Genomic DNA, 144179 nt, shown 5'->3' on the forward strand with positions numbered 1-144179 from the left:
AAGGAAGAAACTTGGACCCAGAAAGAAGTTATTTGCTTATGGTCCTATAACTAATTAATGTCACTGCAGGGATCTGAAGGTTTCTGTCTCCTTACTATCACACCTCATTTTCCTCCCCCATGGGCTAACATACTATTACTTAACTTTCCAATATCTATGTCTTATATCTCTAATTAGACTATTAAGTACTTGAGAGAAGCTACTATATGACTTTGTATTCCTACTCCCCTAATAAAGAATCTGTCACCTACTAAGTGCTCAAATTAATGTTTATCAAATGAAAGAAAGTGGGTTATTAACAGTGACCTATTCTGGGAAAGGATAAAAGACACTGTAGTGAAAATTTTTATAGAACCACAAGGATAACCCCTGACAACTGCTATCTTTGTTTCTCTCTAGGAACAGAAATAGTCTACAGAGTCCCCCAGATTGTAGAATTGCTATAGTGGAAAGATACCTGGTGTAAGAGACAGGATTTTGTGTGCTAATCCTCACACTGTCATCATTTATCTATGTGACCTTGAGCAAATAATTTCTCCCTCTCTGTGTATCATTCTTCTCATATACAAAATGAGAGGATAGAAGTAGAGGTTCAATCTAGTTCAACTGGATTAGAGGTTCTCTAAAGTTTTTTTTCTACTTTGTGATTTAATGAGGTCCATTTATGTTTTAGTCTATAAGGACTTAAGAGGATCTCTTGTGACTTCTCCTTTTTGCCTGCTAGTCCTCAAATTTATAGTTATTCCCTTGCCTTTCAATTTACTCTATTAGTAAATTTTAAATCATTCTTGATATTCCAAAATATTGTCATATATTCATATATATCTATATAAACATACATATTAAAGTTAACTTTAAATTAAATTACAATATATATAATATATATATAAATTGCATCTATATGTATGTATAATACACATGTATTTTGATATATATTATATTATGCATGCATAATGTGTCTTTGTATACATGCATATATATATGTATATATACATGTTTGTATGCATACTTTGGTTCCTGCCCTTCCACCTGGCCCCCTTCTACCATGAGAACTTCTGTTTGAAGTAATCTGATAATTGATCTTTGACTTTATTTATATTTCAGTCAGTGATTTTTTTTTGTTGTTATTCAGTTGTTTTAGTAATATCCCACCCAATTTCAGGTTTTCCTAGCAGAAACACAGTAGTGGTTTGCCATTTCCTTCTCCAGATTGTTTTACAGATGAGGAAACTGAGGCAAACAGGGTGAAGTGATTTATTTGCTCAGGGTCTCAGAGTGATATAACTAAGAAATTATCCCAATTCAGTAAATGAAGACAGTCCTTTCCCCTTAATGGAATGTATTAGCTTCATTCATTCATTTATTCATTCAAGGATGAAATGAGATATAGCGGAAAGAGTGAAGTCATGAGAGACCTAGATAAAAATCTTGATTCTGACACTTAATCTTATACTTGGGTAATCACTGACACATCACTTCCTCACTCTGCTTCTCAGTTTCCTCCTCTGGAAAATTAATACAATAATTAATATCTGCCATATGAGGTTCTTGATGGATGCCTTAGAGTACCAGAGAAGTCAGAGGAGGGAGGGAGTACATCCATCTGGAAGCTGAAGGGAAAAAGAGAACAAGGAAGGTTTCATAAAGGAGATGGTATTTGATCTGGGGCTTAAAGTATAGATAGAGCATGCATAGGGGAAGATGGAGAAAGATTATGTTTCAAGGCAAAGGAACTGCCTTGTTGTGGAGAGGGGATTTCTGAGGCACATTCAAGGAAAAGCAAATAGCTGGATTTGTCTAGAGTATATAAGAGAGGAAGCATGTTATAATGATAGAAAAAACAGTCTTCAAATCAGAAGCGCATATAGTCTGAGTTCTTATTGAAGCTAGCTGTGTGACTATGGGTAAGTCATTTCCCTTATTCTGAACCGGTTTACTCATCTGTAAAATAAAAATACTTATAGTACCTACTTCATTGGGAGGAATTCTTAAAGTTTTATAGAAAGACATTATTTTGATGTTGATGATGATGATAATATAGAGAAGTTATTGATAAATTAAAACAGTTGGAAAAGGTAAGAATGCACTATTGAAGGGTACAGAAAGAGATCACATTAAGATGAGTATACTTTGAAAGATGGAATCAGAATTTTAAACTGAAAAAGGACCTTAGAGATCATCTACCCACACCCCCTAGTTTTACAGATAAAGAAACTGAGGCACAGAGAATTTAAATGATTTGCCTGAGATCACATTAGCTAATGGTGGCATAACATAAATTTGAACCCAGGCCCTCTGAGTCCAGCTATGGTTCTGAGTGGGTAGACTGGGGCAGTTTAATGTGATTCAGTCATTTCCCCAGGATGTTAATAACCCTCTGCATTGAAGGCAATTTTGAAAACCTCTCCATGGTTTCAATTACACACTGCATTCTTAAACTGCTGGTCTGGGTTTTTATCACCTAGAATGTATGCCTCTAGAGAGTCCCTCCCTGCTGTGCAGATGTAGCGTTGAAGGATTTCTTAGCTCTCCATTCCTGAAAGAAAAGGTCTTCTGTAGAAAACTTTCCAAACTTGGTACACTAGTCTCATGGCTAGTATGAGGTTATCACTGAAGAGGCTAATGGGGAAAACAGATGGTATGGGACATGTGGACACCAAGGGGCTAGCTTGGGGTCTTGAGATCAGGGAAAGAGTGATAGAAGAAACAGACTAAGAAGTAAACCAGATTTTCCAAATTCCAAATAGGATAGCATCCAACAGCCAAATGGAATGCAAAGAGGCTCTGGGCGGGAGGCAAGAGAGGCCTAGAGATATTTGGGAGTGTTAGTCATTCTTTATACAAACATATCATAGAACGTCAGAGCTGGAAAAGGGGCCTTAAAACATAGAATGTCAGAACTGGAAGGGACCTTGGAATCTCAGCTCTGTTGTTTCATGTCTGAGTGACCCTGGGAACAAACCTTAAGCTGTTTAGAAGAGGCATGTCATGGGGGGGAGGAATAGCAAGGTCAGTGTTGCTGGACCATAGTAAAATAGGTGGAGGAAAGTATGTCCTAAAAAGATGGGGAAGGTAGGCAGAGACCAGGTTTTGAAGGACAGTTATCGTCAAACAAAAGATTTTAAATTCAATCCACTTACTATGTGTTGAACTGAAAAACAAAACAACTGCTGCCTTTGAGATACTTATAGACTCTCAGGAGAAATACTAGGGACATCTATAAGTAGAAGACAGCTAGACTCAGGAGCTAAAGAACTGAACTTGTAGCCAAGAAGTCTCATCTTCATGAGTTCAAATCTGGCCTCAGACACTTAATTAGCTACATGACTGAGCAAGTCATCTGTCAAATGAATTGCAGAAGGAAATGGCAAACTATTTCAGTATCTATGCCAAAAAAAACCCAAAAGCGGTCACAAAGAGTCAGATACACTGAAAAAAAATGACTAAAATGGGTTATGCTATGGATTCCCATCATATTCCAGTCTTAAGCATATGATGCTTTGATGTTGGCAGAAGATGCTGACAGTTCCTCCCTCTCTAAGATAAAACTAGGAGTTATGAGATGGCAGGATACCTCAAAGGTTAATGAGGATGAAGCAAGAATGCTAGAACCAATTCATTTCAGTCTGAACCATGATTTTATTGTCTTACCCTTTGTACTGGTGAAAAGCAAAGATGCATTGACTTAGCAAATTCATTGGCTTTGAAAACCAACACATCAATCAGCAAGCATTTATTTGGTAACTACTGTGTATCAGGCACTGTACTAGTCCTTGGGTAGACAAATACAGGAATGAAGCTGTCCCTGCCCTTAAGGAGTTTGTGTTCTGTCAGGGATACAACATTTAGGATAACTTAAGTAAGTACATGCAAGGGAAATATAAGGTAATGGGAAGATAGGAAGCCAACAGCTGGGGTAGGGAATCAGGAAAGGTTTTGAGTTGGAGGTGTCAGCTGAGCAAAGTTTTAAAGAAAACAGAGGAATCCTAAAACATAGGAATGAAGTGGAAGAATATTCCATAAGTTGGGGGAGAGGTCACACATGGAGTGTTATATATGAGGTACGGCAGAGATGTCAGTTAACAAGTTAACTAAGGAATAACAACAAAAAATGTGAACATGCTGATCTTCCTATCTCAATGACAGTGAGACTCCAGAACAAAGAATATTAATGATAAAAGAGACTTTAGGACTTGGTTCTAGAAGAGACCTTTTAAATTTATTTTTTTTCACATTACTACAATAGTCTTATTGTAAAAGTAAACATAACCCCCCCACACACACACACACTTCCCCTCACAAAGATAAACTTCAAGAAAAACAAAGTAAGAGAAAAAAGTGTGCTTCAGTCTGTATTCAGTTTTGTCTTTGGGATGGATCATATTCTTTATCATAAGTCTATCAGAAAATTTGCTTCAATATTTTTTCCCACAATTGCTATTGTCATCCTCTTCCTCCCCACTCCCATTTAGTCAGTTCTCTCTCTCCTTTCACTGTCCTTCCTCAAAAGTGTGTTATATCTGACTTTCATTTCCTATAATCTTCCCTCTCTTCTATCACTTACACCATCTTATTCTCCCACTCCCCTCCTCCCCCTCCCACCATCCCCTGTCTCCCATTCCTTTCCTCACCTTTTTTTTTCCTAGGGTAAGATAGATTTCTATACCCTATGTTAGTTCCTCTCTGAATCACTTCTGATAAGAAGGAAGGTTTACTCATTCCCCCTTTCCACTCCAGTGCAAAACTTTTTCTTGCCTCTTCTACACAAAATATGTTAGCCCATTCTTTCACTTTCTCCCAGTACATTACTTTTTTCACCCATTACCTCCATCTTTATATTATACCTTCAAATTCATCTCTCTCCTGTATTTTATCTATATATGTTCCTTCTAACTGCTTTTATAAATGAGAAAGTTCATATGAATTATCAATATCTTCTTCCCATGCAAGAATACAAGCAATTCAACATCATTAAATCCCTCTCATTTGCCCTTCCCTTCCCATTCACCTTCTCTATGCTTCACCTGATCCCTGTACTTGAAGATAAAACTTTCTGTTCAGCTCTGATCATTTCTTTTTTTTTTGCAAGGCAAATGGGGTTCAGTGGCTTGCCCAAGGCCACACAGCTGGGTAATTATTAAGTGTCTGAGACCGGATTTGAACCCAGGTACTCCTGACTCCAAGGCCGGTGCTTTATTCACTACGCCACCTAGCCGCCCCTCAGCTCTGATCATTTCAACCAAAAAGTTTGAAAGTTCCCTATTTCATTGAACATCCATCTTTTCCCCTGAAAGAGGATGTTCAATTTTGCTGAGCAGTTGATTCTCACTTGTAATATAAGCCCTTTTGCCTTCCAGAATATCATATTCCAAACTCTACGAGCCCTTAATGTAGATGTTGCCAAATCCTGTGTTATCCTGACTGTAGCTCCATGATATTTTTAATTGTTTCTTTCTGGCTGCTTGTAATGTTTTCTCCTTGACTTTGGAATTTGACTATAATATTCCTGGGAGTTTTTATTTTGGGATCTCTTTCAGTAAGTGATCAGTGGATACCCTCAATTTCTACTTTACCCTCTGCTTCTAGGATATCAGGGCAATTTTCGTGGACAATTTCTTGAAAATTTAAGTCCAGGCTCTTTTTCTGATCATGACTTTCAAGTAGCTCAATAATTTTTAAATTATCTCTCCTGGATTTGGTTTCTAGGTCAGTTGTTTTTTCCAGTGAGATATTTCACATTTTCTTCTAGTTTTTCATTCTTTTGGTTTTGTTTTATTGTTTCTTTTTTTTCTCACTAAGTCATTAGCTTCCCTTAGCTCCATTCTATATTTTAAGGAATTATTTTCTTCAGAGAGCTTTTTCATCTCCTTTTCCATCTGGCCAATTCTGCTTTTTAAGGCATTCTTCTCCTCATGAACATTTTGGAATGCTTTTTCCATTTGATCTTAACTGGTTTTTATAATATTATTTTCTCCAGTATTTTTTTGTATCTCCCTCACCAAGCTGCTTACTTGGTTTTCATGATTTTCCTGCATCACTCTCTTTTTCCTTCCCAGTTTTTCCTCTAACTCCCTTACTTGATTTTCAAAATATTTTTTGAGTTTTTCTATAACCTGAGACCAATGCATATTTTTCTTGGAGGCTTTGAATACGGAAGTTTTAACTTTGCCATCTTCTGAATGTTTATTTTGATCTTTCATGGGACTAAAGTAATTGTCTACAGTCAGATTTTTTTTCTCTGTTGTTTGCTCATTTACCCAATCTGTGACTTAATTTAAACTCTTTTTTAAGGTGGAGGTGCTCCCAGGATAGAGGATGCATTGTTCCCAAGCTTTTTTTTTTTTTTTTTTTTTTTAGTTTTTGCTAGGCAATGGGGTTAAGTGGCTTGCCCAAGGCCCCACAGCTAGGTAATTATTAAGTGTCTGAGGCTGGATTTTGAACTCAGGTACCCCTGACTCCAGGGCCGGTGCTCTGTCCACTGTGCCACCTAGCCGCCCCTGTCCCAAGCTTTTGAAGGTTTTTGAAGTTGTTTTCAGAGACAGTACCCCAACCCTGCCTCCAGAGATCTCAAATCCTTCAAGGTCCTATGAGAGGCTGTGACTACTCTCCTGGCCTGTGCTCTGGTCTGTGAATGACCACAAGCACTCCCCTCTACCCTGGAACAGCAAGGAGGGTCCCTGCTCTGCTATGACAGAGACTGAGACCTGGATCTGAGAATGGGCAAGGCAACAGAATTCTGCCTCAGAGATAGCAGAGAGACCTTGGTAGTCTCCCCCAACTCCAATTCATGGACTGAGTGCTCTGGAAGCAGCTATCCAGAGGCCTGCTTCTGGTTCCTGGAGCCCCAGCTGCACTGAAACCTGCACTAGCCTGGGTTCTGTGCTCACTCTGGGATGAAGGGTCTGGAAACTACCCCCACTGCCACAAACCCAGGCACCCAGTGGGCTGTTCCTGAATGGTTGACTTAGGTTTGCTCTGGTTGCCAGGGCAGCCCAGGCTGTAAAACAGCCCTTTCCAACCCTGGTGGAATAGACTCTTCCCACAGATCTAAAATTTATAAAATTTATAAAATATTTTACAAACATATGCCATTTATAATATCTCATTTACTTTTCACAATCACTTTTTACAGATGAGGAAACTAAGACAAACAGAGCTTGAGTGATTTAGCATCACACCATTAATAAATGTTTGAGGCAGGTTTAAATGAGCTGGAGAAGGAAATGGCAAATCACTCCAGTATCTTTGCCAAGAAAACCCCAAATGGGGTCACAAAGAATCAGATACTACTGAAAATGATTGAACAACAACTTCCTGACTTCATACCTAACAGTCTATCCCATTATGATATCAGCTGCTGGTCGAGGCCTTCCATTTCATTATTATAGAGAATTCCTGGTGTGCAACATTTCTTCACTGATACAGATCAATATCAGAAACTTAGAATCTTTAAGTTACCTTTGGGAGGATCCTTGGAAGTGAACCCAGTAAGCCAGAAAATAGGTCATCCATTGGGAGTATGCTTCTTCTTTCTATTTCTTCACCTCAAATTCCTCATTCTCAACCATTTTGCTCCAGACTCACAGGAAGAACTAGAACTTCACTTCACCAAGGCCTTTTTCTTTACTGATCCCTGGATCATCTCCCTGCTGTCTTGTCTTTGTCCCTTTCTTCCTCCCCTCTCATTATCACCTTAACTCTATCTATCCACTGGCTCCTTCACTACTACCCACAAACATGCCCAGATCTTTTTCCTAAAAAACATCTTGTCCCTGAAATCTCCTCAAACTATTGTCCTTTATCTCTCCCCAAAACGTCTAGAAATGATTGTCTATAATCCTACTTCATCACATCCCAGTCACTTCTGAAAGTCTTAAAATCTGATTTCAGCTGCCATCACTCAACAAAAGCAATTCCCTTTAATGTTACCAGCATCCTATTTGTAATATAATGGTCATTTCCCAGGTCCCATCCTTCTGAAGACTCTGGTGCATCAGACATTATTGATAATTTTCTGATCTTGGACATTTGGTCCTCCCTAAGTTTTGGTGGCCTTGAAATTTCTTTCTAACTGATGGTTTCTTCTAAATCTGCTTGGTAGGTTCCTTATCCATTTACTTTTCTATGGAAACCTCCCCTAGGACTCTGCCCTAGGCTCCTTTTTTCTCTTTCCTTTTCTCTCTTTATGCTTTCTTGTGAGTTCATTAACTCTGATGGATTCAATTATCTTCTCTATACAGATGAGGAACAGTTATGTGCTACAGTGGATGGAGCTTGGGGACAAGAATCAGGAAGACTCATCTTCCAGAGATCAAACCTGGCCTAAGACACTGTCACTGGGCAAGTCATTTCACTCTGTTTGCCTTAGTTTTCTCATCTGTAAAATAAGTTGGAGAATGAAATGGTAAGTCATTTTGAAATAAAAAAAAAACCCAAATGGAGTCTTGAAAACACAGACCAGGACTGAACAACAAAGCAGATGATTCATAAATTTGTATATCCAGGCTTCATCTGTCTTCTGAATTCCAGAACCCTCATAACCAACAGCCTGCTAAATATCTCCACTTAGATGTCCCATTGACTTCTCAAACTCACCATGTCCAAACAAAACTCATCTTAATTCTGTATCTCACAGACATTACCATTCTTCTAGTTACTCTGTTTTGCAACCTCCAAGTCATCTTCAGCCTCATCAATGCCACTTACTACTTCCCATAATCAATCAGCAGCCTGGTCTATTATACCTCCCCAGTATCTATACCTTTCTGTCTAACTACATGGCTGCATCCAAATTCAGGGACTTATCACCTCTCTGAACTATTGTAATCTTCAAATTGGAATCACTGCCTCAAGTCTCTTTACTTTCCAATCTTTTCTCTACACCAGGGACTAGCAAATTACTGCTTTGGGCCAAGTCTGACCCACTTACTGGTTTTGTACAGCCATAGTTTGCTCATTGCCTACTCTACACAATTGTAAAACTAACATTCCCAACATACAATTGTGGCCATGTTACTCTCTTAGTCAAGAAGCTTCAATGACTGTCTAAAAACTCTAGTCTAAAATATAGACTCAACTGCTCAGCCTGCAAAGCCATTCACAATATGATTTTAATTTATCTTTTCAAGCTGATTTCACAGAACATCCCACCCTGTTCTCTGTTACAGTCAAATTAGCCTATAATTTGAAAAAAAAATTAGAGATAAGTGGAACTGTAACAGGAGCTCTGTCATTGAGGGGACTTCTACCCCATACCTCTTGGTACAATACCAGCCAGCTCAGGACACACCATACAATTTCCCCATCCCTTTGGCTTGTCCTAGACTGCTACCCCCTAGGTCTCATTTCTATGATCTTCCTCTCCCAGGGATCCATGCTCCCTACCATCTCTGCAGTCCTTGTCCTCCTTCAGGATGTTGGTACAATTACTGTGATGCAGACACTTTGGGTGTTGAGACAGCCACTCCAAAGTGCCTCTTTCTTCATCCTCATTTGAATGATTTTGTTCCAAGAGTAAGAATTCCTAATTACAGCTTAGCAGAGGAATATACCAGAAGATTGTACAAAATAATAGTAAGTGAAGAAAACAGTTCTACAGAAAGCTTTGTGTGAGACCCAGCTAAGCTTGATTAATTCAAAACTGTTTGTCATTTCACACTGGAAGAAGGACTGAGGTCTGCATAATCTGCTTCCTCATTCACCTTTTTTACTTCTTACACCTTTCCCCTTCCCTCTCCACCCCATCCAAGACTCTTCCATCCAATGAACTAATCATTCCAAGATATTCCATCTCTGGGCTCCCAGAATTTTCTCTGGTTGACCCCAGTCCCAGAACATTCTCCTCATCATCAACACTTCCTTAACTTTCCTCCAAGTACCACTAAAATCCCATCTTCTGCAGGAAGTCTTTAATTCTAATGCCCCACTCTACTGAGTATCATCATTATCCTGCAAATACCTTCTTTATACATAGTTGTCTGTTCATTGTTGCCCCCATTAGATTTAAACTCCTTGAGGGTAAGGACTGTCTTTTGTCCTTTTTTATATTCCTGGGGCAAGTAGATGGCACAATGGGATAGAGTGCCAACACTGAAGTCAGGAGGACCTGAATTCAAATGTGACCTCAGATACTTACTAGCTGTGTGACCTTGGGCAAGTCACTTAACTCTGATTGCCTTGCATTCAGGGTCATCTCCTATCTTTCTGATTCACATCTGGCCACTGAACCAGATGGCTCTGGAGGAGAAAGTGAGGCTGGTGACTTTGCACAGCAATCCCTCACACAAATTCAATTCATGTGCTTATCTTGGTATTACCTCCCTGTCATGGTCTTCTTTGAGAATGAAGGACAAACATTATTCCCAGGACTTAGCTTAATAAATATGCCTTGACTGACTGATTAACCAGAAGTAGACACAAAAAAGAACAGTTTTTCCAGTATTTCAATAAGAATTAATTCTCCTCTCTTAAAACTCACAGTTAAGCCCCTTAGTTACATGCCTTTTTATGTTATTCTCTGTTGGTTCATATGTTTTCATCTTATATTCTCAACTAAATTGTAAGCTGCCCAAGGGTCAAGACCATGATCTGCCTGGCAAACATTTAAATGAATTGGTTGATTTAGAGAGGTTTATATATTGTTAAGGGGAATTCATTTCTATTATTCCTTTGTTCAAAAAAAAAACCACCGAGAAATTTGCACAAAAATATGGGCTCATGTCGAACATATTTATTCTCATTTCTTCAAAGGTTTAAATTTGTACATGCCTAAGTGTTCCTTAGCTGCAATCCCAGGTTTTAATTCCCAGCCATAATTCTGCCTATTGAAAGGAGCCCCAACAGACCTTCCAGAGCTATGAAACTAGGACTTGAAAGGTGAGACTTTGTCCCAGGTTGGACTGAATTTAGTAGGCATGAAATTGGTCTTGGAAGTAAGGATAGGGTTGGCCTATCCCTAAACACTGGTCTCCGGTGAGGTCAATAGCTATGGGTAACCCTGTCCTACTGGTCCCATTTTTCACCTCTCAGTGAGACACTGAGAATAGACGATCCTCAGAAGTAGTTCACTGGTATCCAGTCTCGGCAGGGGAAGACAGAACAAGGACAGGACAGAACATCCTCTTGGCATTAGGAGCAACGCTACAAGAATGATTCCTCCTCTCCTGTCTCAGATGGAACCTGTAGTGAGAGGAAGAAAGAGGTTGTATCTCCCAGTAGAATGGAAGCTCTTTGAGGGAAGGACCGGATTCATTTTTAGCATTGTATCTTCATTGCTAACCATAATTCCTTACTGCCAATAGAAATTTTATAACTGCATGCTAGATTAGATTGATGATCTAGCTTCTCCCCATCCCTAGCACTATTTTCTCAAGGGTTTCTCTATCTCCCCTTCTCCCCAAATGAGGGTGTCTTTTCTTCCTTTTTCCTCAGGTACAAAAATTCATATTTATAACTCAAAAAGCTCTGCACAGCTCCTTCTACATAGAGGTTCTCTTAACTAACCAACTAGGGATATTTATAGAGTCTAATCAGAGACTTCTTAGACCATAAATTTAAGCCATAAAATACTTCATTTACATATAGCACCGTTTTAGCTAAATCTTCTCAATTTTCTAGGATTAACCCACTGGCAGAATCAAAGAAGTTGAGGGTTGGAAGGTCAACTCCTCAGTATGATTGGAGTTAATTACTCATATAGACCAGTTCTATTTGCCCCTCACCAGGCTTTAGAGAACTAATGCTTAAAATAGATGGGTAGGGCTGCCCTTTCTCTCAGGGATCTATTTCAGCCTAATAATGGTAATTCAAATACATACACATATATATAATATATACATATGTAATTCTTTATATGTATTTCTATAGATAAGAGATGGTTCAGTGGATAGAATGCTGGCTTCCGGGTCAGGAAGACTCATCTTCCTGAGTTCAAACCTAGCCTCAGACACTTATTGGCTGTGTGACCCCCAAGCAAGTAGCTTGATCCTATTTGCCTTAGTTTCTTCATCTGTAAAATGATATGGAGAAGGAAAGGAAAACCACTATAGTATCTTTGCCAAGAAAATCCCAAAGCGTGTCAAAAAAACCCAGACATGATTGAAAAATGACTGAAAAGCAATAACAAAATCAAATTAGAAATCAAGTCTATTTGTCTTTATTACCTTGATTTCTAGCCCACTGTCTTCTAGCTTACTTTCCTCACTATAAATAAGCTATTATTCTTCCAGTGCTCTGATCTGCTTTTAGTTCAATTGATATCTCAGAAAGCACTAAAGTCTTAAATGAAGACCTTGAATTGTAATGTAGAATCTGGGAGGAAAGATTTGGGAGCAGAGGCCTTTCCTGGTCCCAGAAATTTCTTATTCCTCTTCCACATCTTTCCCTCCCCTTGTCTGGAATTCTCATGAGAGATTTGGCCCAGATCATTCTATGGTCAGCCCATTTTTAGAAGAGGAAAGAAGCCCCCTTGTTCAGAGATACACAGCTCTCTTCACATATCAGGTCTCTTTCTAATTAGTTCAGCAACAGAGCTGCCTAATCCCCTTAAACAAGTTCATTTCAATCACTTTTATGTCTTAATATGTGGCTACTTTTAATGAGGGGGCTTCAAATGATCCAAGAAGGGATCGATGTTCCATTAAAGCCAGCTTGACCTGTTCTCTAAGAGCCAGATCCACCCTCTGATTGACTTTTTTTTTTTGGTAGGTTTTTTCCCATCCTTCATCCAAGGTCTTCCCTTGTTCTCTCTGCCCATCTAAATACTTGTCCTTGGAACCAGTGTATACAGGGAAGAGTACACTGCTTCTGGAGACAAAGGCTCTCTGACCCTCAATATCTGTGTGACCTTGAGTCAATCATTTAACCTCTCTATGCCTCGGCTCCTTCATCTGTAAAATGGGGAGGTGGGAGGTGAATCTAAGGTAGCCTCTGAGGGAGCTTCTTGCTCTACTCCTCACAAACTTATGAATAAGCCCAGGTTTCAACTCCTCTAAGAACGCCTTTCTTGACCACCCACCTCAGTTCCCAGAAAACTTTTCTTCTTCCAAATTTTGTTAATGTTTTTTGTCTGTTATCACTTACCTATTATCACAAATCCTAGGATTTAGAACTGGAAGCATCTTTTGAAATAATCTGCTTCAGGCACCATTCTCTCTTTTATTTTATAGACAGAGAAACTGAAGCCAAATCAGTCAAAGTCACATAGCTGGATAGTTGGTGAGTGGCAAGGGGCTGGATTTGATGTCATAATACATATATGTTCCAGCTCACAAATTACACTCCAAACACCAAGAAGACATCATCATTATAAATAGAAATAACAATAATAATAGTATATTTATTTCATTCTTCAAAGTTTGCAAAGTATTTCAATATGTTGTCTCACTTAATTCTTACCACAACTCTGTAAAGTAGAGGCTGAGAGAGGATAAAGGATAATACAGATAATAAGTGTCTATTTGAATTCAGTTCTTCCTCCCTTTAAGTCAGACATGATCCAATCCATCATGCCATACAGCTGCCTGGAACCATGGCTATCATTCCTTCAGAGAGTAGGTGTTTGAAAAGCACTTCTATAGACTACCACCCTTGGAGTCAGGACGATCTGAATTCAAATATCACCTCAGAGGCTTGATACTTTTAAGCTGTATGACCCTGGACAAGTCACTTATCCCCAATTACCTCACCACCATTCCCCCAATTCATTGATTGACTTTTGGTGAATCCCTTAATTACAAAGTAGAGCTAATTTATTTCCTATTTCTTCTGGGGATGAAGGTGATTATCACCCAGAATAGCCAAGACAAGTATTTGAGATTTAATAGGTTTATTCTCCAGTGGTTATAGCTTGTGCAGAAGTGATCCCAGCACAGGACGGTTAAGATAATAGAACATAGATGGCTGAAAAGTTAGACTGTGGAAGACTTTGAATCAAGAAGCATTTATTGAATATCTGTTTTGTGCCAGACTTTATGGGCAGGCACTGACAATACAAAGACAAACATGAAGGAGTCTCTGCCCTTTTGGACCTTACATTCTACCAATGCCAAGTACACAAAAAAGAAAAAAATAAATCAAGGTAATTTTGAATATTGAGGAGGCACCTGTATCTTGGAGCTCAGGAAAGAGCCCATGTAGGAAGTGGCCCTTGGACTGAGCTTTGAAGAAAACTAGGAAGTCTAAAAGAGAGCAGTGAAGAGGGAATGTATTCAAGGCATGGGCTACAACCTATACAAAGATACAGAGGTGGGAATGTGGTGCATAAGTAACAACTCCATTAAGAAGTTTGGATTTGGTGCGGCTAGGTGTTTCAGTGGATAGAGCACCTGCCCTGGAGTCAGGAGTACCTGAGTTCAAATCCAGTCTCAGACACTTAATAATTACCTAGCTGTGTGGCCTTGGGCAACCCCATTGCCTTGCAAAAAAACTGAAAAAAAAAGTAATTTGGATTTTATCCTATAGGTCACTGACTCCCAGTCATTAAATGGAAACCACTGCTATCTATAGCAAAGGAGGAGTCCTAGGCAGTTTTTGCCAAGGGGGAGGGGAAATCTGAATGAATATTTAAAGCTTAAAGTGAGGGAGATTTTATACTAAAGAGATTGGAGATAGTAGTTTAGCAATATAAAGACTAGTAGTCTAACTTTAATAATTGGATAGTTTGTTAAAGAGAAATCTCAAGGTTATCCTTAAATAGCTTTATCCTCATATAATGTTAGTGATGATTCATTCTTTTTTCTCCCTTCTTTACTTACCTGGCTTCCTCCAAGTCCCAGTTAAAATTCTCCCTTCTCCCTCTCTGGTTCTCCCTAATCCTAGTGCCTTTTCTCTCTTAATTATCTCCAATTTACCTTCTATAAATCTGGTTGTACAAATCTGTTCACTATCTCCCCCACTGGAACTATTAGACAGCTGGATGTGTCTTTCACCTTTCTTTCTTTTCCCAGCACTTTATTCATTGCTTAGCATACAGCAGTCACTTAATAAATATGCACTTTTCTCACAGCAGCACTTTGAGGTAGATAATATAAGTCCAGGGGACAGCTAGGGGGTACAGTGGATCGTGCATTGGGCTTAGAATCAGGAAGACTCATTCATGAATTCAAATCCAGCTTCAGACACTTATCAGCTATGTGACCTGGGCAAATCACTTAACCCTGTCTGCCTCACTTTCTTCATCTGGAAAAGAAATGGCAAACCGCTGCAGTCTCTTTGCCAAGAAAACCCCAGATGGGGTCATGAAGAGCTGTACACAACTGAAATGATACAACAACAACAAAAATATAAGTATTATCATCCCATTTTATAGAAAAGAAAAAGGTGACTCAGAAATTACTTACCTAAGGCCACATAACTTTCAAGCATCAAAGTTAAGATGTGAAACCAGGTCCCTTTATTTGAATTTCACAGTACTTTCCTCCATACTGTGCCTTATTGCTAGAGTGTGTAGAGCCCAAAGAACACAAGATGTCAGGGCTGGAAGACACATTCAATCATCTCATTTAACAATCAAAAGTGAGGAAATGAGTTGCCCAAGGTCACTGAGTCATTGAGCAGAACCTGGATGAGGGAGGTGGCAGAAGGAAAGGAAGGGAGGTCCTGCAAAGACAATCCTTATTGTTCCATCTGGGTGGGGAACCTCCCAGCTCTCCACCAGACTTCATCCAAGCCCTTGGCAAGGTGTCTAAAAATAAGTGTCTATAGGGTTTACTCTGAAAAGACAAAGCCCAGGCAGGCTGTCTGCCAGAAGAAAATTTGGGCAGGTGGCTTGGAATATGGAAGGAAGGGAATGTGGGGAGACTGGTTGTGCTCATATAGTTTAGGCGGCTGAGAGACTGGGAAGAAACATGATTTTTCCCAATTCCTGTTAGGGTTTGTGGTTGTGCAGGTCTCTGCTTCTCTCTAGTGGTCACTGAGAATAATGCAAAAACTGCTCCATAAGCAGAGGTTTATAACAATCTTATGAAGCATAGTTGGAGAGTTTCTTTTGATTTAGCATCACAGATCCAGAGCTGGGAGAGACATTGGGGGCACCTCATCCAACCTTCTAATTTTGCAGATAAGGAAACTGAGGTCCATCCAGAAAAGGTCTTACCTTCCCAAAGAGATAACAACTATAAAACAACCACTGTGAACATAGTAAAATTTTTTAAATTGAATCTTATTATCCTTTTGATTCTCATGATAAAACTGTTGATATCTTCCTGTAAAGGAAAGAAATTACTTAGTGGACTGAGTTGAAAACTCTTGAAAAAAGATTACGATTGCTTCTTGGTAGGACATTAAGATGTCTAAGCCAGAATCACTCACCATCAATCAACAAGCATACATTTAGTATCTTTTGTTATTTCCTGTTTTTCAATCCCTTCTGATTTGTTATGAAGCCATTTGGGAGTTTTTTTGGCAAAGAACTAAAGTGACATGCCATCTCCTCCAGCTGATTTTACTGATAAGGATTAGGCACTCAGGGTTAAGTGACTTGCCTGGGGTCATACAGCTAGTAAACATCTGAATCTAAACTTGAACTCAGGTCTTCCTAACTTTAGACACCTCCCCTCTATTCACTTCACCATCTAACTGACTTTAGAAGTCAGAAAATCTGTGTTCAAAATCCTTGTGCAGGAGCAGCTAGGTGGCTCAGTGGATAGAGCAAAGGCCCTGGAGTCAGGAGGACCTGAGTTCAAATTTGAGCTCAGACAATAATTACCTAGCTGTGTGGCCTTGGGCAAGTCACTATTGCCTTGCCAAAAAAAAAAAAAAATCCTGGCTCACACACTAGCTATGTGTGACTGGGAAAATCAGCTTTGGTTTCCTCATTTCTAAAATGAAGATAATAGCCCCACCGCCCTGGGTTGCTATGAGAATCAAATAAGTTAACAAATGGGATAAATAAATAAAAATAGATAGATAGCTAAACAAATAAACAAACAAATGAATGAATAGATAGATAGAGAGAGAGAGATAGATAGATAGATAGATAGAGAGATAGATAGATAGAGAGATAGATAGATAGAGAGAGAGATAGATAGATAGATAGAGAGAGAGAGATAGAGAGATAGAGAGAGAGAGAGAGAGAGATAGATAGATAGATAGAGAGATAGATAGATAGAGAGATAGATAGATAGATAGATAAAGATTTGCAATATGCAAACCTTAGAGTGCTGTTATTATTATGCTGCCTGACCATGCAGTTCTCCACATTGATTGCTTAGGATATGACCTTAACTTGAGATTCTCTTCCTTACTTTCCCTTCTCCTCCAGTGAGAGGTCTGACCTTAATCTAAGAATCCCAATTTCACATGACTTTGTTTTACCTAGATGGCACAGAATATAGATCATTGGGCTTCGAACCAGGAAGACTCGTCTTTCTGAGTTCAAATCCAGCCTCAGAAACTTACTAGCTGTGTGACCCTAAGCAAGTCACTTATCCCTGTTTGCCTTTGTTTCCTCATCTGTCAAATGAGCTGGAAAAGGAAGTGGCAAACCACTCTAGTATCTGTCAAGAAAACTCCAAAATGGCATCACAAAGATCGGACATGACTGAAACAATTCAACAACAGCAACAACAAAAGGACAGAGATTACATTGTAAGGCTAGAAAAAATTACTAATGTAATTAATGATGAATCACTGCTAACATTAGTAACAAAAATCATAAAAATCCTGAACTCTGGGGGCAATTTTTAGTTACTAGGGTGGAAATGAGGCTTCCTAACTAATAAGATTCCATTTAGTCTAATATCCATTGAGTTTCTCCCTTCTCCACATTCTCTGAAGACCCTGCCCCAGGACTCATTGAAAATTATCTTTAATCTAGAACTATCATTAAAATCCAATCAAGAAGCAAATTTAGAAGAGCAGAGAAACACTTAATAGTTAACAAAGTTGCCCAACTGACTAGAACAATAAATCAAGAGGCAAAACCACAGAATGGAAGTGGAAGGTGGACACAATAGCTCAATTCACCCTACTGAATTCTTTCAATAAGCCAGGGGGTGAAACAGAGGAAGAAGAGGGGACCAGCTGTTGCCAGGTGTGAGAGGCAGTCCTCTCTTATAGCATCTTTTTTTTTTTTGAAGACAATGGGATTAAGTGACTGCCCAAGGTCACATAGCTTTGTAATTATTAAGCGTCTGAGGTCATATTTGAACTCAGGTCTTCCTGACTCCAGGACCAGTGTTCTATCCACTGCACCACCTAGCCACCTGTCTCTCATTAAACCTCTTTTTTTCCAGTTCTTAATTTGGGAAAGCTTTCTCTCTCATGACTGGGCAAAGGCTGCAGATCTCAGGGTCTTTTAACAACTGGTTCTCTCTCTCCTAAAACTTCTCTGAATGACAATGATACCTGAACTGCGCCTTTAAGGAAAAAGGTATTTTGAAGTGGACACAGATGAGGAGGCAAATGCTTCGCAGATTGGGGAATAGATTTGGGAAAGGGAGGAAGAGGCAAGAGGCATGATGAAATTGGAGATTCCTTACAGTCCAATCTGGTTGGAATACAGAGAATGTAAATAAAAGAATAAGAAACAAGCCAGAATAAATGTAGGTTGGAACGAGACCGTGGAAAGTCTTGAAGGCCAGACTCAAGAATTTTTTTATGCTGTTCTATAAGCAATAGGGAGAAATGGATGATTTTTGAGTAGGGGATTGACAAGGTCAGACTTGTGTCTTAGGAAAAATTGTTTTGGCAGACATATGAAGAAGAGGCAGAAGAGAGATGAGACAGAAGTCAGTGGGGTTATTTAAATATTCCAGTCAAGCAATGATAAGGATCTGAACTGGTGTTCTAGACCTTGTGAGACTCACAGAAGGAACTTCATGGTGACATTCATTGCTAAAAATACTCATAAGCCTGTTGTCCCAAAAGTCTTAGTGCATGTTTAAAGTTCAATTGTTTATTTGAATCTATTTTTTATTTATTTCAGAGTTTATTTTTACTTTTTTTAGTTTATTTATATTTCTAGTTTATATATCTACAGTATACTTATAATTTAAGTATTTAAATAGATTATAATATAGTCTATATATTTATGCTTTATTTAAGTAATTTATTTGTAGTTTATATATAAGATATACTTATGGTTTATTTATTTTAAATAGTTTAACTTATTTAAATACCTTATTTATATTTGTAGTTATATAGAGAATATATTTATATTTATGGTTTATTTATTTATTTAAATAGTTTACTTATATTTAGAACTTAAGTCTATCCATATAGAATGTTTATATTTATGGTTTATTTTATTTAAATAGTTTATTTAATTTATTTGGATAGTTTACATTTATTGAATGGTTTATGGTTTAAGCTTCCATAGCTTAAAACTGCACTAAGACTTTTGGGACAAGCTGTATAATGAACTCATTGGAATCCAAGCAATTAGAAAGTTCACAGAACTGGAACTTTTCCATAGGTAGAGTCCAGGGACTTGTTTAGAAAGGGGGCTATCAATTAATCCTTCAGTATTTCTCAAATATTAGGCACTGTTTAAAGTGTTGGGGATACAGATGGGAAAGTGAGATTAGTCTCATCCTCCACAATCTCACATTATGCAAGGCTGTTTCATGTTTGCAGATAAGTAAATAAAGGGCTTGTGTCTGCTGAGAGCTGGGATTTCAAGGGTGTGGAGATTTCCCTAGTAAAGAACCTCTTTGCCAGTGAAGGTGAACAATGGTTCTGGGGCTCAGGAAGCTGTGCTAGAGTCACAGAACCAGAGTTTGTCTGATCTGAGGATAATTCTCTATCTGTTGCTTCATGATGCCTCTTGGAACATAGAATTTTTGTATAAAAATAAGTTGTGGAAGAGGGGAATGGTTAACATAGGGGGGAAAAAAAATCAAAATATCCTCTTAAAGGAGGTAGCATTTGAACTGATCCTTGAGTGTTCCAAGACACAGAGATTAGGAGGGTGAACCTGGCAGGCACAATGAACATGCAAAGAAATGGAGGTAGGAGATGAAATGTGATGGAAAAAGAACAGAACAGAAGCCCAATGTGTTCTATTCCTTTATTAAAAATTACAATTCTCATAGATGGCACAATGGATGGAACCCCAGGCCTGGAGTCAGAAGGACCTGAATTCAAATCCAGCCTTAGACATCTACTAGCTACATGACCCTGGGTAAGTCACTTTACCTGTTTACTTCAGTTTCCTCATCTGTCAAATGAGCTGGAGAAGGAAATAGCAAGCCACTGTGATATCTTTGCCAAGAAAAGCCAAAATGAGGTCACCAACTGAACAACAACTTTGTGGAAGGGAGTAAGAACGAGACTGAGTCTTTAGAGTCAAGACCTGGATTCAGTTTTAGAAATGCTGAATTATAACAGTTAACAATTACATAATCTCCTTAAGGTTTACAAAGCACTTTACAAAGACTATCTCATTTTACATATGAATAAACTGAGGCAGAAATCAAGTGACTCACCTGATGTCCCAAACTAGTAAGTGAGTGAGGCTGGATTTGAACAAGGAAAGATGAGTCTTCCTGACTCTAGGCCCAGCTCTCTCTCCACTGTGTCAACCAGCTAATTATCATCAAAGCTAGCATTTGTGTATTTTATATTTAGATATAAATATATATAAATATTTATATGTATATATGCTTATATATTACCATAAATATATATATATACATATATATCTTTATATCCTATCCATATATTGCTATTGAAATTGATATATAGATATAACAATATATTATTTTAAGGTTTGCAAATCCCATTACAAAGACTAGACTATCTCATTGGTCCCCCAACACCCCTTGGAAAGTAGGTTGGAATAATGATCTTCATTTCACATATGAATAAACTGAAGCAGAAAGAAATCAAGTGACTCATCCAGGGTTACCCAGCTTGTATCTGAAGTTGGATTTGAACTCAGGAAGATGAGTCCCCCTAAGTTCAAATCCAGTTGTCCATCCACTATGCCACCTAGCTGATCATCATCATAACTAGCATTTACATTTATATATATATATGAGAGAGCATATTTATGTTTATATATGTATATATCTATATAACTATATAAATATTTATCTATATATAGATATCACTATATAAATATATCTGTATCTATTTATATCAATATTGATACATAGATATATAGCTTTAAGATTTGCAAAGCACATTACAAAGACTAGATTATTTCATTTGGTTCCCACAATACCCCTGGAAAGTAGGTGGAATTATGATCTCCATTTTGAATATGAATAAACTGAGGTAGACAGAAATCAAGTAACTTTCCTAGGGTCACCAAGCTAGTAAGAGTCTGAGGATGCTTTCAACTCGAGCAGATGAGTCTCTCTGACTCTAGGCTCAGCTCTCTATCCATCATACCACCCAGCTGACCACCATCATCATAGCTAAGGTTTGCAAAACATTTTATAAATATTATTTAGTTAGATCCTCATAAGAACTCTAGGAGGTAATTGCTCTTATTATGCCTATTTTATAGATGAGACTTATGCAGGATTATTGATCTTCCTGACTCCAGGTGCAGTGCTCTATCCATTGCCTGTGATCAGACTTTTAAAAAAGGCAACACCTTTGAACCTGGGCTAGCACCCTCACTGACCTTCCATGAATATCAGACCCTGAGAACCAGTGGATATGTCGCAGGTCACTCATAGAGATGCCCCCACTGCCCCTTTCTATCTATCTCTTAGAAACCTCTCCCTGAGGAAGCATTATCTACCCCCTCCTCTTGCTTCTGCACCTTCCCCCTTGTTGCCTCTCCTCTCTTCCAGTTCCAAAAGAATCTGAGTCTATGAAGGACTAATTCTTTTTTTTTTTTTTTGGTAGGGGTGGGTGGACAGGTGGGGCTAAAAGACACTTTGATCCTTTGAAAGAAAAAATAGGAGGCATGACCTCAGAGTCAGCCTGGATCCAGGCCCAGCAGGGCTGGCCTCCAGTGCACTGTTACTGGGGCAACCCACCTGACTCCTCCCCAACCCTGGCCTGTTGGTAGCATTGCCCCAGCAACGGCCTCCAGCTTCACCTGAGCCAGGTGACAACAGCTGCGCCTCATCTGGCTCCCTTTCCACCCTGCTTGGAGGATTCATTGTTATTTATTTCAAAGCAAGTCCTCATTCTTGCTTCTGAAGCAGATCTGGCTCCTTCCAGTCACCATGAACATTGTCCTGTCCAGGTGAGTGGTTTCACTGTAACCTCAGTCTCTTCTGTGGACCCAGCCATTGTTGCTGGCATTCTGGATTTTCTCATCCCTGGAATTTTCCCATACAAAAGAAGAAAAAGGAGAAAACAATGGGTTGGTTAATTTTTCCTATCTTAGTGACCCCTGGACCAGCTGCATAATCTGAGTCTCAAGTTTCATATCTGTAAAATAGGGATAATAACCTCACAGGGTTATCATATTAAAAGCATTTTGTGAACATTTAAATGTTACATAAATATGAATTCTTATTACATTTGCTTCAAAGGAGACTCAGGCAGATTTTAGAATTAATGTGTTTGCATTCATCAGATCAATAAGATATAGCTAAGAGGGACCTTGGGCAACATAGAATCCAATCTCAAACTGTTTTATCTCAGAACCCCTTTTCACTCTCTAAAATCATTGAGGAGAAAAAAAAATACTATTAACTGAAAAAAAAAATCATTGAGGAAACCTACCAAGCATTAGCTTATGTGGATTATATCTTTCAATATTTACTGTATTAGAAATTAAAATGACTCAGTGTTATGAAGAAAATATTTTTGACTTCTTAGATTCTCTGAAAGGACCACAGGAGATTCTAGATCACACTTTGGAAACCATCAATCTAATCCAATCTCCTGATTTTGTAGATGAGTCAGCTGAGGCATAGAGAAATGATGTGACTTTTCCAAGGTCACATGGATGGTAAGAGGTAGATCCCACACTTGATTTGTTTCCCCATCTATAAAGTGAATAAGTTAAATGAGATGAACTCTAAGGTTCTTCCTAGTTCTTAACAACTCTATGATCCTATGATCTATAATAGGAGGAATAAATAAAATGTACCTTCTAGTGCTAATTCTTCTGTCCCATGAGATGAATATCTGGGAAGTGATCCATAAATGTCTATCAGTTGTGGGGTCCCATAGAGAAGGTCAGCAACATTTTTTCTCTCCCTTCAAACTCAAAAAAGCCCTTGAACATCATTATTATTATTAATCCCAACATTACCAACATGTTAAATTTGCATGTAACTTTCTGATTATGAAATGTTTTACATACATCCTTCCTTTCCTCTGACCCACTGGTCACTAGCAACCCCAGTAAGATAAGCAGGGCAGGGATGACTGTTGCCATTTTGCAGATGAGATAAAGGACACTCAGGCAAGAAGTGGCAGAATTGGGGTCCTTCTGAATGCTCACCACTTGAGGAAGCTCTTTTTAGGGTGACTGTGTTAAAGAACCATGGATTGAAAGTCAAAAGTTCCAGATTACAAATTAGCTGGGTGACCCCAGGAAAGTCTAGCCTTCCTATGCCTCAGTTTCCTAAAATGAAAGGATGACTTCGAAGGTCCCTTCCAGCTCTAATACCATAGGACTTCAGCTTCAGGTCTTTCATTTTCAATCCAAAACATGCATTGTTTGCTGTAGTTTTGATAGAAGAACCAGAGATTTAAGGCCCCTTATTATACCTGATAATTATTCAAAATGGACTGTCTGTAGGATTTAGCATTTTAAATGATGAATGCAAATAACTTTCCTTCTCCAAAACAACTTCATGCCATAAAGATGGAGAGTTGGGAGACTCAGCAGGGGGCACTATTACTATTCAGAATTCTACATTTCATTTTCCAAAAAGTGAATAAAATACATTTCACTGCAAGGTTCAATGGAAACCAGCAATTACTCTTGAGGAAAGTGGCCACAGACAGAATATACATAAACACTTTTGAGTATACAAAGGATGCTGTACAAAGAAATATGACTTAGACTCTAGTCCAGATCTGGACACTTTGTGTGTGACCTTGGGTAACTCACTTCCTTCTCTGAGCCTTAGTTTTACTCATCTCTACTTCAAGAGGAATAGGCTTAGTTGGGTCTTTAACATTCCTTTCAGCTCTAAAACCTATGGTCCTGATTCAAAGAAAGGCAGATGAACCTGAGAGAAGAAGAATCTTAATCCTGACTCAGATGCATCCCTGCTGTGTGACCTTGGTCAAGTCATCAAGCCTTTATTAATGCCTATTATGTCCCAAACACTGTTTGAGTGATGTAAAGGGATATAAAAAGGACAATGCCCTCAAGTTCCTGACCTTAAGAAGCTTATGTTATAGGGTTTTTTTCCATTGAGATAGAGGATAAGCATGAGATAGAAATAAAAAAGAAAATGACAAGAAGTGTTAGGAGACTTTGAATGCCAGGCTAAGGAAGAATCTGGTGAAGGGCTTTGAGTGAATGAGAGATCTAATCATATCTTTATTAATTATTGGCTGCCCAGTCCACCATGGATTGGAGGATGGGAAAATCCAGAGAAAGGAAGACTTGAGGAAATTATTAAAAAAAAAAAACAACAGGCATTTGGTGTCCAGGATGAATATTGACCTGTGAGGAGAAAAGAGGGAATGGATAAGGGATAAAATGTTAGTGCTAAGTATTGGAATTACAGAAAGAAACAAAAGACAGTCCCTGCCCTCAAGGAGCTTACAATCCATCAGGAGACAAGAAACAAACAAATATGTACAAACAAGCTATATGCAAGATAAATAGAAAATAATTAACAGAGGGAAGGCACTAGAATTAAGGGGAGTTGGGGGAGGCTTCCTGGAGGATGGGATTTTAGTTGGAATTTAAAGACAGTCAGGGAGATCAGTAGGTGGAGATGAGCAATACAGGAATGAGAGCAGTCAGAAATAATGCCCAGAATTGAAAGATGGAAGGTCTTGTTCTTGGAACAGTCAGGTCACTGGATCAAAGCAAACATGTGGAGGAGTAGGACTGGAGGATTGTAAAAGTAGAAGAGGGCTAGATTATAAGAAGGTTTGAATGCCAGGGGATTTTGCATTTGATCCTGGAGGTGATAAGGAGTTCCTAGAGTCTATTGAGTGGGGGGGTGAGGGTGGGGTAATATCACTACATGTGCACTTTAATAAAATCATTTTGACAGCTAAATGGAGGAAGGACTGAAGTGGCAAGCAGACCCACCTATAGGTATTACAATAACCCAAGTATGGGGTGCTAAGGCTCAGCACCAGAGCAGTGACTGTGTCAGAGGAGAGAAGGGGGCATGTATGTGAGATGTTGTAGAAGTGATAGCAACAGGCTTTGGCAACACCTTGGATGTGGATGGTGAGAGACAGTGAATCCAGGGTGACACCTAGGATGTGGGTCCAAGATAACTGGGACTTCTACAGTGATAAGGAAGGTAGGAGGGGAGGAAGTTTTAAAGGGAAAGATAATGGATTTTGTTTTGGATGTGTTGGATTTAAGATCTCTACTAGACCTCCAATTCAAGATGTCTGAAAGGTTATGGTGAAGAAGTGACCAGGAAGTGGCATGGAGGCCTGGGTTCTGGCAAGATAAGACAAAAATTCACTCATCAGAGCTGGTATACCAAGGTTCTGATGGGAGGAAGTTAAGGTGGTCAGATAAGAAGAGAGTCATGAAGTGAATTGAGGGAAAAACTAAGTATTGGAGTTACAGAAAGAAGCAAAAGACAGTTTTAAGTAATGCTTACTCTGTTTCTGTGTGTGTGTGTGTGTCTGTCTGTCTCTCTTTCTCACTGTCTTTTCTTTCTCCCTTCCTCCCCTTTTCCTTTCTTTCTTCCTCTCTCTATGTCTCTCTGTCTCTCTTATATGAAGTGAGAGAAAAGGGAAGAATTTAGGCAGCAAGTTTTCCATTCCCCTTCTTTCTTTCTTTGATCCAGTCAAACTGGTCTTCTATTTTTTTTCCAAAGAGTACTCCAGGTTTCAAGAATGGAAAATAGAATGGGGGGGGGGAGTTGAGGGAATGCCTTTGATGAATAGGGGAGTCATAAAAAGGAATCTGTTTGGGGGAGAAAACAGAATAGCTTCTGTTTTAGATGTGTTCATTCTTTGATGCTCCCCAATTAAGCAGTGCCAGTAGGCAACTGAAAATTTGGGTATGCCACAGGAGGGACTGGCCCTTCCAGTCACACATGTGTGAATCTGGGCACATAAACAGCATGAGCCAGTATTTTCTGTCCAAGCTGTAATCACATGTCTCCCTGTCTTTAATCACTCTCTGATAAGATGACCATGAGACTCATCAGTCAGACTCCATGGCAACTACAACCAAATGTAGCAGCCTCAAAGGGTTGGCCTAAGCAATGCAGCAACTATCTTATTCTATGTGACTTCAGGTAGATGATTCTAAAATCTTTTGTATTGAATATCAACAGAAGGTAAGGTGGGATTTAAGGTTAGAGCTGACTTTAAGAGTTCATGGTTTCATTCTTTGTATCTATAGTCTTTTTTTTTTAGTTTTTTTGGCAAGGCAATGGGGTTTAAGTGGCTTGCCCAAGGACACACAGCTAGGTAATTATTAAGTGTCTGAGGTTGGATTTGAACTCAGGGACTCCTGACTCCAGGGCTGGTGCTCTATCCACTGCCCCACCTAGCTGCCCCTATATTCTCAATACTAACAGACTATCTGTTACAGATTAGACAATTATAAGTATTTGTTGATTCACTAGTATTCCAATCCTCTCATTGTCCAGAAGAGGAAGACCTGGAAAGGGAACTTGCCCAAGGTCACCTAGTGAGGATAATAGGAGAACCAAGATTCTAGGCCCTCTAGATCCAAGGAGCATCCTATTTCATCATGTGTCTTCTCGTTGAGATTTATACTGGTCCACTCTGTTTCACTGTGGTCTGTAAATGGAAAATGGAAAAGGTGATAATGAAGCTACATTAGCAATAAACCAACAAGTGTTGATTGTGCATGGTCTATGTAATCTAGCCTTAGATACTTATTAGCTACATGACCCAAAACAAGTCACTTAATCCTGTTTGCCTCAATTTTCCTCATCTGTAAAATGAGCTGGAGAAGGAAATAGCAAACTGCCATGAAATGTCTCTGCCACAAAAACACTTAATGGGATCGTGAAGAGTCAGACATGACTAAACAGCAACACATGTGCCATACAGTCTCTGAGGAAAGAATGTATTCTAATAGGAGAGATAATAAATGCATAATAAAAATACCCAGATCTCTCCATTTCAAATGCAGTATTCTTTTCGCTTACTTCATAAGAGGAAGGTTATTAGGCCAAATTATCCTTCTTACTATAATTTCAGGCAGTGCAAGAAAAGACAGTCAAGAACTTCAGGAAGTGAGAAGTATAGGATCCTTCCCTTCTCTCCTTTCCTTATTTCGATTTTCTACGTATCTTACATTAATGTAAAGTGAATAAACACAATTACATAGAGTCATTAAATAGAAGGTAGTTTTGGAGGAAGGGCAGTACCAGGAAAATATTTACATAGAAGATGATGCCTGAACTGTATCTTAGAGGAAGAGAGGTACTCTAGGGAGTGCATTGCAGGAATGAAGGCTGTATAAGTATAGTGATGGGAAATGGAGTACTATTTGGAAAGAATTAACAGAAGACCAGTTTGACTGGATCAAAGAGAAAAAAGAAGGGGAATGAAAAACTTGGCTGCCTAAATTCTTCCTTTTCCCTCACTTTTTGTAAGAAAGAGACAGAGAGACATAGAAAAGGAGAAAGAAAGGGGAAAAAGGGAGGAAAGGAGAAAGAAAAAAGACAGTAAGAAAGAGAGAAAGACAGAGAGATAGAGAGAGACAGTAAGCATTATATCCAAGACTGATTCAAAGCACCAATTTACTACCAGCCTTGGAGTAAGGCAGTGTTTTGATTTCAGAAGCATCTTACAAGACTGCAGACATAATAACAGGAAATAAGAGCTGAAGAATTATGTTAGCATAGACTTGATCACATGCCATTCTGTTGGCCTAGTTAAGTTATGAGACTTGGAAGCAAGATGTTTTAACTTTTCCTGGCATTTTCTTTTCCCAAATAGAAGTATCAGGTCAAATTACAGGATGGGCTAAGGCTATGGAAAGACCATCATTTCCACCTAGTTGTGACGATTGCCTCTTGTCAGAATTACTACTGAATGAATTGTGGCATGGGGTATTGGAAACACATTGGATTGGGAGTTCAGGAGGTCTGATGTCAAGTCCTGACTTTGACTTTCATTCACTATGGGATCTTGGACAAGTCAGTTTCCCTCTCTGTGACTGTTTCCTCCTTTGCCAAATGAAGGTATGGACTAGATCCTAAGGGCATAGGTTTACAACTAGAAGAGATCTTAGAGGTCATCTAATCCAACCCTTTAATTCTTAGAGGAAGAAACTGAGGCAAAGAGATAGTAAATGATTTGCCCAAGGTCACAGAGGTAGGAAACAGTATACTCTGAACAAACCAGTGCCGTTTCCATTGTACTATTTACCACTGCCCCCAAAGGTCTATGTTATAAAGTCCCCTCCAGGTTGGAACATTCTATGATTCTGAATTGGTAGGTCTTGCCAGAATGAGGTCAGAGGAGGAATTTGAAGAAGGAAAGGATAGAATGAGAGAAAAAAGGAAAGGGAGAGGAATAGTTGTACTCAGAAATGGTCTTATCATAGTAATTTACATTGGCATAGAAAATCTTCTTTTCACCAGATTTTATTTTCAGCTTCTCTTTATCCCTCTAACTCCCATTAAGAAATTAAGATAACTAAAAATGGTTACAAACATGGATATCAATCAATGAATCTCTTCATTGGTCACATATAAATACATATATATGTATACATATATATTTATGTGTGTGTATACACATAGTGCATAAGCATCAGATTACTATGTTGTCTACAAACTTTTGACTTTTCCAATATATTTTTCACCATTTCCCCCAGATCTACTCTTGTATTTAAGTCTCCAAGTAGTAAAGCATGCATTGCCTTAGTTTCAAAGGTCTTAATGGAGCTTTTCATGGAATTTTTCCTTTTCATTTTATACAACAGATTAGTTGCACAATAGTTGTAATTATCTTCCTGGTGGCTCACTGTGAGCACTACCTCATCAGATGAATAAATGCCCCAAGAAATAATTTCTTATTGCCTTTGGATGTATAATACACATCAATTCTGCCAACTCCTTTATTTGCCTCTCCAAGAATCCTCAAGTTATCCTTCTGTTTATCAGTCCCTTCCTCATAACTTCTGGTTTCATTTACAGCAAAAGAGCCAATATTGACATGACTCCATTCCTCCAGTAGAAGGAAAATGTGTTAATCAATTGGACAAGGATATCACATTTAGAGTCCTAGCAGCTGTGGGTATGATCTTGGTTGTTGATTGTTAGATATAATCTTTAGAATTAGTCTAAAAACTATATAGTTTTGGCTTTATCTGCTCCCTTTCCTTCTCTACTCCTATTACTACAGAAATCAAATGGGACCATGCATGGCTAACAGCAATAGTGTCTTTTTTTCTTGCTTGTTCCATGGATTTCCATGGCCAAAGAAGGTATCCCCTAGTGATTAACCTTCTGGGGGTGAACCTCTCTATACTTATCAGGGTCAGTCCTTGGAAAGGTCACATAATTTCTTACCAAGAACACATTTAAAGGAAGCTAGGTAGTGTAGTAGAATGTTGAATTTGTAGTCAAGAAGACTTGAATTCAAATGTGGCCTCAGACACTTACTAGCTGTGAGGCCCTAGTTAAGTCACTTAATCTCTGACTCAGTTTCCTCAATTTTAAATTGGGAATAAAATTGCATGGGGAGCAAATGAGATAATAATTATAAAGCATTTAGCATAGTGCTTGATATACAGTACACACACACAAAAAATACCTGTTCAATAAGGAAGGAAGAAAGTCTTTATTGTATTATTCAATTGATATCTTTCTGGCTTGGTAGGCTCTACCAGGGTTGATACTACAATGGCATAGATTTGAGACCCTGAGAACACCCCCATTCCTTGATGAAGCTTTGAATTTAGTATTACTGTATAAAATACAAATATCCTTGAGAGAGTAGGAAAGTACTCAGATTTTATAACTAGAAGACAATACTGAGGAGATAACCATTATGATGGGGAAATGGAAGAAGGAAAGGTAATTTTGGAATCCAGAGCATTGAGTCCTGAGTGAATGGAGGAGGTGGGGTGCTTCAAAATGAGCCTGGTGCTTCTTAAGCAAGGTGAGCCTGGAAACCTGCAAGATGGTGGAAGTGATCGAGAAGTTGGTATAGAAAAGAATATGGGAGGGTATTCAAAGACCAAACTCATCTACTTTGCATTTTTTTCTCTAAGTGTGACTAAAGGAAAGATGAGTTTAGATCTTTGTGAGAAAAAGATTTTATGATAAATTTGATTGAACCAGGGACATAGGAAAAGGAGCCATATTTAGAGTCTAATGTTACTATAAACTAAAGGTTGCTCCTGTAAAAGAGACTATAAGATATGATGAAAAGTACCTTGGACCAGGCAAGACCCAAATGACTCAAATGTTAGTTCTGTTTCTGCAATCACTTCCCTACACCAGTTTAACTCTGTCCTCTACAGGGACAGTCAAGTCCGAGTGATGGAGAACATGGTGGACAATGCTGAGAAATACTTTGGCCAGTTCTGTGTGTTGTTGGCTGCCTACACTCGGAAGACAGCTAAACTGCGAGATAAGGCAGACCTGCTTGTCAAGCAGCTCTTAGATTTTGCCAATACTGAGAACCCTGAAATGCGCACAACCCTGAAGAACTTTGCAGAGGAACTGGCCAAGGTACAAGATTACCGGCAGGCCGAGGTGAGCCCTGGAACACAATGAAGGTTCAATACAATTCAGTTCAGAAAATATTTATTATGTGCCAACTGTATGCAAGGAATTGGAATACTAGTATACATTCAAAAACAAAAACCCTAAAGAAGCTTTCACTTTTTTTTTTTTTTGAGGGGGAGGTTTTTTGGGGGGGTTCAAAATACATATATATATACATATATATATGTATATGTAAATAAATTCAAAGAAATTAAAAGAGGGAGAAACTGCTAGTAACTGGAGAATGAGCAGGAATAGTCTCAAAGAGGAGGGATATTTTGAAAGAAGCCAGTGATTTAGTACAATGAAGATGAGGGAGGAGGGAATTGTAGACACTCCAGACTACTTAGGGAAAAGCTGGGGAGATGGGCTGTCATTCACCAAGAACAGCTAATGGGGCCAATTTGACTGAAATGGACAGCCTATGAAGGAGAATAATAATATGAAACAAGACCAGAAAGATAAGTGGGAACCAGTGTGGAGGGCTTTAAGTGTCGGGTTATAAAGATGAGCTAGTACCATGAAAGTAGATCAATTTTAAAAGATTTAAAAAAAAATCATAGCAGAGTTGATAGCACCAAAAGAGCTTTGCCATAAAACCTGAAAATGTTAGCCCTAGAAGAAATCTCATGAATCAACTCATTTTACAGATGAGGAAACTGAGGTACAAAGGAAGAAATAAGTGCCTAAGGTCTCCTCCAAAGTATTTAACTTCATGAAAGCATTCAATATATGCTCAATAAATATTTTATGGATATGCCCATTATTGAGATTCAATGAGTATTTATTAAATGCCTGGGACCTGGATTTAAATCCCATCTTTTCCATTTGCTACTTATATATGACTTTGGACAGGACACTTAATCTCTCTTTCCTCATCTGCAAACTGAAGGGGTTGGATTATGTGACTAATAAGGTTCCTTCCAATTCCTCACATGGGAAGAAAGATAAAGAAAATTAAGGTACAGTTCCTGCCCTTAGGAAAAGGAAATGGAACATGTTCACAAATAACTTGAATACAAAAAAAGATTTATCAGAGGATAAAATCTCTAGAGAGGGATAAGCAAAGGATCAGTTGAAGGAATTGGTGATTTTTAATCTGTAAAGGATGGGCAGGTAGGTGGCATGGGGGATAGAGCACCAGGCCTGGAGTCAGGAAGATCTGAGTTCAAATGTGTCCTCAGACACTTACTAGCTGTGAGACCCTGGGTAAGTCATATCCCCCTATTTGCCTTAGCTTCCTCATCTGTCAAATGAGCTGGAGAAGGAAATGGCAAACCACTCCTTTATCTCTACCAAAAAAACTCCAAATGGAATCATGAAGAGTAGGACACAAATGAAATGAGTGAACACCACTACCAAAGTCTGGAAAAGAGGCCTGAATATAATTACCATCTTCAAATATCTGAAGAGTTGTCTTTGAACTTGTTCTGCAGAGCAAGGATCTAGGAATGGAAGTTACAAAGAAAAAGATTTCGAATCAATATAACATGAAGAATGACCTAATAATTAAGCCATTAGCAGTGCAACAGGCTACTATGAGACAGTGATTGCCCTATTCCTTGAAGTATTCAAAGGCATCACCTATCAGCTATTTTGCAGAAGAGATTCTTTCCATGGATGGAAGGACCACACATGACTTCTGTCTCCTGCCCTTCCCCCTGCCACTCCATAATTTTATAACATTTACTTAACAATAACTCATTTTGTAGCCATCCATGCTTATTCTGGAGTCTGTGGCACAGAGCTGCTAGGTGGTGCAATGAACAGAGCACCAGCCCTGGAGATACTTGCTAGCTTTGTGACCCTGGGCAAGTCACTTAACCCCAATGATCTCAAAGAAGAAGGAGGAGAACTAGGAGGAGGAGAAAACTTATGGTATAACAGAAAACAAAACAAACACTGGGCTTAAGAGTCAGAGAACTTGGGTTTAAGCCAAATCTAAGCTTTCTTTAAAAAGATGACAGTCTTAAGGAAAGAGATTGATACCCTCAGTGCATAGGTTGGTTCAGCCAAGAATATAGGATAATGGAAAGATTATTGGATCAGTTTTTCTACAATCTGGGTTCAAATCTCAGCTTTGTTACTTATTAGCCATGTGGCTTTGGTCAAGCCATTTAATCTCTCCAGTCCTCAGTTTTATTTCTAAAAATGAAGTGGTTATAAAAAAATTTAAAATTAAAAAATAGGGGCAGCTTGGTGGCACAGTGGATAGAGCACTGGCCCTAGAGTCAGGAGTACCTGAGTTCAAATCCGGCCTCAGACACTTAATAATTACCTAGCTGTGTGGCCTTGGGCAAGCCACTTAACCCCATTTTCCTTGCAAAAACCTAAAATTAAAAAATAATAAAAATAATAATAAAAATGAAGTGGTTAGAATAGGTATCTGTTAAAATTCTTTTCAATTCTAAATCCTTTGTCTAATTCTCTTATGTTCAGATTGTTTTCTGACCATCTACAAAAATATAAAAATCAACCTGGTTCTGATAGGAAAACAGTTTATAAACTACCATCAGATTGTAATAAAGATCTATCTCATAGTTCTCTCTATGCTTCACCCATATTATAGTGATAGACTGAATGGTGCTGTGGTGCAAAGAATAGAGAGCTGGGCTTGGAGTCAGGAAAACTTGGAAACAGGAAAGTTTTAGATACTTATTAGCTAGGTGATCCTGGGCAGGTCATTTAACCTCTATCTCAGCTTCCTCAACTATAAAAATAGAGAAAATAATAGCACCTCTCTTCCAGGATTTTTTAGTTGCTCATTTTCAGTCTTGTACAAGGCTTTGTGATCCCATTTGGGGTTTTTCTTGACAAAGATACTGGAATGGTTTGCCATTTCCTTCTCCAGATCATTTTACAGATGGGGAAACTGAGGCAAAAAGGATGATGTGAATTGCCCAGAGTCACATAGCTAGTAAGTATCTGAGGCCAAATTTGAACTCAGATCTATAAGTCCATGTGTCACCTAGCCTCCCAGGGTTATTGGAAACTAAAATATGTGTAAAGGACTCAACAAATAATAGGCACTTATTAAAGATTTATTTCCATCTATCCTTCCTTGGATCATATTTCCATACCTTTTTTACACTAATTTCCTCTGAACCATATGTTTACTTTCCTTTCTGCTTTAGGTTGAAAGATTTGAAATGAAAGTTGTCAACCCATTGAGACTCTATGGGACTCAGATCAAGCAAACCCGTGTATGTATGAGAGGACACTTCTGATACCACAGTTGGTCACCTCCCCCGTCTCATGTTTTTCTCTTGCCTTCAGTGATAGTTAGATACTAAGGACAACGAATCTGTTTCATTTAGGCCGAGATCAAGAAATTCAACAAGGTCCGAAATAATGAGATCAAGCAACTAGAGAAATTGGAAAGACTGAGGCAGAAGTCACCTTCTGATCGACACACAATTGTATCCTTCCATTGAGAACCATAGAGGTTTCAAAGTAGTGTGGTGGCAAGAGGAGGAAGAGGAATAGTAATAACAATGTTAACAACAATAAGGATAATAGCATTCCTTTAGTTCTTTAAAGTCTATAAAGCACCTTACAGAGTAGCCCAACCAACCTTGAGTTGGGTGCTATAATCAACCTGATTTCACAGATCAGATAACTGAGAGAGACTAAGTGACTGGCGTGGAATCCCATAGCTAGTATTTGTCTGAGGAGGACTTTGACCCCAAGTCTTTATGTCTCCAAGTCCCAAACTCTTTCCACTACAAATGTGAAATCAACGGATCTGTATTCAAATCCTGTAAATAGTATTTAGAATTGGTGTAACCTTTGGCACTTCTGTCTCATTACACCCCAGATATGAAATCAAAGGACCAAGATGAGGATCCTGATATTGTGCTTGTGACCTAGGGAATGTCTCTTCCATGTTATTGGCTTTGGTTTCCTCATCTGGAAAATGAGGGGATTGGATTTGTTGACCTTTGAAGTTGCTCCAATCCAGCTTCCACTCAGCTGCCATGATTATTTGTCTACTTATGTCACTCCCCTTGCTCAGTGGGCTCCCTGTGGCTCCCTATTACCTCCAGAATATAATACAAGATCTTTTTTTGCCATCTAAAGCTCTCATACCCTGGTCCTTTCCCTGCTTCTCTAGTCTCCCTACACTTTATGTACCTTTATGACCTCAATGATTCAGCCACACTGGTCTTCTTGCTTTTCCTCATACATAACAACCCATCCCGTGAACCATTTCTTTGCACTGGCTTCTTCTTGTGCCTGGAACGTGAGCTCTCTATTGTGCCCTTCTTCTCTCTCTCTCTCTCTCTCTCTCTCTCTCTCTCTCTCTCTCTCTCTGTGTGTGTGTGTGTGTGTGTGTGTGTGTGTGTGTGTGTGTCTCAGTGTCTCTCTATCTCTCTCTCAACTTTGAGATTCCTCTGGAAGCCTCCCTTCTGTAGGAGGTCTTTTCCAGCCACTCTTACAATCCTCCTCAGTGGCCCATGTCTTCATTCATATTATATTCCATCCACTCTGTCTCTATTTTATATTGTCTCTTCAACATCTTCCCTCTGTCCCCCATGAGAACAGATGCTCTTTGAAAGTGAAGATTGTTTTTGCCTTTTATGTTTTCTCCTGTTATTTTGAATCCCTAGTGCTTAGCACTAGCACAGAGTTAATACATAGTAAATGTTTATTGGTTGATTGACTGAATAACCCTATGATCTTGTCATAGTGATTTTTCAATTTTGATTTTTGGAGTAGCCTTTTTTCATTGGGTGATGGATAGCTGTCAGATTTTTCCATGTTACTTCATACTGGCTCCCAAACTTGCTCCTATAGTTTAGATTTCTTTAATCACTGTTTTTCCCAGTCCCAGGTAAGTATGGTCCCTGGAGACCCACTACTGTTATGAAATGGTCATAAATTTCCCTGCCAGACCACAGGTGAGAATTATATCAGGTAATTAGACATGTGCAGAATTCAATATTCCCTTATGGAGCACAAACATGTTGAGATTAAAGATCTAGTCCTGGTTTTGTCCTATGATATGGGAGGCCTCATTTCATCTCACACCCTCAAGTCTCCCCATCTGAACCACTATGAAGAGGCTACCAGTTCTGAAATTCTGTGAGACAAAAACCTGGTTACTGATCTCAAAGAAGACCCTTCACCTGTTCTTTATCATTTTGGTTGGTAGGTTGAGATTGTAGAGCTCATTTTAAGTCAAGTCAAGTCAAGCCAAATGAACAAGAATTTATTAAGTGCTTCCTTAGAGACAGGTACTATGCTAAATGCTGGGAATACCATACTTGAACTTGTGTTGAAGCCCTATATTCAATAGAGCAATCAATCAACAAGCATTAGTTATTTTGTTTTTGGAGGCATTTGGGGTTAAGTGACTTATACAGGGTCACATGATGATTGATGTTTGTCTTTCATACTCAAAGAAGACTTAACATCAGGGAGGAGATGCCATGACATTCAAGTGAATTGGATTTTAGTGAAGGGGTATTGAACTAAGTCACCAGCACCACTTTCTTCTTCAGAGCCATCTGGGACCAAGTGGTCAGATATGAATCAGAAATACTGGAGATGGCTGGGGATGCAAGGTAATCAAGGATAAATGACTTGCCCAAGGTCACACAGCTAGTGTTTTATCTACTGCTCCACCTAATTGCCTTCAACAAGTGGGAAGCTAGTTGGTGCAGTGGAAAGAGTACTGATCTTGGAGTCAGAAGTTCAATTCCACTTACTAACTCTGTAACCCAGAGGACTCTAGAGGAGAAAGGGAAACTGATAACTTGGCATAGCACAGACCCCCACTCAAATCCAATTCATGTGGCTGTCATAGTATCACCTCCCTGATGTCATGGTCCCCTTCCAGTATGAAGGATAAACATCATCATCATCAACAAGCATTTGTATTTAATTGCTTTCTACATTGCAGGAATTGTATAATTGGAATACTAGAACTCTGTCTCTCTCTCTCTCTCTCTCTCTCTCTCTCTATTTACTAGAGAAAGATGAAAAAATAAATGATATATAATGAACTAGGCTAATGAATTTTAGTCAGCAAATATCTTATGTTTTCCAGGTAGTGTAATGAATTATTCAGCATGGAACAGTGATAAGAATACTGGATTTGGAATCAGAGGTCCTGAGTTTGAATTTTGCCTTTCATTTCCTACCTATGTGGCCTTGCACATATTAATTCTCCTCTCTGGGCCTCAGTTTCCTCAACTGTTTAAAAAAAGTTGCTCCTTTAGATCCATTTTAACTCTAGGATTCTATGGCCACATCTCTCCATCATAGATACTCTTTTTTGTTTGTTTGTTTGTTTGTTTTTGCAAGGCAATGGGGTTAAGTGGCTTGCCCAAAGCCACACAGCAAGGTAATTATTAAGTGTCTGAGGTCAGATTTGAACTCAAGTCCTCCTGACTCCAGGGCCAGTGCTCTATCCACTGCACCACCTAACTGCCCCATCAGAGATACTCTTTGGGGTTTTTTTTTTTGGTCTTTTTTTAGGTTTTTGCAAGGCAAATGGGGTTAAGTGGCTTGCCCAAGGCCACACAGCTAGGCAATTATTAAGTGTTTGAAACCGGATTTGAACCCAGGCACTCCTGACTCCAGGGCCGGTGCTTTATCCACTGTACCACCTAGCCGCCCCTCAGAGATACTCTTTAAGAGTATCTATACATGGTGAAAATTTCAGGACAGTGAAAGAGAGATTCTTTGTCCAAGAGGATCTTTTGATGTCTAAGAAATTATACCATGTATTTGACTACCTAGTCTCCTTATGCGTACAGTCATCCCTGAATCAATCATTTAAGTCAGTTCTCTTTAATCTTTGGGGCAAATGTTCCTGAATTTTGTTTCTTCTGTAGTTGGGCTGAAAGCTAACCTCTCATGTACTCCTCAGGCTGAGACAAATGTGCAGAAAGCATCCGTGGATGCGAACCGTACCACTCACCAACTTGAAGAGACCATTGATTTATTTCAGAAGCAGAAATTGAAAGACATCCAGGTATAGAAGACACTCCTTGTTCTTCCATGGAATCACTCAGCTCCCCCCCACTCCCTAACCCTCACCTTGGACTAAGGGCATTAAAGAATGCATCTGATTGGCCAACAAAAAGATCTCAGAAGTGCCCTCTTCTGGTACTGTTACTTCTGACTAAACTGGAGCAGATAGAGATCGCCTGATTCCAATTAGATGCTAAATGTGATACTCAATAAGACAAGAGGAGAAAGAGGGCCAAGAGATCCCAATGAGCAAGAAGAATTAGGAAAGAGCTTGGGCAGAAGTTGGTCCTTGAAGGATGGTAGGATTTAAAAGTACCAAAAAAAGATGGTATTAGCGATAAAAATGGGGTGTAGAGAAATTCAGATGAGGTTATACACCAGAAATATCTATCAGACCTCCTTCCAGATCTTGTAAGTATATAATCCAATTAAGGCTGCTACAGTTTGGTCAGACTGGTCTAAATATTGGGCTGTCTCAGTGCCAGATCTAAGAGAGAAAGGAAGTGCATAGCAGGTAAGTTTACAGTCACTCAACTGTGATCATGTGGGGTTTTTCTTGCCATCTTCCTTAGTGTTGGCCCTTGCTACTATACCTCATAGAGGGAATGGTCCACCAAGTGCCTACATTTATTTTGTCCTAGGATCTCATGTAACCTACAGTCAGAACTTATGTGGGTTGGCAAGTGGGACATATAATCTCATAAATCTGGTCAGAAGTTTTCATGTTCTTCAGATTAGGCCTCAGAACAATGCATCTGATTTTTTCACAAATAATGCGGATTTTTTGCTGGAGAGGATTTCCAAGAGATGATCATCTTCATGAAAAGGAACAGGGCATTTCAGGAAGGGTAAAAACCTAAAACATATTTGGGGGTGGGGGCATGGGTGGCAGAGTGTGGCTCAAAGCAGTCCTTCTGAAAAATGGGTCAATAGTTAACATGGGTCAACAATGTGATATTGAAGATAGAAATGCTCATGGGCTCTTTAGATACTTTTAGAGAGACGTCATGTCCAGGAAAAGGAAAATAAGAGATAACTCTCCCATTGTCTTCCCTTGTTAGACCATAATCTCAGGGATTCTTTAGTTTTATATTGTTTGGAGACTGCATTTTAAGACATACATGGATGAGGGGAAAGATGATCAGGATGTGTAGAGAATACATTCTTTGGGAGGTAGTAGAAGGTATTTGTGGGTCTTTAGCTCAGAGAAGAATTAGGGGTGACATGATGGCTGTTTGTAGAGAAAAGATTGATTGCTTTGCTCTGCTGGGCTACTCCAGGTAAGACTAAAAGGAAAGAAGAGGAAAATTTAGACCTCTAAAGAAAAAAGGGCATTCTAAGAATGAGAGGTATACAGAAGTGATATGGGTTGACTCAGTAGACTTTAATTTTTTGCCTCAGTTTTCTCATCTGTAAATGACAATGGTAACATCACCTGTCTCACAGGGGTGTGGAGAGGAGCAAATGAGATAATATTTTAAAAGTATTTGGCACAGTGTCTGACATAGAGCTATATAAATGATTTTTCCCTTCCCTGACCCCTTCCCTCTTGTTTGTACATAGTTAGTTGCATGATGTCTTCCCCTTTAGGTCATAAATTCATGTTTTTGCCTTTTCTTTGTATTCCCATAGCTTATCACAATGTTTGGCACACAGTAGGCACTTAATAAATGCTTCAGGATTGGTCAAACCCAAGGAAATTAAATGACTTGGTATTGTCAGAGACTAAGAATGAGGATTTGAATACATATTCTCTGTCTCCAGAACCCATGATCACTCCACCATATTGTGTTTCCAGTTACTGCCATGACTTGCTTGCCCATGATTTTAGTTCTATCTGGTTTGGTTTGGTTAGAGATGAGACTCCCCATTGCCCCTGAGCCTAGGGGTATGGCAGCCACCTCCAATCATATTCCCTACTACCGACTGGCACAGAAACTTGAGCCTGATCCATTTCTTACCAAGGCCATTTTGTCCCTCCTTAGACAGCCTGCTAGTCCCTTGCTCCCAGGGGCATATTAGCACTAGGTTTAGTTCAGACCCCTGACTGGCTTAGCCCATTGCAGCTCAGCCCTCCTAAACTCAAGGGAATCCCCCAGCTTCAGTCTTCTCATATGTAGGGATTACAAGAATGTACCAATGTCCAGCATCATGGTTGTTGTGAAAAAGGAAATGTATAAAATGGAAAGCTCTACCAAAATACATGTTATTGATATGATGATTTTTTGAAACTTTTCCCCCCCAGAAAATTTTCTCTGACTTTGTAACCATTGAGATGGTTTTTCATGCCAAAGCCGTGGAGGTATATTCCAAAGCCTTCCAGATACTGGAAAACTATGACTTGGAAAGAGATCTAGAGGTGAGTAAAAATTGACCTCTTCTTGCTTCTCTCATTCCCACTACACAAAATGAATAAATTCTGTTAATTAAAAAATATTACTCATTCTAAAGTCTGGTCAAAGAACTTGAGATGCTGATGTCGCATTTCATGGATGGACATTTCCTTTTGACACAAGTAGAATGCAATTTTTAATGGGTTTGTTTTGCTATCAAAGACTACTATGTATTTGATCATCAAAGAAAATAACATGATTGAAAAAGGATGGCATAGTGGGAATGAGGACTGATAAGCAAGGGTTGCTCTGATACCCACTGTACAAAGAAAGCATTTAATAAATTCTTCATTTAGTCATTCATTCTCATATTGCTTGATGGGGTTCAGGGCATAGGACATGTCAATAACTTACTATTATTGCTTTATGTTTAGTATTCTACAGACAATTGTACAGATGACTAAATTAATTTCTTTTTGAAGTTTAATGAGAACATTAAGATGAGGACTTATGTCTGTAGATTCTCTGAAAGCATTTTCAAGCAGCAAAAAGGACAATAAGAATGAGCTCATTCAACTGATTTTGATCTCTTCTGATAGGTCAATCAACCAATCAATCAATCAGTATTTACTAAATGCCTACTATGTGTCATGTATTTTGAGAGCTTTAATTTTACATAGCTTGGAAATTGAGTATTTGATATAGAGATAAAATTTTATTTATGACAAATCTTAAAAAGGAAATGAATTGTTTTTAAAGTTTTTATAAATCAACACCATATCTGGGTGATTTGGGGCAACAGCTGGGTCTTTGGTAAGACATTGGTGCTCGTCTGGTTTACTGGCTGAGTTCTTGGGAATACTTTGAGCTCTGCATTTGAAGTACAGGGAATTGTTGTCTGTCAGTCCAAGTAACATAGTGAGCTTCTCATTTATCATTCCAGCCATGAACTCATGTCTTGCTAGGTATTTGGTAGGGACTAAAATTTTAAAGTGTGTGGTGATATGTTTCACAAGTCCTACCCTTTCCTTGAATGAGCTGCATAATCATGGCAAAAGAAGGGAGCTGTATATGGAACTTGATGTTAGACCTTTGATTTCACTGGGATAGGAAACTCCCTTCTGCCTCTGGAAAGTTTTTCTGAAACTTATAGACAGAAGGTAGGTTACTTGTTCATTTTTTTCAATTGTGCCTGACTCTTTTACAGATGAGGAAACTGAGGTAAACAGGTTAGATGACTTACCCAGGGTCACACAACTAGTGAGTGTCTGAGCTCAGAGTTGAATTCAGCTCTTCATGAGTGCAGGCTATCCACTGTGCCACCTAGCTGCCCTATGAATCATGTCTAAATCTTTATGATCCTATTTGGGGTTTTCTTGTCAAAGATACTATAGTGGTTTGCCATTTCCTTCTTCAGTTCATTTGGCAGATGAGGAAACTGAGGCAAACAAGGTGAAATGACTTATCCAGGGTCACACAGCTAGTAAGTATCTGACTTGTTCTGGATCATATCACTACCATATAGCAAAGCATGTCTTCTGTTTAACTATACAATACCATGAAACTTCTAAATCTTTATTTTTTGAAACAAATCCCACAATTACCTTCTTTTGCCATCATTCCCTTTCTTATTTCCTGTTATATTGTCCTTTGAGACAAAAATCTAACCAAAACTCTTTTACCTCTATAGGATTTTAGAGCTAAGATACATGGTGTTAGTGGGAATTTTGATGCAAGGCCCATCAATGCTACCAACCCTTCCTCTTCTGTACCATGGTCTTTTGCCAGTCCGGTAAGTGTTGGGAAATGTTCAACTAAGCTGAATATAGCAAATAGGTTCCAAGCTGAAAACCAGTAAATTATTCTTAATTAACTTAAAATCATCGGCAGTAAAAATTATGCCAACAGTCCTAAGCTCAAATTAAGTTCCAGAGAGATAATAGGTTTGTGTCCTTAGACATCATATAGTGTCTAATCCCTTAAATTTTCGGGGGGGGGTAACTAGTCTAAAAAGGTTAAGTGACTTACCAATGGTCCCACAACTGTTGATATCTTTTCAAATATCTGGTACTTAGGATCGCAGGTCTAGAGCTAGATACCCTCATTTTACAGAAGAGGAAACTTAGGTGATGTAGGAAAGTTAAGTGATTTGCCTAACATCACAAAGAGCACCAGAGGTGAAATTTGAACCCAGGTCCTCCAGTCTAGAACCAATGATCTTTCCACTGTACCATTTTTGAAACAAATGTTTGCTTTTAAAATGAGCATATTCAGGAAAAACTACAAGTTAAGAGGGAAGAACACTATTACAAAGAATTGAGAGGAATGAGTTTATTTCCTTATTTTTCCACTCCCTAGCTAAGTGATTTAGGTAAGATATTTCCCTTCTATGGGATTCAGTTTCCATAGCTGTAAAATGAGAATAAAGGAGCTATAAGTCCTTTTAAGGTGTGAAATTCTAAGAATTGTGAGGAAGGGAAAAAATATTTTGAGGATGAACAGCAATTTCACTTATCTTTATTTTTAATATTTTATGTTTTCCCCAATTACATGTAAAATTGTTAACATACGTTGTTTTCTTTTTAAAATGTGGATCTCTTTTGAACTTTGCTATGCAGCTCAATAAATATGTCTATTCCCTTCCAAGCTGATATATGCAAGCATACCCACACACACAAGCCATAGAATTTTAGATATGAAAGAGACTTAATCCAACCCCTTCCATTTTCTAGATGACTATACTGAGTCCAAGAGAGGGACACGGATAGAATTTGAACACAAAATATAATCTCTCCTGTAGCGTGACATATTACTAACCTCCCTGAAAACAGAATTTTAAAATGATTTCACTTGGACAGCTGGGGCTTAAAACAAATTCTTGCTAATCTTCTAAAAGCTATCAGACCCAAGTTTTGCCTATATGTTTACAATCATATGAGCTATAGCTTTAATATTGCCTGGCTTTTGAGTACTCTCTCCCTCTCCTCTGTTCTCTGTTTCTACTCCCATCTCCAACTCAGCCTCTTGTTTCTGTGGGATAGCTCTGGATTCAGAGTCACAAGATTTAGGATAAAATTCTGATAGTGCTACAAGTCTCTGATGATCTCCAAAGACTCTTCCTACTCTAAACCTAATGGTTCCCATCTAAATGATTCTGTTCAGTAATTTGTAATATTGAATAATAGATGATGAAGTCTTATTTATTTATTTTTATTTATTAACTTATTTGTTATTCACTTATTTATGTTTGTTCATTTATCTAGCTATTTATTATTCATTATTAATTAACTTATTTATTTTAGAGTGCTCAGAGCACCATTCAGAACCAGAGGCAAGAGGAGGAAAGAATAAGTGATGATGTGTCTGCAGAGGAGGACCAAATAGAATATCTCAAGCAAACAAGGACATCTCAGATCAGAAGATAAGCATCACGTGGCAATCATCAAAATAAGAGTTTGAAAGAACATTCTTTCTTAACAATTGTCTTTAATTGATTCTTCATCCATAGAACTCTGACATGACCTAAGTCAAAGTGTTTAAAATGGCATTCCACAAAACTGGCAAAACTTCTAAAGTATAATTGGGTAACATTTAACAAAGTCAATGACGCTACAATAGAACAAAGATGGTGTTAATATGTGGTTTTATAAGTCACAATGTCAAAATGCAGCCTGTAGGGATCTTTATGTAAGTATAATTTAAGCCACCCCTTGTTTCCATTTGAGTTTGACCCCACTTATCTAAGCTGTTGAAATATGGGAGAGTAGAGCGACAAAGTTTAGCCATAAAAATAAAACTTGTATACTAAGAATCCTTTCCATGATGCAATGCTGAACTTGGAGGAAAAACTGACTCATGAAAAAATTGAACAGATGAGTTCCCTTGGAGGTAATTTAAAGTCATTATATGCCCATGGTACATCAATAAGACTGTTTTTGTAGTTCATCTAGAATTGTATAGATTTTCTAGTTGCATCTTTGGAAAATAAATTCATGTGGTTATTGTTTGTTAATGTTTTTTAAGTTGTTTTTTTAACACATCTCTACATCTTACTTCTCTGGTGATGATGGAGAAGTGGAGCTCTCCAGTGACTTTGAGCTTTGAAAGAATCTGCATGACCCTGGGCAAAGTACTTAATCTCTCTCTCAGCCTCAGTTTTCTCATTCATAAAGAGGGGAATAAAAATAAAAGCAGAAAATAATATAACAATGTAATTATTATGTAAAATAATATATAATTAAAATATAATAAATTAAAAGCAATAATAAATAAAAGGGAATAATAATAATAGTAGTAGTAGTATCTACCAGGATTATTGTGATGATCAAACAAGGTATATTTGCAAAGTACTTTGCAAAGTCTGATGTTTTGTCCTTTGTTTTTGAAGAAGACCATGATATCAGGGAGGTGGTGCCATGAGAAGCAAGTGAATTGGATTTAAGTGAGGGAGATGCTGTATTAAGTCACCAGTCTCACTTTCTCCTCCAGAGCCATCTGGGTCAAGTGGTCAGATATAACTTTAAAGTTTTATATAAATGCTAGTGATGATGAGGATCATGAATATGAAGATAAATGATGATGATGATGATGATAGCCCTCAAGCTCGTAATTTTCAGAATATTTTTGTTTGGTGTTGTCATTTCAATTTAACAAACATTTATTAAACACCTGCTATGTACAGATACTGTTCTAGGTACTGGGGATACAAAACAAAAACAAAACAAAATAGTGCCTGCCTGCCTTCAAGGAGCATGGATTCTGTAGGAGAAAACAGAAGATACCACAGATAAGTCACACACACACACACACACACACACACACAGAGAGAGAGAGAGAAAGAGAGAGAGAGAGAGAGAGAGAGAGAGAGAGAGAGAGAGAGAGAGAGACTAGAACTACTATCTTATTCATATGAGCAGTTTCCAGAATAGAATTTCCTCCATTAAAATAGACTGGCATTATTTCTGCAACTTTGCATATTAAAATATTCTCTAGAGCTCTGAGAGGTTAAGTTATTCCCCAGGATCAGAGAATAAATATGTATGAGAGTCAAGTCTGGAACCCAAGGTTCTTAGCTCAGAGGCCAGCTCTTTTTTCCTTACAATGACTTACTAAATAAATATAAAATATTTGCCAATTGTTATCCAGGAGAGTAGGAGGAACTAAGGGAGATTAGGAAAGGCCTCTTATAGGTTGTGGTACTTGAACTGGGGCTAAAAGGGGCAGTCCAGAAGTTAGAGATGAGAAGGGATAGCATTTCCAACAACCTCTTGTGCAAAGTCTCAGAGGTAGGAGAAGGAAATGTCTTGTATGGAAAACAAGCAGGCTAGTTTGGTTGGAAGAAAATAGAGAATGATATGAAATTAATTTCAAAAGCTATGTTATGGTCAAATTGTGAAGGACTTTCCATGTCAATGGAGTTTGTATTTAAATGTAGGGGAAGGAGGCCTCTGAAACTTCTTGAGACAAGGAATTACTTGGACAGTCTTAGTCCATTGCTTCATCTATAAAATAGTGGCCCCCCAAAGTCTCTTCTAGCACTAACCCTCTACCCTATGGTTGTTGGCAACACTGCAGATTGAACAAAGGCTGTTCATCTCTGAAGTCTTTCAGTTGTTTGCTTTTTTATGAAAGGAGAAATAGGTCTGAGGAGACTCTGGTTTATGGCAAAGACAATGGAGTTAGATTCAGAGAACCTGGTTCAAATCCTGACTGAGTTTCAAAAGTAATCCTTGTCAATTGTTACCTGCATGACCTGGGTCAGTTAAACTCTTGGGCCTCGGTCTCCTTATCTGAAAAACCTTCCAGCTATAGCTCTATGATTCCTATGTGTTAACTCTTTAGTCCCAGAAAATTGTATTAAGCAAAGTTGATCAATTGGAGAGTATCCATAGGAAAGTAATCCTGATGGGAAAGGGTTTTGAGATCCTTCTACCAGAAGGTCATTTGAATAAACTAGGAATGTTTAACCTGGAGAAGAATAGAATTTGGGGTAGCATCAGGTGAGGATATGATAGTTGTCTTGGAGTTCTGAACTCCCATAGCCTATAAATCTCAAATACGAACAGTGGTCTCCAAGTTGTTTCTTCTATTAGATTGGAAGCTTTCTGAGGACAGGGATCATGTTTCTGTCTTTTCTTTGTATCCCCCTACCACATAGCAAGTGCTTCATCAAGTTTAATAAAAGCTTATTGACTTGACTTGATTTGTTGCTTGACTCAGTAGAGTAGAACTGGAAGCAATAAGCGGATGACCTGGGACATCCGGGGGACATCCAGGGACATAGATTTGAGCTTAATGGAAGGGAAAAATACTATAATCTTCTGAGCTATCTGAAAGTAGAATAGGATGCCTTGGGTTGTTGTGGCCTCATTACCTTAAAGCCAATATGAGGGGGCAGCTAGGTGATGCAGTGGATAGAGCACCCTCCCTAGAGTCAGGAGGACCTGAGTTCCAATGTGACCTCAGACACTTAATAATTGCCTAGCTGTGTAACCTTAGGAAAGTCACTCTTAACCCCATTGTCTTAAATAAATAAAAAATTAAAATTAAAAAAAAAGCCTAGATGAGCCCCCATAAGATGTGTCATTGGGGGGGATTCTTGGCCAAGTATGGGTGGCTGACAAAGTCTATTCTAGGTAGAAGATTCAGTGAAAGTACACAAACTTTCTTTGCACCATCTGGTACAAGAATAATTATCATTATTATTATTATTATTATTATTATAGGAGAAAAATCATGACAAAGAAAAAAGTCTTTTGAATGGGAGAATGAGATAAAATAAATGTCATTGCTCTCAAACAGTATCCCTTAGTTACTGGAACTTTGCCCATTTCAGTTTTGATATATAAGCCTGCATAAGAAAGTAAATGGAGGGACAGCTAGGTGGCATAGTGGATAAAGCAAGGGCCTTGGAGTCAGGAGTACCTGGGTTCAAATCTGATCTCAGACACTTAATAATGACCTAACTGTGTGGCCTTGGGCAAGCCACTTAACCCCATTCGCCTTGCAAAAAACCTAAAAAAAAACAAAGAAAAAAAAGAAAGAAAATGGGAATTTGGAGGGGGGGAGTTTTGTGGCAGCCATAGATGACACAGAAAAAGTATAGAAGAAACTCAGAAATGTATAAAATGTATAAAATCTATAGTATTATATAATGTCAACATATTTTATTTTTAATACCATAATAATTCAGACTTCTTCACCTGTATGAAGGATCTAAAACTTTTATTCAGATTTTATATTCAGATTTTCAGGATTATACCCCCTCAATCTGGAAAATATGGTGCCCCTAATCTCTACCATGTGGGAAAGAAAACTCCATTTGTCAAGGTGACACTTAGAACCTAGCATAGGAGATGGTGTTCAGTCTGGGGTCAGGAGCACCTGAGTTCTAACCTTACCTCTGACACTTACTGACTGTGGGATCTGAGAAAGTCACTTTTAACTCTCTACATCGCAGTCAACTCCCTGGGAATTAACTTTATTTTAAAGAAGAACATGGTGATCTGCTGGGGTAGAAAAAATTCCCATACTGGAAGTTCCCTATACTGATGGAATCACAGATCTTCCTGTATTTATATGGCATTCCATCGGTAATAATAATAATAATGATGATGAGTGTGATGATAATAGCTAACATTTGCCTAGAACTTACTATGTGGTCATCACTTATCCAAGTATTCTATAATTATTATCTCATAATGATAATAATAGTAGCTAGCATTTATAAAGCATCTTAGAAATATTACCTCATTTTATCTTCACAATGACTCTGGGAGGAAATGATAATCATCATCACTAATATTTGCCAAGAACTGCACTGTGTTTTGCAATTGTTTCCTTATGTGATTTTCACAACAACCCTGTGAGGTAGGTATTATTATCATCATTTTGCAGGTGAGGAAACGAAGGTAGATAGTGGTTGAGTGACTTTCCCAGGGTCACACAACTAGTAAGTTAGATTTGAATTAAGATCTTCCTGATTGCAGACCCAGTGCTCTATCCACTGTACCTCTTGGCGGCCAGACTTTAATAAATACAGGTTCACGTCACAACATGCACTGCTAAGAGGCGCCTTTCTGCCATACTGAGCATGATCTGCTCTCCGTGGTGCTTGCTGTTGTTATCATTTGTTGCCCCACAATCCTGGAAGTGCAGCAGTCATTCACTAGTCTCAACCAACTACTGATCTAATCTGAGTTTTCCAACCCATTCTTTTTCTGACCTTATTCGATTCAACCGCCCTTCCTTGGGCAGATGGCCTCCTCTTCCTCTCAGGAGTTCAACATATTTGCTCCAGATTTAGTGAGAACACAAGATGATTTTAGACCCTGAGCCACCCACCCCAGTCTCCCTGGCTCACAACCAGGGAATGTCACCACACCCAGCTGTTCCTACTTTTCAGAAGTCCATTGTTTAATGTGGAATGAAACATTTCTCAAGGGGTTCCTATTCCTCCACCATATGTTGTGTGAATGTGCCAAGGTTAGTGGATTATTTCACTCGATATTAAAAAACCAAAATACCCCACCACCTATACACTAGAGCACGAGCTCTTTACAAGTAGGGATCACTTCCTTTTTTGTACTTGTGCCCACAGTATCTGGCACCTAGTGGGCACTCTGTAAATACTTGTTGATTGATTTTATATCCTGATGAGTAACAGAGCAGGAAAGATGAACAGGCAAGCTGCCTGGGGCATAAGATGCTAAGGGATACAATGAAAGGTACTTTGTAATATTCCTTTTAATAAATGCTCATAACTTTAATGCCAGAAAAGTCCAATTTCCAAAAGACGATAGAGGTGTTGAGTTAGAGACCTATGATTCAAACCCAGTCCTTCTAACTCCAAATCCCACTCTACCATATATATCCCTATGTGACCCTGGGCAAATAATTTCCCTTCTGCAGGCTTTAGTTTCCTCCTTTGCAAAATGATGAGTATGGACTTTATTGGCCCCTCTCCAGCTCTCAATCATTCAGTCTTTCTCCTCAATTCATTGTGGAACCTGGGAGAATTGGAGTCATTTTCTTCTTTAATAAACTCCCTCTTTCCTACCAAACTTTCAAGTCGGTAATAATCCATATTGCTTAGATAGCAGCATTGAGGATGGCTCCTAAATCAAAGGATTTATTTTCCTGCCAAGTACCAGAGAGTGCACAGAAAACACATTAATGACCTTGGCTTTTCTCGTGTCACCAAGCACCATTTTTGTATAATGACTTTGGATTCAATCAATCCCATGTCACCCTCACCCTTATCTGAGCCCTCAGGTCAGTGGGAGGTAGATTTAGAATCTCTCTTAGCTCTGCTCCCACAGGAGATGGATTTGATGGATATAAAGGCTTTTAATCCAATATCAGAAAATCTGAGCTCCTCTTATTGTTTAAGCAGAGCTCAAAGGAGAGGGGTTGGAAGTCCTCAAGACTGCTTTACTTTATGGCTAGTCAAGGTCATCCTCCACATCCTCCTCCCTCCACTGTACCCAAAGGCAGGAAATAAAATGGGGGAGGGGAAGGGAAGTCTGGTGACATGGGATGGACTCAAAAAGCCAAATGAGTCAAGAGAACTCCATTTACTCCCAGATAGAGCCTAACCAACATCAGTTTTGAAGGACAAGGTCCTTGAATTTAGCTACTAGGCAAGAAAATTGTTGATAGAGCCAGCCTTAAGATGGCAGACCTGGATACATGTCCCATCTCAGAGAGACTCTACTTGACCCTGGGCAAATCCTTCAGCATCTCAGTGCCCAAGCAACTGTCTTAGAATGTAAGTTTCAGAGAAAGTGTCTTCCCAGGCTCTCTCACATTCCCGTCTTGAGTAAGGGATTTCTCTTTGCTTGTCTGTAAAATGAAGAATGGATAGTTCCTTAATCTGTGTGAGCTTGGTTGAATGAGGGAGACCTCTGAGGTTCACTTCAGCTCTAGGTCTGTTACCCTATGATCAGATACTCTTTCAAGCTTTAACAGTCTAGATCATGGGTTTTTTTAATTGGTGGGGGGATGTCTATGGATAGATTTAGGGTGTCCATGAGCTTAAGGGGAAAATTATATTATTTTCATTCACCACTAACTGAAATAAAACTGGAATGCAAACCTAAGTTGTATGAAATCAGATCCAGGGTTGCTTCTTGGTTTAAATCATATTCTTGGACTATGGCTTTTCAGATTTCTCGTGTGTGTGTGTGTGTGTGTGTGTGTGTGTGTGTGTGTGTTTAAAGCTTCCTTTTTTGGGAAAAGTCGACTGCCTCCTTTATATAAGAGTGCCAGATGCTACATTCCTGTATATCAAAACCTGTCCCATTTCTTTATTGGAAAGGCAGTGATACTTTTTCCCCCTAGAGCAGGACTCCCTAAATGGATGATTTGTTTTTCTACCCACACAACAGCCCTGTGGATATTTTGAGGATGCAATCTCCCTCAAGTCCTTTCTTCAGGCTAAATATTTGCAGTTCCTATAACTGTACAAAAGTAAAGGTCGGGACTCCAGATTTCTCTCCTCCTTCTCACGCTTGTTTTCAGTCGTTTCCAACTCCACACATTCCCATTTTGGGTATTTTTGGAAAGGATAGCACAGTTTACCCTTTCCTTCTCCAGCTTATTTTACAAACCCTCTTCTTTAACTTTAGGAAACTAAATGGTACAATGGAAAGGGGGCTGGGACACCTTGAGTTCAAATCCAACCTCAGACACTTGCTAGCTGGGTGACCCAGTGCAATTTTCTTATCCTCTGTCTACCTTAGTTTCCTCATCTGTAAAATATTAAAAAGACCTACTTCCCAGGTTATGGTGAGAATAAAATATTTGTAAAGATCTTGGCAAACCTTGAAGCTCTAAATAATTGCTAGCTATTATTTACAATCAATATTTCTCTTGGATGCAGTGTTCAGAATTGAATATAAAATTCCAACCAGGATCTAAGGAGTATAAAAGCAAAGTCCCAAGTTTTCTGATATGTGGACATAAAATACCCTTGTTAAAGAATTGGATGAAGGGGTACTTTTGCTTTTGTTTTAATTTTTATTGATATCTTTTGTTCTTTTCTGAATGTTCATCCTAATTCCTACCCAGTGAGTCATTCATTATGACAAAGATAGAAAAAAAATAAAAATTCAGCAAAATGGCAAATCATTCAGGGTTGGTGGTTATCTGAATGTTCCATACCCCTGGACTCCAGTTTTTCAAAGAAGGGAGGAAAATGCATCTCATCTCTTCTCAACATAACATTATAATTATACACAATTTAATTTGTTTTTGATGGCTGTTGGTGGTGGTTTTCCCATTTATATCACTGGGGGTATTTTCCTTGTTCTGTTTACCTCAGCTTGGTGGTGCAGCAGCCTTAGAGAGTACTGGCCTTGGAGTCAGGAGGACAGGAATTCAAATCTGACCTCAGACATTTGACACTTCCTAGTTGTGTAACCCTAGACAAGTCACTTAATCCTGACTGCCTCACATCCAGGGTCATCTCCAATCATCCTAATTCATATCTGGCCACTGGATCCAGATAGGTGGAGAAAGTGGGGCAAGTGATTTAGTATGCAGCACCCCCTCATTCAAATCTAATTCATGTGCTTGTCATGGCATCATCTTCCTGGTCATGCTTCTTTGAGAATGAAGGACAAACACCATCTCCTCAACTCTACATTGATTCATATAAATTCTAATTCTCCTTTGAGTTTCTAATATCCATCATTTCTTACTGCATTTTCTTCTTATTTCATATACTTTGACCTTATGATGATAGCACTTTTTATGTCAGATTCTGTGCTAATTATTTTATAAATATTAGCTAATCCCCACAACCCTGGAAAGTAGGCACTATTATCTCCATTTTACAGTTGAGGAAACTGAGGCAGAGGTTTAAATGACTTGCCCAGGATCACACAATTATTATGTGTCTGAGACTGGATTTGAACCCAAAACTTCCTGTCTCCAGATTCAATGCTCTTTCCATAGTGTTATTTCCCAAGTGATTTTTCTGCCACTCCAAAAAGTGCTGCTATGAATATTTTGGGCATACATAGAACTTTCCCCTTTCTGACCTCCTTGGGGTATCTACCTAGCAGTAAGACATGTGGGTTAAAGAATCTAGATAGTTTAGTCACTTCTCTATATTTCCAAATTGCTTTCCAGAATGACCAAATTCATATTTCCACCATTGGTATTCTCTCTCTTTCCACAGGAAGGTGTACCTTTTAGAAGGTGTACTTTTTAGATGTTTCTCATCTTCTGATAATGGCTTTGGAGTCAGTTTTGAGATTAATTGCCTACTCTCAAGTCAGATTTTGGAAAAAACAAATATGTAACTTCTAGCCCTACTTTCTCCCTCCTGCCCAACTACCATTTTCTCCTGCCAGAAGCTGCAGGAATATACACTCTCCAGAAGCATCCAAGGCCACAGAAATGGAAAGTTCCTAGAACTTAGAACTCAAAGAGCCCTTAGTTATAATCTTTATTACATATGGGGGAAATTTCATGCCACTGGAGCTGGAAGAGACTTCAATTCAAATATTGTCATTTTATAAAGAGGGAAATTAAGGCCCAGAGAGGTGACTTACCCAAGTGGTAAGTGGTGAGTAGCAGGGATAAAATGTCCATGTCATAGAGGTGAATCCAGTGTCCTTTTTGCCACACCTGTCTAGGTCTCAGTTAGAAAAGAGGGAGTTGGACTACTTTATCTTTATGGGCTCTTAACTCTAAATACTGTTATTTCCAAAAAACCTGTCTGAGGGCCCAACACTGGTTTGTAGAATCAAATAGTATGGAGCAGGTTAAGTCTATACAATACTACATACACACACACACACACACACACACACACACACACACACACACACACAAGACTAAGCACAATGTTTGACCCAATTGAGAAAGTTACTTCCACCTAGGCAAACATTCTGAAACAGTCACCCCCATGAACCACTGGTGTGACTAAGTGTCATGCAAATTTTTAACAAGTCTTCAAATATCTCTATATTATGACTCAAAAAAAAAAAAACACAAAACAAAACAAAAAACTTAAACAACCTGTTTTTTTAAAAGATAATTTATTTCTGTTTCCTCCCTTTGACAGTCCAGGGTGCAATAATAACATTTTTTTTTCTTCACAACAGCTTGGATTCCAACACTTTGCAGCTGTCCTTGAAACTATCTCAGCTCCAAGATGCAACTTGCCACCCCCCCCAAAAAAAACCCACCATCCATCAGGACACACAGACCGGTACAGAAGCAATATACACAAGAATCCTTGACCAATGGTGGCTGAACTTGGAAGAGTCAATATTTGGATATGGTGATAACAAGGTTTCAGCTAAGCAAAAACAAATTCAAGAATGATTTGAGAAAAGAGTAAGGGTAAAATATCCCCAGAGAACACAAATCACCAAACATCTCAAATAGAAAGCACAATTAAAACACAATTCGTGAGTAAACTATCAACACAAGAGTGTTTGAAACATTTTTAAAGGAACCCAGGAAAAATAGTTCCCATTGCTTATATTCCCCCCCCAAAAAAAACTTTAAATTACTCTCATTGCACAAGGGATCTTGGCAAAATGAATTCCAGGCACTATCCCCTTTCATCTTCATTCCAGTCAGAGAGGGAAGGGACCTAAGAAGTCATCTAAGGGGTTCTTAGAGCTCAATAAGGGGTCTTTTGTACTTGGATAGAAAACAAGTTACCTTTATTTCAATGTAGCTCTAAATAGCATTTTATGTACTTAAAGAACATTATTCTAAAATGAGGTCTGTAGGCTTCACAGATGCTAAAGTGTCCAGAAAACAAAGGTTAAGAAATCCTGATCCAGTTCATCCCCTTCATTTTACAAAAGATTAAATGGATACCTGGAAAGAGAAAATCACTGGTTCAAGGACAGACAGGTGGTGAGGCATCAGAGATGGACTGGAGATAGCTAGGGAGCAGAAGGAGTATACATCCAAAACCCAGCTTCTTTGAAGTCAGTGATTTGTTACTGGTCTCGCCTTAATAACCAACACTAATCAATATAGTTCTCTGTCTTGCTTTAAGAGGAGACCAGTTCAGTTGTATTACCATCCCATATTCTTCTATCTGGGACAGCCAGAATATTTTCTTCTCATTATTATGTTAAAATATTCATACTGGGTTCCTGTTAAGTTTGTGAAACAGCACTTATAAGTTGTCACAGAGAGAATTCAAATTATAAGCAAAGGTCAGAGGAAGTGGGATATGCAAGGGAGTTAATGACTTCTTCCTTCATTAGGCAGAGATGTGATTAGACATCTATTAAAGCTGGATGGGAGATGGTGTCCGGCATTGTTTCATAAAGTCATAAATAAAGGGAAAAACAAGAATTGCTCAACAATTCACCTATTACATGACATTGTATACTCTTGCATTGTATGAATATCTGAGAAATTTCAAAGACTTCCTTAGCCAGTGCTATCTTGACTTAGTAGGTAATAAAACTATGTGACTTTAGGCAAACTATAAATGTCCAATAGGGTAGAATACAAGTTGAACTGGCATCCTATTAACCCATATTACATTACATTTTTGCCTGTCTACAATGAGACTCAAAATAACAGAACTGAATGACTCCAGATGTCTGGAGTCAAAGATTCAATAGCATTCAATGTGGTTTTTATGTTGAATGATTTCTTTTTCTTGTACTATGAAAATCAGTCATTCATAGATAACTTTCTGTTATCCTGAGTATGTATTTAATTAACAAGCACACTCAATTCCCAGTCACTCCAGGTAACAGAGGGTAGGCTTTGATTTATTATTTGCACTGTTGGAAGTCAGAGTCAACCTTGGGACTATGGGAAATTTGAACCTGGAAAATGAGTTAGTATAGAATCAAAGGCATCTACAGCCCCCAAAATGCCCTTTCACTCAAAACTAAGCTCCATGGAACTGAACTGGGAAGGAAGAACTTCTCCAGTAGAATCACTTAGGTTGTAAGTAAGACAAATATAGGAGGGTGGCTGTTGTAAGGGTGACAGAGTCCTCATGAGAATCATAAGAAGGAAATTAAAAGTGGGCAATGAAAAAACCTAGGCTTGGATATTATACTCTAAAGTTTTTTTCTGGTTCGCAATGCTCTTTTGTCACAATAATCCTGTGACACAAGGCAGGCATTATCCCTATTTTGACAGATTTTTTTTAATGCTTTTCCTGATTTTTATGACTAGTCTTTCTCTGGAATAGTTGAAATATTGAACAAATTCATGTAACTAGTGATTCCTCTAAATCAAGCTTAGATTGATGGATTACCAAAGTTAACCGTACTTTGGTAAAGTGATTAACCAAGTGGTTACAGCCTCGTAAAAATTCTGAAGATGAAACCCTTTCAATCCAAGGGGCTGGAGCATATAAGACGAAGTCCTATGGAATTTCAATTTGAAGAAGTGTAACATAGGTTTTCTGAGGACAGGGACTGTGTTTTTGCTTCTTTTTTTATTCCCTCTACTTAACGTACTCCTAGGCATTGTAAACCTTGATGATTGACTGAGAACCAGTGTAATCCAAGACCTGGAACATACCTACCAACATGGCTAAGCTGGTTCAAAGACCTACATACTGTTTCCTTTGACCTCAAGCTTAGTAATGTCAACAAAGAATGCAGAAACATTCCTCCCTTCCCCCAACCCCACAACTATCTTTTTCTTAATTTTAGACTCCTTCTTTTCTTTGAAAAGAGAAAAACCCTGCTGCCAGCTACTTCAGCATTACCAGCAAAGGTCTCTATGGATTAAGCTTAAGATATCATAAGATACCGCTGACTCTACTATACTTGGTAAAACAACAAAGTCATACTGATCTGATCAATAAAACAAGTCTGAACTCCACTTCAGCAATCAACCACACAACACACTTACCCTACAATATAAGAATGGCATAGGAATATCCTACAATATAGAATATTTTTTTTAAAAAACTTCTGAATAAGTGTGCCATGTATAGATTGGATAAGGTTTTGACATTGGTTGGAACAAAGATGGTACTCAAAGCCAGATAATGGAAACCTCATACTGCAGTGTCTGTACTGAGGTTTCTGAGCAAAAAAGGGACAAAGTTCTGAGCTCTAAAGTATTCATTTTTGCCTTCAAAAAGGACCTATCAGATATTATTCACACGGAGCCAAATGTGAGGGTTATCACTTCCACTCATTTCAAAACATAAAAATGCAGTCTGCTTCTCTGCAAAATAATGTATTTGAAATCCGTGTACTCATGTTTAAGAGAAAATTCCAGGAGAGGGCAATCCTTTGGATCATCTCAGAGGTGAATGAGAGAGGTCTGCAGAATCACAGATTCTTGGATGACATTACAGGGGACAGAGGGATGCTGGGTAGATGCACTGCCGTTCAGCATATTCTGCACTACTCTCAGACTATTGTATGGAACAGCAGCAGAGCAATAAATAGCCATGCTCCAAGACAGCTTGATACCAGCACAGTCTGTATCATACAAGCAGCCAGATTTTGAGCTAGAGGGGATTTTAGGAAGACCTGATTCAAATCCTGTACAAATCCCACCTCCCTGACCTTGGGTGCTATCCAGAAGTATAGGATGAATCAGGTAATATATCTTTCCTATCCAACCCTTTGTTTCATCCTAGCTTCTTGGGTGTATGATTTATAGCTAAAAAGGAGCTGACAGAAGTCGCAGCCAAGAGAAACCTTCTCTTTTTCCCTCTACCTTAAATCAGTTTTGAAAAATGTGCCTGAAAACATACCAAGGTAAAGGAACTTGGAGGAAAAAAAAAACTGATGGAAGTCATCCAGAAATGCAAAGGAAAACAGGAAGAGGTGTCCAAATTCCATTCCTTTCCAAAAGGGAACCCTCCCTAGACACCAACCTCTTGATGGAAGGCTGGGTTTCTATAACCCTTGAAGGAGGTCACAAAAGAAGTCCCATAGAAGAAGCCAAGACTTGCCTTCAAATGTGCTTATTAACACAAAACATCCTTTGGGAGCGCATTTCTGAGCAAAGACCTCAAAAAGCTATTGTATCACTAAATCTATCAATTCTCCTAAGGAAAATCGATCAAGACTCTGAAAATCTAAAAGTTAGAAGAGATCTAATTATTTTCACTACCTCCATTTTATAGGTGGGCATACTGTACTGTACTGGGGGTACATTGAGCATAGATGAGATTTAATATTATAAGAAAGAAGTTTCCAAAAAAAAAAAAAAGAAGTTTCAAAAAGGATCAGGGGAAAGCAGGGACATGTTGACTTGTTGATGGATTCCCTACCATTGATTACAAGGAGACTCTGGTTGCTGTGCACTTAATACTCTCTCTAGCCAAAACATAGGTAACTAGTGCCTATCTTGGTCCCCAAAATAAGGCCAGCTCAACAATATTACCCATGGCTTTTTAAAAGGTGGGCTCATTGAAAAGAAAAATCAAATGTCTCAAACTCCCATCATCTAGCTTCTGAAGGTGATCAGTCATATATATAATACATTCATAATCAGGCACATTTTATATAAACCCTTTCTTAGGGCTACCCAATGCCCAGTCCTATTTATTGCTCATTCTTTCTGTGCTATTTGTTTTGGGCTCACCTGACCAAGAATTATGGTCATTTTTAGATAATGAGCTGAAGAAATATCTATCAGTCATTTATCCAAGAGGAGGTATCCAGGGCTTAAAAAGGCTGGTTGGGCAGGGGCTGGGGGGAGGGAATAATATCACTGGAAGTTGTAAAGTGGTGATAATAGGGCAGGAAGGATAAGTTGGAAAGGGAGAAGAGTCCAGAAAAAAATTTTTTTTTTAATTTCTACAGAGAACCCTCCCTGAAACGGGTAGGAGACACTAGCTCTGTAACCAGGCAAAGACAAAAGTTGCTTTTGCCTAGAAATATTTATATTAAGGAAAGCAGAATGGGGTGTAGGGGAGCTTATACATCAAATATGATCAGTTAAATGACTTTAAAAATAATAATACATTGTGCATCTTAGTCTGATCTGATGCTCCTGGTAGAGACCAATGAGAAGTTGGACTCCGGAAACCAAGGAATAAAAATGGGACTAACTGGCATTTGCAGAGAATTGAAGGAAATGATAAGACTCAAGCTGCTCAAGGTGATAAGCAGGATAGATGAGCAGCCAAGAAAGCAGAAGACCCCATTAATACTCTCTTCCTCCCCTCTTCTAGCTCTGGTGAGCCTGCAGCTCTGTGATATGGGGAAACACACTTAGTTCTGGCTTCATTTATGAGTCCAAGAGAGCACTTATAAACTCAGCTCTTGACTTTCCCCTTGGGTGAATTTTGAAAGCAACAACTGGAATACTGTAAGAAAAAACATTAAACATCCACAGTAATCAGGGTCACAAGTTACAAATCTATTCCATACATACACTGGCTCAGATATAAAACTTTGCTACATGGGGTCCTCTTAAGTAGGTTTCCCTCCCCAAATTTGACCAAGCTCCACCATAAGCTGCTTTTTCCTTAATCATCTCACACTGTGATCAATGTAACACTGAATATTTTGGTATTATATATGTACATATATACATATATGTATAGAAATATATGATATATGTATATTTTTTGAGGGGGAGGGGGAGGAATGTGATTGTTCCCAAAAAGGAAAATTGCATCAATGTTTGGCTTCAGGAAGCAGCAGGCTCCAGGTAATAGAAGAAAAGACCTCCTCTTTTGCATCTCCTTCGAAGCAGGCAGCCAAAAAGCTGCCCTCAATATGTCATATACAAAAGAAAAGGGAACAGCTGACCCTGAGAGCTTCCCAAGGCAGTCTGGCACAGACACATCTGTGTTGATAGGATTCATCTCAAATAAGTCTGCACAAATCCTACTGTGTCTCAAGAGTACTGCTTCATTCACACATCTAACTATAATCCTCCTCTAATGCTAGCCCCAGGTCCAATTCTTGCTGTAGTCAGGAAGGAAAATGTTCTGCCCTTATTTCTGCAAAATAAGAGGCTGTCCTTTCTTCTTGTGACTTCCCCATCCTTATTCAGAGGGAAGGAGAAAGAACAAGTAAATGGGAGGTTGCAAGGGCTCAAATGCTTCCCTTCTCATGGATATACTTCAATGGGAATTCCTCCAGCCATTAGGGGAAGTCACAAAAGGAACATGGAATGCCTGGTCATGATAGACTCAACATCTCTAGGAAAAGCTGCTAGGTCCCCAATCCTGACTCCTAGAATATAGTTTTGCACATTAGGGAGGATCAGAGCTGCAATACCTCAAACCTGCAGACTATAGTTTTATCTTTACAGAAGAGATGTCAAGGTACAACTAACAGACCAAGAGACCAGGACTCGGCTCCTCTGAGATTTCTAGACCTGAACTAAGTTCTTCTATAACAAGTGACTTCCATTCTCTGGGACCGGTTTCCTTATCTGAAAATGTGGAATTGGATTAGAAGATCTCAATGGGTCCTTCCAATTCTAATAATCTATCTATGTTGGAAGGTCCTTTCTACAACATTCTATGATCCTATAGCTACATGGACATGCATGCATTATACTCCCATCAAACCCACTCCCCCACCCCCCAGTTCACAGAATTCAGCTTGTACTGGTCCAGTGACCCATCTTTCCCCCCCCCCAATCAAAGTCTCATAGCCAGCAATGAGCAAAAGGCCTTCAGGACCCTGTGGCTGAAAGGGATGCTGCTCCATAACTGCCCCTGCAAGCAGTCCTCCCTTCCTCTTCTTTGTTTTCACCTCTTACAGGGGATGCTTGGGTCCGTACAGATAGCTTATCCATTCTGCTTTTGCCATAGAAACTGAGGAGTGTTTCTGGTGTGTGATTATGGAACACACACAAGGGAGGATGAGGTAAGGGGAGAGAACAAGAGTCTTTATTCACTCACTCATAGATCTACTGGCAGATCAGGGCTCTACGTTTGGCTGACAGTCATGCAGGTTAATTGCAATGATGCTAAGAGCTGGTTGTTGGTCCTGGTGTTTGGAGAGGAGACTTCCAACAGTACTCCTCCCTCGGTGGATGCTGCTGATTTGGCCCTCATCAGAGCTACTCAATAGCCATTTGCTCAATGTGGTCACTCAGTAGCTTGTATTGCTCTGGAAGAAAGAATATTATGTTAGAGGAAATGTCAGCATAAATAAGAGTCACTGTGTGTGTGTGTGGGGGGGGGTTCCAGGAAAACGTCATCATCATCAACAATAATGACAGAAATGATGTTCAGTAACTTTGGCACAGAGATAAGGTGCTTCTTTGTCATTAAATAGTTAAAGATGCTGGGATGAATTACACAGTAGGTGCTTAACATCTAAGGAGTGTAACAAACTTGCTACTATCTTCATTAGATCTACAAAAGTTCTCTAACCTGCAAATGGTGTTGCAAATCAATAATTAGAAAACTGATTTCCATTTTTTCCATATTTTGTGGATTCTTTGCTTTATCTCCTCATCAAAAAAGGTTTACCATATTGGTCTTATAAAAACAAGAGAAAAAGCCAGAGGGGAGACATTTTGTTACAGCAGGTGAGTTCAGGGTAGTATGGAAGGGGTGTGGAGACATATAAGGGGAGGCAACTATTTGTAAATAGCAAACTTTGACAATCACTGATCAAAGATTTGTTAACAGGTACTTTTTTGAAGTCTTAACCTCTACTGCCTGCCTCCCAAACCAAATAAAAATATAATTAGAAAATACTTAATAAATAAAATACAATAAAATATAAATGATACTGTTGCTGCTGGCTACTTGAGGTAGGATCTGCCTATGAGAAATTATTATTCAAACTTGGGAAAGCAAGGGTGGAAAGAATATAAAAATGTATTAAAAGAAGCTACAACACAAAGAAGTACAGAGACAAAAGAACAGTCAAGCTCAACTTGACTGGACCTGCAAATCAGAGAAGACTGGTGGCTACGAGTGGAGTCCAACCCAGATTTTTATGTCTTGCCTCTCATTCAGAGGGCAAAAGGTAAATGCCCTTCCCCTTAATGGACCTGGAATTAGGAGGAAGGTGAAGCCTAAGGAGATCAGGATACAAATTTCATGTTACATAATGAATCAATGGTAGTTGATTTACATCAAGAATGGGGATCTCCACCCAATTTGACAAGATTTAGCTGTCTTTAAGATTACTTCTAGTCAATTTACATCACCAGAGTAGGTGATAGTCAATTTACATCTCCATCCAATTTCTACATTCATAATTCTCTACATCTTTTCCCTGCATCAATACTATATTTCAGAGATCCTTATTAGGTTTCTGTTTGACTTTGACAGCATGGATCCAGAGGTCCAGGGTCTAGCTACTAAACATTTACCTACAGTATCAAGTGACTTCTAGATTGTAAGTTCCTTGAGGGCAAAGACATTCTTAGGAAACCTCAACTTTCCTTAGCACTTAGCCCTAGCAGACTAGCAGATTAGTAGCTTTGTGTCAGGTCACAAGGGAGGTAACAAATTTTAGATATTTCATATTTGGTCTAATAATCAATACTTATTAAAATGTCTATCTATAATGTATCATGAACTGAGCTAGGCGCTAAGAATAGTACAGGTACAAAGAATAAAACAATTCACAATGAACAAAAGAGACAGGGAAAATTCAGAAAGCTTAAATCTAAAATTAATAAATGTAACTATATACAAAGCTGTTACATACAAGGTAGTTTGGGAAGGAGGAGAATTAAAGGGAATCAAGAAATCAGATAACTCTTAAAAGAACAAATTTCCCCTTCCAAAGGGAACAAATCTTACTCTATAGAAATAGGACTCCCTAAAGGATGAGGTTTTAGCAACTCAAAGGAAAACAAAAACCAAAACAACCCAACTAGTCAAGTCTTCTGGAAATCCAAGGGATAGTTGCCCATAAATTCCTTTGTTTGGTCCCTGTCCACTTCCCACCTTTATATACTTTCTCAGCAGTAGCAGAACCAATTCATAAACTTGCCATAACCCCTCACCTTCATCCAGATTGCCAATCACAGCCTGCTTCTTCAGGAAGTCATTGCACAGCTTCTTGTTCAGCCCAAAAGCCAACATGTTGTGAGTAAATGTGCTGAAGGAAGGAAACTACACGTTACATCCAACAGGATTTCTACCCACATCTTTATACCTTTCTCCAATGAGAAGCAAGATGAGGTTCTCACTGATAGGCAGGACCTTTCCCTGAAGACCACAAGGCTCCCTTTCTGAATTCTACTTATAGAAGCCCCTTCATTGACTGCAGGATGCAGAACATGAAGTATTCCTAGGTTATTCTATTTCTCTTTCTTCCATCAGTTTTCCATATCCTCAAAGATTGTGCAGAGGGAATGTCAGTTGTAGCAGTTTATGCCAAACTAGAGAGGCCTTGAAACCTAGCTAGGTATGCTTTTTAATCAATCACTAAACATTTATTAGCCACCTACTGTGGGCAAAGCTAACGTTCATCCAAGCTCTCTTACCCAAGCTGCCCAAAGGTAATGTTCTCATTGAATCGGAGGCTGTCATCACGTTCCTCTTGGGTCATGTGGCACCACTTCTCCCTGCAAGCATAGGAAGCAACAAGAAACCAGGTTTTTGGAGAATTAACAAACCCAACCACAGCCCCTATAGCAATAACAGCAAAAACACCAACCCTTGCATCCCCTTCACCACCAAAAATAGAAAAGCAGTATTCTCAATGGATCTTCTTGCTTTCCACTGGGCAAAATTACATGGGTGGTCACAGTTAAATTTACAAAATATAGAATCCAAATGTGAATGCATCCCATTAGTACTAAGGTATATTTTTTGCTTTTCTGGGAAGGGGGAATATTATATTGACCTTTCATTTCACTGCTGTGGGAAACTTCCAGCATGGAAATTCCTTCCACCCTTGACAGTCACTTAAAGTCCTAGATGTAAGCTTTTTAGACATATAGAAAAAAATGATCTGCCTGTGTATCAGATTCTAAGATTAAGGCCTGCCTCTCATGTTAAATCATGATTTATAGGAACAATAAGAAAATAAGCAGAGATTCTATATCATCTCTTCTCTACCATTTATTCATAAATTAGGGAGAAGACAGGTGATAGTTTCTCTAGTCCATGGGGGAGGGGGGAACTGAGAAAAAGGACAATTGACCCAAAGACACACAGGGCTAATCATTGGAGTGGAAATGGTAACAGGTCCCTGGATGCCAGACTTGTGAATATTTATTGGGCTCCTCACAGTTTTTTGTGCATATAATAAATACTGCCCTGACAATTAAAAAGTAGGATTCATAGAGAGGTGCAGGGTCTGTATTGGGTCATAGCTCTTTAGAAGAAACATGTTGATTTAAGCAATTGTTTCCTACTGGAAAGCTAGGGGCTTCCCTAAACTAAAGACAGGAATATCTTGATGGTCTATGATTTTTTCTTTGATCTAGCAAAAATTTATGTCTCAGATGTTCAACTCATTTTTTTCTAAATGTGACCTCTGGCCCCACCAAGTCCAAGTGGGCACAGATCCATACCCAAACAACTTTTCAAATGTTTGCCTTCTGTTTTTATCTCTTTTACCCCTCTCTTCCCTCAATTCCAAAGGAGTCAAACAAACATTTTTTATTCTAAAGTTATAATTAAAAGTTAGTCCAGCACAGCCTGGAAATCTATTTAAGATGCTTCTATGAATATAATTGTGTAGAAACTCCAACTGGGAAATTGATGAAGTCTCTATGTGCTTTTTCAGATATATCCTTGACTTGAGATACCAAGGGGTATTCTCCCTCATATCCTTTCAATTCCTCTTTATACTCTCTAGAAAAAGGACATTCAAGGTTGGGGAAGGTGGGGCAGGGAGATGACAGAAACAAGAACCAGATACCTTCTCCCAAGAGTCCCCCTACTAAAGAGGTAAAGGGAACTATTGTATCATGATAACAATTCACAACTATGTGGTGCTATAAGGTTATAAGTGCTTTACCTCACAACAACCCTAGGAGATATATGGTGTGATAGCTACAAATGGAGAAACTGAGGTTTAGAGAGGTTAAGCTAATTTAGGGATTCGTGAACAAATATCCCTTGGCTCGCCTAGCTGCTAGCCCAAGAATCACACAGTTGGTAAAAGGTAGAGCCAGGTCTTCCAACTCAAAAAATTCAGTATTCTTTCCATCACACTGTGCTTTCTTCTCATTAATTGTTAATATTTATCCCAAATATTTTATTGAGGAATAATGGCATTTTTTTCTATGTGTGACAGTTAATAATAGTAATGATGATAATAATGTCTAGGATTTATATAGTCCTTTAACTTTATCTCATTTGGTCCTCACAACAACCCTGTGAGGTAGGTGCTATTATTATCTGTTTTGGAAACCAAGGAAGACAGAGGTTAAGTGGTTTGCCCAGAATCACATGGCTAGGGTCACATTTGAACTTGGGTTCTCCTGATACCAAGTCCAACCCTTGACCCACTGGGCTGCATATGTTTTATGATTTCAACAGTCTATGTATCATCTTCATCTCTTAGCCCTGCCTCCTTTTGTCTATCAACATAATAATGCCAGATGGAAATGTGGCTCCAGTCTTCCTGAGTTTTATTCATTTGTTTTAATGAATGGCCAGCTTTGAGTATCAGAACCAAAGAATTAAGGTCTTCCATGGAGGGTGCCTGCTGCATTAATGAGAACCACAGGCGCCTGCAGACTTGGAGGAAGACTGCATTTTAACCCATTGTTTACCCTAGAAAAATAAAATTTTCAGTGGATGAGTCAGACTAAGTCAGGGCTAAATCCATATAAAAGGAAAAAGGAGAGAAAAGATGGTCTTAGAGACCATGGAGGAGGGATGCAGGCAGAAGATGGAGAAACCAAAGGAAGAATGGGAGAATGAATATATGATGCCTACCATCCTTTCCCTGCCTGCTGCTGGGAAGAGGGTTGTAACAAGTGAATGTTAGGTGATGGGATGAACACACTTCCTATGAGGATTAACAATGTTTAGAGGTGGGGATGGCCAAGAAGATAGATATAATATTGGGTGGAAGGCACAAGTGAGTGAGTTTCCCAAAGTTAGCTGAATGATAATTCATAAGTAATGATAATGCTACCAATTTTAAAATTTTGGAGACAAACCTTGAAGGTGTTCAAAACATCCCTATACCTATCCTGGCAGGGAGATTAGAACCAGTATTTTTATCCCCATTTTACAGAATAGGAAACAGACTTCAGAAATGAAAAGTGATTTGCCCAAAGTCACATATAGGATGAGCATAAGAGTTAGGTAACTGTTGACTTCTTTATGAGAGTCAAGCCAGCACTATAACGTTGTTGGGGAACTGACTTCAGATTAGAAGTAACCCTGGGATGCTTCACTGAGTCCTGTCCCATCAGCTTGCCCTTCCCTCATAGCATAGAAGACCTCGGTATAAGAGTCCTAATTACCATCTTGTAACAGAACTACTGCTAACCTAGACAGGAAGTATGTCTCTCCTTCCTGCTATAGCTAAAGCAGGCAATTAAATTCCTGAGGCTCTCTAAAAATGATAGGAGTATTAGGTTACCCAGAAGAGTTATAATATAACCTTATTTGGAGTCTCTCAGCAGAGAGAGCTGAGGACACTAAATAAAGCATCTCCTCTTTTGAACCCTTCCCCCCAACTTCTTTAGTCCCTGTAAGGGTCAATACAGGAAAGCTTAAATAATTTGCTTTCTCAGAAATAAAAGATGATAAATAGATATCTTTACCTGAAGTAACTTTCACCAAGTGATAATCCACATTGAAAAATGGAAATAAAAAAATTATCAGAATAATGACTTTACCAGCATCTGGACATCAGATTTATGAAAAGATTGAACCAGATAGCTAGTCTATGTCATAAATGATGCTAACTACACTACACTTTTCTAAAGGGTTCTCACTATGCTTTATAAAAGCATATGCTATGACTTACCTAGCATATCACTGTCCCCATTTTTACAGATGGAGAAACTCAGCTTCTAGTAAATGAAGTGGACAGTCCTGGATCCTAGCCAGAAGCCCAAGTATTTCAAGTTTTAATGCTTGGATCTTGGGAGTTATCAGGAGCAGAAGGGATCATTAAGATCATGTGGCCAAAAGCATTCTAAGGATTAGGAAACTGAGGCTTAAAGGGGGTAAATAAACAGTCCAGGTCACACAACAAGTCAGGGACCATACCTAGTCTTTTGACACTTCATTTGCTCTTTTCACTTTAACATAGCTTCCCAATCAGAAAATTATCATTTCCCTTCAAAAATACAATTTTTAAAGTATTTCCTTTACTTAGTGTGATTTCAGTTTTGCCCTGGAGCTAAAATCATTTTCTCTTGGAAAACACTGCTAATTTTATAGAGGAAGTCAAAGAGAAAATATGATTTGATTTGCAGAAATTCAATTTAAAAGTCAGCTTTTCAGCAGCAGTGGTAATCTGTAAAATGAAACCTGCCCAGCTCCAAACCAGAACAGAACCTGGTTTCAGGGAAAACAGAGATGATTCCCTCTCAGGTTGATTTCTTGGAAGACAGTTCCATGAAGAAGGAACATAATTAGTTATGCATCAGAGAAAAGAATAAATTCATTTTCTTCCCTCAAAAGGGAAGGAAATGTTTCAGGTTAATAGGTGGTGGAAGGGATTGAAAAATACCCACAAACTGTGTGTGTGTGTGTGTGTGTGTGTGTGTGTGTGTGTGTGTGTATGTGTGTGTGTGTGTGTGTGTATGTGTGTGTGTGTGTGAATGAGAGTGAATATGTGTGTGTGTCTATGTATCTACATGGTATGTAGAAGTGCAAACACTCCCAGGTGGTTATCCTTCAGATACTCAAATGCAATAAGAAAGGTTTTCCAAGCAAAACAGATTAGGAGAAGGAAAAGTCTGCCATTCTTTTCTGTGGTTTTCATAAGAGAAATGAGAAGGGGAGAGCTCTGCTCCCAAGTTTCTAGATCAGTAAAACTTTAGAAAACAGAATGAGGGGCAGCTAGGTGGCTAGGTGGATAGAGCACCGGCCCTGGAGTCAGGAGTACCTGAGTTCAAATCCGGCCTCAGACATTTAATAATTACCTAGCTGTGTGGCCTTGGGCAAGCCACTTAACCCCATTGCCTTGTAAAAACCTAAAAAAAAAAAAAAAAAAAAAGTAGGATGATCCTGGACTTCATCCTTCCTTCCCTACTATCCTCTACTGGTCTCAAGAAGTTGCCTGTGCCAGTCATAAAATGGATAACTGGGTTGAGTTTGATTATAATTTTTATAATCACATTATAAAAGATAACTCTCTTGGGAAGAAAGGGAAGGAATATAAAAACAAAAATATCAATTAGAACAGGAAAGGATATTTACTATCATCTAATCTAACCCTTTCATTTTACAGATGAAGAAGAATAGGAAAATGACTTACCCAGAATCAGAGAGATAGAAATTTTAGGAAATTTTTTTAGATAGGAGCAGGTAGAAGAAGAAAGTCTTTTTTGTGTGTCTTATAAAATATTCTGATGTCTTTCAGAACTTTAGTTTGAATGCACTCTAGATTGGCAGTAATCCTGAAATTAATTGTAATGACTTATCTACTTACTTATGTGTATATATACGTAAACACATATTTATGTGTTTGACTTATTTGCTTACGCGCAGTAGAATACAAACTCTAGGAAGGCAAGATATGGCTTTTAGGCTTTGAAGCCAGAGTAGGAGGTAAATAAAAATTCAATCCACTCCTTACCAGTTCCATTCCCCAAGCTTGAAGAGTTCCCAGACCCTAGCACCTTGATTGACCTCCCCCCTTCCACACCCAACCACAATGTCACCCCATCTTTAGTGATCATGTCCACCTCTTCCACAATATCATTTTCATACAATTAGGTTACACTGTGCCTTCCTACTATATAGAACAGGTCAGATGGAATCTCTTAGTTGCAAATTTAACAAGATAAGGATCATGGCCCCAAAGATGTACCAGTCAAAAACCCAAGGAGTTAGTCAAGGGTTCCCAGATCACAAAACCTTAGGGATAGAAGGAAACTTTAAAGGCAGAATGATAGAACAAGAGGAGAACTTCAAAACATCTAGTCTCACCCCTTGATTTTGGAGATGAGGAAACAAATATTCAGGAACAAAACCAGGGGACTAGGCCACATAATTAGTAAGTGATCAATACAGAATGGAACAGGAAATATATATGGTTTGCTTCAGGAGGAGCTGACCACTCAAAAATGGAAAACTAAAAATTTAGTGATTCAAAATAAGAGAGGATCAGCAACTGTCCTCCCCACCCTCAAAAATCCTCCCCCTACCCAAAGAGTTTTTCAGGGCAATTTAGGGTTTCAAATTAGCCATCACATGGGGAAAGCTGAGTGTCTAATATTGCATGGATGGCCGTATGGGGAATAACACAAAGAATAATAGCAGCATGCAGCTATTGTGTTTTGTCAATACTTTATACTTCCTTACAGGTTTGTGAATACAGTAGAAACTTAATAAATGTTTGTTATTCTGTTTTGTCTGTTATCACAGGATCATGGTTTCTCAAACACCATCTACTCCAGAGGCCAGATCTCACAGGGTGTGAAGAGAATTCAGTTCCCTAAGTTAAAGGTTATTGGGAAGGGGGAAAATCTTTCCATAGGACTTGGGCAGTTGGTACTGGGCTAAATGCCTTCCCAGAGTGGCTACCATTGCAAACTCTCCCATCCCCAGTAAGTCTTATTGAGTATAAGGGATTAACAGGTACCATCTTGTCAGCCACCGTCACAGTTTCCCCCACTGACCCCTCAGCTATAGGAAGCAGCCTCCTGATCTCTATCAGGGTCAGAGTAGCTGAAAATGCCCATTTCCTCCCCCAGCCCCCATCCCACCCCCTTGGTTTTGCCCTGTAAACGATCTTCAAGTGAATCAGAAGTTACTAGCAAATGGACCCAACCCCGGGGCACACACACCTCTTTTCCTCTTCCTCTCCAGCATTCCCTCTGGAGTGGCAGCAGAAACAAGGTCAACAAAGGGTACATGTTAAGATCATGCAAGATAAATGGATGGAAAAAAGAGAACAAGTAAAAGAATGAGTTATTATAGACAGAGAGAAGAGAGAGAAAGAAAGGGAAGGAGGGAAGGAAGGAGGGAAAAGGGGAAGATGAAACAGAGAGGAGACAAAAAGAGAGAAGGGAGGGACACAGGCAACAGGTAAAGAGAGGAGGGGAAACAGAAGAGTGAGGGAAGAAGCAAGAAAAGGGAAAGAGAGAGAGAGAGAAACAGAGACAGGGAAAGATATGAAAGATAAAGAGAAACATAGAAAAGACACATAGAGAGAGAAAAAAGAGAAATAGGAAGAGACAGGATATTTAAAATAAACTTCTTTCCTGATAGCTGAATAATAAGGAGAAAAGCCCCACTTGCCCTTTTAATAATCAAACTTTTCCTCCATATTATTCTGATATAACATGATATTGTTTTCCCCAAATAGCTTGCAGTGAAATATCAGGGTACTCCCCCACCCCTTTTCTTCTCCCCAACTTACCCCAGGAGCTTAAGAAAATGAAAGAACATGATCACCCCAAGTTAAAGGGTTCTAGTTTACCTCTGCTTTACCCCACTCCCATAATAACCCTCCCCCCTGCCCCAGGAGTCCAGTCTGCAAAAGTTATGCTAAAAAAAAAATAGCCATTCCCTTTCTATCCTCACCAAAGCCCTGGGAAATAGCAGCACAGAACTGGAAGGGTCATACAGGCTGTATTTGTCCAATTGCTTTTTTGTGCAATGACATGCCCATGATTGTACAAGCTTGCAAGGGTTAGAGATAGGAAGCAAACCCAAGTCTTCCTCATTTGAGAAATGAGGAAGCTGAAGTTTGGTGGGGAGAAGTGACTTACCCTAAGGTCACACAGCTTGCAAGTGGCAGAACTGGGATTCCAACCCAAATTGCCTGCCTTTCACAATGGCAGTCCTTTCTGCTATACCCCATACTAACCACCCAAGCAGGAGTTGGGGGACAGCAAAGAGCTCTATCTGTTGGGCAGATCAGCAAGGAAGATTGGTCTTACTTAAGGAGACAGCAGCCTGGTTGTGCCATTCAAGCCAAGCACTAATATCCTCTTTCCAAACATTATAGTTGGCCTGTCCTGCCTGCAATTATTCACTCAGGGGAGTAACTCCCAGGCCAGGGTCAGTTTCTTTCCTAAAATAATAGAAATTAGAGGGATTCAAGAGATCCTCTCCCCCAAAGCCTTCAGGGAATGGAGAAGCAGCCTACCTGTGAAGATTCCTGCAGTATTAGAAACAGAGCTACAAATAAAATCTGAAAGCCAGGTTAAGGCTCTTGAATCCTCTTCCTTAGAAGGGGAAAATGAGGCTCAGAGAATGAATGTAAATTGCTGCAGGTTACACAGCAAGTTGATGGCCAAGTCAGGAGTAGAGAACTCAGATCTCCAGCCTCTCAAGATAGAGCTTTTTCCCCACTATACCCTTCTCTCCTCCCTATCCTTTCACCACAGCATGTTCTTCTGACTGATAAGTCATACGACAGCTCCTGGAGATTCATGTGCCTCTTCCCTCGTGGTGTCCCCCAGGAAGCCAGAAGTAGCAACACCATGAAAAGTTCTCATGCCAGCATCATCCCACTTAAAGTAAATTTTCTAAAGACAAGCAGAAAGAGGGAACCTTCCAAATTGAAAACTACTACTAGAACTTGGAAAGGTTGATTAATGTTGCAAACCAAGGAGGAATCAAGTTACAAAATGGCAACTGGGTTCCAAAGGAGGTTAAGCCTCATGGTGACATCTCAAGGTAGAAAGACTTGATTAGTAGATTCCTTTGGGTTCTGGTGCCCTAGTGAGACTTCACTAAAGGGTCCAGTGGGAAAAGTTGACACTGTCATCTGCTGAGTTGTCTGGAAGAATCAGGCCAAGAAATCTAAGACCGTCCCAGGCGAAAAAGCATACATGCACATTCTGGACAACTCCTAAACCCCATCCCTTTCTCAGCTGTGTGTCCTTAACAACATTCAGGGCAGTCTTCAAGCCAGCAGACATAGAGGGTGGTAAAGAAGGTGGGAAAAATGCTTCCCTTCCCAGTCTCCCCACTTACACAGAAGGACGAGAGGCCCATGGGCCATCTTTAGCTCCTACCTGGTAGTAGGGGATCGCTTCCTTCTCTCACAATGGACCGCATCAAAAAAAGCTGCATTCCAAAATCTCAGGGTATGCCTAATAGACAGGAGAAATTTATAAGCAATCATTCAGGTTAAGAGGGAATGGAGAAGAAACCTATCTGTGCTGTTTTCTGCAACATCTGAAACCATTATAAATAAAATCCAAAGGCCAACTTAGAGCAGTGCTATTCTGGGGTCTCAGCCCCAAAGCATCATCACCATTAACCAATCAATCAATTTATTTACCAGGCACTGTCTTAGACACTAGGCCTATAAATTAAAAGTCCCACCAACAAGGAGCTGACATTCTAAAGAGGGAGATAACAAACATATTCCATGGGAGGTATGGTGGATAGGATGCTGCTAGGTCTGGAGGCCAGAAGTCCCAAGTTCAGACACCAGCAAGCTTGTGATCTTGGACAAGTCATTTAATCCCTGTTTGTCTCGATTTCATCATCTATAAAATGAGGATAATCATAGCACCTCCTAGGATTGATGTAAGGATTAATTAAGATACTGTTTGTAAAGTGCTGGAGACTGACATAAAAATTTAAGCTGTTACTATTGTTGTTCTATGCATACATATATCTGTAATACAACATAAATATAAAATGAATTGATAGAAATCTGTAAAAAAGAAAGCAAAATGCAGGGTAGTTTAAGAGGGAGTAAAAGTTAGTGGGAAGTGGGGTGGGATAGAAAAGGCTTCATGCAGAAGATGGCACCTGAGTAGAAGGGCCACCAAGTAAGCAGAGGTAAAGGAGTCCATTCCAGGCTTGAGGGATAGTCAGTAGAAAGACATGGAGATGAGAAATGGAATATCACATAGGAGAAACAAAGAGAAGGTCATTTTTTGAAGAGAAGGACTGCATACGGGACCACAAAACAGGACACTAGAAGCCATGGTTCCCATTTAATGGTCTAAAATATTGTCGACAACAATAAAAATAGGTAGAGTTGAGTCAATCTAATGAGACCAGAACTTTTCTGCAAAGCCTTCACTCCAGTTAGAGTTGGTCCTTCAACAAACATTCTCTCTTTAAGGACCAGTTCAAATCTCAATGCCTTTATAAAGCCTTGACTTACTAACTATAATGCACTATATTAAATCACTAAAGGAAAGAGGCAGTCAACTAATATATATTAAGTATCTTCTATATGCTAAGAAGATATGACACCCATCCCCCATTTCTTCTTTGGAGCATCCAATGATAATTCTAAGGAATCCAGATGTGCAGAGAATGACCAACAGTGTTTCTAATCATCTCTAACACTGGCTATGTGACCACAAGCAAATTGCTTAATTCTTTTGAGGTTCAGTTTCCTTCTATGTAAAAGAGAGATACTATTTGCCTCATTGATGTCACAGTATCAAGGTACAAATGCTTTGTGAGCTTGAAAGAAAGGGAAACTAAACTATGAATTGTTATCATTCTCCCCCAGTGCAGGGCAGCTTGATGGTAGTGAGGAACAACCTTGGTGAAAAGTTAAGTTCATTCCCCAAGGTGGGGACACAGGTCAGATCCTGAGACAATCAATTTCCCTAAGCTGGATGCAGAGGCTTACATTTGATTTAAAGTCATCCATCAATCCAATTACCCTCATTTTACCAGTGAGGATACTAATAGCCTGAAGGGTTAAGTAACTAATCTGAGGTCATACAGGTTCTAAGTGGCAGATCAAGAGCTCTGATTCCTAAAAACAAGTTTCTCCTTGGAAACACTAGAAATGGGGTCCTGGGAAGGACATATGATGGGGGCAGTTGGAAGATTCAATATGGGGGGAGGGTTTATTCTGGAAGAAAACAGAACAAGAAACAAGGCATCTTGAATGATTTGAAATATTGAGGGGATGTCCATCATTTGGGGAATGGCTGAACAAATTGTGGTATACGAATACAAGGGATGGAATATTATTGTTCTGTAAGAAATCATTGAGTGGGCAGACATTAGAAAAGCCTGGAAAGACTTGTATAAACAGATGGTGAGTAAAGTGAGCAGATCCAGGAGAACATTCTACACATGAACAGCAAAATTGTGTGATCAACTATGATAGCCTTAGCTCTTCTCAGCAGTACAATGATCAAAGATTATTCTAAAAGACTTGTGATAGAAAATATCATCCACCTTCAGAAAAAAAACAACTATGGACTCTGAATGTGGACCAGAGCATATTTTTTCAATTTTTAAAATGAGTTTTATGTTTTAGGTTTTTTCCCCCCTTTCATGGGGTTTCCCCCCTTTTGTTCTGATTTTTCTCTCATGAGAACTAATATAAAAATATATTTAAAATACTTGTACATTTATAACCTATATCATATTATTCACTGTCAAGGGGATAGGAGAGGGAAGGAAGAGAGAGAGAGAGAGACATTTGAAACTTAATCTAACAAAAAAAAAACTATCTTGTAATTGAAAACTATCTTGAAAACTATCTTGTAATTGAAAAAAAAAAGAAAAAGTCTTGGATTAAAAAGAAAGAAAGAAAAGATCTTGAGATACCTAAACCTCCCCCCCATACCCTTTTTTCTCTCTATTTATTCAAGATCTACTCAATCATCAAAGCATGGCTCAAGCCCCCAATAACACTTCTGTGAGGCCTTTGCTAACTAGTCAAGCCCAAAGGATCTCTCCCCGTTCTAAACTCCCAATCTTTATCATGTACATCCATGCCATCTACCCAATTAGATGCTAAGTTATTTGAAGGGTCACATTTAATATTTCTTTGTATTCTTAGACAAATGCATTCTTTGGAGTCAATAGTACATCTCAGCAAAGATGAAAAAATTTAGTTTAAGAAGAGGTTGGTCACCAGAGGCTTGGTCATTAGGTGACATTCTGTTGTTCATTACTAACAGTGAGGAATATCAGAATTTAAAGCTAGAAAGGAGTTTAAAGATCACCTAGTCCAATCCCATCTTTTTTTTTACATAGGAGGAAACTAAGACCTAGAAGGGGAAAGTTCAAGATTGAATAGGTCAAAAGTGATAGTGCTGGAATATGAACCCAGGCCCATTGAATCTAAACCCACTTGCAATCTGTTATAATGGAACACTTCTAGGATGAAGTCATGGATCCTAGAAATACTGATGTATTGAACTAGTAAGTTCAAATAAGGCAAGTTTACTACCCCCAAAAGGTAACTCAACAGCGTTTCTCCAATGATTCATTTCCCTCATAGAAACATAGGTTTTAGAACTAGAAGGGAAGTCATCTGTTCCAACTCCCTTAGTTTACTGATGATGAGAATGAGATCCAGAGAAATCTAGAGATTTACACATGGCCATACATCTATCAAGATCAGGATTCCAACCCAAGTCATTTCACTCCATATTCCCTGATTTTTCCATTGCACTATACTACCTCTAAGCTGTTCATCTTTAACTCGACAACTATTTTTGCAGCATTTTCTATATGGAAGGCACTGTTCAAGATGCTAACAAAAATAAAAATTAACTTCTCTCCAAAAACTTACCAAAGAATATAACATATAAAGCAGATTGCAAATATAAATATTTATAAATATAAATTATAAATAAAAAGTAACTTCTCTCCAGAAATTTACCAAGGAATACAACATATATAGCAGATTGTAAATATAAATATTATAAATATAAATTATAAATAAAATTTAACTTCTCCCCAGCAGCTTACCAGAGAATACAACATATAAGGCAAATTATAAATATAAATTATAAATAAAATATAACTTCTCTCCAAAAATTTATCAGGGAATATAATATATGAACCAAGTTGTAAATATAAATATTATAAATATGAATTATAAATAAAAATTAACTACTCCCCAGAAGCTTACCAGAGATTACAACACATAAAGCAGATTATAAATATAAATTATAAATAAAAAGCAACTTCTTTCTAGAAGCTTAGCAGGGAATACAACATACAAAGCAGATTACAAATATAATTTGAGAAAGGAGAGAACATGAAGGAATGAGAGGAGTTGGGGTATGTATGAACAGAAGGCTTCCCATAGGAAGTACCCCAAGGAATATAAGAATTCTTAAAGGTTGGAAGTATGCTCCAGGCATGAGCAATAGATCTTGGATAAGCATGCTGGTAGGAGAAAGAATGCTGATATCAGGGGGCAGCAAGTAGCCCAGAGACAGCAGAGATTAAGCCTAAAAGAGATCCCGGGGCCAACTCCTTTCAACAGTGAGCACATTGTATGGAAAAGTAGCTTGCCAATACTTACCAGATAGGCTGCTGCTTCAAGTGAGTGTAGAGATAGATCTTTTCCCCTTTCTTGTCTTCATCTGGACTGTATGTTGTCACTGTAGGAACAGATAAACAGCCCTAAATGTGGTCTCTTTTTGTTTTATCCATCTTGGCAATGGAGGCTTGCCATGACACCTTCCCCATCACCACTAGAAGGAGGAAAACTTTTATTATACCAGGATCATCCACCTATGACTTAAGTTGTCTATCTCATAAATTGTCTTCTGGCACAGATGATAGTGATACTATTAATCCACTGCCAGTGTCAGTAAAGTATCCATGAAGAGTTTTTCCAAGAAAGTGATGGATTGGCTGATCTAAACATATTTTCTCATATATTTATATATATATATATATATATATATATATATATATATATATATATATATATGTATGTATGTATATATGTCCTATCTCCAAACTATGACCACCAAGTAGTAGAAGAGTATTATGGCAAAAAAAAATAGCCCTCCAAGACTCTCTTCCTGGTCTTTAACTTCCCTTCCAGTAAAGAGCCAAAATGAGTCCTTTTATCAAAGTGCCCATCATATAATAATATATATATCAAACATACATAGAGTTAATTTAAGGTATGCAAAATATTTTTCACGTATTATATTGTTTAATATAGCATGACATCAAATATAAACTACAAGGAACTATTTGCTTGCCTCTGCCCTGGTCCTTCGAATACTGGGAAAAAGAATTAAAAAAAAACAGGGAATTTCTCACCAGTCTTCTGCTGCTTTTCCTTTGGTTTATCTTCATCTTCCCTAAGGAAAAAAGAAGCCAAAGTGACCATTAACTCAAAAAAAAAAAAAAGTCAGCCTGCTCCAAAAGATGAAACTTCCTGGTGGTTCCATTTTCCAATTCTTGAAAATATCAACTGATCCATCTAAGTCACTGGATCCCCAAGGGTTTGAACCATCAGTTGTGAGAATGAAGCCAAGGGCTAAGATGTTTTTGGCATCAATTATCTTTCCTACTAATGTACTGGCAGCCCTGTGAGGAAGGACTTAAATTAGTTATATCCTCCAGCTTCTAATGTACTCCCTGGGAGAGTCCACAAGAACATCCCCTAAAGATTTCTGAGTGGATCATGCATCACTGAATCACCGAATTTGAGAGACACAACTTGAATGACCATACAATTCAAATCATCATAGATCACAGATTTAGAGCTGGAAGAGACATTGTTGGTCATACAGTCTGACCCCTTCATTTTACAGATGAGGAAACTGAGGCTCAAAGCAATTAAATACTTGCCCAGAGTCACATAATTAGTAAGCATCTGAGGCAGAATTTGAACTCAGGTCCTTCTGGTTCCCGGGCTTATGCTCTATCCACTGTACCATGTAGTAGCCCTACAGAGCAGGGATTCTTAACCTTGGGGACCTTGGAGCCTGTGTTTCTAAAAAATTTTTGAAAATCGTATTTCAGCATGTTTGATTTCCCTTGTCCTACTAAAAATATTCTCCTGAGAAGGGATCCAGATGATCAAAAGAACTATGACCCACACCAAAGTTAAAATCCCTGAGTTGAAGGGACAGCACATTTCTAAAAACAAGATTTGTCATGAGCTGCTAATGGAGACCATCAAGATCTAATGAAGATTCATTCCATCAAGCTTCAAATCAAGAACAAAGCATCCCACTGTCTCCAGCACATAGCATTCAAGGAAAAAGCAGCATCTTCCCTGAGGTTTGACAAACCCACGTGAATAAATGCTTTAAATAAAGCCCACAAACAGAAAACTAGGACAATACTTACTCATTTTTCTTGGTCAATGGTCCCTTCAATTTGGTTTCCAAGCCTCCAAAGAATCCTTTCATGTTTTCTGTTTTTGCAGATGTATTCTTCAGGAGACGCTCTGCGATGTCCTTCTTTTCTGCCAGCCAACTGTTGGCGGACTTCAGGTAGGAGTCGATGCTACCTGCAGGTTTCTCCTTAGACTCCAGGGGCAGCATGTGAGGTTTACCTACAAAAGAAACAAAAATAAAAAACAAAACACCCCCCCCAAAAAATGAAATCTTAAGAAAAAATTCAAATCCTCTCAGATCCTCATTTAATAAGATCCTCAAATGAAAGAGGAGAGAGGAAGAATTGAAATACAATCCAACTTTCTTTTATTTTAAAAATGTTTCATAAAATTATAACTGGTTGGCAGAAGATTTCTTCTCAATTCTCACTGACTAGAGAAGCAAGGAAAGAGAAAACAAAAAGAATTAGGACTAGGAAATACTCTTGTTCAATCTCTTCATGTTATGGAGCAGTCTCTAAGACCCAGAAAAAGGGAATGATTTGCTCAGAATTGTCCAATTTAGTAACCCACAGAGATGGGGTGTGGATCTAGTCTACAACTGACTCTAAAGAGACCTTTGCACCATGTAAAACACAGGAATAGAATTGGAAAGCTAGGCCCTACAGAATCATTAAGATGGGGGGGGGGAGACTAAAGAAATCATATAGAGATCAAGCCCCATCATTTTACTACTCTATGATCACAGAACAGGGACTTCTCATTCCATAGACAGACCAGGACTAACTAGGATTGGCCTTAGATTCCACTTATTAGAATATTCCAGGAAGAAATAGACTTAGGGAAGGTAGCACATTTATGGCAAAGAGGACATTTTTTTCACTGCCTAGCAAAAGAGGTCTTGTATTTCCATATTCTATAGTGAATGGATCTCACTACCTCCTTTGCCTCCCCTCCCAGTGAATAATCTTGTGACCCATTTCACAGAAGAGAGAGGATATATTTTGCCCATTGATAACCTTTCTCAACCCTGAAATATCTCACCTGTGTAGTCTTTAATTTCTCTTTTAAAAAAGCTCAAAGTAGGGCAGACTTCAGAAAAGCCTGGAAGTTACATGAACTGATACTGGGTAAAGTGAACAGAACCAGGAAAACATTGTACACATTAACAGCAATATTGTGTGACGGTCAACTATAATGGACTTGGCTCCATAATGAACTTAGCAGTTCAGTGATCAAGAAGAGTTCTAAGACTTGTGATGGAAAATGCCTGTCACATCCAGAGAAAAATCTTTGAGTCTGAATGTAGACCAAAGTGACTATTTCCACTTTTTAAAACTTGGATTTTTTTTTCTTTTCTTTCTCATTTTTTCCCTTTAGTTCTGATTCTTCTTTCACAACATGACTAATATGGAAATAGGTTAAACATGGTTGTACATGTATAACCTATATCATTACTCACAGTCATGGGGAGGGAAGAGGGAAGGGAAGGAAGTAGAAAAATGTGAAACTCAAAAACTTACAAAAATGTGAATATTGAAAAACTATCCTTGTATGTAATTGGAAAATATAAAATAAAACAATATTTTAAAAATCATTATTATTATTATTATTTTAAAAAGAGATGTGGGGGTGGCTAGGTGGCATAGTGGAGAAAGCACTGGCTCTGGAGTCAGGAGTACCTGGGTTCAAATCCAGTCTCAGACACTTAATAATTACCTAGCTGTGTAGCCTTGGGCAAACCACTTAACCCCATTTGCCTTGCAAAAACCTAAAAAAAAAATAGTTCTAAAAAAAGAGATGTGTTTACCATTTCTGGACAATCAACTTTTCTAGCCCAGCCTTCCTTCCCCCCTTCCCATCCCCCACTGCCCCCAGGAAAATCAATAAGATAATATATATATTATGCAATATTCATAGTAACCTTCTTTATGGTAGCAAAAACTAGGGGGGAAAGCAGGTGCCTATCTCAGTTGAGGAAATGGATGAACAAATCATAGTTTATAAATATAATGAAATATTTTTGTGCCATTAAAAGGAGTATGAAATGTCCAGATAAGTGTAAGAAAAGCTATTTATAATAGTTCAGAGTAAAGAAAGTAGAACCAAAGGACCAATGTTCAAAATGACTATAATACTGTAAAGGGGGAAAAAAACGGTAAAATGCTGATGATTCAGAGTAATTGCAACTGCCAGTCTTAATTTCAGGAGAGAGGTAGAGGACTAAGAGTGACGCATATGCTGTCAGATGTGATTACACTGGTGGTTAGGTTTTGCTAAAATTAAATCTTTTTTTTTTTTAATTAGGGAAGATTCAGTGGATTGCTCATTTCTCTCTAGGCTATATTCCTGACTTCCTCTACCATGCCCCAGTTTTTCATCCTGAAGCCTCACTCTAGTCTTACAATTTACCATGCTCCAGTCACTGAATTGATTGCTTCTCCCAGAATGCTCATTTAAGAAAACTACCCAAGTCACCTATGTCTTCAATATTCTCCAAGATGTCTCCCACTCCCAATTTTCTCAGTCCTTGCCAAACTTTCATCTTCTCCTTACATCCCCCTCACCCATGTTTTTTCTTCCCCTCATTACAATCTAAGCTTCTTAAGGGTTAGAATTGTCTTCTTTGTGCTTGTATTTATATTTTCAGTATTTAGTATGGTGATTGACTGTCTTTTTTCCCTGTTAGACTATAAGTTTCTGGAGTCTGGGAATTTATCTAAGTTCCTGCCTTAGTGGGTATCTAGGAAAAATGTGTTATTTTAGGTGATGGGCAATGAAGCCTGACTGAATAAACACCCACCCTACTTCATCTGCAGCCAACAACTCAAGTGAAGACAAATGGTAGAACTGAAATTAGAACTCAAGAATTATGACATCTGGCAACAAAAATTCAAAGTTAACCACATCTCCATACTAGGGAATGACCCAGAGCTATCTCTATCATATCTTTATAATAAATTGTAACTACTTGAAGGCAAGGATCACATTTTATTTATTTTTGCATTCACCTCAAAGGTATACTTAATTGGTGGGTATTCAATAAGTGTATAATGAAAGAATTCATCACTTGATTAGAATTATCAAGCCTGAAGGAACCTTAAAAATTCTCTAATCCAAATTTCGAGTTGATGGATGAGAGTCCATAAGGCCTAGAGACTGGAAATAACTTGTTCACATCACACTATGTGAATTAATTAGATACCCAGAATTAGAACCCAGATCTCTGTTAAATATTCTACAGTTATAAAAACAGGTCTCTCAGGTGGCAGTGTGTACAGTGGAAAGAATGGAGGTCAAGGTCCCAATCTTATTTTAGATGTGACCTTGGGAAAATCATTTAACATTCCAGTAGAATGGAATGTTAAAGCTCCCTGTGGAGCTTTTTATTCCATACACTACATATTGTCTGAATTGGAGAGAAGAAATCATGTGCAGGGAAATCATCATCAACCTTCAAATTTACAAGGCTTAGAAGTACTCTCAATAATTGTTCTAATCCCAGAGGAAATAAAGTCCAATGATTTACCAATGTGATAGTATGTGAAACACATGGTCATTAGATTCTTCGCTGGTCCAAAGTCATCCATCTGATGACATCTAATAGAAGAAAAAAGGAGATTGGTCAGTGAATTCCTAGACTTGATCAGGGAAGCCACAGCTCTCTAAAATTTTTTTCTTAATCCCCAAAGAGATTCTCTTAGAAAGCAGGCTCAGAAAAAGTCTTTGCCACAGTTAGATGTATAGTTCAAGGTTATTCATATATAAGATTCAGGGCTCCATCCTTGCCAGGACAAAGGATCATCCCCAGAAGACTTTTTTGTAATTGGAGGGATGGAAGTAGTGGCCAAGGTCATGTGGCCGGTAAGCAACAGAAGCAGACTCTGAACCCAAAACAGCCAGCAGCTATAGTGAAAAGGACACAAAACTTGGAATCAGGAAGACTTAGGATGACCTTGCTAGCCACAAGAACTTAGACAAGTTACTTAACTTCTCTTTGCTTCAGGTTCCCCACATATGAAATAGAGAAGTTGAACTGGATGCCTTGTAAAGTCCCTTACAAGTCTAAATCTATATTCTCATAGATTAAGTTAAATAGGGCTGGAAAGGATGCTCAATCCAAAAACCTCATTTGACTAGAAACCTCATTTGCAGAAAGGGTGAGTGCTTGACCAAAGGTCACACAGCTGAAATGGGACTAGAATCCAAATATCCTCATTTCCAGGATCCCCTTTCCACAACTCCAAAGTCATTCGACAAAAGCTTGTTGTGGTGAAAACCTGCAGAGACTAATTGATACTGGTGAAGAAAGATTTATGGCTGTCTGAGGTCACCAAATAACAGTTCTAAAGCATCCATTTGCTTCAAGGTTGGGCGGGTTCCTAATATAAAGCTCTTCACAACAGGAAATTCAGACAAATTCTAGGTCTTTTGCTCAGAAAGAATGTGGCACAACTGCATGTAATCACTACTTAGCCTGAGTGCTTCTCATAGAAGACTTTACTCACACCCCAGCTGTTTCTTCCCCCTGATTTTCACTGTCAGGTAAAGATCTGTCATTCTGCTACAGAGAAATGCTTTTCTTGGCCATTCTGCAGATGATTTTAAACTGATCAGAACAGAGGTTTTTCAGTTTGGTCTGATTCTTGATAACCCCATTTGGGTTTTCTTGATAGAGATATTAGAGTGATTTGCCATTTCCTTCTCCAGCTTATTTTACAAATGAGTAAACTGGGGCAAAAAGGGTTGATTGCCTTCCCCAGGGCCATTTTTGAACTCAGGAAGATGAGTCTTCCTGACTCCAAGTCTTCAGAACAACTGAATGGTTCATGGGGCAATGAGGAGTTTATGATGGGCTGTTTCATGGGCTATCCCACCTATTTACAAAAAGGGAACTAAAGTGGAGCTATTAGGAGAATTAAGGTAGTGTGTGGCTTGCAAAAAGTAAAAATACATAAGACACACACACACACACACACACACACACACACACACACACACACACACACACACACACATTGTGAAAGCTTCCTGTAGGCCAGGACTTCAAATAGAGGAAAATTTGTGAAATAGTGAGAAAGAGGAATACCCCACCAGGGTTCCTGATTTTGACTTTACATTTTTCCCAGAGATTTATTTTGACTCATCAATAGAGAATAAAAGTATTTTCAGGACCAAATGGGTCCCAGTGTTCCAAAAGTCTTAATGCAGTTTTAAGCCTTAAGAGCATTTGGAAAAAAAGTCACTAAGATTTTGAGGCCACACTGTACATTAACAGAAAATTATCCTTTTCTCATCTAGTATATGCTACTACCACACTACCTCTTTCCAGAATAACCTACCTAATGACCTGCCTCTTTAAGTGAAAGACTCGGGATTAAATCTGTTTCTCTGGATGCCCTTTGGAGGGTTCTCTCCCCTCACCTTCTAGCTGTGTGCTAATAAGGACTAACAGCATCCTGAAATCTGCCCTTCCTGAGTTTTCATATTGGTACAGTAAATAGAATAATGACCTTGGAGTCAGGACAGGAGTTGAATCTGGCCTCAGATACTTGAATCTTACTATCTGTGTGACCTTGGCCAAGTCACTTAACTGTGATTGCTTGGCATCAAGGGCCATCTCCAGGCATCCTGATTCATGACTCAGCTCTAGAGGAGAAAGCGAGGCTAGTGACTTAGCACAGGCCCCCCCCCCCCACTCAAATTCACTTCATGTGCTTGTCAAACCATCATCTCCCTGACGTCACGGTCTTCTTCAAAAATGAAACACAAACATTGTAACACAGACCAGAGAGCACACAGAGGAAAGGAGACTCGGATGAGATCATAGGCTAAAATCTTAGACTAGCTGCCCAACTTACTCAAACAGCACCACTGCGAAGGACTGCACCAGACGGTAGAATGTCGCTTCTGAGACGCACTTGGAATTGCAACGCTGTCCGGGGAAAAAGGCCAAAATGAGGCAGAGAGGTCAGTCTTCTCCTGCTAACCAGAGGGCCAGGATACCCTCTCCAGCAACACCAACCCCCAGACTCCCTCTTATTGGCATGGGGAGGTCATGCTAAGCCCAAGGATCCTGGTGGCCTATTCTCTTGTATCTGTTCTATCTCTGATCCTTACCTGAGCACTCACATATCTAGCAAACCACTCTCGACCTTTCCCATTTTCGCTACTGCAGAACTCTCCAAACTTGGCTTTCTCTTCCTGGTCCAAGTCTTCTCTGAAAGAAGAAAAGGCAGATAAGTCAAAATCGGCCCTCTAATCCTCCCTATAAACCCTGTGCTTCCTCAAAATTTCATTGTGCAAAAGAACAAAATTATTCTTCTTCAGTTTATATACAAAGGGTTAGACTTTAGGAGAACTGCTACGGATAATGCTATCTACATTCAGAGGAAGACAAACAAAACCAAACCAACAAAAACCCTACAGAATATGAATGAACAATACATTCTTTTTTTTAAATTTCTCTTATGTTTTTCCTTCCTATCTCTTGGTTTTCTTTCTTTTCCCTTAATCCTAATTCCTCATACAGAAAATGACTAATCTGTAAACATATTAAACACAAATGTGTATGAACAACATTCATCAGACTATTCATGTTTAGGGAAAGGGGATGGGAAGGGAGAGTGGAAGGAAATTATGTAGCTTAAAAATATGCATATGCACATGGCTGAATGCTGAAAAATTTTCATATGTAACTAGAAAAATAAAAGAAAATATCAATTGAAGAAAAAAGAATAATAAAACAAAGCAAAATGTGGAAAAAATAAAGGGTTAGAGAAATGAAGTAACTTATCCAAGATCACACAGTGAGTTAGTAGCAACACCAGGACACCACCCCAGAATTTCATCTAGAATTCTGCACTGCCCTATAAGATATATATGTTCTTACCCTCCAGAGAAGATCTTTTCCACATAGTTCCGCATAAATTCCCGGAGCCCCAGACTGTCCTCATCCTTGGCTGACTCTGTACTCTGGTTAGAGGAGAAGGACTCATTGGATGAGGAGCGGTGATAATGGTCCCAGGTCGGGTGAGTTGGGGATTCCCCCATATCATTCTCACTATCCGCTGACTCTGTGGTATCACTTTCTGATGCCCCATCACCAAGGGAGCTGCTTCCATCTTGGGGTTTTGAAGGGGGTGACTCAGAATGGGCCAGGGTGGATGGCTCACTGTCAAAGTCAATCAGAGATCCCACAGCAGCATCGGGGGCTTCCATGACTCAAGGAAGGATGTAGAGATGACAAATGAGAAGTTGGCTTTGTCAGGGGGATGGGACAATGGCCATCAATGAGGCAATCAAGGATAACAGAATCTCCTGGGATTCAATATGCTGGCTACAAAGCACAGAACCCACAAGACATCTTTGTGTTGTTCTAAGGCATCTGCAAGAAGAACACATAAACATACAAATCAAATCACATAATATAGTCAAAGTCATTCATTTTGCAGTTTATAGTGTGCTCTAATTCTTGTTTGTTCACAAATTTATCCCTTTTCCATAGATCAGATAAGAGTATTTTTTGGTCTATTAATTTATCTATGGTAACGCTCTTTATGTCTAAGTCCTGTACCCATTTTGACCTTATTTTGGTATAGGGTGTGAGATGTGGATCTATGCCTAGTTTTTTGCCATACTATTTTCCAGTTTTCCCAACAATTTTTGTCAAATAATGAGTTCTTATCCCAGAGGCTGATGTCTTTGGGTATGTCAAACAGTAAATTGCTATAGTCATTTACTGAAATTTCTCTATACTAATCCACTGAGCCATTACTTTATTTCTTGATCAGTTCCAGACAGTTTTATGACTGCTGCTTTATAGTATAGTTTGAGACCTGGTAGAGCTAGGCCACCTTCCTTTACTTTTTTTTCCCCATCAGTTCCCTTGCTATTCTTGACCTTTAATATTTATCTTTTTGGGGGGCGGCTAGGTGGTGCAGGGGGCGGCTAGGTGGCACAGTGGATAGAGCACCGGCCTTGGAGTCAATAGTACCTGGGTTCAAATCTGACGTCAGACACTTAATAATTAATTACCTAGCCATGTGGCCTTGGGCAAGCCACTTAACCCCATTGCCTTGAAAAATCTAAAAAAAAAAAATTATCTTTTTGCAAGCTTTTGAGTTTCACATTTTTCTACACCCCCCCCACAGCAGCAAATAATATATTTGTACATGTACAATCATGCTTATCATGTCCAATCATGTTTATCATATTTCCATATTAGTCATATTGTGAAATGAAAGTTAGAACTAAAGAAAAACCATTCAGCTTCCATAATTTTTCCTCTGGATGTAGATATCATTTTCCATCACAAGTCTTTTAAGATTGTCCTTGACCACTGAACTGCTGAGAGGAACTTCGTTCATCATAGTTAATACAGCCAAACTTCTTTATTTAAAAAAATCCATCTACATTTGTTGCTTCTATTTCCTCCCTCTCACCACTCTGCTGAGATAGTTCTCCCCAAGGTAGCATTGGGTACTTATATGCAACTCCCAGTACCTTTTCTCAGTGTTATTCTGCCATTACCCCTCCATAGCCTGTAACACTATTGACCAGTCCTGCTTCTCTTCCCTGGATTTTCATAACTCTGCTCTCTCTTTGTTTTCCTATCTAATATCTCCTTAACTCCTTTGCTGGATGAGAATCAATGTCTCATCCACTAAGTTACCCATTGGTAGCAGCTAAGTAACTCAGTGGGTAGAATACTGGCATGGAAGCAGGAAGCCCTGAGTTCAAACACTAATTCATTGTATGATCTTGGGCAAGTCTCTATTTGGCTCAGTTTTCTCAGTTGTTAAATGGGACTTGTACAAGCACCTGCCTGGAAGGGATGTTGTGAGGATCAAATGAGATAATATTGATGAAGTACTTAGCACAGAGCTGATAGTGAGTTCTGTAGAAATGATAGTTTTTCTTATTGCTCTTATTATTAAATTTAGGTGACCGCTCCACCATGGCTTTTAAAGGTCTTCCTTTCTCTATTTTCTCAAAGAAACAATTTCCATTGTTTCCATCAACTCTATGCAGATAGTGACCAAATTGACATATCAAGCCCTAATCTCTCTTCTGAATTCTCTTTCCACATCATCTCCAGCAATGAAAGCATTAACAAACATTTATTCTAGCATATTATGCTCCAGGTACCATATTAAGTCCTAGAGACACAAAAAAGATACCAACTATCCATTGGACATGTCCAACTGGATTAGGCAACTAGGCATCTCAAACTCAAGACATTCAAAACAGAATTCATTAGTCCCCAACTCACCCCCTTTCCTAATTTCCCCTATTTCAATTAAAGGCACCACCCTTCCTGTTTGCAACCTCAGAGTGATCATTTGACCTTTCCCCCTCCTTCACTACCCACATTCAATCTGCTGCCAGGCTTTGTCCATTCTCTCTCTCTGCAATATCTCTCTCCATCACCCTCCCTCCACTCACATGGCTACCAGGCCGCTAGGTCAAGGCTCCTAACTGGTCTTCTTGCCTCATGGCTTTTTCTTCTCCAGTCCATCCTACTTCTAGCTGACAAACTGACACTCCCAAAGGACAGAGATTGCCATGTCACCTCCTTGCTTATGATGCTCTATTAATTCCCTATTACTGGTAAGAGAAGATATAAACATCTTTGTTTGTGAAGCTTTCTATGCCACTGTGTCTCCAATCTATATTTCTATATTTTACATTTTTCCTCCCTCATTTTTGTTGTTCAGTTGTTTTCAATCTTGTCTGACTCTTCATTCTGCCTAGCATTTTTTTTCCAACTCCTTTATGTGCAAGAGCATAGTGAATAGGAAATCAGCTTTGAAGCCAGGAAAACCTGGATTCAAATCCAATCTCTGGGGGCGGCTAGGTGGCGCAGTGAATAGAGCACCAGCCTTTGAGTCAGGAGTACCTGGGTTCAAATCCGACCTCAGACACTTAATAATTACCTAGCCGTGTGGCCTTGGGCAAGCCACTTAACCCCATTGCCTTGAAAAATCTAAAAAAAAAAAAAAAAAAAAAAAAAGAGAAATCCAATCTCTGAAATATACCTCAAATGGGGTCATGAAGGATGATCCCAGAACCCAGTCATCTAGCTAAAAGGGGATTTCTTGTGCAATTTCAGCCTTAAGGATGACCCTGAAAATAACCCCAAACTCAAGTTTGGAGATTAGAGCTTCTAGGAGAAAGGAAAAAAATGTCCTTACCTGGGTTCTTGGAAACAGAAGGTGATTTCTCATAAGGTCTCTGAAGCTAAAAACAGTTAAGAGCTAAAGTCATGAAACAGAGCAGACGAGAGGACACGGACTGCAGAGACTGAGACCTTGCTCTTCTTCTCCCTTCCTACCCCACCCCTTAATAGGATAGTGAGTTATTTGGGTAACATATATCTAATAGGAAAGGCATTACTTATTTAATAGCACTAAAGGACATTTGTCTCATAAGGAAAGTCTAATCAACAATATGATACTATCAATCTTTCAGAGGACTATGGAAGACCTTGCAGGAAAACTAGTGATTCGTGGAATATCAGCCTGTTGCCCAAATAGCAAACATGGTCACATCCCTTCTAAGAAAAGTTTATGGCTAGTAATAATAACATTTTTAAAAATATCAATTTATGGGCTTCTGAGAATTCCTTGTCCTTTCTGCAATTTATGTAGGCTGAAATAAAGGTTGTCCTCTACCTGATAAGTATCTGGTACCTCGAATGCTTATATTGAAGCAGGAAACCTTTGTTACCCTCATTTATGGTAATTTAGATGCAAGCAATATCTAAGCTGTTATATGCAGCCTTTCCCAGAGCAAGCATGTCAGAGAGTAAATGGCCTTCTTAAGTCAAGCCACCCAATATGAAACCCATTCTAAAGCTTAGTTTTAAGGACCCTTCTCCATCAAACTGCTTGTATTTATTTGGTCTATATTTTATACTGAATTATCTGTCCATATTGTCTTCCCTCCTTGATAACTGAGTTATCTTTGTAAACTCATCAGCTAGAAATGCTAGTTTTTGGTCACGTGTGACTCTTTGCAATTCCACTTGGGATTTTCTTGACAAGGATACTAGATTGATTTGTCATTTCCTTTCGTTTTTACAGGTGAGGAAATGAAGGCAAACAGAGTTAAGTGAATTGCTCAGGGTCACACAGTTAGTGGCTGAGGGCAAATCTGAACTCAGAATATGAATGAATCTTCCTGATTCCAGGCCTGGAGCTCTATCCAACTTGCCCTTACCTTGCACATGGTAGATGATTAATAAAGGCTTACTGAATAAAGATAAAGAGTTACAACCTTAACATCTCTGCCAAAGAATAAGATACCCATGTCCTTTTGTGGAGTAAGAATTAGGAAACATCAGTTCCTATTTATCTCTATATCTATCTCCCCCTTCTATAGCAGGTCCCAGATTCCATTTTTATACCATAATTTATTTTCCTCTTGTAAGGACACAAAAATCCAGAGTCAAACAAACTTTTCTTGGTTGCATTTATCAAGTTCCCTTCTTAGGCTCAGGTAATTGTGAATGTGAGCAAGGGGACATCACATTCTGAGCTTCAATTATGCCCCCTAAGAAAACTCTGTAATCTCAAAGGTCCCTTCTAGCCTTGCCTCTCTAGATTGCATGCTGTTATTTTGCCAGATAGTTTGAATCTACACATTCTCCTCTTGCCCCATCCCTTCCCAATGGACAGGAGAGATTGGATCATATTTCTATGTAATAATTCTATTGCTATAGCCCTCCTGTAGCAATGTCCTCCCAGTCTCATTTCCTTGTATTCTTCTCTCTTCGCTTTCCTCACCTACAAACTATTGTAGGGCTCTCTAAATTGTGGCATCCGGGGTGAGAAATATTGCATGCCAGATTACTTGATATGCATTTGCTCAGCCACTTCCCCAAGGAGGTTTGTTCATCAGAAACCAATCTGCTGTAACTCTGATTTTCATACCACTACAGAGTCCCACCTCCCCCTGTCATGGCTGGCTTAACCTAGAGAATCAGACTAGGGTTTAGCTGATCACCAAGAGAAGGATGACCAGTACTTCTCCACATTCATTGGCCACAGCTTCCAGCCACAAGCCGCATTGCTGAGGGATGGCTGCACTCTGTTCTTCTGTGTTCCCAAGGACAAAAGAGTCTGTCTCCCAAAGGAAAAAAAAGGATTTGGTTATGCTAAGTTGTACCCATACATAACTCATTTTTACTGTATTGTTACCAAGTGTTCTTGGATGCTCTCAGAGCATTAATGAAGAAACATACTTCCCACCTCCTAATGGAGTAGTCATGGATTCAAAGTGCAGAAAGAGACATTTTGGGGCATAGCCAACCTTGTGGATTTTTTTTCTGACAATCCTTATTTGCTATGATTAATATAAATAGTTTCCATATACTGCTTTAAGGTTACAAAGGACTTTGCAAATATTACCTAAGTTTAGCCTCACAACAATCCCAAGAGGTAGGTATAATTACTAGCCCCATTTTACAGAAGAGGAAACTGAAGCAAAGAGAGATTAAATGGGCAGCTGGGTGGAAAAGCATATTGATATAGAGTGCTACCCTCAAGTAAGGAAGACTTGACTTCAAATCTGGTCCCAGACACTATTAGTCATGTGGTCTTGAGAAAGTCACTTAACCTTGTTGACCTCACTTCTTCATCTGTAAAATGGGTTGGAGAAAAAAAATGGCAAACCAGTCCGGTATCTTTGCTACAAAAACCCCATATAGGATCAGGGAGAGTTGACAACAACTGGAACGATTAAAAAAAAACAACAACCTATATCAACTTAAAAAATAAAATAGAGCCCAAGATCATAAATCTAATGAGTTGTGAAGATGGTATAAAGCACTGCTTTTCCTGACCCCTGGCACAGTGCTCTGCATACTGTTCCACATAGCTGCCTCTTGATTTTTTCAATTGGGAAAAGGTAATTGAGGATGAGGATAGGGCTGGATCTCATATGGAGGGTTGGGAGGAGGAGGCAGATCTTATGGTTTTAGGTGGCCACAAACTCAGTTAAGCCAAGAACGGTTAACTAATATAGCAAACATAATCTTATGCTGCAACTAAAGAGGACTCCACACATTTAGAAATCTAAACAGTTTAGAAGTCTAAACACGAGCAGAACATTGCAAAGGAAGCACAACCACACAGGATGATTTTCAAGACTAATTTGTATGAGTTTTATTGTTGTTTGCCCTTCAATCGCAAAGATCTTGCCCTCAGGGAAGTGATACCATGACATACATGTGAACTGAATTTATTATATACTTTTAAAAAGAAAATACGAAATAAACTTTGGGTTTTTGTATAGAATGCTCTTGCATTCTCTTGTTCCAAAAGGGTGTCTCATACATCCTAGTACAGTTTTAAGCTATTTATTGATTTTCCTAACAACTCTAGAAGGTAGATGCTATTATCCCCTAGTTGAAGAAAAGTAGACAAAAAAAATTTAAGTGACTTTCCCAAAAGCATGCAGCTAATGTCCAGAGGCATTTTTGAACTTAGGTCTTCCTGACAAGACACTATCACTATCCTATCAGTTATCTATTATTTTTTTTGCAAGGCAATGGTCCAAGATCACACAGCTAGAAAATTATTAAGTATCTGAGGTTGGATTTGAACTCAGGTCTTCCTGACTTCAGGGCCAGCACTCTATCCACTGCGCCACCTAGTTGCCCTGTCTTTTAACATCTTAACAACAAAATGACACTGACTCAGTGTTTTAGACCAGTGGTGTCATTCTTCATTAGAAACAGTGGTCCTAAACTATATATATGTATATATATATATATATATATATATATATATATATATATATATATATATATGGATTCCTATCAGTTGCATATTGATTTAGAAAACTACATATTAGCATTATCTACATTCTATTGCATTTTTATATATTTTGTTTTATTTTGCAGTACTGGGGCACCCATCATTTATTTATCATTCTCATTAAGAACTATCTCATTTCTTCTGATCACCCATGTCCTTGCTTTCTTTCACATGTCTTCTCACATGTAGATGAAGTTTATTTTTAGTTCTTTAATTATTACCCCCCCCCCCAAGAACAGATCTCATAATAAGCATGAAGCAAGGAGATAAAAGGAAAGGATGTTGGATTTAGAGTTGGAATCTAGTGTAGTTCTAATTCTGGCTTTGTGATATCAGCTAAGTCATTTTCCTTTTTCTCCTTGGACCCAAGTTTCTTCTTCCATAATAATGGGGAGGTTGGACTGGAGCATTGGGAACCTCAAGGTGCCTGGGATTCAGGAGATCTGGGAAGAAAAACCTATTCATAATAATACAGATATTTTCATTTCTAATATGTATAGAGCTAACTCAGATAAAGCTCTTTAGGGTCCTCAATAATTTTCTCACCCCAGGGAGAGAGGGTATGATTTATCTAAGGACAGGGTTAAGATTCTAAATCTGTGGACTCTAAGGTTATTCCTCTTGCATATTTGCTGAGGACACAAAGTTGAGAAGGATGCTTCGGCCATCAATCAATGCAGTTCAACAGTGACCCTGCTTAGACAGGAGAACTGGAGTGAAACCACCAGAGTTAAAAAAAAAAAGTGAATTTTTAGGTCTTCTCTAAGGTCCTTTCCTGGTCTTAAGTCCTTTGACCCTGAGCAGTGGTGCTTCCTGAAAGGAGGGGGAATCTGGGAGCTAGGAAGCACAGTTCATCCTGTAGGGAATTATACCATCAGGTACTAGAGCCAGGAAGGTTAATATGTAAATTAACATAGGTTATAGAAAAACATAGGTTATAGCAGCCTCCCCATGCCCAATCTCCCCCACACCCACCAAATGGTTCTAGTTCCAGCAGCGCCTCCCAATCATGAGGAAAAATTACTTCCACATCTCTCCTCCAGCATGCCACAAATAATTAGCATCAGCTGTGAATCTTGTTGCTCCTGCAGTGCCCATAGGCATCTGTTAACCTACTGATGCCCCCCCCCCCTCGTAATTCCTCTCAGTACCCTTCCAAACATCTCCCCCTCCTACTTCCCCTTTCCGGTCACAAGTGAAACCACAACATTAGTAACCCTGCCTGTGGGGTCCAGGTTGGGCTGAACATTTACATAATGATGCTGCCAGATCCTTGTCCTAACCGGGACACTGCAGCAACCTTTCAGTTAAGAGGCCATTAAAAGCTGTAATTAAAAATACACCCCATGTTGTTTCCCGGCTCTTTTGTTTTGCAACCACAAGAGCTTTCATTTCAGTTTCTATCAGACGATGACTAGCTCAGCTCAGTAGTCCCTAACAAAAGAAACCTGCTTATTGCTTTCTGCCTGGGTGATAATTGCCTTTGCTTCAGAACTGGGGTGCTATGTGGCAATTCTGGCTTGGAGCTGTGAAATGATTGCCATCCAAATGGCCAGATTAAACGAAGTCCCTGTTAAATTTGAAATCCAATAAATTGAAAGGAATTCAAAGCAAATCAGAGAAGGTTTAGTTGGATAGTGTTTGGAAAGCGACACATTGAACTGAGCTGCATCTGCAAAGGCAGCACGTGTGGGAGATAATGTATAAAGGTTCCATGATCTCTGACTGCCAAGGACCCTACCCCCCAACTAAAGTGCTCCAAGAGATCAGGAATGGGATCAAATGCTGCTGCTGTCTGTCTTCATTCTGTCCTTCATTCTCAAAGAACACTATGGCAGCAGGGAGGTGATGCCATTATAAGCAAGTGAATTGGATTTGAGTGAAGGGGGTGCTAAGTCACCAGTCTCACTTTCTCCTAAGGAGTCATCTGGGTCCAGTGGCCAGATATGAATCAGGAAGTCTGGTGATGACCCTGAATGAAAAGCTATCAAGATTAAGTGACTTGCACAAGGTCACCCAGGCAGTCCACTGAGCCACTCAGCTACCCTACAGCACATTTTAGAAGAGGAACAGAGTGAAAGGAGAGAGAAAATATAGTATATGCTAGTGTTGAGTTATGAATAGAGGGAGTTGCGATCAGCAATGGCAACAGTGGAAAAATATGGAAGTAGCTTTTGTGATGAACTTATCATAAAGAATATGATCCACCAGAGACTACCTGGTGGTGGTGTCAGAACACAGACTGAAGCACATTTTTTTCCTCTTTCTTTTACTTTATTTCTCATGAGGGTCTATATTTTTGGGGGGGGAGGTGGTATTATGTTTACTCTTAAACAATAATATTTTAGTAATGTATGAAAATAATTTCACTTATACAAAAATTAAAAAAAAATTTTTAAATGACAATCCTTCAAAAAAAAAAGAAAAGAAAAAGGTGGCTCCTGAGGAGAAAGCAAGGCTGGTGATTTAGCACAGCAACCCCTCACTCAAAACCAACTCACATGCTTGTCATGGCATCACCTCCCTGATATCATGGTTTTCTTCGAGAATGAAGTACAAACATCAAAGGATGCACAGAGAGATGAATGACTTAACAAAGACAATCAGATCCTATCCCTCACTTGTCTTAGTCCCAGAGAGAAATAAGATTGTGAGCAAAAAGAGCTAGAACAATACTGTATTATCTTTTGCCTTTCAATTAATCAACAAAAACTTAGTAACATCCATTAAGTGTTCATCCTAGTTTGAAGTTACATTAGTAAGATGTGGTCCTTGCCGTCATGGGAATTTAAAGTCTGGCTAGAGAGAGTATATAGAGGTGAAGTATCTAAACAATTCAAGCTAAGATATAATTAAGGATTCAATTGTGTATGAAGGGTGGTTCAGTGAAGGGTAAAATCAACCAGGGTTGGAGCGATTAATAAAAGATCCTTTTAGAATAGTGAAAGGAGTCCTGACTTGGCAGTTGGGTAATGTGGGTTTGAGTCTAGGTCCTTCAGAGAAACAAGTCCAGGCTATACTTATTAACCATATGTCTTTGGGCAAGACAACTTCTGGACCTCAGTTTCCTCATCTCTAAAATGGGAATAATAATATTTGCAAGTCTGTGGACAAATCTAATAAACATCTTGGTACTTTCTCCTCTAACTCATGGACAAATCCAGGACCATTACACAGAATCCTATCATAGAAAAAAAAAAGATCTAGACAATACTGGCATTGGACAAGTCATTCAAAATCCTATACCTTTTTTGCCCCCTCTATAAAATGAGAATAGAGTGGGTAGGTGATGCAGTGATTAAAGCATTGGGCCTAGAATCAGGAAGACCTGAGTTCAAATCTGGATTAGACACTTACTAGTTGGGTGACTCAGGGCAAGTCATTTAACCATGTCTGCCTCAGGATTCTGTAAAATGAGGAAGAAGAAAATGACAAACCACTCCAAGAAGACCCCTCTTTAGGGATAACAAAGAATCAGACATGATTGAAGTGATCAAACAACAAAAATGAGAGGCTTTTTTTTTTTATTAGAAGGCTCCAAGGTCTTTTTCAATCCTCAATGAATGATTCTGGGCTCCCTGGCTCACTTGCCCTTAAATTCAACTGCCATAAACTATCCAAAAATTGCCTTTTTACCTAATCACTGTTGACTTCCCTAAATTACAATTCTCCTCATTTTGCTTTTGTGCAAAGATTATTTTTATGCTATGGCAGACACAGAAGGGCCTCCAGAATATACAATTCCAGAGCTGAATGGGATCTTAGAAATTAATCAGCCCATTCTCCTCATTTTGTAGAGATGAGGAAATTGAGTTTATATAGAAAAATGAATTGTAGACAAAAAAACCCCCAAAAAACAATCTCTGCTCTGCTCCCAAATGGTTGGGGTCTAATTCTTTGAAATCCACCGATTTCTCAGAAGTTGCCCCAACATAGTATTGAACTACTCAAAAGTCACTTCACACATAATCCTAAGCATCTGGTTATTCATTTCCCATCCCACAGCTGTTCTATTTATCATGGGGCACTCCTGAGAAAACCATCATGCCCCTTTGGTTTAATAGCAATGAGGTGGAATCTGGAGACTGCTGGTTTTCATTAACTTCCCCGACCCTGTTGAAGAACAGGGGCTGCTGTTATTATCATTCATAAAGAGAAGCTGGAAAAATTACCAAGTGTAAGGGTTTGCTCCAAAGTACAAAACTCCCTTGGGGGTGGCAGGAGGTAGCAGTGCTTATAATCACAAAATCATAGACTTAGAACTAGGAGGTACAGCAGCCAACATCTGGATGAGGGATTAATTTTTTGGTGTGTCCTATACCCCTTTGACAATCTAGTGAAACCTACAGACCCCTTCTTAGAATCAATATATAAAATTACAAAAAAAGAAATAGGTTGAAAGAATTAAGATTTTTTTAGGAAATAAATTCATAATGTGAACAGAGCACCAACCCTGGAGTCAGAAGGATCTGAGTTCAAATGTGACCTCAGACAACTAGCTGTGTGACTCTGGGCAAGTCACCTAAACATGATTTTTCTCCACCCTTCCAAAAAAGTTCATAAGTCCCAGGTGAAAAACATCTGATCCTGTCTAACTCTTATCATTTTTTGGATGAGGAAAGTGAAAGCCACAGTGGTCAAGTGTATTGTCCAAAGTCACATTAAGTATGTATAACAGGTCTAAACTCAGATCCTTTGACTTTGAATCTGATGTCTTTGCACAACATCACACGGTTTCTTAAATAAGGACATGACTAACAGGTGAGGAGCAGCTGGATTTAACTGGAGTCTCAAGTGATTTGCCCTTCCGTTCCCCTCTAGGGAGCTCAGAGGAGTGTGGTTTACTTTTATCCTCCCAGCATAGCCTTAATAAGAAGAGAACCATATTCTACCCCACAATCCTATTTTTCTGCTCTACTATGTTCAAGGAAATATTCACTTTATTTGGAATTTAAGTTCATTATTAAGATAATGTTTTTGTTAAAGAAGGGGGCTCTTGATTGATAATGAATTAATTAGGACTGGCTTGCTCCAGGAGCCAACCTTAGCCTCCGAAAACCCAAGTCAGCCTGAAGTGAGTATGAGGGACTCGTCCACATACTTTCCAGGAACGGTCAGAGCTATGGGAGCAAGGCAAGGTGATGGAGATTTTGGTGAAATTTCATTCAATCTCTGATTTGGGTAGATCTGAGGGCTCCACAAAGGGCTAGTTTGAAAACCTGTGATCAAAGGGTGTCTGCATCTCTAAAAAGTCATGGAATCCCAGAATCAGACCATCTAATCCATATTTCTCATTTCACAGATAAGGATACTGGCTCACAGAGAAGTTAAATAGTTTGCCCAAGGTCATTTAGGAGACTTTGAATCTTAATTTAAGTGCACCATGATAGATATCTAGAGATAGGTAGGTGGTACTGTGGACTCTGAGTTGGGAAGACCCGAGTTCAAATCTGATCTCAGATACCTACAAGTTGTATGATACTGGGTAAGTCATTTAACCTTTGTTTGCCTCAGTTTCCCCACCTGTAAAATGAGAATAATAACAGCACCTTCCTCCCAGGGTTGTTGTGAAGATTATAGAAGATATTTGTAAAGGTACTTAACCTGGTACATAGTAGACATTTAATTTCCTTTCACCTTTCTTTCTAAATCAAAGGTTTCACCTAAAAGATAGAAAGCATTTGATTTCCCTGCTAGCTCTTCACCATCTACAGATTTAAAGCCAAGTCCCTCAACCAGTCAAGACCTTCCCCATCCTGACAGCTTAGTATGATGGGAAGAAGAGATCTGGATTAGAGAACCAGTTTCAACAACCACCTGTATATCCACCCTTAACTTGTGGCTTCATTTCAACTATAAAAGGACCATAATAATACTTAAAATTCCTCAATTCTGCTTGAATAAGAATTAAGATTTATATGGACTTGTTGAATGCTTCCAAATATGCATTTTACAGGATTATCAGTCCCTTAGCAAACTTTAGGAAGGTCCCAAAAGCCCTTGATTCTATGATCCTCAGTAGTCAATTTGGTTCAGACTTGAAGACCTGCTTAAGCTCTCTTCTCAGTAGATTTTCCTGCACTTCCAGTCCCTTAGAATAATAATTCATGTTCTGCACTCTTCCTGCTCAGCAGGTTCCTGGGGCTGAGGAAATAGTGGAACCCAACCTCCAAGCCCATAGGAAAGGCAGCATCTTTGCTGACCATACAGGCAGGGAATGATGTGTAAAACTCTTGGCTAAGTGGGTTGTTGTACTGACATTGTACTGACTTTACCTTGCATTGTTCTTGGAGGTGACTTTTTACAAAAGAAGATATGATTCTTCTAGTAGGGAGGAGAAAAGAAAAGACATTTCCTTCCTTACCTGGGTATGATAGCAGGGTGGGGCCTGTTAGATGCCCTACTTCCTATATGGATCATGGATCCAAAACCAGTTAGGTTGTATGTCCCTCACTGTCTTTTCTCTCCTTTTATTTTTCCTTGCCTAAAATATAAATCTTATAAATATCAAAAAAATCTAGGGAGGGTTTTATTGAAAAAAGCAAAAGTAGTAGCATGGGAGAGCTTTGAACAAAGAAAATGATGGTATTGAGGAGGAAGGCCCCAGAGAAAAGAAAATCTCATTTGTCTCCTGGACTGAACAATGCCAGTACAAAGGTGCAATGTAAAAATCCAGACAGTGTTCTAGAGAGCCTTAAGTGTTAGCCTCCCAACTGACTATAGGGTAGTAATTTTGCTGGATACTGTTCAAATCATTCTGTGAGAATAAACTACCTCTTCCATTTCTATAACAAAACAGCACAAAAAAAATCACTCCTTGTTCCTATGATTGTAAAAGAAAAATCAACTTAGTAAATAGATAAGGTCAAGAGCAACCAGATCCACATGCTCTGTCATAGATCAGAAATTTCTCAGATTTCTCAGATCAATTTCTCCTCCCCGGGCCTCAGTTTCCTTCTCTGCAAAAGGAGAAAATTGGGCAATTAGCTCTAAATCCTATGGTCCTTTGCTCCTCAGAAAAGAATGTTGTGTTGTTAAGAGTTCATTCTTCTTCTAGACTTACATCAGGAGAACAAGAACAGGGCTTGTTTTGCTTACCTTGATTAAGAAAAAACTCATTCTATGCTTTCACACAACTGAAATAACTACCATCTGGAAAGCATTTTGCTTTAGGTCAAGTGGTATAAATCTGACTTCCTCTGACTTGCTATCAGATATTCCTCTGCTTTATCCACACTGTGCATGTATTAGGAGACTAAAGAAATATTAAGAGTTTAAAACAAAGGGGAGGAGTAGATTCTAGCAAATACTCAGAAAAACATCTGCACATTGGTGACAGGCATGTTAACAGGTCTTTGGAGGAGGTGGCAATTATAGACATTCTCCATTCTTTAGGTTCAACCAATTGGTTTCAAGAAAATAACTACCATATTTCTCCAAGCATAAGACGCACCCTTTTCCAAAAAATTTGGGGGTCTAAAAACTGGGAGATTTTTTGACTTACATTTCCCACTTTTTCGCACTTGTCTTTGCACTCATTGCTTCACATTTGTATATTAGGTTATATTTTGCCACATCCTGCCCAGAAATGGCTCAGAAAAGAGTTTTGTAATGTACTGAATTCAATTCAAAATGATCCAGTTTGCAAAAGTGAATGGAAATCATGCTGCTGAACATCAGTTTGGTCTTCCTCTACTTGAGAAAACAATCTACAGGAAGAAGAAAACCTCCTGAAAACACTCCTGCAGAAGAAGGCCAAGAGAGGCAAGGCAGTCAAATGACCTGAACTAGAGAGGGAACTGAAGCTATAGATTGAAGAGCAAAAAGCAAGTGGAATTTCTGTCGCCACAAAGACGGTTCAGCAGGAGCCAAGAAGAGTTGCCAAAGAAGTGACTGATTTCCAAGGAGGACACAATGGGTGCGCTTCAGGTTCCTGAAAGGGAATAGACTAAGCATGTATCCACATGCCGGATTTATCCAAAAGAAGCCTGAAAGCTATGAACAGGTCCTTGAATTTCATGATGAATAAAACTTGAGTTCAATAACTTTATATAATGAATTTTCTTTCAAATTTTGGGCCCCAAAATTAAGGTGTGTCTTATACATGGGGAAGAGTAGAACACATAAAATAAAATCACCCCAAAGTTTATAACAACCTGAGAAAGAAATAACATTGAAATAGCCTTGGACTTCATCTAGTCAGCCTCTTTTGTTTTACTCAAGCAGAAACTGAAGTCAAAGAGGTTAAGTGGTCTGCCTAATGTCACCCAGGCAAGTAAAAGGAAGGTCTGGATTCAAACCCATGTCCCTTGACTTAGAATCCAATAATCTTTTCTTTGTGTAGCACAGTCTACGGTCTTTCCTTTTCCGATCATGCTAAATTTCCTAATGTGACTGCTTTCTCTCTGATTGTTTCCAATTTATCCTGTAAATGGCAACAACAAACGATCTAATTTTCTGTTCTCTCCCCCCCATTACACTAATCTTCTCCTTTTGCAGGGGAGGAAATTGAGGCTCAGGGAGGAGAAATTGGCCTTTCCTGGTCTCCTATCACAGAGAATGTGGGTCTGGTTGCTCTTGACCTTTCTTTGTAACTCCCTTAGTTAGCAGAGTATCAAATAGGCACTCAATAAAAACTTGCAGACTTGACATAATAAATCTTTGATTTTATGGAGATCTACAGAGGAAGACTTACCTTGAGAACAGTAAATGACAACCTATGACTTGAACCCAGGTTTCCCAACTTCTCTCTGTGTTATCACACCCCTAACTTGCAGCTTCCAAATGAAGTAAGAGGTATTATTAGTTATGGTAATTCTGTCCTGATCTCTATCTACTCATTCCTGATGCAGAAGGCAGCAAGAATTAATAATAAAAAAGTGACATTTAATACCTACCATGTACCAAGTAATGAAAAGCACAAATATAAGCAGAAATACAGTCCTCCCTTTCAAATGGTTCTGGTTTGTCCTTCATTATCGAAAAAGATCAAAATGACATCACAGTGTTTGAGACAAATTGTGTGTTCAACTGTGGCTGATAGGATAAATCAGAGCTCAGAATGCTCTACTACAGGTTGGGCACAAATTGTACATACAAACACCTGGATTGAATTTACATTTGGCTAAACTTATGAATGGCTCATTATGTGATATACCTAAGTTTATTGAGGATAGCAAACTAGTTAAATGATACTGAGGGATCTACTGGATTGGGGATCTGTGAGTGGCAGTATTAGAAAAAGTGAGGTTGTATCCAAAAACACTCAGTAAAATACTCAGTCACCTCTGGGTCTTAGGTCACCACAAGACTTGGAAATTGTTTAGTTATTACCCTAAAGGACTATTAAACTTTTTTTAATACTTTACTATAGAGGCAGAAAGCTTAACTGCTCAGAATTCAAATATTTCTATTTCAGAACCTGAGGAAAGGAGTATATTTTGATTTTAAACTCTTCATAAAAAAGGGTAGGATGATACAGGTGACAATATTCCTGGTCTTCTGTTTAAAAAAAATGCTTAAACAGATCTCCTAGCCATTGGTCTGCCTCTTCTACCATTTATTTGTCTCTATTAGAATTATTTCCAGAGTTCATCTTATTTGTTTGTTTGTTTGTTTGTTTGTTTTGGTGGGGGAGGCAATCTGGGTTAACTGATTTGCCCAAGTTCATAGAACTTGTTGTCTGAGGTCTGATTGGAATGCAACCTCCTGACTCCAGGGTTCATACTCTATTCAACCTCCTGACTCCAGGGCTCATACTCTATTTTCACTTTCATAGCCATCCAACTGCCACTTTGATTTCTTTTTTCTATCAACTTGAAAAAATAAGTCACCAAGTATTTACAATGTCCTCCTAAGAAACAATTTATTCAATAAGGAGAGACATCTCCATTTTAGAACAAGGGCATCTTTCTTCAACAGGCTATTATACTTCTTATGAATCAAAAGTAGAAAGATGATATGGATGGCAGTTAAAAAAATCACTGTAGGGGCAGTTAGGTGGCACAGTGGATAGAGCACCAACCCTGGAGTCAGGAGGACCTGAGTTCAAATTTGACCTCAGACACTTGATAATTACCTAGCTGTGTGGCCTTGGGCAAGCCACTCAAATCCATCTGCCTTGCAAAAACCTAAAAAAAAAAGAAAAGAATCCTCTCTGACCATCACAGGCCCCAGTGATCTCCCTAGTCTCTAAACTGATTATTTTTCTTTGTCATTGATTATCTAGCTCTTTTTTTTCCCCCAGGAAAAGGCTTCCTCTAAATCTTCTTTGGTAGAAAGGGAAAACTCTTTCTAAGTCCTAAGGAAAACTCTGGTATTTTTAGCATTAAAAGGCTCTGTTGGGTCCAGGCTTCCTCAAACAACTGCTCCCCATGGTTTAATTGAGCTCAGACCCAAGAGAGATTTCCTATGGGTTTATAAGCATGAAAAATACCTACAACAAGTGCTAATTATAACATAATAGGGCAGCTAGATTTCATAGTGGCCCTGGAATAAGGAAGACTTAAGTTCTAAACCTGCCCCAGACCCTTATTAGTTCTGGTACCCTGGGCAAGTCACTTAATCTGTTTCCTCATAAAATGGATATAGAGGGGACAGCTAGGTGGTGAAGTGGATAGAGCACCTGCCCTGCAGTCAGGAGTACCTGAGTTCAAATCCGATCTCAAACACTTAATAAATGCCTAGCTGTTTGACCTTGGGCAAGTCATTCATTGCCTTAAATAAATAACATTTTTTTAAATGGATAGAGAAACAACAATTGCTTCGAAGGGATGTTGGTAAGAATCAAACAAGATAATATCTGTCAAGTGCATTGCAAACTATAACTATATTAATGCTAGTTGTGATTAATTTATTTCAAAGCCTATCACTATTTCACAGTATACATTTTTTAAATGGTAACTAGAATTTTTCTCCTAAAATTGACCATTTTGATAGAAGAGTCGCTCCAGATTTCACAAAATCTGATTCTACTTCTTCACATAGTATTCTTATAGATTTGGGGTCTGATAAGAGCTCTTTGACCAAAAATTATAAAGCAAAACAGGGTTACCTGCTCAGGGAGAGGGAGAGAGACACAGAGACAGAGAAATGGGGAGAAGGTAAAAAATACTGTTTGATTATGCATGTAATTACTTACTGCCATGGGGAGGAGGAGGGAGGGAAAGGAGAGTGATAGAAAAATGCAGAACCCAAAAGCTTACAAGAAAGATCAATGTTGAAAACTATCTTTGTATGTAATTGGAAAAAATAAAATAAAATAACATTAAAAATATCCAAATAAAAAAAGAAATAAAAAAATACTGTGCTTAAAAGTTGAAACATATGACCTCATGATTATTCTCTATACTTACTAGCTATATATATATATATATATAGACTCAGACTCAATTTCTTCATTTGTAAAATAAAGATCTATATTGTCTATGAGAAGTTGTAACTCAAAGGATACAATATACCTAAAGTGTTTTGTTACCGTAATATATCAATAAAATATTAACAATAGTAGCAACGATAGTAACACTAATGAGAAGATACACTAAGAGTATAAACAGATGTATTTTATCAACAATGACTGGACCCTATTGCCCTCAAATAATTTCTTTGTATTCATTTCATATATATATATTTTATTTGCTATAGGACAGCTATGTAGTGCAGTGGATAGAGCACCAGTCCTAGAGTCAGGAGGATCTGAGTTCAAATTTATCTTCAAACATTTGATACTTACAGCTGTGTGTGATCTTGGGTAAGTCACTTAACCCTGTTTGCCTCACATCCAGGGCTATCTCCAGTCATCCTGATTGTTATCTAGCCAATGTACCCAGGAGGAGAAAGTGACTTAGTATAGTAACCCCTCACTCAAATTCAGTTCAGGGCATTCTTCAACAACAAAAGGTAAACATCACATCACATCACAGTTTATTTGTTATATGTTTATCTGTCTGAGGAGAATGTAAGCTTCCTGAGGGCAGGACTTTTTGGGGGAAGGGAGGATTTGTATCCCAAGTAACTTTGATCATACCTGGTTCATAGGGAGCTTAATAAATAATTTCTGAATTTATTTACTAAAGTCAAGGAGACAATCCAGTCAGGCAGCAAGACTGAAAGATACAAGATGGCAAATCCAAGGACTGTGGATCATTAAAAGAATGTAAAAACTTCCAACTCATTGAGTGGTTTCTGTGCAGGAAATTTATAAGTATAAGATAAGAAAGTATGAAGAGAGCTTACACCAATGAGAACAAATCCAGAATGATGACTGGTACACAGCAGGTCCTTAATAAAGCCCATGAAATGCACAGCAGGGGTTTAATAAATGCCCATGAAGTTGGTTTGAAAAGAAGATAATTACACAGAGAACTAGACCGTAAAGAATCCAGAGATCATTCAATCAGATCTAGGGCAGGAAAGGACCTCATCAGCTATCTAGTTCAACTCCTTTTTTACAGAAGAAGAAACTGAGGCCCAAAGGAATGAAATGGTTTGCCCAAGGCCACACAAATCATATCTGAGCCAGGAATTGAACTTGGGTCTTCTGACTCTATGGAGAATCTGTCTCCTCTCTAACCATAATGATAATAGAGAGGAAGATGGCAAAAGTGGATTGTTGGGAATTCTGTTGCTTAATTTCCCTTCAGGATTTCTAAAGAAAGGATAGAACAGATCAGGTGCTTTTGTCTGTTTGAGCACCAGAGACCTAATTAACCCAGGAAGGGTGGAGCAAAGTGAACCCTTTCAAAAGTATGGAAGACAAACATTCATTTATCTGGGTGAGGCATTCAGGTGGCAAGAGGGATGATAAGTACAGGATTGGTCTATCTGTCTGTCTGTTTCTCTTTCTCTCTCAAAACATTTAACCTTTAGTCTTTGCAAAAGGGTGTCTCAGAGAGAGAGGAAAACAAGGCCAGGCTCTCTTTATTACCACCCAGAACCCCCATGCAATGCTTAAAGGAAAAGACAGCAAGATGATTTTACTGACAAATATTGCGAAATCTAAAAAGAGATGTAAATACTGTAGTGAAAAACATCTGAGACTCCATTGACTCTGCTCTGGAGTGACCACCTCCCTTTTCCTGCCAAGCCTTGTACTGGCTTGTTCTACACTAGAGGCCTGAGAACCCAGAATGTTCAAGAGCCACTTAAAGTTCAGAACCAAGAATGTTAGTACTGGAGGGACAAAGAACATACTAATGTGTCTGATACTAACATACTAATGTCTGAGACACAAGGTAGAATTTGGACCTGGAATGGGATTGTGTTCTATGGGACCAAACTAAACTGTGACCCTAATCCCCTTCTTCATCCCAGAAACTAAAGTGGTACAAGTTGGAAGAGGAGGATCATGCCTTTGATGTTTTGGGGAACTAAGTTTGGATATTTGTGATTATATCTTTTGAAGTAAATATTGCTTTGTAAAAGTTTTAAAAATAATAATACATTTCTTCAGGGTTTACAAAGTCATTTTATCCAACTCCATCATTTTACAGGTGGAGAAACTGAGCCTCAGAGAGGAAGGGCTGGTTCCTAATAACTGAACTAGGATCAGAATAAAGTTTCTGCATCCTGGGCTAATGCTCCATTTGACCAACCTTGATATAATCATGCAAAATTGGGACAGTTTCTTGTCTCCTGTTATGCCACATCCTGGGAATTTTCTTTCCCCTTATCTGCCCTCCCCCGGCAAAATCAGCCAGGAACACATTACTGCTTCAATTCTGTAACTCATCCTTGTCCCTAAGGAAGTCATTAACTCCCAAGAAAAGAGCAGCTTTCTTGGCCCAAACCCACATCCTGAGTCAGTCACACTTTCTCCCAGTTAATTTCTTCCCTCTCTTTCCTTCCTTGTATTTAATCAGTGACCAGCTTTTGTTGATTCTACCTCCCTAACTTCCCTCATGTTAATTCATTTCCACTCCCTCAACCACCACCCTAGTTATCACATCTTACACTTATCAAATCTCACTTGCACAATTATATAGCAATAAGAACTACCATTACATTATGCCATACATAATTATTATATACAACATAGTTTCATTGATCTAGACAACTTTCAGAGTAGAAAATCTCTATCAATGCAGGTCAGCATTTTCTCTACAATTTGTTGTTTTAGAGTTACTGAGAGATTTAGTGATTTGCTCAAGTAACACAGTCAGTGTTTCTCAGAAGGGCTTGAACCAAATTTTCCTAGATCTGAAGTCAGCACTATCCACTAGGCCATGCTGCCCCTATTATAACTGGCCTCGCTGCTTCCATTCTCTAAAATTATGCTTTACATAGCTGCCAAAATTATGTTCCTAAGGCATGGAGACAACATTGTTATTCCTCTGCTCAAAAAACTTTCAACAATTCTCTGGTCTTCATTAAGTTCCAATTTAAGAGATTAAACTTGAAAACTTTAAGCTTAAACCTTTAATATATTAAACTTTAAAACAGCACTGATATTTTGGGGGCACAGAGTAGTTAGCCTGGGATTGAAGGCCTTGAACAGCCCCCCTTCCAATCTTACTCCCTTTTGCAAGCTCTAATCCCAGACAAAATAGACAATAAATTGCACCCTGAGTTCCATGGTCTGCTTTCTTGTGCCTCTGATACACCCCAATGCCAGGAATCCACTCCCTTTTCATCTTTGCCTCTTCTAGGCTCAGTTCAGTTACTATAGCTTCTGCAAAACCTACACTGAAACTTCCAGCTATTTTTTTTTCTCCATCCTTGCTTTCTCTCAGACTTGACTTGAGTGTGAGCACTTTTTTAGGACAAAACTCCTCCTTTCATAGAATGCTTAGCAAATGGAAGGTGTTTTTAAAGTGTTGAACTGAAATGATTCAGGACTGCTGATTCAAGTCAATTAAGTATTTATTAAGTATCTACTATGTGCTAAGAATCAAAGAGAAAAGACACAAAATGAAATAGTTCCTACTTACACTGTTTTGGAACAGCATGTACATCAGTATGAAATCTATGCAAAGCAATTTTTGGTGGGAGGGCCCAGATCTAGTAAAAAAAAAAAACACAGTTTATTAAAAATAGAGATTCTAGAAGGCAGATATTGGGCTGATGAAGCAGAAAGTCTTTAGTTTAGTCAGCCAACAACTCTGAAACACAAATACTGAGTGCAGTCACAGGAAAAGAGATTGTCCTGAATTTCCCAGGAGCAAAGGTAAGGTTGATTTGATTATCATGCCCTAGGAAAGCAAAGGAAGAAGGAAAGTTAGGAGTAAGTAGATATTAGCAGTGCAGATGCCCAGTCCCTGACTGACTGCTAAATAGAGTCCTAGGGTTCAGGCATTAGAAGTACTTATTATAATACTGTCCCACTTTTATCAAAAGGCTAGCCTCTTTATCACTACTAGAGTAATCTTTTAAAAACAATGCTTTAAGTTGTCACTTCCTTACCCAATCTCCAATGGCTCCCTATCACCTGACATTCAAAGTCCTCTAGCCAAGTGATGACATCTTACTCTATTCTCCAGAATGGGCTTTCTGCTCTCACTAGACCCCCTTCTCCCTATTTTTACCCCCATGTTACCAAAATTATCCTTTCCCTTCCTCTTTAGCTGTGTAAACAGTATGCTTTCTTAAATACCTAAAGGCTCACTTCTTTCAAAACTTATCTAAGGGTGTATGGAAAGAAACCTAGATAGAAAGAATTTTCTTTTTATTTTTATACACAGAATAGCAAGATGGTCATCCATTAAAAGCAAATTTAGATCAGCAAGTCATTTAACTCCATTGCCTTGTAAAACACAAACCAAAAAAAAGTAAATATAACAGACTGACCACCCCAGTGATGGCAATGATTCACCAAGAATGCCAAAATAGCCAAATGAAGGCCTCATATAGATTGATTAGCATCTCTATAAAAGATTCATGGAAACATATGGAAAAGAATAAGATAGAATCAGAGGTATGAATGGATAAGTGGAAAATCTTCACTGGAGGCAATATCTATGTTGATAAATCCATGATCTCATCTAAGGATACAATATAAAACATTATAATTGCACTTATGAGCTCCAATAGCCATATTGAATTTAAAATAAACATACCATTGCTTTTATAAATATCTCAGAACAAGGAGTGGGCAAAGGCTTATTTATATTTATGTGAAAAGCAACCAAAATAAATATATATCTATGTACATTTATACACGTTAAAATAGCTTTAGAAAGCTTGCTTTAAGTGTATTGATTGGCTATCTCCTTGCAAGGTCTTCTCTGTGCCTTTTCTTTCCTCATGGGACTCTAACTTAGGTCTTGAAATTGGAGCCAATTTTCTGACTTAACCTCAAATGTTTTAACTAAAAACTTATTCTCACTGATCTGTTTTTTATTTGGAAGAAAGAAAAAGCTCTTTATAAGAGTGGTCTGATTATGAATATTTGTTATGAGTTTTTTGTTTTTCTTTTATAATGGAGGGAGTTGGGAGAGAGATAAAATAGATTTTTGTTAATTAAAAAAAATTAAATTGTGTTATCTCAGAGTATCCAAGAGAGGACCAGAAACATATTGGCAGCAGGAAATCCACAAGCCTAGAATACATATGTATGGAAGATATCCAACTGGATGATTCTAAACCCATTCCTTTATTAATTTTTCTTCAATCCTTCTAGTATTTCTTGTTTCATCAGTCACAGTGTTCCTCCTTCACAAACTGAAACCTCTTTACATTTTAGGTGGTGGCTTTTGAATTATTCTGGTTGAAAAGTTCACTGCCCTATAGATATTCTAAAGATGAGCTTCTTCATCCTTGGTTCTCAGGCAACAATATAAGACTGGCTCTTACTGGAAATCTTTCAGACTTGACCCACTAAGACTTACAGAACAGGTAATCCATTAGCTTAGTCTGAGTAGCTAAGATCACTACTCCATGCTACAGTGAGATAACATAGGGCTTAGGAAGAGGTAACTCAAGAATTAACTGAATAAACTTAACAATAAAATAATCCTAAAATTGAGACTGCCTTCTACAGGCAATAATAAAACCTGACAACTCTCAATTGCTACTGGTATCCTAATCAAAAACCATTTCTTCTTCTTGGAGGCATGACTCTCTGCTGCTAAAGTTATTGATCCATAGGGAGGCCGAGAATAATGGCTTTAGAGTAAACCATGGACACCAAAATGTCAGAGAGAACTTTGTACTCTTAAGATCAAAAATCTGACCAAGTTTGCTCCAACTTTTTCTTTATTTGATTTCATCATTATGGGAGCTTCCCAGTTTGAAACCTCTTCCACCATTGCAGATGAGCAACTTCCATTAGGGAGTCTGAGTAACTTGCCCCTAGGAATCAAGAGTCAGGACTGGAACCTGTGTCTTTCTCACTCTAAAGTTGGTCCTCTTTCCATTATGCCACAAAAAAAGGGCTTATCTCGGTCAGAAAAGACTGGCCTCTGACATTTATTAATGTTACTCTTAAGAACATAGATTGCAGAGCATGTACTGAATCAGGAGGAAGTAATCCCAATGAGAATTCCCTACATAGCTGCCTTTCATCCCTGCTATGGAGATGTTGTAGGTTTATATACTGTGTAACATATTGGTTAACCCCATTTTCAAGAGGCAGAGTAATAAAAGTGCTCAATAAGTAAAGAGAGCTATTCTGAACAACAAAAACCAGCTGTATATTTATATTGTCCTTCATAGCTACTGAGCTAGTAGTTCAGAGGTTAAAGTCCAACTAAACTTTTTATGCTTGTCTTCCATGCTTTTTTTCATTTACTAACTAATATGATACTCTAGTCATTCAATTCTAACCACAAAATATTGTTTTAGGGAATAGGGAACACATATTGTACCTGTGATTTCCCATAAACAGACACTCTTGGGGAGGAAATTCCCTCTACCAAGGCTGGGTCAGTACCCTTTCTGCTAATTATGATATAGGCTTAGAGTTGCCCGGAACACTGAGAAATTAATTGATTTACCCAGTCTCACACAGGTGTTGGCTTTCAAGACAGTTCCCTATACTTTAGAGTATAGTATAGTAGTATACTTTACACTACCTCCTGAAACTGGAGTTAACCAAAATTTTATGTAGCAAACATACATTGCATATAACACATACTGCACTCCAAATATAGTTGGACTGTTATTGTTTGTCCTTTGTTCTCAAAGAAGACCATGACATATGGGAGGTGATGCCATAACAAGCAAGCAAATTGAGTAAGGGACTCATGGGCTAAGTTACCAGTTTCACTTTTTCCATCAGAGTTCATTGGCCAGTTAAGAATCAGGGCACACAGGGGCAGCTAGGTGGTGTAGTGGATAAAGCACCAGCCCTGGAGTCAGGAGTACCTGGGTTCAAATCCAGTCTCAGACACTAATTACCTAGCTGTGTGGCCTTGGGCAAGCCACTTAACCCTGTTTGCCTTGCAAAAACCTAAAAAAAAAAAAAAAAAAGAATCAGGGCACAACTAGAGATGGCCCTGGATGCAAGGCAATCAGGATTAAATGATTTGCCCAAGGTCATACAACTAGGCAGTGTCAAGTGATTGAGACTAGATTTGAACTCAGGTCCTCCTGACTCCAGGATTGGATCTATCCACTATACTACCTAGCTGCAATGAGGTATATGGCAAAGAATTAGGCAAAAAAAGTGGACCTTCCCTCTAGCAATTGGGCAAGTTCACATGTATACAAGCACAGAAGGCCATGAAAACATTCCCTAACAGAAGTTACATGAATTAAATTCAACAGAATTTAAACACTTATGTTCAAGACATACTGAAAATGCAAGGTAAATACAATATTGTCTACATTCTCTTAGTAGAAAATCATGGATAGAATTTAAAACTATAAGGGACTTGGGACTTAACTGGTGCAATCCCTTGTTTAGAGATGTCACAAGTGAAATTAAGTGATATTCTCAAGAACATGAGTAAGTGACAGAGAGCCAGGATGCTTCCAGGTCTTCTAACCCCAAATCCAATGCTCTTTCTAAAATGCAACACTCTTTATTTATTTCTTCACATTTTTCCAAAGCAAGCTACCCACAGCTCTCTCTCTCTCCTTCACTCCCCATCAGTTTCTATCTCAAATTAAATGTGTGTATATATATATTTTTTTCTCAAATCAAATATACTTGTATATATATATATTCTCATATTAAATGTATTTATGTATATAAATATCCTCACAGAACCTAAGTGTCTTGAGACTAAGAATGTTTGGGGTAGGGGTGGGGAGGAATCTGTATCCCAGGACCTAGAACACTGTCTGGCACACAGTAGATACTTAATATATGCTTACTGAATTATTCAACAGTCCCTACCATCTATCTAGAGGCTCAAAGTCTAGTTGGGGAAATCAATAGGTCAAGTCTTTGCTTTGTCTTTCTAGTTTTCATTGCTCTTGTTCACCTCATCAGAAAAACACTATCCTGCTACATTGGAAATAGAACCATCATCTTCACGACCAAAAAAAAAAAAATCCCTCCAAAACCAAAAAAAATTCCCACCAATTTGAATTCCATGTAATTATAATGATCAAATGTGGTTCCAAAGAAGAAATATGAGAATGTACCTACCTCCTTTCTTTGAAGAAATGGTGGGGCTTTGGATGGGGAAGATGTATAGACTTGTATCAGACTTGACAGATGTATTGTTTGGTTTTGTCAAACTGCCTTCTTCCTCTTCTTTCCTTTTTCTCCTTTGTCATATGAGATGGTTTTCTGAGTGGGGAGGAATAGATGGGAATATGACAATGATATAAAAACAAAAGATAACAATAAAGTTGAAGGGAAAAAGGTTGAATTATCAGTATGATTTTTCACTCCTGCAACTGTGTTTTTAAGATGGTGTTCTACCCTACCTTAAAATGAACTGAAATTGTGCAGTTATTCCCAAGATTGTCTATTGGTTGTTCTCTAGCAACCAAATTACTTGGTGTTCACCTTTTTATAATGAGATAGATAGATAAGGTAGATAGATAGATAGATAGATAGATAGATAGATAGATAGATAGATAGATAGATAGATGATAGATAGATAGATAGATAGATAGATAGATAGATAGATAGATAGACAGACAAACATATAGCAGCTAAGTGGCATAGTATATAAAGCACTAGCCCTGGAGTCAGGAGGACCTGAATCAAATCTGGTCTCAGACACTTAACAGCTGTGAGACTCTGGGTAAGACACTTAATCTTGATTGTCTCAAAAAAATGGAAAAGAATCCCTGATGTAAATGATCCTTTTTGAGACCCCTTTTCAGATCCAATATTAAGAATCTGTGATAATATGGTTCCTCATGATTACCCTTTTCCATGAAATCTGAAGAACATCTTTCCTCTCTATATTTCACAGCAAGAAAAACTATTTCCTTTTTCTCCCTGGACTCCAAATCCTCAACCCTCCCAAACACTACCTGGTGGATCTTCCATCTTTGAATGTTTCCCTTGCATAGCAACCAGGGCTATTTGTCATGGGCATAAAACTGTTTACCTCCCCAATAGGACATCACTATTATTGGTGATTGACCTGGGAGCCAGAAAGACCCCAGATTGCAGGTTTATTTCTGAAACATATTGACTGGGTGAGCATGAATAAATCATTTAAGTTGTCAATGATTTTGGCATTTCTAAGCTTATAAACTACAGAGAGGGTATACACCTGCTTCTTTAGAAGAGAGACAGTGAAAACTCATTTGTAGAGAACTCCTCAATCTCTTAGGATGAGGAGCTAATTCAGTTATCTAGACAGACTTTAGGGCTTCTAAATGTAATCTGCTAGCTGGAGGGAAGGGGCAGTGCAGAAGAGAGATGCAGGAGAGTCAAGAAAGCCAGTTCAGTGTTTCAAATAGTTCATGATATAGAAAAATGTGCACTGGGCTGAGACTCATGACATTGGAGTTCCAGTCTCAGCTATATCATTTACAAGTCACTTCCCATTCTTAGGTTCTCAATTTCTTCATCTGTAAAACAGGAATACTACTGACATTTTCTATCTTATAAGGACATGAGGAAGAGAATCAACCTTCAAGTGCTTTCAAAATTGAGGATGATATTGTTATTATTGTTATTATTTTAATTCTCTTCCTCCTTGGGAAATTTATTTTCCCCTCATTTTTTTTTCTTTTTCCTTCTTTAGTCTTAGCTTCCTGTAGCTCCCTATCTCATAGGGGATGTGGTAGCAAAAAAATACAAGTATTACATAGAAATCTAGTGATTATTCTTATTTGGGCCAAAGGAATCTTATTTCAGGTCTGACCCTGCTTTCAGCTATTTTATATTCTTTATTTGCTTCAGCTTTGCATCTTGGGGTGGCTACCCCATCTCTGTTCTAATGACTTAACAATCAATGGGGTTCATTTATTCTGGCATTTTCCCTGCACCAGTATTAGCTTCTCAGTGGGCTCATTTCATCTACCAAGTAATGATCCCTTGAAAGCTTTTCTATTCTCTATTCCCTTAAAAAAAATTTTTTTTCCAGCTCATTGGCCATTTTAACCACTGTTGAGTCATTTTATCTGAGTCACGGCTGGCTGTGATACAGAGCCCAGCAGAGCTTCCTCAAACTGCACCTGGCTGGGGCAAACTATTGCCAAGGAATATGGACCTCTAGGCTCTAAGCCCATCAATTCGCCATTCAAAGCTGTTAAAATCGAATTGTTTATTAAAAAAAAGAAAGAGGGATAAAAAGACCTCACTTCTTTATTTCTCCCCTTCCCTATTTATCTGTCTCCATCAAGACATCCTTCTTCTACAATGAGTCACAAAATAATAGAATTCTTGAACTAGACAGGCCTTTAGCCTCTACCACTCATCCTCAGAACATCCTATGAATCAGTCTCCCACCCCCATGAGGATTGAAACAGTTTGGCTTATGTAAGGTCTTCCCATCCTGTTTGGTAAATACCTGCCATAACACTTCTACCTTTGAATCACTTCCTTCTTTGAAGGAGTAAATTGTCCCAAAGACCAGAAACAATCCCAAATGTTCTGCTTTTCAGATATGAAAAGGATATCATCTATCCACCTATAAGTTAAGTGAGTGGGGATAGGTTGTCATGAACCATTTACATTCTGTGTGCCCCCCTGCTAACCATTGGCAGGAATTGAGTGGGAGATCACAAGATACAGGCCCTGGGGACCCGGTACAGATGGTGAACCTCAGGAGTGCAAACTGCCTCAAAAAAGGAAAAGAAGCAAAGATAAGGCCCGCCAACTTCACTATTATGCCAAGGGGTCTGCCCTGTGTAACCCACAGGGCAGCTATGTGGTAGAAATGGATAGAGTGCTAGGCTCGAAATCAGGAAGACCATCTTCATGAATTTAAATCCAACCTCAGACATTTCCTAATTGTGTTACTCTGATCTGAGAAAGTCACTTAACCCTGTTTGCCTCAGTTCCTCAGCTGTAAAATAAACTGGAAAAAGAAATGACAAACCATTCCTGTATCTTTGTTAAAAAAAAAAAAAACACCAAGTGGGGTCCCAAAGAGTAGGACAAGACTGAAATGACTGAATCAGAGAATTGTCAAAACTTCATGCCTCATTAGATGGGAGAAGTTACATATCAAAATTCTAGAACTCAGAGGACACACCTATAGCAAGCAACTTTACAGGATAGCTAGGAAGGCTTAGCTTTTCAAAGTTGACTTTGACTGAACAAAGATAACTGTACAGATTCTAGAATTGAACCCTAAAAGAGTCCTTTGGGATTATCTATTCTCCCTTCCTCAATTTACAGAAGAGTCAACTCAGTCCCCAAGAGGTATGATGATGATGGTCTTCATTCTTGAAGACTGATATCAGGGGGTGATGCCACAACAAGTACATGAATAGGATTTAAGTGAGGAGGTGCTGTTTTAAGTCACCACTCTCACTTTCTCCTTAAGAGTCATCTGGTTTCAGTGGCCAGATAGACAACAGGATGATAGGAGATGACCTTGGCTACAAAGCAGTCAGGATTAAGTGACTTGCCCAAGGTCACACAGCTAGCAACTGTCAAATGTCTAAAGGTACATTTGAACTCAGGTCCTCCTGACTGTAGGGCTGGTGCTCTATCCACCTAGCTGCCCTAAAGCAAATAAAATATATATGACTTGCCCAAACGAACCCCAAGTAGTAAGTGTCAAATGTCTGAGATCAGATTTGAATTCAGGTCCTTCTGACTCCAGGACCAGTGCTCCACCTAGCTGCCCAAGATCACCCAAATGACCTTTAGTAATGGAACAGAATTCAAACTCCTATCTTAACTTCAAGGCTTCAGCAGTATTATTCATCATTTTAATGATCACTATACCAATTGTTATATGGGATACAGTAATGGTTAAAACACATTCCCTACCCTCAAGAAGCTTACAGTCTAATGTGAGAGTTAAGATATATAGATATACAAATGTTATTAGATGAGAAATTACTCTAGAGCTACAATGATTACTCAAAGCAGTAGAGCATCATAAGCATTCAGAGATCACTTGTGTGCATTGAAGGAAGCAGAAAGGTTCATGAATGGAGGGCTCATCATTTGCATGTGTCCCTTGAGAATGGACAGCATATTAAAAGGCAGAAGCAGAAGGGACAGGAAGGCTAAGCAAAGTAGAGGAAACCTCAGGAACCTAAGGAAAGGTGAAAGACGTAGGCAAATTTGATGAGAGGATATGAAGGGTAATGTAGGCATTCTCTCCAATGATGCAAATTATCATCTTGCCCCACCTGGCCATCCTATGACATTTGCAATAGAATGAAAGTCCTAAGAGAAGAGATTGAGACATTTTTCTATTAGATCCCCAGGACTAAGCAGAGAGACTGGCACATGTGTGGGTTTTAATAAATGACTGATTAATTTTTTAAATGGAAACAACATGAAATAGTCAATACCAAGATTTAGAAGCAGAAAGGATATTTTACAACCACATTATTTTAATGATAAGAAACTGGAGGCATAGAGAGAGGATTTGGATTCCTTTAGCTTACTTAGGAAGTAGTAAAAATTAGAATTGATATTTGAATCCACCAAATTGAAAAGGGTCATGAATGCCAGACTAAGGAATTTTACTTCTTTTCAGCAGGCCATCAAATGGTAGATGATGTAATAGCAACTTCTCTTTATTTTGGTAGTGGTATGTAGGACAGACTCCAAGCAGGAGGGCTAAGGAGAGATTACTTTAATAGCCTAATCATGAGATAAAATAAGGACCTATTTAACAATGTTAGAAGTGAGATAGCTAGAATTGTAGAATTGACTGAAGTGATTCTAATGGATAGGGTGCCCCAGAAGGAGTCAAGAAGACTCATCTTTCTAAATTCAAATTTGGCCTCTGACACATTAGTTGTGTGACCCTGGGCAAGTCACTTAACCCTGTTAGCCTCAGTTTCCTCACCTGTCAAATGAGCTGGAAAGGACATGGCAAACCCCTCCTGTATCTCTGTCCAGAAAACTCCAAACAGAATTATGAAGAGCTTGACATGACTGAAATGACTCAACAACAACAACAGAATTGACAGAACTTGCTTGATTAGATGGGAGGGGAAGTGACAAATCAAAACTCTAGTATTCGCATGATATTCAACAAGCAACTGTACAATATCCCTGGGAAAGCTTAACTTCTTACAGCTATGAAACCCTTTCCTCAAATCAAAGCATGAAGCAATGCCATTTAATAGACAGAAGCAGTCAATTATTTCAAAGAAGCATGAAAGAGAATCACGTGTGAATCTTCTGTCAACCTCAGTGAAGTTGTCCCTTTGTCAGGATGGTCTAAGCTGAGACCCAAAGGAAAGAAGTGATTAATCTCAAATCATACCACAGAACCCAGCTCTGGTACCCTATAATCTTTTTTTCTTTTTTTAGGTTTTTGCAAGGCAAACGGGGTTAAGTGGCTTGCCCAAGGCCACACAGCTAGGTAATTATTAAGTGTCTGAGACTGAATTTGAACCCAGGTACTCCCGACTCCAGGGCTGGTGCTTTATCCACTGCGCCACCTAGCTGCCCCCCTTTTTTTGGTACCCTGTAATCTTAATCCTAATTCATTACATGTCTAGGTTTGAAATCCTTTCAGGATTTTCATTTCCAAAGGGGCTAAACAAGACAAGCTCTAGGATTTAGAGATCTCAGAGCTCTCCTTCTTAGGAACCAATGTGCAATTTACGATCAATAGTAGCATTTGGGCTTATGGAACCCTCCTATCCCAATTGACATTTGTAAAGGGCTACGCTTTCCTCTCCCAGTCCTTTCCCATAACTTATTCCACCATTAAGAGGTGCCTATTCATCACCCCATTCTTTCTACATCTCCCTCCCAAAAAAACCCCACCTTTTCCCTTGCAGGGCAGAGCCAGATTTGAGAACTTGGTCTTCTTTGCAATGGTTGCTATTCATTGCAATAGAGCAATAAATTACAACTTTACCAAAAAATCTCTTAGTAGCCAGTTTCACCACTTTTTACTATCTATTGCATAAATCTTCCTTTCTATTATACAATTTCACCTTGACTTTCAAAATGCAATAACACAAAAATACCTCTAAGTTTCATTCTTCCAATAAAAAAAAAAACAGCAGACCCTAACATTTTCCTCACAGACAACAGGGTAAATTAGACATGGAAAGGTCCTTAGAAATCTCCTTATACTATATTCTGAAACTGAAATCTAGGAAATTTAACTGACTTGTCCAAGGTCACTGAAGTTGACTTTCATCCTTTCCCTGTCTCAATCCCAAACCATTATCTGTGTTCTGTGACTTCTATGTAAAACTCAAGTAGTTTTTATTCCTAAAATCATGAATTTGGAGAGTGAAAGAACCTTAGAAGCTAAACTCATCCAGCCACTATATTTTATAAATTAAGAACTGAGGTATAGCATGCTTGTCCAAGGTCACATAGTTAATTACAGTCAGAATTCAAACTCAGCTCTCTGATTTCCAATGTAGCCATTTTCACTGTCTCATGGCACTGCCCTGGAAAAAACTTCTATAAGCAGAGGCAAGTATACCATAAGAGTAATACCACTACTCTTATTTTGAAACAGTCATTTAGATTCCAATGTTTATGTCCCTGGTCCTGTCACTTACCAGCTGTGAGAACTTGGGCAAACCATTTCCTCTTTTTTTCCTCAATAAGACAATGGAAACCAAAGTTCACTCCTGGATCCGATAATCTATGATCTCAAATGAAAGCTAGAAAAGGTAACTAGAAGGCAGGACCATCAGTTTCATAATCATCCTATTTCTCTATACGGTGGAGGATAAGAAATTCTATCAGATGAATTGGGCCAGAAGTAAAATGCTCTTTGTTGCATCACTGTTTCCAGAAGCTGCCTAGACTAAATATTTGGAAATCCTGTTCATTTAAGCAAAATGGATTTCTCCAACTCTATTTCCTTTTGGGTTTCCTTAGATGACTTACAAATCTAATCAGAAGCAGAGGAAAACAGGTTGCCTTGAAGTTAGAGGAAGGTTGCTCTGCTGCAATGATAGGAAGTTGGCCAGTGACTCAGGGAGGGGAGGAACTGCCAGCTGGGTACTTTTATTATTATTATTATTATTATTTTTTAAAGACTTAAGACTCATATGAATAGAATCAGTCCCTAATTAAACCTCCCACATGCAGATCCTTGATGGATGGCCTGAGCTTCTCCATGAATTCCATTCCACTTGTTCTTTAGGGGGTACCCTTTAAAGACCTCCCTCCTTTCAAGGTTCCCCTGGATATACAATTAGCATGATGGGGCAAATGTACACAGTGTGATTTGCTTCAACTCTCACCCCCAGAACTTCCTTTACAATGATCCTAAAATGAGTTTCCCAGGAGCCTGCCTTAGCTGCAATCTACAAAAACCAAAGAAAAATAAAAAAAAAAAAAAACAACCCTACTCATGAGGAAGGGTCTTCTAAATGACTGTTTTCAAGTATTTGGAATCTAAATGACTATTTTCAAAATCTCTCCTCTGTCAGGAGAAAAGAATCAATGTATTCCATTGTTCCTCTAACAATGGAAACAGGAGTAAATGCTGAAAATTCAGAGAGATAGATTTAGGTTTCCCTGTCAGAATAAACTTCCTAGCAAAAAAAAGCTGTCCAAATAGACTGGTCTGCCTTAGAAGGTGGTGGGTTCTCCATCCTTTATCTAAGCAGAAGGTGATGATGATGTCTTTCCTGTGTTCTGGAAGAAAGTTTATGACTACTTGATTGATTTGCCATAGTGGGGATTTCTTTTCTTTTATTTTTTTCCCTTTCTTTGCATTCTCTGAATTTAGCAAACAAACAATAAATAATAGAGACCAGAGCCACCTGTTTTTTTTTCCAATGGGAAATATCACAGGCAACATTTTTCCTGAGGCAAACACTTACCAACACAAACCAGGACCTTAGTTCTAATTCTCCAAAGGAGGCAGCAAGGTGTTCAGCAGTGGATAATCAGAAGGATCTGATTTCATCTAGTCCCAGACATTTACTAGTTGTGTGACCCTGGACAAGTCACTTATCCCTGATTGCCTCTCCCCCCAAATAAATTGATAAAGACTAATTCTCCACAAAGGGAGGATTCGATCTGGATGACAGTCAGCAGCCTTCAAACTTTGATTGAGATGGGGGGTGGGGGGAATACCAGAACAGGAGTTGAATTTTAGTATTAAAGAAAAAAGAAATTTTGATTTCTGTTCAGAGTGTTCTTTCTCTGGCCTGAGCTGGGATCGAATGTGTCTTGGTGGTGGTATGCGCCCCCGGCTTGGGTCGGCTGCGTGATCTCAAGCAGCTGTGGCTCTGCCAGCTGTTGGCCTGCGCAGCGAGCACTGAGTCACCCCAGCGACAGCTTCCACGTCAGTGACACCTCCTCCTTCACCTGGGCCAGAGAAGAGGCGGGATCCTGTACCTGGCCTTGAAGCCGATCACCAAACCAAAGTGTGGGGGGGGGGGGCAGGGGGGGGTTCAAGGATGACGACTCGCACAGCGAAGTCTCCCCCTCCCCCACGAAAATCCGGCCAACTTCGCCAAGCGAACCCCGAAAAAGAGAGAGAGAGAGAGAGAGAGAGAGAGAGAGAGAGAGAGAGAGAGAAAGGAAGTGGCTCTGCTCCGGCTCCCAGAGGTGTCTGCTTTGGAAGCTGATCCAGGACCTTGGAGAAAGCAGATGGAGCCCCCAACCCAACTGGGGCAGTGCGGGAGTGGGGGGGGGGTCATGGACGGGGTCTCTGGCCAAACTTGCAAAGGGGGGGAGGGAAGCAAGGCACCCCCCCCCCAAGGCAGAGGCTTATGCCTCCAGCCCGGGGGGGCAGGGGCACTCCGGAGCGCAAGCCCAGTTACCCCATATTCTGCTCTTTCTCCTGCTGCCCCCCACCTTCTCCTAACTCACCACCTCCTCGACAGTCTCAGTATTGGGGGGGGCATATCGAATTCCCGCGTTGACCGGATTGTGCAGAGACCACCCCTTTATCCCTACAGACCCCTACCACCTTCTTCTACATCCCCCCACGGTCCTATGGGGATCCCACAGAGCTCCCCGACAGCGCGGAGTTCCTACGGGGACCAGCCCCCCCCATCCCCTCAGGACCCCTCTGAGACCTTCAGCCCCCCGGGCGCCCCCCGCCCAACTTCCACCGGCCTCTCCCGGCTCTGCCCTCGACCCCCCATTCCCACGTGTCCCGCGGGAGACCCCCCCCATCCCAGGTACCACTAGCTGGGCCGGCCAGGTCCGCCTCGGCTCCCGCTCGCCCCAGCCCCCCGCAATGCGCCGCGCTGGCCGCGGGCCCAGGGAGCCGGCCCGGGCTGCGGCGGCGGCCAGCCCTCCTTACCGCGGCGGGCTGGCCCGGCTGGCCCGGCTGGCCCGGCTGGCCCGGCTGGCCCGGCTGGCGGCTCCCACGGCCGCGGCGAAGGCGGCCCCAGGCTCTCCCGAGGCGCAGCGCCCGCGAGCCCGGCTGTCAGTCCGCCCCGCCGGAGCCGGGCTGCGCACGCGCCTTGCCCGCAGCCCTGTTCGCAGGAAGCCAGGCCGGGCAGGAAAGGAGGGCTGGGGAGGGAGGAGGGCCGGCGAGGAGATGGGCTGCTGTCACGTGGTGGGGGAGGGCCGGCCCCGGAGGCCGGGGCTCACCTGCGGAGGTGTCCGCGCCCGCTCGCCGCTCCTTCTCCCCCTCCTCCTTCCCGACACCGGCCCTCGCCTTTCGGGCAGTCTCCAAGTGCCGTCGTTTAAACCACCGCAAGAGAGCAGACACTGACCTTGAAGCCAGGGAGACATGAGTTCAAATGCTGCCAAAGTCACTCTCTAGTTGGGTAACCCTGGCCAAATCACCTCATCTATTTGTGTTTCAGCTTGCTCATCTGCAAAATGGGGGGGGGGGGTCCTTAAATAGTCAGAAGGCTAGGTGGCTCAGTGGATAGAGCCCCAGCCCTGGAGTCAGGAGGACCTGAGTTCAGACACTTAATAATCACCTAGCTGTGTGGCCTTGGGCAAGTCACTTAACCCCACTGCCTTGCAAAATCCTAAAAAAAAAAGTCATAAGGCTTCCCACCTTCGATTGTTCTACTTCAATCCAATCTCTTCCTTCCTCCCTTTTTTAGCTGCAGGTAGATGATACAGTGGATTGAGCACTGACCTTGGAGTCAAGAGGACAGGAGTTCGAATCCCACCTCGAATACTTGACACTTTATCTTGATTGCCTCCCATCCGCAGCCATCTTCTGTCATCCTGATTCATCTCTGGAGGACAAAGTGAGGCTGGGGATTTAGCACAGCACACCCTCACTCAAATCCAATTCATGTGCTTGTCATGACATCACTACCCTGATGATAGGATCTTTGAAAATAAAGAACAGCCCCTCTCTCTCCCACCATGAGAGAGGTGTGTCATTCTGTTAAAGAGATCTTAATAAAAACCATTTTAATCACTCTGGAAAAAAATGAAAATGAAGGAAAAGCATTATTATTATCAACAAAACTATGGATCCCTGCCTTTACCTGAAAGAATTGTCTTTGACCTATTACCCCTCATCTACATATCCCTAATTACCTCATCTCTGCTCTCTGAGTTATTACCCTTATCCACATATATTTAAATTATCTCATCTTTCTGCCCCTTTAGAAGTTCATTCCTCAAAGAATTGCTTGTCTTCCTTTGGAAGGCCAGCCCTGCCTGGGAGAACATGATCCACAAATGACCTCTCATTCCTATATCCTTCTTTACTGTTTTTCCTCTTATAAATCACTCTCTCCTTTAACTTCTGCTGATGACAATACTTAAATAAACCTTTTTGTTCCTAAAATGTCTTCTTCTTCATTCAGTCTTTCATATAAATTCATGTTCTACCCAGATCTTCAGCCTGCTACAGTTTTCCCTGGCATCAATAATGCCTTTCTTCAGGATGATGCCCATTCCAGAAAAGTTCAAAGAACTAGAAACTTCTTCACCTCTTGAATGTCTATAAAACCCAGCTCAAGATCACTTTCTCCAGAGGAAATCAATCTTCCCCACTGACTTTACTCTAATTTTACCTCTCTGACATATCATCTGGGGTTTCTAAAGGGCAGGTGCTACTCTTAGTTCCTAGGGTATCCCATGGGTGTCTTCTAATACTACTGCTCCAGAGTCTCCACTAGTATTGTTATTGAGTTGTGTCTGATTCTTAGTATTGCTATTTGGAGTTTTTTTGGCATAGATTCTAGAGTGGTTTGCCATTTTCTTCTCCAGTTCATTTTTCACAGATGAGGAAAGTGAGGCAAACAGGATTAAGAGACTTATCCATGGTCACACAGCTAGTAAGTATCTGAGACTGAATTTTAACTCAGGAAGATGAGTCTTCCTGATTCTAAATTCTCTGTGCCAAAAATTGTCTGTGTTAGAAGTACAAAGAGAAAATTGGAAGTCCCTACTAGGGAGAGAAATAGCATGTATACATGTAAGTAAATATAAAATTAATTATAATATAATATGGAGAGACAAATTAGAAAAATACAACTTTGTCTAGGAGGTTTGTATTTGGATTAGCTTTAAAGAAAGCTAAGAATTCAAAGACAGTGAGGTGAAGAGGCAATGGGAGATAATAGACAAATGGGCAATGGGCAATGGGCAAAGACTGGTTCTTGGAAGAATGTTATAGGTAAAGAACAACAAATATGCCAATTTGGATTGTAATAGAGGGGGCATAAAGGAGACCAATGACTGCTCAAATCAGCTGGAGCCAGATTTCAAAGGGCTATAAATACCAAATATGTATTTGATTTCAGAGACTATAGGGAGCTATTTGTGTTTTTTTTTGACTAGAGGGGTGATGAGGTCAGTCATTTTTTAATGTCTTTGGCAGATTTGTCGAGGATGGATTCATAAGAAAAGACCTAAGAGACAGGCCAATTAATGACTTATTACATTAGTCTAGGGGAGAAGCAATGAAAGCCTGAAGTAGGATGTTGTTTGAATGATCAAAGAGAACAGGTCAAATGGATACTTCTCTCTAATCTATTTATTAAATAACAGGGTTTATTCAAGTTATCTACATTCGAGTTATCTACATTGGTCAGCAGAAATGGGGCCTGATGACTATGTATCTCCTAAACCTAAATATAAAAGATTTTATCATAAATTTCAGAATAGAGATGCATTTCACAATAAAAGAGATATTCATAAATGATAAACAATTTGGAGTGCATAAAATTGAAAATATTTTGCATATAGAGTTAATTAGAATAAGAAATTGTCACATGGTTCAAATCTTTTGCATCCAAAATCTCTGATAAATGTATATCCAAAATATATTAAGATTTGACAAATTTGAGATCAAGAGCTATATCCCCAAAGGATAAATTTATTTTTATTTTTTTTTAGGTTTTTGCAAGGCAAATGGGGTTAAGTGGCTTGCCCAAGGCCACACAGCTAGGTAATTATTAAGTGTCTGAGACTGGATTTGAACCCAGGTACTCCTGACTCCAGGGCCGGTGCTCTATCCACTACACCACCTAGCCACCCCTAATAGGATAAATTTTCAGAGAAAAATAGAAATCATTAAAAATCATATGAAAAATACTCTAAATCTCTAAAACAAAAGAAATACAAGTTAAGCAATACCAAGGCTTTATTTCTCTAATACCTCTTCTGGAGTCTCTAGGAGGTAGTTGAAATTCTTGGTTCCTTTTGGTTCTTTTGGATGGTTTCTCCCAGTATTATTGCTCACTAGCTCCATTAGTATTCTTCCCATTAGTGTTCACCAAGTAGATAAAATTAGCTTTAAAAAAGTGAAAGTTGGTGCAGCTAGGTGGCGTAGTGGATAGAGCACCGGCCCTGGAGTCAGGAGTACCTGGGTTCAAATCCAGTCTCAGACACTTAATAATTACCTAGCTGTGTGGCCTTGGGCAAGCCACTTAACCCCATTGCCTTGCAAAAACTTTAAAAAAAAAAGTAAAGGCATTTATCAAGATAGCATAGTAACTAAAAAACATTCTCCCTGATAAACCTTGAATGCACTGTCCACCAAATATATTCAGTCCATGAGAAAAATAGGCATCGAAAACATAGTAAAATGGTAGAAAGACAGCTGACTCTTCCAGAAAGACAGGACCTATGTTCTTTCTCTTCTTGAAGAATCCCCACAAAAATTGTATGAACTGATACAAATTGAACAGAATCAAAAAAATGATTTGTACAAGGATCCCAATAGCAAAAAGGAATACAATGCTGAAAAGACATCAGGATTCTGGGGAATATAGTAAAGTTTATCAACAAAATGATTGTGTAAACAATATTCCATACCCAAAGCTCCCCTTCTACAACAAAAAGAGAAGTTTTTTTTTTCACTTTTCAAATGATCTATTGTGGGAACACAGGCTATTCTAACAGACTGCCACCTGGAGATCTCAGGAGCTGGCACGACGCCCTGAAAGATAAGGTTCGCTGAAGTCCTTGGGAGCTGGACATTTTGCCCCACTGACCAAGGGCACTAGACACAGCTGTGTTTTACCACCTCCCCCCTAACATGCCCCCTTATCCTGTAACGCAAGACACTGCATATACACCCTACTTGTGCATCCCCCCAATTCCCTCATTATTCTTTGTTCTACCCCAGAAGACCTAACAGTATATATATATAATAGCTAAGCAGTAATAAAATTGAGCTGGAAGCATAAGGCAGTAGTGGCTTGACTCCTTATTCTCAGCTCCCCTCCTGGAGGGAGGTCACCGCTGTGGGCCCCAAGGAAACAAGCCACAACAATCTATTAGTAACATTCTGGTACTGGTTTGAAATAGGCATTATGGAAATGCTATTCCCCCTACTTTTGAGTTCAGGTTTGGTCACTCATTCAGTTGAAAGGTAATACCTTTTACTGCTTGTTTTGTTTTTTTAGATTATATTTTTGTAGTTTCTCTCTATATTATTATTTACTCATCTCCCTCTTCAATAGCTCAAACACATCTTATGTGAAAGCTCTCTTAGGGAATGAGCTGTATTTTTTTTTTTAAATAACTAGGTTATAGGGGCGGCTAGGTGGCGTAGTGGATAAAGCGCCAGCCTTGGAGTCAGGAGTACCTGGGTTCAAATCCAGTCTCAGACACTTAATAATTACCTAGCTGTGTGGCCTTGGGCAAGCCATTTAACCCCGTTTGCCTTACAAAAACCTAAAAAAAAAAAAGAAATAACTAGGTTTTTATTTTAAAATTTTGGTCAACTTTTGCTTAATAATAATAATAATAGCTAGTATTGAAATGTGTCTACTATGTGCCAAGACACTCTGCTGTTTTACAAATATCTCATTACCCTCATAAAAACTCTATGAGGTAGGTGCTATTATTTTCTCCATTTTATAGATGAGGAAAATGAAACGAAGAGATTGAGTGACTTGCCCAAAGTCACACAATCTGTGTCAAAAAGCCAGATCCAAGGGTCTATCCCAAAGGATCACTCAGCTGCCTCTGAAGTTAGTAGTAAAAATATATAATCTAAGTCAAAGACGAACATTATTTCTCAAAAAATCATAATTGTTGCTGAATCAACAGCAATGAAAAGGTGTATGGGGACATAAACAGGTTACAACATATCACTATGAAATGACACCATAAAAGATCTCATCTAGGTCATATATGAGTTGAAAAAGAAGTGAGATGATTATGTATCAAGATTTCTGGGCTGGGAGGCTAGGTAGTGCAGCCCATAGAGCACAGACCCTGGAGTCAGGGGAAACTGAGTTCAAATTCAGCCTCAGACACTTAATAATTACCTAGCTGTGTGGCCTTGGAAAAGTCCCTTAACCCCATTGTCTTGCAAAAAGCCAGGAAAAAAAAAAGGTTGCTGGACAAAAGAATGTCAGAATCCAGGAATTGTGAAAAGAATCAAAGAAATGACTCCATCATTTGGATGGAAACTTTATGGGGGATTTGAGGAAAGATGGGGACAATGATTGCAAAATATGACAAATAGTGGTTGAGTGGGGATTGATTTATACTGTTGATAGGGAAATACAGATACCAATGAGCTCTATTCAGTTGGGTTATTTTTCAGTCATGTCCACTCTTCGTGATCTCTTTTAAGGTTTTCTTAGCAAAACTATTGTAGTGGTTTGCTATTTTCTTCACCAGCTCATATTACAGATAAGGAAATAAACAGGTTGAATGACTTGCTCAGAGTTACACAGCTAGTAAGTATCTGAGGTCAAATTTGAACTCAAGAAGCTCAGTCTTTCTGACACTAGGCTATATCCTTTGACAATTTGTCAATTGGGGAATGATCATATTCTTATTTGACAAAGTTCTTTGGATATTTTTCTATATCTATGAAATATTTGCCCCCAATTCTCGGCTTTCCTTCTAATCTTGGCTATGTTGATTTTATTTGTACGAGAACTTTTTTAATATAAACGAAATTATCCACTTTATTCCTCATTTGCTTTCTATCTCTAATTTATTCATTAATTGTTCTCCTAATCATGAGTCTGATACGTTTTAAGTTCCATGTTCTTTTAATTTTCTTGTGATATCTTCCTTTATGTTTAGGTCATACAAACTTGATAGTTATTAATCTGTTCCCTCAGCACACACTTCCCCATCCCATTGTCCAAGAGATGAAGTCATTGAACCTTTAGTCAAATACCTCACACAAAACACACCTTTAACTACAAAACAATGTATCCCTACCTTAGACTGAAAGGATTAAGTCTTGACCTACCACCCCTCATTCACATATTCCTAATTACCTCCTCTCTGCTCCCTCCATTTACTGCCCTCATCAACATATACCTGATTTATCTCATCTTCCTGACCCTTTAAAAATTCAGCTCACTCAGTTGAGTTGCTTGTCTTCCTTGAAGCTAACCCACTCTGGGGGGAGTGTTATCCTCCTCCCTCATGCCCTTCTTTTCTCTGGGGAGCAAGAACCCCAAACTCTCCCACTCTCTTATCCATGCAACTAAACTCTCGTGATCCCAATTCCATACAGCTAGGTCCAAATTAATCTAAATCCAGGCACTGTCTCATGGCTGTTTTTCTTTCCTTTTTCCTTTATCCCCCTTTCTTAGCTGTTCTCTTCCTTTCTTAAATTTACTAATTTCTTAATAACTCATTTTCTTTACTTGTTAAAAGAATTTAACCTGTGAGCTTTTTGTAGCAACTTGTGATTTCCTCACTTAAGAGAAACACATCTGTCTCTCAGATATTTCCACCCTGCTGCTTTGGCAACAATACATTTTGACTTATTTTGGTACATGGTTGGTCTATGCCCGATTTCTGCCAGATTGCTTTCCAATTTTCCCAACAATTTTTAACAAATAATGAATTCTTATCCCCCAAACTTAAATCTTTCCATTTGTCAAACACAAGATTACTATCATCTTTTATTACTGGGTATCATATATCAACTCTTTTCTACCCTTCTCCCTTTCTATTTCTCATCAAGGACCAGATAGTCTTATTATATTTCTGTGACTTATAGTTTGAAGTCTGGTATTGCTGAGCTTCCTTCCTTTACATTTTTTCATTGGTTTCTTTGAAATTCTTTGTCTTTTGTTCTTTCAAATTAATTTTGTTATTTTTTTCTAACTCAGGAAAATAATTTTTAGTAATTCAATTTGGATAGCATTGAATAATTGATGAGTTAAGTTTAAACTGTCATTTTTATTATATAGGCTTTATTTACTGACAAACAATTAATGAAATTAATTATGAAAATTATGAAAACTGACTATTTGAAGAATATTTTCTAAATATATTCATGTAGTTCTTGAGTATGTTTTGACAGATATACACTCAGGTATTTTATATTGTCTACAGTTAATTTGAGTGGGATATCTCTTGCTATTTCTTCTTGCAGAGTATATAAAAATAGTGATGATTTATATAGGTTTATTTTTGGTAATGATATTGTTTCAACTACTTTTTTTATTTGAATCTTTAGGATTTCCCAAATATATCACATTATCTTCAAAAAGAGATTCTTTATTACCTCATTTCCTCTTCTTGTTTTTTCAATTTTTCCACTTTTTATTGTTAGTGCTAACATTTCTAAAATGATATTGAATGATATAGGTGATACACAATGTAGTTTCCCTGTTGACCTCTTAAATTAAATCTATTTTAGTTTTATCTTTATTTGACATTATGATTGCTACCAAACTTTTTTTTTTACATCAACTGAGTGAGCTGAACTTTTAAAGGGTCAGGAAGATGAGGTAAATCAGGTGTATGTTGATGAGGGCAGTAAATCAGAGAGCAGAGAGGAGGTAATTAGGGAAAGGTGAATGAGGGGTGGCAGGTCAAAGACTTAATCTTTTCAGTAAGGTTAGGGATACATTGTTTTGTTGTTAGAGGTGTGTTTTTTGTAAGGTATAATAAATTCTACTCCAGCTCTTTAACTCTATGTGCAGTTTTCAATTTTTTAATTGTATTTCTTATAAAAACACATTGTTGGATTCTAATTTTTAATCCATTATCCCATCTATTTCTCTTTTTATGGGTAAATTCATCCTATTAACATTCAAAGTTATAATTACTAGTTGGGTAGTTCCTTCCATCCTAATTTCCCTAGCTATCCCTCTCACCTTGTTTACCCTGTGCTTCCTTCCTCATCTCATTTACTTTACCTTCCCATATTTTCATCTACGCATCCCTGAAAGAGTTACTCCCTTATCCTTCCCCCCAGCCACCTAATTCTTAATCTATATAACCTTTTATATTAAATCCCTCCCTTATCTTATCCTCTTTTTCTTTTTAGTTATGTTTCACATTCTCAACATTTTTTTATTCTTTTGATTTTGCTTTCTGATTTATGTCTTTTTTTGTTTTTGTTTTTATTTTTTGCAAGGCAATGGGGTTAAATGGCTTGCCCAAGAGGCCACACAGCTAGGTAATTATTAAGTGTATGAGGTCGGATTTGAACTCAGGTACTCCTGACTCCAGGAGTACCTGGGTCACCTAGTCGCCCTGCTTTCTAATTTCTTTATGTCTTATAATGTCTTTAGCTTCTTATCTAGTTTTCAAGGAGTTTATTTTCTTCCTTAAATTTTTGGGTCTCTTTTTCCAGTTGGATGACTTCCTTTTCATAATTTTCTTGGATTGCTTTTTTTCCCTCCTAATTCTTCCTCAGTCTCTCTTATTTTATTTTTGAAATCTTTTTCAAGTTCTTCAAGAACTCTTTTTTGGGACTTGGTACCATGTCATATTTCTCTTTTGACTGACTTTTTGAACTCAAATATTCTCTGCTCTCATAATAGCTGTTTATGATCAGGTTCTTTTTCCTTTTTTTATTCATTTTTGTTTTGTTTGTTTATTTTAGCATTTTATTATTTAATTGACTCTAATCCCAAGGCCTGAGGAATGATGCCCCAGGTTTCAGGTCCTTCTTGCTGTTATTTTCTGATCTCTATTTGGGATCCAACCTCAGGTACTTTTCTCTACTCCCTAAGTCACATCTAGGGACCCCAGCAAGCTATTCTACAAATGCTCTTGTTCCCTATGGTACCTCCTTTGGTTACAGACTTCAGCCCGCCCCTCTGTCCTAGAACTTAAACCAGGGGTTCCACCCTTCTGCAAGTGACCCCTGCCAGCAGGGCCACCTCTAAGGTCCTCTCAAGTTACATCAATTTTTATTTATTTCTACCACTCTATGTTCACATTGAGGAGATGATCTGTCTTTTGGGTGGGGAAAATTTGGAGTACCTGGGCCTATTTTACCATCTTCCCAGAATCCTCTCCTAAGGAGACCTAAATTCTTTTTTTTTTCAATTTAAGGCAATAGGGTTAAGTGACTTGCCCAGGGTCACACAGCTAGGCAATTATTAAGTGTCTGAGACTAGATTTGAATTTAGGTCCTCCAGACTCCATTGCTCTATCCATTGTCCCACCTAGCTGCCCCCAAGAGACCTAAATTCTAATCTGACTCTGTCATGAAGTTGATGTGTGGTCTTGGAAGGAAACAAGTATATAGGATATATCACTCCCCTCCTCACATTCTTGGCCAAACTGACTTTATAAGATCTCTCACACCTGGTATTCCATCTCCCACCACCATGACTTTGTACAAGGTTGTTTCCCATGCCCAGGATGCATTCTGCCTCTTCGAGTCCCTAGCTTCCTTCCAGATTCATTTTTTAAAATTGATATTTATTTTATTTTTCCAGTTACATGCTATGGTAGTTTTTTTTAACATTCATTCATTTGCAAACTTCTAAATTACACATTTTTCTGCCTCCCACCCTCCCCTCCCACCCCCTTTCCCTTGGCAGTGAACGTTCTAGGAAAAGTTGTACATGTACATTTGTGTTTAACATATTTACTTATTAGTCACTTTGTATAAGAGGAATTAGGACTAAGGGGAAAGAAAGAAAACTATGAGATAGGAAGGAAAAACATAAGAAAAGTTTTTTTAAAATGACCATTTCCAAACTCATTTCTAGAGGCACCTTCTGCATGAGACCTTTCCTGACTCACTCCAGCTGCTACTGCCTACCAGAAAAACTAATTACATCTACTCATATAGGTATATAGTGTTTCCATAATAAAAATAATAGTAACTTGTATTTATATAGCATCTACTATATACCAGGAAATGCTGAGTGCTTGAAATCTTCATCTAATTTGATAATCTGTTATCAGGTAAAGGCTATTATTCTCCCCGTTCTACAGTTGAAGAAACCAAGGAAGAAAGAGGTTAAGTGACTTGTCCAAGGTCACACAGCTAGTAAATTTCTAGGGTCAAATTTGAACTCAGGGCTTCCTGACTGAAAACCTAATGCTTTACCCTCTGTATCTCCTCGTTGCTCATAATTGCTAATAGTTGCTCTCGAATATAGTAATTGTTTTATTTTTGAAACTAGCACAATGGGGGCAGCTAGGTGGTGCAGTGGATAGAGCACCAGCCCTGGAGTCAGGAGTACCTGAGTTCAAATCTGTCCAGGGACAGTTAATAATTACCTAGCCCCGTGGCCTTGGGCAAGCCACTTAACCCCATTTGCCTTGCAAAAAATATTAAAAAAAAAAGAAAGAAAATAGCACAGTGCCTTGGACATGATGATGATAGTTTTCCATCATCTTGAAGAAGACTATGACATCAGGGAGGTGATGCCATGGCAAGCACATGAATTGGATTTGAATGAAGGAGTACTAAGTCACCAACCTCACTTTCTCCTCTGAAACAATTTGAAACCAGTGGCCAGATATGGATCAGGATGACTAGAGATAACCCTGGATGTGAAGCAGTCCGGATTAAGTGACTGGCCCAAGGTCATATAGCCAGTAAGCTTCTGAGGCTGAATTTGAACTCAACTCCTCTGGAGTCCAGGGCTACTATCCACTTCACCACCTAGCTGCTCTTGGACATAGGAAAAAATTAAAAATATTTTGTTGCTAGATTCCTTATATCTTTGTTCCTGTGATACCAGGCAGATCTATGAGATTTTCTACCCCAAATGATATAAACAATATCATAGTATCATTCCCCCAAAGCCAAAGAGAAAGAAAGTACCAGCTGATGAAAACAGGTCTCCATTTGTGCATTACTCCATTTGTGGCATTCCCTGCCACCAAGGCAGGGAAGAGAATATAGGGTAGGTAGTCTTATTCCTTAGGCAAGAGAATGGAAGGAGAAAGAACCTTGAACTGAGTATTGAGAGATGAGAATTTCTAAAGGAAGCTCTGCCGCTCATTCGTTGAGTGACTTCAGTTATGTCCCTTAACTACTCTTATTAAAGTTTCATAGACTTATTTTGAGGTTCAGAGAGCTTAGTGCTCAGTGTAGTTGTTACAAAGAAAAGTAAATGTGGTTTTTGATTCCTCCAATCTATCCCTTTCTGGAAGTGAGAAGTGTATATGTGTTAAATATTGCACGTTTTCTGACTTTTCCAATGTATTCATCAGTTTTGTTGACTTTTATTCCTCTACAAAATTCCTATTTGTTACATGAAATGACTCTCTTGGAGAGGGAGGGGGAAGAATTCTTGGTTTAGCTATGATGATAGAAGAAACAGAAAATATTAATAAAAACTTCTTTTAAAAAGATATTTTGGGGGCGACTAGGTGGTGCAGTGGATAAAGCACTGGCCCTTGGAGTCAGGAGTACCTGGGTTCAAATCCAGTCTCAGACACTTAATAATTACCTAGCTGTGTGGCCTTGGGCAAGCTACTTAACCCCATTTGCCTTGCAAAAACCTAAAAAAACCCAAACAAATAAATATTCTTAATATTATACAAAAGGAAGACACTGACTGTAGTCCAGGGTAGAGAAGAACAGGAATTTCATAGGTAACAAATAGTAAATTTGAAATTTGAACTTACATTCCTTGTTTCCCAATCCAATATTTTTTCCATTACATCACAGTAAAATGAAAAGATATATTTGAAAATGCAACTGTGAAATATTAGAATAGAAAAATGTGCTTAAAAACCCTAGCAAACTTTAAATGAAATTCTTGTACAATAATTTCTATTTGTACGTTTGAATATGTATATTTGCTGAGGATTAAATTTATAATTTTTTAAAAAGTGCTTCTCAAAATCTGTTTCCTATATGCCATCTAATCAGGCCCAGTCCCGAAAATCAAGGCAATCTCCCTCTTACCTCATCCTAGCTCTGCCACATTTTTGGAAGGTCTCATTTTCTTTTAATTCTTAAAAAACGTCATTAGACCCTACAATATAGGGACACAAAGAGGATGAAAATAAGCAGCATCTCTTCTCAAAGCTGACTTGGCCATGAGGGTCTTTATGGTTCTGCTTGGTACCATAGGGTCAAATTCTCCAGGTTTGTCCATCTGAAGTGCCGCATGAGCGCCTCCTGGTGGTGACATACAAGAATTGTTTGCTTCCAATTGTTCTAATGTCTGAACTGCTTTCAAACTTTTTTTTTTCTTTTAAGACAAAGGGATTTTTTCCTTTCTGGAAAGCATTGAAGTAAAGAAGGAAATACATACCAATTCTGTATGCTTCAGAACTTTAAAAACAGCGATCACAACAACAACAACCTAGAGACAATTTTAAAATCACCTTTACTGAGTAGGAAAAAATAAATTCATAAGCATTTATAACTTGTCTCCTTTGTGAAAGGCACTAAACCAGACACTGGAAATATAACTAGGGCCCCCTTAGTTTGCATAAAGAATCCTCTAAAGTGTCACATTGTTGTGAGTCACATTTCATATTTCCTTTGGGCTGGGACCAATTACCATATTTTACATAATAATAACTTTAAATACTACAAATTGGAATGCATTTGACCACTTCAGGGGATTCATTATTCACACTAATCAGGGTGCAGCTGAACAAATTAAAAACAAATTGTCCTTCTTCTAAAGAAGCATATATGCTAATGGAGCTAATGCAACATTAAAACATAAATATACTATAATTGAGGAGAATAAGAGTTTTAATAATTCTAAGAAGCAGAAAAGGCTTCACTGAGAAGGTGATAACTTGAGTTAACATTTGAAGGAAGTTTAGAACCCTTGGAGACAAGAGATTGATTGATTGCTGCCCTTTGGAATCGAAGAAGACCAAGACATTGAGTGAATGATGACATGACAAGCACATTAAGTTGGTTTAAGAGAGGAGAATATTGTGCAAAGACGTCCTTTTCACTGCTTTGTTCAGAACTGCCTTAAACCAGTGGCTTGTTAATTTCTCTTTATTATTCTGGTTTAATGAAAAGTTTTCCATTTAAACTATGGTTCCTTCCTCCCAAAACCATTTCTAGAGTTACCCTCTACATGAGACCTTTCCTGACTCAACTCAGTCACTAGTGTCTGCCAGAAAAATTATATTTATTTTGTGTCTACTTGTATGATATACTATATGGAACCATATTCTTATAACTACTACTAATAATGATGTTTGTCCTTCATTTTTTTTTTTTTTAGGTTTTTGCAAGGCAAATGTGGTTAAGTGGCTTGCTCAAGGCCACACAGCTAGGTAATTATCAAGTGTCTGAGGTCAGATTTGAACTCAGGTACTCATGACTCCAGGGCCGGTGCTCTATTCACTGAGCCTCCTAGCCGCCCCTGTCCTTCATTTTTGAAAAAGACCACAACATCAGGGAGGTGATGCCATGACAAGCACAGGAATTGGATCTGAGTGAAGGGGTGCTGTACTAAGTCACCAGCCTCACTTTCTCCTCCAAAGCCATTTGGGTCCAGTGGCCGAATATGAATCAGGACAACTGGAGATGGCCCTGACTGCAGGGAAATCAGAGTTAAGTGACCCACCCAATGTCACTCAGCTAATTAGTGGCAAGTGTCTGAGGCTGGATTCTAACTCCTATCCTCCTGACTCCAAGGCCAGTGCTCTATCCACTGTGCCACCATGAGAACCCCAAATACCTTAGCCTGAATGTCAGAGATTACAGAATCATATGGGATCCATGCCATATGTGAAGAGTTTATTCATTTATTTTGCATCTACTTGTCTAGCTATGTATTTGGAGAATGCACTATATGGAGTCATATTCTCATAACTCTGATGACCCCAAATACCTTACCCTGAATATCAGAGATTCCAGAATCACATGGGATCCACACCAATGTGAAAAGCCTATTCTATACAATATAAAGAATATTTGCAAATATTTAAGATCACGCCAAGGCTATCTGTTCTAGCTCCTAGAAATCTACTGGAGATTTTTTAAGAATTCTAGGCTATAATTTGTTAGCAAATTGCTTTTACTGATGCAGACCCTTTCACCAATTCAGACATCTTTATTCAAAGAACCAATCTATAATTGTATTAAAGGAATATTGTACACTCTGTTGAAGAGCTGTTGTAACTATGGCTACCCAATTATTGACTAATTGGTGCTCAGCAGTGGGAATAGTCTCTCATCAGAGACTATTGAGTACTGACCATAGTCTGTGTGATAATAATATTAAAGGGTTTTTTTTTAACCATGCTATGGACTCTTTGGGAGGACTTACTGTATTGAGTAAAACAGGCAAAAAGGAAGGTGGTTTGCTCAGTGTTCTGTGTGAGTTCCCTGGAATAACATACTTCTGACATCTCCTGCCAGAATATGCCCTCAGCTCCTGCTGGCTGGAAAATTAGACTCTGCCACTTGATTCTCCCTTCACTTTGATAGAATATCTTTGACCTCATCTTATCCATTTTCAGATTTTCCCAGCATTCTCTAACATTTCTAGCCATGCCAGCATCCTTACAATTCTTTACTGTTGTAAGGAATTTTTTATGTTTTTATATTTTCTTCTCCCAATAGAGGGGCAGCTAAGTGGTGAAGAGAACAGAGTACTGGGTCTGGAAGCAAAGAGACTCATCTTTCTGGCTCCAGACACTTAGTAGCCATGTGACCCTGGGCAAGTCACTTTACTCTTTTTGTCTCGGTTTCCTCATCTGTAAAATGAGCTGGAGAAGGAAATGGTAAATCAAGCCAGTATCTTTGCCAAGAAGGCCCCAAAAGGGATCATGTATATTACTGAACAAAATCTCCCATTAGAATTCAAGTTTCTTAAGCATGGGGGTTTTGTTTTAGCATAGTGTCCTGCAAATACTAAGTGCTCAATATATTTCTGTCTATTTATCTATCAGGAATTCCAAGATTCTCAAAGAGAAAATTGGTGAGAAGGGAACTTTGAAATTTGTTATGCAAACTCCCTTCTACTAATCAGGAGAAGAGGAGTGATTTTCAAGTTATTAGTTTCAAATACCAGCTGAAGGTAGGGGCACTTTCCCTACCAGCCCACAGTGACTCAGCATCAATACCCTTCTCTTTGAGTTTTTAGCTTTGGGGCAGCTAGGGGATACAGTGGATAGAACACCTGTCTCCGAGTCAGAAGGACAAACAGCAACAACTTTTATCTCTGAAATACTATCAAGAAACATTACATGGGGGGCAGCTAGGTGGCGCAGTGGATAGAACACCGGCCCTGGAATCAGTAGTACTTAAGTTCAAATCTGACCTCAGACACTTAATAATTACCTAGCCCTGTGGCCTTGGGCAAGCCACTTAACCCCATATGCCTTGAAAAAAACCTAGAAAGAAAGAAAGAAAGAAAGAAAGAAAGAAAGAAAGAAAGAAAGAAAGAAAGAAAGAAAGAAAGAAAGAAAGAAAGAAAGAAAGAAAGAAAGAAAGAAAGAAAGAAAGATTAAGTGGGGATAGGAAGAAGAACATTAACAATTATTCTCCTCTAATGGAGGAGGAAAAATGCAAACAGCTATGTACAACAACATATACCAGGAAAAATTGGAGGGATCTTAAAAGACTTCTTGCAGAAAAATTGAATTTTAACTGAGACATGAGGGAAGCTAGGAGTCAGAGTTGAGGAGAAAGAATGTAAGGGTAAGGTTTTGATTAAGTAATCAATCAAGTCACCCTCCTCCCCCATAAATTAAATGATGACATGTGCTGATACAATCAAGTTCAATAATAGTTTAGTTTCAATCAATTAGTCATAAACTTTAGATTAAGTATGAGAAGTCCTTGGAACTGTGGTTCTTTTTCCTTTGTTCTGAAAGAGGACCATGACATTAGGAAGGTGATGCTATGACTTGCAAATGAATTGGATTTAAATAAGGCAGAACTGTGTAAAGTAACCAACCTCACTTTCTCTTCCAGAGTCATCTGGGTCCAAGGGCCAGATACAGATCAGGATGGTTGGAGATGGCCTTGGATGGCTTGGAACTGTAGTGAATGCATAGGAATTGTGCTCAGATTAGCTGGGGAAAATTGGTCACACTCTCGAGGTCACTTATGAAATATCAAACTGGATTGAGTGTGGTGTTCTAGTACCCCTGAGGAGGAACCCCTTGGAATAGAAAGAGAGGCCTCAGCCCAGGTCTCCTTTCTGCTCACCCCACTTTTGACTGGAGGAGAAATTTGTGAGCTTAGGGTCCAGAGGATTTTGGACTTCCTATATTCTCAGCAGTGCCCTAACTCCATCTCTGAATCAGCTCAAGATAGTGTCTATATTAGGAGTAAAATGTGACCTGGATATAGCTCAATAACTCTATGAGACTACATCATTCTCAGGGGCAACTTCTCGAACACTTCAAGAATGGGGGAAAAAGAGGATTCTAGCAACTAGGAGCTGAGAATTCTCCTTTTACCATAAAAACTTAGGCCCATTTCCCCCAGACACTGTAAACACTGGTGAAAAATGGTGTCATAGACTTTTGGGGGGATATTTTATAACAACCATTCTTACTGTATCATCTTAATAAATACTCCCTTATAAAAGTGAATTGAGTCTGACTAAATGATATCAACTGATAATCATGGTGGGAAGCCCACAATAAAATCTCATGAACTCCCTAGCATTGGAAAGATACCCTTAAAATCTCAAGAACTGCCCTAGAACCCTGAAAGGATATTGTTCCCTTGCTTTGGGGATAAGACATTGTCAGTGCATGGTAGAGAAGGAATATATTATATTCAGAGCATTTGTTACATTATCCACAAATTAGAGGTTTTTGTTTTAAATTGTAGTTTTGTTAGTAATTTCCAAGACTGTATACAGAGTTCATTTCCAAATGTATAACCTAATGACATTAGCAGGATACTATCGTCCAGAAATTAATAGCATTAGCATGAGTTCAGTATGCATTACTGGCCAGCAAAGATCCTTGTGAAATGCTGATGACCTATCATTTTTGCCACAACTATCTGAATCTATGATGATGCCCAAGACATATGGGCTGGTCACAGAAGAAAGTGCAAGGGAGAATCTGGAATTTCCTCTGGAGAACAGGGCGTACCCATCCAGGACCTCCATGGACTGAGGGGGATCCTCTCTCTAAACAATGGAGGATCACTTAATCTAGAAGTAATCAAGGGAGTTTTGGGATAAAGATTTTTCTATCTAGACCCAAACCTTCCCTTACTCAAGGTCATTCATAGTCATAGTGTTTTAATCATACTTCTAGTGGACATGTGGAAGATTCTGAGACCTGAAAGCAAGATTCAATGGAGTCAGCTCATATATTTCTAATTGTATTTACAATTAGAATTTTCTAATGTATTTACAATTCCTTCTCCCCTTCCACCCTGTATTTGTTTGTGAGGCTCCCCCAGTTACTTGCTAGTAGTTTGGAGCTGCTGCTTCAAGGTATAAAAACCAATAGTTAGCACTTAGAGCTTAAACAGCACCAGCCTAAGCAAACTGAGTATATACAGTTGATATTTCCTAACATCTCTGAACCTCTATAGACTACTTAACCTTTTCCATCTGACATTCCAATCCAGGGGGATAGATTAATTCACAGAAAGCAATCATCATTCTTTTTGACTCCTCTTGCCTCCACCCATCTGGAGTTCTCAATCTTACTTCCCTTTCCCTTCTCAGAGCAGCTCCAAAGAACTAACTCATTGGTAAAAAATATAAATGCATTTATGAAAGCAAAATGATAAAAGTAGTATGTAATATTGTGTAGATTGCTTCTAGTAGGATCTGAATTCCCAGTTCCTTACCATCTACTCTCCTACCCCCTGCCTCGGTTCTTGTGAGGAGAGATGTTCTGATATAGGAGGGCTATTAACATTTTTGGTCTCCAAAGCCAAAATCATTCACCCAATCAGCCCACACCATTGCCTTCTTTGCTGGTGGTAGTTATTCACTCCAACTCCTGACCATCTGACAAATTAATCTGGTGATATGGTTTGATACAAAAACATGTTACTTCCTTCACTGTTCAATATTTTCTGCTTCTCACTATTTGTATGCAGATGAGTACTGGAAACCAGAGTCACAAAGTCCTTTCTGGCCCTATAAAATGTAACCAGGTTTTTGGTTACCAAGAGAGGCCACTGACCATCAATTTATTATTGATAATTTAATTAATAAATTGATTATTAATTACCTAGAAAAATGTAACCCTGCCAGTTTTCCCTTATGGTAGTATCCTTGAGACTGTTCCAGTCTACATTTAAATATTTCCATCTCTCTTTGATTCCTATGAACTGGAAAGGGTGTGTGTGGGAAACTAGACACAGATGGTGAAGCAGAAAACTCCTTCAGTGACAGCTACACATATAGTGTCACCAAGAACAGGCTCTGTCCCATACCTGTTGCTGTTTAGCCTAAAGATTTATACTTTGGAGTCTTTGAACATGAGAGATGTGTGCAGACTTGTAACTAGTTCATCCTTCAGCTGAGAGATCAGTGGAAGGGAATCCTAACCAGTTAACTAAAGGCTCAGAAAAGAGAGTTCAATTCTAATTCAATTTAACAAGAGCCAGAGACCACAGTTCTTCAGAGAGGATCAAGGAATGGTATGATAAACAAATGCACCATCAAGAACCCTAGTTGGTGGATAGAATTTTTATTTTTTTATTTTTTTAATTTCTTTTAAATGTCTTTGATTTATTCTGCAGAGATGAACAGCCAATTTATAGATCAGATTGATTGAAATGAAAAGACCATGGTTGTATGCTAGTAAATGTTTAGCAACTCGCTCTCCTGTAGGAAAAAACTGTAATGATATATATTTAAGCTTAACCTGTATTATTAAAATTTTTCCATCACTTTCTCAATTCTTGCCAATCAGCACAATAGAGCCCTGATTTTAGCATTTGTCAGGTCACAAGGTATAATAAATATATACATTGACTATTTTTTGTGGGCATACTCTTTTTTTTTTACCAATCATTTATTTTTGCAATATTTTGAGTTTTACAATTCCCCCGAGTTTTTTTTAAAGAAAGATTTTATTTATTTTGAGTTTTACAATTTCCCCCCCCATTCTTGCTTCCCTCCCCCCATCCCCAACAGAAGACATTCTGTTAGTGTTTACATTGTTTCCATGGTATACATTGATCTCCCTTGAATGTGATGAGGTGGATAGAGTTTTGCAGCTAATTCTTAGTGTCCAGGGAAAACCCAAGAAGGTAGACTGGTGAATATCTAGAATATAAAACAATAGAACACAATGGCACAGCACAACATAATACAACAAACATTGATTAAGTGCTTTCTATGTTCCAGAAACTCTTTGAAGCACTGGGTATACAAATTTAAAGAAGGGAGAATGCCTGCCTGCTAAGAGCTTACAATCTAGAGGGAAGAAGATAATACACAAAAGGAAACTAAAAATAGTGTGAGAAGGGGGGAGAAAAGAAGGTACACAGCCCAGAGGCATGATAATAATGGAGTCAAATCCAAGGAGAATAGCTGATGGAAACTACCCCATATCAAGTAGTTGGAAATAAGACCTTAGAGAATGTTTTGGGCCCTGCAAAGATAATATATCACAACTATCTAGTGTCCCTAAGGGAGATAGTTGGATTTCTAGGTAACTAGAATTTACCTGAGAACATGGGTAAGTAGGAAAAACAGGTTGTATGGAGGACTCATACACTTGCTTCAGTTAAATGATTGGCACTATATAAGGGCCCTTGTGATAAGGATTGATCTCAGGACCTGGATGAAGAGGAAAGTATAGGTTGATATCCTCTCAAGAGTTAAGGAAAAACGAAATGAAAGAGAGACAGAGAAATAGAAGACAGACAGATACACATAAATACAGAGAGAGAGAGAGAGAGAGAGACAGAGACAGAGACAGAGACAGAGACAGAGAGACAGAGATGGATAGATGGATGGATGGATGGATGGATGGATGGATGGATGGATGGATGGATGGATGGATGATCCTCAGGGTGAAGGTTTCTCTAAGGCTGAGAAGGCTGTTAGTGAGGAAATAGAGAAGACCTGAGGGTATCAAACTAGGAATAAAGTATAACTGAAATCCCTCATGAAAATGGTGCTCTGATTCATCAATCAGAGGAGCAGAATCCTTCCAGGACTTCCATGGACTGAGGGGGAACCTCTCTCTAAACAATAGAGGTTAATCTAGAAGTCATTCCTTTTCTGCTTAATTCTCTAACTGTGGAATTCCTGAGATGCCCTTTAGAGTCTGACTTATTAGAGGGGCTCACTCTGAAATATCTACAGATTTAGTAGGGTATAAGCCAAGAAAGAAGATCAGAAGTGCCAGGAATATCAGAGTAGTGGCCAACCTGGAATATGATGCTCCTGGATAAGAGGGCATCATATACAAACAAATCATAAACAAATAATGCAAATCATCAGATGTTGCCCACTAGTAGAAGATATATGCCTGATATGTGGTGTTATACATTATATATGACCTTCTTGCTTGTCTATTCATGTAATTTTATTGTGTGGGGCTTGTAAATATACATAGGGCCTCTATGTGCATAAAACTTTTCTATAAGTAAATTAGTGAATATTTGATGTGCACCAGGTATGATTTGTAGGAATAATGCACATTTTTAATGAGAGGAGACTATAATTAAAATCCAGTAGCTGGATGAATTCAGGGCAAATATTATCTACTTTGCCCTATCAAGGGGCATTTTTGCCAATGAGTTTGTTTCCACTTTACAATTTGTATGTGATTGTGAATGAGTGTGTGTGTGTGTGATTTTAAGTACGTGTGATGTGATTTTGTATGTGTGTGTGTATGTGTGTGGATGGGTGTGTGTGTAACCACATCTATTTCACTTGCTTGCAATTTCTAGCCCTTGCCTTAGGATATAAATACTGTTAAGGTGGTGGACTTTGGATCATTGGATGCCGGTTATTGTCCTAAACAATGCCAAGCACATGCTAGCTGTTACAGATGACTCTGAACACTGGAATTAGGAACACTGGGGAAAGGGGGACTGGGGTGACTAAGTAGCAGAGGGAGTTGCCTCCTGATGTCATGTATTCTCACATTATGCCTAAGCTGAAATGACAACCCTGATGCCTCTCACAATCCCTTTCTGGTCCTTTAGAGTAGAGAAGAAGGGTTTAGCTACTTGGTATAGGATTGGAGTACTTGTAGAAAATGGGATTTGGGGAGGCTAGGTGGTGCAGTGGATAGAGTACTGGCCCTGGAGTCAGGAGTACCTGAGTTCAAATCCAGCCTCAGACTCTTAATAATTACCTAGCTGTGTGGCCTTAGGCAAGCCACTTAACCCCATTGCCTTGAAAAATCTAAAAAAAAAAAAAAGAAAATGGGATTTGGTTAAAGGGTAAATAGGATACAGTATCCTTGACAATCCCTATAACCTGAAGCAACTCTATTTTTCTAGCCTCATCTTACCCTGCTTACTTCTGTATTTATGCTCTAGCCAAAATGAAATACTCCCAGACTTTTCCCAAGTGAATGGTTAGTTATTGGAATTTAATAGTCTACAGATAATAGTCTTGAAGCTGGAAGGAACTCTGAGGTCATTGAATCATGTCACAGAGAAGGTGAATCTTAGAGGGACAAGTGACTTGTCCCATAACTAGCTAAGATAGGATTTTTGGGGGGCCGCTAGTGGTGCTGTAGCTAGAGCACTGGCCTTGGAGTCTGGAAGACCCAAGTTCAAACCCAACCTCAGACACTTGAGCTGTATAATCTTGAGCAAATCGGATAACCCTGATTGCCTCACATCCAGGGCATCTCCAGTCTTCTTTTCTCATATCTGACCCCTGGACACAGATGGCTCTGGAGGAGAAAGGGAGGCTATCACTTAGCAAAGCACCCCCTTACCCATCATCAAGTTCAGAGCTCTTCCCCTAACAATAGTTGTTTGTGCTGTTCTCTATTGCTAGAATGCTTTTATTTCCCCTTTCCCGTTTTTTCTCCTCATCTTTAATGCTACTTCCCTTGAAAGCTTTTTCTGATTCTTCATCAGTAAGGGAGGGAGAAGAGAAGAGAATAAACATTTATAAGCACTACTGTGCCCACCAGAGGCAATCAGAGTTAAATGACTTGCTCAGGTTCACACAACTAGTAGGTGTTTGAGGCTGGATTTGAACTCAGGTCCTCCTGATTCCAAGATTGGTGTTCTATTCATTGAGCCACTTAGCTACCCATGTGCAAAATACTTTTTATAAAAGTCTGATATGCTTCTGACAACAGTCTTGGGAAGTAAGTGCTATTTTTATTCCATTTTATCATTGAGTGAAATGAGACAAACAGAGGTAAAGTGAGCCGCTCAGGTTCACACAGGTAGTAAGTGTCTGAGATCAGATTTGAATTCAGGTCTTCCTGAGTCCAGGTCCAGCATTCTATACACACACTGTGCCACCTGACTTTAAGAACTTTCTCTCTTTTTAGGCTACTAAATCTTACTAAAAATTATGATAGTGTCCCAAAAGTCTTAAGATTTTGAGATTTTTGGTTGTAATTCTCTGCATTGACAAGACAGTTAGCATTTATTATCTGTGCTGCATCCCTCCATTTGATTGTAAACTCTATGAAGACAGGCATGCATCTTCTATAAGCTCTGTTTCTCCCTTAGTTCTCAGCATGATATTTTACAGACAACACATGCTCAGGAATAGTTGTTGAATGAATAAACGTTTGTTGTTTAAACCCCAGGACTAAGAGGAGACTCAGGAGGTTCTGTACATGGTACTTTCTTGTCTTACCTTGTCCATTCTCTGGTAGGTAATGGGCATCTAAGTAAATTATAAACTGGTAATTGAGATTTGAGAGATAGGTGGATAGGAGTTCTCCAAGGAATCTAAAACCATCCATCTTGCCCTGAGGATCAGCTTTTAATTCACTCAACATTAATACAACCAATCCATTCTCAGTCCAGCTTTTCTAAATTTGGGAAATAAAAACTTAAGCCCTTATGGAATCATGTTGGGTTTATTTTTTTGGGGGGTGGTATTGGTTTGTTTGTTTTAGTTTTGTTGGGGTTTGTTTTTTTTTTCTATGTGCAGAAAATTTTCTTTGAATCTTTGGTCAGTTTTTCTGTTTTCCCCACCTTTTATTGACATTTGAAAGACATTAACATTGCCTTTCTTCTTCTTTTTTTTTCTTTAGGTTTTTGCAAGGGGATTAAGTGGCTTGCCCAAGGCCACACAGCTAGATAATTATTAAGTGTCTGATTTGAACTCAAGTACTCCTGACTCCAGGGCAGATGCTCTATCCACTGTAGCACCTAGCCACCCCCAGCCTTTCTTCTTTAATAAATTAAAACTGTGTTTCATGACCAATAGACGAGAGAGAGATGGAGTAGAAACAGGATGGATCTAGATGGTAGAAGAGCCTAAAACAGGACCTGGCTCTAATGCTCACTAAAGGTGCTATCCTTGGCAGGACCTTCTGTGACTCTGTTTCCATATAGTGTAAAGAATATCTGTATTTCAACTCAAAGGATCTGAGTGGAAGTCCCCTGCTTTGCTATTTACTCCCTGTGTGTGTTCTGGAACCAATTTTGGGCTCATAACAGGTTTAGTGATGATATAGTGAATGTCCTCATTTTGTAGATAAGGAAACTAAGGTCCAAGAATGGTTCAGTGACTTACACAAGATCACTCAGTATGGCAGACTTGGGATTCTTCTATACCCACTTTCAGGGATCTCTCTGTTATATTACACTGCCTCATATTCCTAATTACCTTCTTTTTAAAATTAGGGGATTCAATTAAGTGCTCTCTTAGGTCTCTTCTTGTATAGGAAGGAAGAAATAAAAAAGAAGGAAGGAAGAGAGCAAGGAAGGGAGGGATGGAGGGAGAAGAAAGGGAGGGAGCAGAAAAAGGAGAGAGAGGAAGGGAGAAAAGAAAATAGGAAGAGAAGGAAGGAGAAAAGAAAGGAGAAACAAAAGAAAAAAGAAAGGAGGAAGGAAAAGAGGAAAGAAGGGAGGGAGAAAGGGAGAGAAGGAAGGAAGAGATAAAAGGAAAGAGGAAAGGATGAGAATGTAGAAAAGAAAGAAGGAAAAGAGGAAAAAGGAAGAAAAGGAGTGAGAGAAGAAGAGAAAAGAAAGGAGGAAGAGAAAGGGGAAGAACAAAGGAATGAAAGGAAGGAGAGAAAAAAGAAAGAAGGAAGCAATTAAATGAGAAAAGAAAAAAGGATGGAAGGGAGGGAGGAAGGGA

At 38.9% G+C, this 144179-nt stretch overlaps 2 protein-coding genes across 7 annotated transcripts; one reads left to right on the top strand and one right to left on the bottom strand.

Moving 5' to 3' along the window:
* The first annotated feature begins 22011 nt into the window (after positions 1-22011).
* CIBAR2 (CBY1 interacting BAR domain containing 2) lies at positions 22012-44096 on the top strand. Its single transcript, XM_074201884.1, has 9 exons — positions 22012-22147; positions 30533-30767; positions 33914-33982; positions 34097-34198; positions 35608-35613; positions 37657-37761; positions 40006-40119; positions 41784-41885; positions 43396-44096. The coding sequence occupies exons 1-9, from the start codon at positions 22128-22130 to the stop codon at positions 43516-43518; spliced, it is 876 nt and encodes a 291-aa protein (XP_074057985.1). The 5' UTR covers positions 22012-22127; the 3' UTR covers positions 43519-44096.
* Positions 44097-53127: 9031 nt separating this feature from the next.
* Positions 53128-119745, bottom strand: KIAA0513 (KIAA0513 ortholog). Of its 6 annotated transcripts, none has more exons than XM_074201890.1 (15): positions 119696-119745; positions 110494-110637; positions 105890-105959; positions 89170-89264; positions 84032-84526; positions 83260-83359; positions 83001-83074; positions 80669-80739; positions 77151-77358; positions 76113-76153; positions 75358-75436; positions 71120-71197; positions 62489-62569; positions 62006-62100; positions 53128-60144 (listed from the first exon to the last, which is right to left on the bottom strand). In XM_074201890.1, the coding sequence occupies exons 5-15, from the start codon at positions 84358-84360 to the stop codon at positions 60095-60097; spliced, it is 1206 nt and encodes a 401-aa protein (XP_074057991.1). In that variant the 5' UTR covers positions 84361-84526; positions 89170-89264; positions 105890-105959; positions 110494-110637; positions 119696-119745; the 3' UTR covers positions 53128-60094. The 6 variants fall into 6 exon arrangements, with proteins under 6 accessions (XP_074057991.1, XP_074057989.1, XP_074057993.1 ...); XM_074201888.1 differs by having other exon boundaries at positions 89149-89264; XM_074201892.1 differs by lacking the exon at positions 89170-89264 and adding an exon at positions 94320-94368.
* Positions 119746-144179: the final 24434 nt, after the last annotated feature.

Source organism: Macrotis lagotis, chromosome 1 (assembly GCF_037893015.1).
Source record: "Macrotis lagotis isolate mMagLag1 chromosome 1, bilby.v1.9.chrom.fasta, whole genome shotgun sequence".
Classification (NCBI taxonomy): domain Eukaryota; kingdom Metazoa; phylum Chordata; class Mammalia; order Peramelemorphia; family Peramelidae; genus Macrotis; species Macrotis lagotis.

Coding starts and splice junctions, on each gene's coding strand:
- CIBAR2 (XM_074201884.1), top strand. CDS start 22,128: ATGAACATTGTCCTGTCCAG. Junction 33,983..34,096: donor CTCAGATCAAGCAAACCCGT/GTATGTATGAGA, acceptor TGTTTCATTTAG/GCCGAGATCAAGAAATTCAA. Junction 37,762..40,005: donor AGAAATTGAAAGACATCCAG/GTATAGAAGACA, acceptor TTTCCCCCCCAG/AAAATTTTCTCTGACTTTGT.
- KIAA0513 (XM_074201896.1), bottom strand. CDS start 84,360: ATGGAAGCCCCCGATGCTGCTGTGGGATCTCTGATTGACTTTGACAGT. Junction 83,075..83,259: donor CTAGATATGTGAGTGCTCAG/GTAAGGATCAGA, acceptor TTCCCCGGACAG/CGTTGCAATTCCAAGTGCGT. Junction 60,145..62,005: donor GATTGGCAATCTGGATGAAG/GTGAGGGGTTAT, acceptor TCTTTCTTCCAG/AGCAATACAAGCTACTGAGT.